This window comes from Xenopus laevis, chromosome 9_10L (assembly GCF_017654675.1).
Source record: "Xenopus laevis strain J_2021 chromosome 9_10L, Xenopus_laevis_v10.1, whole genome shotgun sequence".
Lineage (NCBI taxonomy): Eukaryota > Metazoa > Chordata > Amphibia > Anura > Pipidae > Xenopus > Xenopus laevis.
In genome coordinates, this window is record NC_054387.1 from 134,095,588 (window position 1) to 134,226,839 (window position 131,252).

Genomic DNA, 131,252 nt, shown 5'->3' on the forward strand with positions numbered 1-131,252 from the left:
TAGCGAATAAAAGGAAACAAACCGTGTGTATGACTGTGTAAAATCTCTTTGTTACCTATACCCACTTAGAAACAGGATTTTGCCAAAAACTTAAATTGGTCTTTAAGAGAAATTCATCCGACTAATAATTAAATACGGATTATTAATCACCACATTTTTTTTATGATGCAGCCTGACTTGATTTATGTGCAGCCATGCAGGGTGCCGACACCCGAGACAAGTTTCCTATTTGACGGGTGCAACACTGTGGGATCCCCCCTGGGCCAGAGTTATACCTGTTCCTGTGTGTTTGTGCCGGTCAGTGTTACATGTAGAAGGGCCACCACATCACTGTCCCTTCTCACATTTTCATGGTCATTTCCTCATGGGAAGATTGGCCTGAATGCAACCAAGCTTGAATTATAGAAATTCACTTTATTTGCAGTTTTTTGTTTTTGCTATTTTTTTATGTGTCTATCGCAATATTCCGGTTCAGTGATCTCTGTTGTGACATTACTTTGCTGATCTTTGGCTGTTCTGTTCTGATTGTTATGGTGGCAAAGCAGATGAATGGCCTAATCCAGGAGAGGGTCGGAGAAACGCATGAAGTGAGGTGGGAAGGAAACAGAGGGCCTGTATATGACAGAGGAGAATGGCAGAGGGGCTGCTGTAAGATGCCACAGTCCCTATTTATTGAGCCAATTTATAACAGACAACCCAGTGATTAGAATTGCTTACTTCAGACCCTGGAGCTCCAATCGTCCTGGCTGGAAATCCTATTTGGGGGAACTATTCAATAAAAACACCGAGCTGCCATCGCTGATCATTTGAGGCCAGTCTGTGCACATGTGCAGTAGAGTAAAACTGGAACCTAAAAAAGCCAAACTTTTACTTTCATTTGCACAGCCCAGGGCTGGACTGAGAATCTCAAGACTGGAATGAAGATGGTGGCATTGTGTGTATTAGAACATAAGGTGCACATGTGTCCTGTTTACCAGAGAAAAATTTATATCAAAAAATGATATAAGTCCCAAAGCTTTCTTCAAGTAAAAAATATTAATTTATTGAAGTACATTTTAAAAGAATTAAAGCTGGTACATACTACCCCCCATATCCCACCTTACGCGTTTCGCACCCTCCGGCGCTTAGTCATAGGTGTGTCTATTGGACTATGTGTGCCCTCATCTTTATCCATGATGACTAAATCTGTTACACAAATTCATTCTTAGGCAAAAACACAGAGAAATAGAAATTCTTTCATTTATTCAGTGAATAAGTGAGTTAGTAAGCCCTGGTACAGTCATAGACACCTTTAATTAGCCTTTCCAAATGGGAAATTCATCTTCCACTATTAAAATAATCCATTATACACGAGGCACAAGGAAGAAGCACAAAAAAAATTTAGTTTTCATCCCAATGATTTTTTTTCTTTTTTTTTTCCCTTGCATATTTACACAGAGATCTTAAAAGATCGTGAAAAAAAACTAGATTGCATTTAGTTGTGGCTAAAACTTTATTTAGTGTTACGGACCCTTAAATGAAAGTAAATAATGGTTTGGACTGACAGAAACTGCGACAGCGAAAAACTGTTTTTATTTGCTGCGTGAGTTGTACAGCAAGTGCTGAACTGCGAGTGATATAGGAAACGTTTCTCACAATCAGAGCGTCAGGACGGCTTCTATCTTGTGTGAGTCTTGAGCGGTTCACTCAGCAGTTGCAGACGGGTAAAACAATTACCACATTGGGTACAGACGTGCAGTTTCTATCCCGTGTGAACGGATTTATGGTTTTTAAGGGTGGAGCGATGTGCAAAACATTTGCCGCACTCAGGACATGAGAAGGGCTTCTCCCCTGTGTGAATCCTGCGATGCTCAGTGATCTGCGACAGACTAGTAAAGCATTTGCCACAATCACTGCAAATAAATGGTTTCTCTCCCGTGTGAATTCTCTGGTGCACAGTAAGAGTGCAAACTTGTGTAAACCGTCTCCCACAATCAGGACAAGAATACGGTCTCTCTCCTGTGTGGATTCTCTGATGGCGAGTGAGAGTCGTCTTCGTTTGAAAGAGTTTATTGCACACGGAGCAACGGAACTTTCCCTGCGCGGGGGGCTTCCTTAAGGGACGTTTGGAGTCATCAATAGTTTCCCCTTTGTTATTGATATATGTGTGACTGTTATACAGACTGTATCCACTGCTGCTAGTAGTCTCATCTGTACCTGGTATTGTAATAATTCTGAAATCTGATTGGCTTTCCTCTTCCCATGAAGCTGGTTCCTCTTTAATATTATTTGATACATAATGGTCTGCTGAGTTGGTATTCAGGCTGCAGCCCATGATAGGAGCTGATTGTTTAGTTCCCAGTTTGCGTTTTTTATTTTTGTTGCAGTAATTATGGTCTTTTTTACATGAATTCAATTCATCTTTGGATGTATCCTTAGGGAACAAGCTGCTATTCAGACTCCGCCCCATGAGAGTCGATGTGTCTGTTCCTTGTGTTTGTTCAGCAAAGTGATTTTCTTCTTCCCATGAAGTCACTTCCTCTTTAATAACAACTGAGATATAATCCTCTGCCGAACTGTTATTCAGGCTGCATCCCATGATAGGAGAAGATGTATCTGTTCCCTGTATCTGTTCTGTAAATGGATTAATGCTGCAATCTGATTGGTCTCCCTCTTCCCATGAAGCTGGTTCTTCTTTAATAACAACTGTTATAAAGTCCTCTGCTGAGCTGTTATTCAGGCTGCATCCCATGATAGGAGTAGGTGTATCTGTTCCCTGTATCTGTTCTGTAAATGGATTAATGCTGCAATCGGATTTTCGCAATTCCTTCTCTTTAATTGCATTTGCTGCAACATCTCTTATAATATCAAAATCCTGACCTGGAATAAACATGATTTGGGTTTAATTTAATTAGAAAAATGTACTGTGAGACCAACAATGATAAGGATGTAGTAAAGGGATCATAGTAATGTCCCAGTGGGTTGCTAGAGAGGCAGAGATCTGTGGGGGGCAGCACTTGCAACACTATTTAGTTTCAATGACTAAGCCTTCCCCTGTCACACACCTGCACAAATTTATGTTACCCTTTCCTCTCTCACTCTGATTCCTGGGAGTATCTGTGCCAATCCTGCACACTAATCTTTTATATCAGCGGCCCCCAACCTTTTTTTCCCAAGGACCGGTGGTGGGGGAGATGAGTTGGTACATTTTTGGTGTATTGTCCAAACAGTATTTTGGTCCTTGACACGATCAGTAGAAACCTTCCTGGGCTTCCTCATAGCTGTTGTCATAGCGATGGAGTGTCAAGGATTGCAAGTAATTGGGACCTTTTTAATTGTTTTTCCAGCTATTATAGACTGCAGCAAGGTGGCCAGGCTTGGCACAGTCCATATAAAACCCCTGTTGTATAGGTTTCCCCTCCAACTACCAAAAATTAACGGACCATGTAACATCATTTTCTCACCATCTCACAGGTGTGTCTTACAATCCAGGGCATGATCTGAATTTATTGTTGGAATGGCACAAGTATAAGAATAAAGCAATCCTGCACCCATTACTCACCCTGTGGGCGGAGCTGCTGGGGCTCCTCCTTTATCCCTTTCTTGTGAAAGGTCTTGTATCTTTTCATATAGTCCCACTCCTGCAGGGAAAAATAGATGGAAACATGATGAGTCCTTATGGCAACCTGTCACATACAATGTTCCAGTCATCCCCCAGCCAGAGAAAGGGATTATCATCCACTGTTACTAAACAATAAGGGGCCGCTGTACCCACCTCTCCAGTCAGCAGCTGGATGATGTTGGACATGAGTTCCAGGATCTTCTTGTCATTCTTGTTATTTTCCTTCTGTATGACTGAGCCAGGGGCATGCAGGGCCCCCCCATCATCTGACTTCTTCCTAGGGATGTAGTGCTAAATATTGAAAGGAAGAGAGAATGGTGTTTGAGCTGCAGAGAGACCCCCTTTGTACAGACAGACAGTCTCTTGTCAGTGTGCCAGTCACAGTGCCCCTCACCTCTCCAGTCAGCAGATAGATCATCTCCAGTGTCAGATTCACCATTCTCTCCTTCTTCCCCCGCTCCTCCTCCTCCTCATTTTTATCCTTCTTCTTCTTCTTCTTCTTCCCCTTCATCCCTGTGTCACTCGCTTCCTCCCACATTCCCATTGGCTCCTTGTGGGAGGGACTGACCTGGAAGTGACCCAGGAATTAAGCAGTAATAAGAATAATGTACTTATTCTCAGATTCATATAATCTAATTTAAAGAACTAGATCACCTTTAAAGTAACTTTTATTATAATAGACTCACTGTCTTCTGAATGGCAAACTGGAATATGACAATGAAAGGCCTCAAGAGAAAAATAAGAGGTAACAATAACACTGTAGCCTGACAGAGCAAAGGTTTTTGAAACTGAGGCCAGTGAACCTTATAAGCAGGGACCTGGATTCTGGGATGGCAGTGGATGTGATTTACTTAGACTTTGCTAAAGCATTTGATACAGTGTCACACAGAAGGTTACTGGTTAAATGAAGGAATGTTGGCCTGGAACATAGTATTTGTACCTGGATAGAGAACTGGCTAAAAGATAGACTACAAAGAGTGGTGGTAAATGGAACATTTTCTAATTGGACCAGTGTTGTTAGTGGAGTACCGCAGGGCTCTGTACTAGGTCCCTTGCTTTTCAACTTGTTTATTAATGACCTGGAGGTGGCCATTGAAAGTACTGTTTCTATTTGTGCAGATGAGACTAAATTGTGCAGAAATATAGGTTCCATGCAGGATGCTGCCACTTTGCACAGTGATTTGTCTAAACTGGAAAACTGGGCAGCAAACTAGAAAATGAGGTTCAATGTTGATAAATGCAGGTTATGCACTTTGGCAAAAATAATATAAATGCAAGTTATACACTAAATGGCAGTGTGTTGGGAGTTTCCTTAAATGAGAAGGATCTTGGGGTCTTTGTAGATAACACGTTGTCTAATTCTGGGCAGTGTCATTCTGTGGCTACTAAAGCAAATAAAGTTCTTGTATAAAAAAGGGCATTAACTCAAGGGATGAAACATAATTGTGTCTCTTTATAGGTCCCTGGTGAGGCCTCATCTGGAGTATGGGGGCAGTTTTGGACTCCAGTCCTTAAGAGGGAAATAAATGAGCTGGAGAGAGTGCAGAGACTAAGTGCAACTAAACTGGTTAGAGGGAGGGAAGAGTTAAATTATGAGGGGAGACTGTCAAGGTTGTGGTTGTTTTCTCTGGAAAAAAGGCGCTTGTGAGGGGACATGATTAGACTTTACAAGTACATTAGAGGACATTATAGACAAATAGCAGGGGACCTTTTTACCCATAAAGAGAATCACGTACCAGAGGCCTCCCCTTCAGACTAGAGGAAAAGAAGTTTCATTTAAAGGAACAGAGTAGGGGGTTCATCACAGTGAGGACAGTGAGATTGGGGAATGCACTGCCGGGTGATGATTCAGTTAATGACTATAAGAGGGACTTGGATGATTTCTTGGACAGACATAATACAAAGGCTATTGTGATACTAAACTCTATAGTTAGTATAGATATGGGTATATAGAATTTATGTGACAGTAGGGAGGGGTGTGTGTATGGGGCTGGGTTTTCATTTGGAGGGGTTGGACTTTGTCTTTTTTCAACCTGATTTAACTGTGTAACTATTTAAAGTGGACCCGTCACCCAGACACAAAAATCTATATAATAAAAGTCCTTTTCAAATTAAGCATGAAATCCAAATTCTATTTTTTATTTAAGCATTCGTAGCTGTTGTAAGCTCATTTAAACATCTCAGATGTCAATCAAATATTGTCTGCCCCTCCTCTATGCCCTGGGCATAGAGGCGGGGCAGACAATTACTTTCACTTTCCATTCAGCACTTCCTAGATGTCACTGCTCTCCCCACATTCCCCCTTTCTCTTAACCATTTAATTGTGTAGCCAGGGCATGGGAATGGACATCGGGTCCCCCATTCTGGTGCACAAACTAGATTCTGAGATGATGCAAAGCTTTCCTTAAAAACAGTGTCCACAAAATGGCTGCTGCCTGCTTGTTATAATTACGAATTCCCAGACTGAAGGAAACAAGATTCAAATAATTTATACAGTGTAATTAAAGTTCATTTTCCTTGACTAATGTGATAAAATAGGATTTTGAATAATTTTTTTGGGTGACGGGTCCCCTTTAACTAACTATGAAGGGAAACAATTCAAAAAATTCTAAAAATGAAACAATGAAAAAAAAACAACGAAAAGTTGAAAAGGTGGTAAGAATAGGATATTCTGCTTGTGTAACTCTGACATAAGAAGAAAAGAGCTTAGGTTAAACAGAACTATCATTTGTAAAACATTATTAGTTACACCAGCTCCCTGCAGCACCGACCCCCAGTCCCACAGTAGCAGCAGCGACTCCCAGTCCCACAGCAGCTGCAGCAGTGACCCCCAGTCCCACAGCAGCGACCCCCAGTCCCACAGAAGCAGCAGCGACTCCCAGTCCTACAGCAGCAGTGACCCCCAGTCCCAAAGCAGCTGCAGCAGCGACCCCCAGTCCCAAAGCAGCTGCAGCAGTGACCCCCAGTCCCACAGCAGCAGAGACCCCCAGTCCCACAGCAGCAGCAGCGACCCCCAGTCCCACAGCAGCAGCAGCACCGACCCCCAGTCCGACAGCAGCAGCAGCACCGACCCCCAGTCCGACAGCAGCACCGACCCCCAGTCCACAGCAGCACCAGCACCGACCCCCAGTCCCACAGCAGCACCAGCACTGACCCCCAGTCCCACAGCAGCACCAGCACCGACCCCCAGTCCCACAGCAGCAACAGCACCGACCCCCAGTCCCACAGCAGCAACAGCACCGACCCCCAGTCCCACAGCAGCAACAGCACCGACCCCCAGTCCCACAGCAGCAGCACCGACCCCCAGTCCCACAGCAGCAGCAGCGACCCCCAGTCCCACAGCAGCAGCAGCAACAGCACCGACCCCCAGTCCCACAGCAGCAACAGCACCGACCCCCAGTCCCACAGCAGCAGCAGCAGCAACAGCACCGACCCCCAGTCCCACAGCATCAACAGCACCGACCCCCAGTCCCACAGCAGCAGCACCGACCCCCAGTCCCACAGCAGCACTGACCCCAGTCCCACAGCAGCTGCAGCACCGAACCCCAGTCCCACAGCAGCTGCAGCGACCCCAATCCCACAGCAGCAGCAGCGACCCCCAGTCCCACAGCAGCGACCCCCAGTCCCACAGCAGCAGCACCGACCCCCAGTCCCACAGCAGCAGCACCGACCCCCAGTCCCACAGCAGCAGCACCGACCCCCAGTCCCACAGCAGCAACAGCACCGACCCCCAGTCCCACAGCAGCAACAGCACCGACCCCCAGTCCCACAGCAGCAACAGCACCGACCCCCAGTCCCACAGCAGCAACAGCACCGACCCCCAGTCCCACAGCAGCAACAGCACCGACCCCCTGTCCCACAGCAGCAACAGCACCGACCCCCAGTCCCACAGCAGCAACAGCACCGACCCCCAGTCCCACAGCAGCAGCACCGACCCCCAGTCCCACAGCAGCAGCACCGACCCCCAGTCCCACAGCAGCAGCACCGACCCCCAGTCTCACAGAAGCAGCACCGACCCCCAGTCCCACAGCAGCAACAGCACCGACCCCCAGTCCCACAGCAGCACCGACCCCCAGTCCCACAGCAACACCGACCCCAGTCCCACAGCAGCAGCAGCGACCCCCAGTCCCACAGCAGCAGCAGGAGTAAGTAACCCCAGTGTGAGACACACAGCCCATAGTAGAGGAGAGTGAGGGGGTACAGATATGGGCTCAGTATATTGGGGAGAGGGGGGACAATACACACAGACTTACATAGAGCTGCTCCATACTCTTCTTTCCTGTCTCACTATAACGCCGCTGCCGCACAATAACCAAGCAGTATGTAAGTTTGTAAGGGCGGAACTCCAGGGCTAGAGGCGTGCACAACGGACTGTACAGTGATAGGCTAATTAGCAAATAGATGAAGGAGTATGATTGGCTAAATGGGCAATGGGGCGGGAGTGAGGCGGTACTCATACAGGGGGCTGTTCGGTGATTGGCTGGATGGAGAGATAGTGGGGAGGGGTAAGTGCAGAATAAGGGATGGAGGAGAAGTTTACAGTCATTTATCCTCAAGGTTCATTTCTCTATACAGTAGCTGTCCCTGCCTGCTCTTATACTGTGAGGCTGCAGTTACTCACAGGTACCACAGATTCGCTTTCAGTGTTCTTCTTGCTGCTACAGACTCTTTCAAAGGAATGACTGTTCGGTTGCTACGGGTTACTGCACTCTTTTAAGGTTCAGAGTCACACAGAGTTGCTGACACAGCTGCACCCCAAGTTTTACTGACAGTTCCACATTGCGGGCTTCCCCCCTCCCCCAGTGTAGTGTCTGTCCCATTAAATTCTTCTGCTTGTCCCAAGTGTCACATAAAGGCCCCACATGGAAGTCCAACTGCCACTTTCATAAACAACCAGTTGTTTTTATCTGTTTTATGCCTCAAATTTTCCCTAACCCTATAGATTGTAAACTCTTCTTTCTTATGCCTCAAATTTGCCCTAACCCTATAGATTGTAAACTCTTCTTTTATATGCCTCAAATTTGCCCTAACCCTATAGATTGTAAGCTCTTCTTTCTTATGCCTCAAATTTGCCCTAACCCTATAGATTGTAAGCTCTTCTTTCTTATGCCTCAAATTTGCCCTAACCCTATAGATTGTAAACTCTTCTTTCTTATGCCTCAAATTTTCCCTAACCCTATAGATTGTAAACTCTTCTTTCTTATGCCTCAAATTTTCCCTAACCCTATAGATTTTAAGCTCTTCTTTCTTATGCCTCAAATTTTCCCTAACCCTATAGATTTTAAGATCTTCTTTTATATGCCTCAAATTTTCCCTAACCCTATAGATTGTAAGCTCTTCTTTCTTATGCCTCAAATTTGCCCTAACCCTATAGATTGTAAACTCTTCTTTTATATGCCTCAAATTTGCCCTAACCCTATAGATTGTAAACTCTTCTTTTATATGCCTCAAATTTTCCCTAACCCTATAGATTGCAAGCTCTTCTTTCTTATGCCTCAAATTTTCCCTAACCCTATAGATTGTAAACTCTTCTTTTATATGCCTCAAATTTTCCCTAACCCTATAGATTGTAAACTCTTCTTTTATATGCCTCAAATTTTCCCTAACCCTATAGATTGCAAGCTCTTCTTTCTTATGCCTCAAATTTTCCCTAACCCTATAGATTGTAAACTCTTGTTAACAGGGCCCCATTCCTATTCTTATCCTTTAACCCACGTTTGCTATATTATTGTCAGACCCCTATTTGTAATAAATGAAGAGAAAGCTCTGCCTAACCTGCTGGATTTGTATAAACATATAATGATGATCTACTGGGCACATGATGCAGAGTCAAACTCCAGAATGAACCTTTCCCATTGGTCACTTAGCTGTTTGTGTCAATTGCAGCGTAAACATTCCAGTTCACTGATCTCTGCTGTAATCTTATGCTATTCCCTTGGCTGCTCTCTTCTGATTGGTACTAGAGGAGAACTTTATGGGCAGCTAAAACAGATGATTGGAGGGGCCTGGTAGAGGGTTTGGGGCTCAGAGGAATGTTTAAAGGGGAACAATCACAAAAAAAAAAATATAAGCTTCATAATACTTAAATAATAAATACAATCAATTGTACTGTTTCTGAAATAATCAAGTTTATCTTCACTATTCCTCTCTCAGCATCTGTTTATCTTCATTCTCTCTTCATGCAGCAGTTGGGTGTCAGATATTCACTGACAGTTAGATCCAATATATCTTATAGGGGGGCTCCTTTCCTAGCAGATGTATTAGAGCTCACTCAAATGACTGATTCCAGTACAAACAAAATCTAACAAAATAACTGCCTTTTGCACAAATTCTGCATGTAGAGAGACATGATGTCTGGTGAGTTTAATAGAGTGACCTCTAATACATCTTCTAGGCAAAAGGAGCCCCCCTAAGGGTAGGATTACATGGACGTTTTCGGCACGATCTGACGCGCTGGAATAGTGAAGATAAACAGATGCTGAGAGAGGAATAGTGAAGATAAACTTGCTTATATCAGAAACAGTGCAGAATATTTAATTGATTGTATTTAGAAATGTTATTATTTCAATATGATGAAGCTTATAATTATAATTTTCACGATAGTTCCCCTTTAATGGGTGCAACAGAAATGCATGAGGTGAGGTAAGAAACGAGTGGTTCAAAAGGGATGAACTAGGGAGAAGGATGACAAACTGTGGGACTGATTGACGATAAGTACATTTGGGAGGTGGATGATTTTGTCTATTTTTGAGGATCCAATACACTCCCATTTGTTTTATATCCAACCAGAATGCTGCCTATTATATGGGACACCCAGATTTAGTGGGACTACCTTCATTTCTCTCACTTTTTTTATTGTGGGGGGCTACATGTTGTACCTTAAAGGAGAAGGAAACCCAGTCGGCGCAAAACCCTCCCCCCTCCCGTGTGTTGCCCAACCTCCCTCCTCCCCCCTGGCCTACCTGTCCCGCTAGGAAAATGCCCCTAACTTGTTACTTACCCTTCTGCGCAGGTCCAGTCCACGGAGTTCACAGGCGACATCTTCTTCCACGCGATCTTCTTCCTGCTTTGACCGGCGTTTTGGCGCATGAGCACTAGGAGCATTTCGCCGGTACGGTTCTACTGCGCATGCGCCAAAAGTCACGAAGTTTTCCGATTTCACTTCGTGACTTTTGGGGCATGCGCAGTCGATCGTTCCGGCAAAATGCTCCTACTGCGCCTGCGCCGGTCAAAGCAGGAAGAAGATAGCGTGGAAGAAGATGGCGTCGGTGAACTCCGTAGACTGGACCTGCGCAGAAGGGTAAGTAACAAGTTAGGGGCATTTGCCCAGCGGCAAGAAGGGGGTTGTGGGTGCAAGGCCATATAAAAAAATATATAAATACAATAATCCCCTGTCTAAAAAAAGAAAAACAGGGTTTTTTGTTACAAAGTTATGATCATAAAATTGGTAAGCCGCCATACCACGTCAAGGTAAACCCCATACGGCGGGACAGGTAGGCCAGGGGGGAGGAGGGAGGGTGGGCAACACACGGGAGGGGGGGGAGGGTTTGCGCCGACTAGGTTTCCTTCTCCTTTAACAGTCATTACATGCATGGTGTATGTATTTTATCTTTACCAAATCCCTACAATTATCATGAATCCTAGTCAGTGTGTGTGTGTGTGTGATAAAGTGGCTTACACAGGAAGATACATGTATGTTTCCCCAGAGAATTAAGTGTATAAATGTCCACCTCAGCCGAAATCAAATTCAAATAAAAATGATTTTATTGCATTAAATGAACAAGTACTTAAAGGGAAATATCACAAAAATAAAAATGTAATTTAAGCTGCAGCATACTAAAACAAGAATCAAAAGAATCTGTACCGTTTCTGAATATTCAAGTTACCCTTCACTACTTCCCTCGCAGCATTTGTCTCTCTTCAACTCCTGCATGAAGACAGAATGAAGAGACAGACGCTGAGAAGACAATAGTGAAGAGTAACGTGAATATTTCACCAATGGTATAGAATTTTTATTTTGCTTAGGAAATGTCTTTTTTCTGTATGATGAAGCTTATATTAAAGGAGTCATATAGGATAAATGAAAAAACCCTAATTGTGTAGGCAAGTATAAGTAATATATGGTGTTGCTTTTACATGGGGCTAAACATTAATATTATCTTTAAAAATAGTCCCTTTATTGGAGCTCCCTATAGATGTTCTCTGGTCCCTGTCTGTGTTTCACATGAGGGGTGGGCGTGTCCTAACGGTCCCTGCCAGAAGCACAGTAGGAGGGGGACAGCCAATCACAGCCCTGCAGTCACACAAGCACAGACAGGCTTCAGTTCCCTATCAGGTCCTGCTAGCTGCTGATTGGTTCCTGTCCTACAGTGCAGTGAGCTGAGTGCACAGCCTGGGAATTCAGGGAGCAGCAAGTGGAAGAGAAGGGAGGGATTATTAGGAGTTTTGCAGAAATATTCAATAAATCAGCCTGAAACACTACTTTTTTAAGCACAATTCTTCTATATCTAAATGAGTATAATGCACTGGTACATTCTTATTTTTACACAAAATGTCTCCTTTAAATGTTCATTTTCATGATCGTTCCTCTTTAATGGCAGCTCAGGGCAGTCCTTATCTGTTGTGATTCAGAACTGCATAGCAACTGCCACACCAGACATTTCCCCTTCATTTTTCTGGGCTTTTTAATTAGACTGGTTTTGACCAACTCAATCTCTCTGTCTCTACCGATTCAACCACAAAGCACAATCAGGATGGGACTACATTAGTTTTTCCTGTATGAGTTCTTATATGACTTTTCAGCCACGAGTGATGTGCAAAGCCTTTCCCGCACTCAGGGCACCAGAAGCGATTCTCCCCCGTGTGAATCTTGTGATGCTGGCGCAGCTGTTGGACATGTGAAAACCCTTCTCCACATTCAGTGCAAGTGTATTGTTTCTCTGTGATGTGAATCTTGCGATGCACGCTCAGCAGATACAGGCGTGAGAAACATTTCCCACATTCCGGGCATGTATACGGCTTCTGCCCCGTGTGAATTTTTTGATGGCTGCTGAGGGTGGAGCGATGTGCGAAACATTTGCCACAATCAGGACACGAGAATGGCTTCTCCCCTGTGTGAATCCTGCGATGCGAGACCATATGCGCTAGACTTGAGAAGCATTTGCCGCATTCATTGCAGGGAAACGGTTTCTCTCCCGTGTGAGTTCTCTGGTGCACGGTGAGGGTGAAGACGCGTGCAAATTGTTTCCCACAAACGGAACAAGAATAGGGTTTCTCTCCTGTGTGAACGATCTGATGGCGTTCCAGAGTTCTCTTACTTACAAACATTTTATTGCACACAGCGCAACGTAACTTTCCTTTTGTTGGTTTGGAATCATTAACAGTTTCCCCTTCCCCATCGTTACTGATATCAGTGTGACTGTTATACAGAGTATATCCCCCAACAGGAGTAGTCTGATCTGTACCTGGTACTTGTCTGGGTATTGTAATAATTCTGTAATCTGATTGGTTCCCACCTTCCCATGAAGCTGACTGCTCATTAATAGCATTTAATATATAATTATCTGCCAAGTTGTTAGTCAGGCTGCATCCCATGATAGGAGTAGGTGTATCTGTTCCCTGTATCTGTTCTGTAAGTGGTTGAATTCTGTAATATGATTGGCTTTCCCCTTCCCATGAAGTTGTTTCCTCTTTAACAATAAATGATACATAATGATCTGGTGAGTTGGTATTCAGGCTGCAGCTCATGGTAGGAGCTGATTGGTCTGTTCCTAGTGTGTGTTCTGTATTTATGTTGCAGTAATTATGGTCTGTGTCATATGAATCCAATTCATCTTCAGAACTATCGGATGTGTCTGTAGGGAACAAGCTGCTATTCAGGCTCTGCTCCATGAGAGTCGATGTGTCTGTTCTTTGTGTTTGTTCTGCAATGTGATTTTCTTCTTCCCTTGAAGCTGCTTCTTCTTTAAAATCCTCTGCTGAACTGTTATTCAGGCTGCATCCCATGATAGGCGTAGGTGTATCGGTTCCCTGTTCTGTAAATGGATTAATGCTGCAATCTGATTGGCACAAAGCTACTTCCTCTTTAATCCCATTGGTTGCAATATCACTTGTTACATCAAATTCCCAACCTGGAATAAACATGATTTGGGTTTAATTTCATAAGAAATATGTACTGTGAGACTCAACAATGATAACAATGTATTACTGATGCTGTTAATGTACTCACTCTTGGTTATTTACTTTGTGATGCTAGAGGTCTGTAGGGGGCAGCACAAAACAGTAGCTCATGTGTATTCAGGTGCATCAGCTAAAGATTTTGTGTTTTATATGTAGAAGCAATTAGGCACCAGCACCCAAGGCAGTGCAAACAGGGGCAAACCCCTAGTGTTTATTTTCTTTAAACAAAAACCAACAAGGGTGGGGGGTTTCCCTTTGAAGTACCAAAAATTTTGTTGGTTTTTTGTTTAAAAATAAAATAAATAAACACTAGGGGTTTGCACTGCTTTGGGTGCTGGTGCCTAATTGTTTTAGAGGAGTTCCTTCTTCCCAAGGCCCCGTGCACCAGGCGGAATTGCAATATAGTGGCCCGTGTGTACTTGTGAACCTTCTACTATTAGTGTATTATATTCTCACAGACAATACTGATATTGTATTAGGGATAATCACTATCAAGGGAAATGGCTGTGTATCATATCTAGATATAAACAGACCGATCACCTCAAATCCTTGCTGCTGCTTTGCACTGATTACTATGTTGTATTTACATGGTATCTTTATTTGTACAGCCCTCACACTCTGCCTATTGATTCACTCAGTGATACATCAGTTTAGCATTACTTGTGCCCTGCACCCATTACTCACCCAGTGGGCGGAGCTGCTGGGGCTCCTCCTCCTTCATCCCTTCCTCATAAAGGTCCTTGTTTCCTTTTATATAGTCCCACTCGTCCAAGGAAAAATAGATGGAAACATGATGAGTCCTTATGGCAACCTGTCACACACAATGTTCCAGTCATCCCCCAGCCAGAGAAAGGGATTATCATCCACTGTTACTAAACAATAAGGGGCCGCTGTACCCACCTCTCCAGTCAGCAGCTGGATGATGTTGGACATGAGTTCCAGGATCTTCTTGTCATTCTTGTTATTTTCCTTCTGTATGACGGAGCCAGGGGCATGCAGGGCCCCCCCATCATCTGACTTCTTCCTAGGGATGTAGTGCTAAATATTGAAAGGAAGAGAGAATGGTGTTTGAGCTGCAGAGAGACCCCCTTTGTACAGACAGACAGTCTCTTGTCAGTGTGCCAGTCACAGTGCCCCTCACCTCTCCAGTCAGCAGATAGATCATCTCCAGTGTCAGATTCACCATTCTCTCCTTCTTCCCCCGCTCCTCCTCCTCCTCATTTTTATCCTTCTTCTTCTTCTTCCCCTTCATCCCTGTGTCACTCGCTTCCTCCCACATTCCCATTGGCTCCTCGTGGGAGGGACTGACCTGGAAGTGACCCTGGAATTAAGCACTTACACATTTCTATACAGGATTATTCCCAGCAATATCCCCAATAGAATTACAGGGGCCCAGATCCATAGAATCCCATAAAATCTCCTACGGCCTTAGTCACTACAGGAGGTGACCCCCAGTCCCACAGCAGCACCGACCCCCAGTCTCACAACAGCAGCACAACCCCCAGCCCCACAGCAGCAGCACCGACCCCCAGTCCCACAGCAGAACCAACCCCCAGTCTCACAGCAGCAGCAACCCCCAGCCCCACAGCAGCACCGACCCCCAGTCTCACAGCAGCAGCACCGACCCCCAGTCCCACAGCAGCGACCCCCAGTCCCACAGCAGCAGCAGCGACCCCCAGTCCCACAGCAGCAGCAGCAGGAGGAGTAACCCCAGTGTGAGACACACAGCCCATAGTAGAGGAGAGTGAGGGGTAAATGACAGAGGTGGGTGCCACACAAGGTAGGAATAAGGGAGGCAGCACATATGGGCTCAGTATATTGGGGGGACATTACACAAGTGTCTCTCACACACTGACCTATTTATTGCTGCTCCTCACACTTCTCTCTGTTACACTGTAAGGCTGGAGTTGTTCTCACCAGACAATAACCAAACAGCCTGAGAGATTAGACTGAAACACAGTGTAATTAGAAGTGCACAGCGATTGGCTAAACGGCGGAAGTGATACACAGTGATAGGCTGAACAGGTCGGATGTATATAGATGTAGCCGAGGTTAAAGGGGCGGGGCAAATGGAAAACACACAGCACTGCGCAGTGATTGGCTGTATGGACCGAGAGTGGGGAGGGGAGACTGCAGAGCAAGGGACTGAGGAGAAATTTACAGCCATTTATCCCTAAGATTTTTTTTCTGTGTAGTAATTGCCCCTGCCTGCTCTAATACTGTGAGGTTACTATGGTTACTGCATGACACACTGCGGCAGGTATAGGCTCATATCTCACTCACCATCACTAACTCAAGTCATTGGACTGGCTGTGATGGACTGATTCCCATTGCTAGTAATAAGAGTGCTGTAACCTAATGACTGATTACACAGCTGCTCCCCAACATTAAGGTTGCCAGACAGAAAAGATACCGGCCTTCCTATATCCTTGCAAATCTTTCCTATTAATAACATCGGCATCAAGCAGAATTCTAACCTGCCAGGCCTGTCAACTCTTTGTATTTCATGTCCCCTGTTTATAGCCTGCTGGGTTCAGCTATTAGTAAAAACAGACAAAACCCCTCACAAATGTTCCTGAAGAATCCCAAGGATAGGGTTCCCCTAGGGTTGCCACCTTTTCTGGAAAAAAATACCAGCCTTCCTATATATTTATCTTTTTTCCCTATTAATAACATTGGGATCACTGACCTTCCTATATATTTATCTTTATTCCCTATTAATAACACTGGGATCACTGACCTTCCTATATATTTATCTTTATTCCCTATTAATAACATTGGGATCACTGACCTTCCTATATATTTATCTTTTTTCCCTATTAATAACATTGGGATCTCTGACCTTCCTATATATTTATCTTTATTCCCTATTAATAACATTGGGATCACTGACCTTCCTATATATTTATCTTTATTCCCTATTAATAACATTGGGATCACTGACCTTCCTATATATTTATCTTTATTCCCTATTAATAACATTGGGATCACTGACCTTCCTATATATTTATCTTTTTTCCCTATTTATAACATTGGGATCACTGACCTTCCTATATATTTATCTTTATTCCCTATTAATAACATTGGGATCACTGACCTTCCTATATATTTATCTTTATTCCTTATTAATAACATTGGGATCACTGACCTTCCTATATATTTATCTTTTTTCCCTATTAATAAACATTGGGATCACTGACCTTCTTATATATTTATCTTTATTCCCTATTAATAACATTGGGATCACTGACCTTCCTATATATTTATCTTTATTCCCTATTAATAACATTGGGATCACTGACCTTCCTATATATTTATCTTTATTCCCTATTAATAACATTGGGATCACTGACCTTCCTATATATTTATCTTTTTTCCCTATTTATAACATTGGGATCACTGACCTTCCTATATATTTATCTTTATTCCCTATTAATAACATTGGGATCACTGACCTTCCTATATATTTATCTTTATTCCCTATTAATAACATTGGGATCACTGACCTTCCTATATATTTATCTTTATTCCCTATTAATAACATTGGGATCACTGACCTTCCTATATATTTATCTTTATTCCCTATTAATAACATTGGGATCACTGGCCTTCCAATATATTTATCTTTATTCCCTATTAATAACATTAGGATCACTGACCTTCCTATATATTTATCTTTATTCCCTATTAATAACATTGGGATCACTGACCTTCCTATATATTTATCTTTATTCCCTATTAATAACATTGGGATCACTGACCTTCTTATATATTTATCTTTATTCCCTATTAATAACATTGGGATCACTGACCTTCCTATATATTTATCTTTTTTCCCTATTAATAACATTGGATCACTGACCTTCCTATATATTTATCTTTATTCCCTATTAATAACATTGGGATCACTGACCTTCCTATATATTTATCTTTATTCCCTATTAATAACATTGGGATCACTGACCTTCCTATATATTTATCTTTATTCCCTATTAATAACATTGGGATCACTGGCCTTCCAATATATTTATCTTTATTCCCTATTAATAACATTAGGATCACTGACCTTCCTATATATTTATCTTTTTTCCCTATTAATAACATTGGGATCATATCATTGACCTTCCTATATATTTATCTTTATTCCCTATTAATAACATTGGGATCACTGACCTTCCTATATATTTATCTTTATTCCCTATTAATAACATTGGGATCACTGACCTTCCTATATATTTATCTTTATTCCCTATTAATAACATTGGGATCACTGACCTTCCTATATATTTATCTTTATTCCCTATTAATAACATTAGGATCACTGACCTTCCTATATATTTATCTTTTTTCCCTATTAATAACATTGGGATCATATCATTGACCTTCCTATATATTTATCTTTATTCCCTATTAATAACATTGGGATCACTGACCTTCCTATATATTTATCTTTATTCGCTATTAATAACATTGGGATCACTGACCTTCCTATATATTTATCTTTATTCCCTATTAATAACATTGGGATCACTGACCTTCCTATATATTTATCTTTATTCCCTATTAATAACATTGGGATCACTGACCTTCCTATATATTTATCTTTTTTCCCTATTAATAACATTGGGATCATTGACCTTCCTATATATTTATCTTTATTCCCTATTAATAACATTGGGATCACTGACCTTCCTATATATTTATCTTTTTTCCCTATTAATAACATTGGGATCATATCATTGACCTTCCTATATATTTATCTTTATTCCCTATTAATAATATTGGGATCACTGACCTTCCTATATATTTATCTTTTTTCCCTATTAATAACATTGGGATCATATCATTGACCTTCCTATATATTTATCTTTATTCCCAATTAATAACATTGGGATCACTGACCTTCCTATATATTTATCTTTATTCCCTATTAATAACATTGGGGATCACTGACCTTCCTATAATATTTATCTTTATTCCCTATTAATAACATTGGGATCACTGACCTTCCTATATATTTATCTTTATTCCCTATTAATAACATTGGGATCACTGACCTTCCTATATATTTATCTTTTTTCCCTATTAATAACATTGGGATCATATCATTGACCTTCCCTATATATTTATCTTTATTCCCAATTAATAACATTGGGATCACTGGACCTTCCTATATACTTATCTTTATTCCTATTAATAACATTGGGATCACTGACCTTCCTATATATTTATCTTATTCCTATTAATAACATTGGGATCACTGACCTTCCTATATATTTATCTTTATTCCCTATTAATAACATTGGGATCACTGACCTTGCCTATATATTTATCTTTATTCCTATTAATAACATTGGGATCGCTGACCTTCCTATATATTTATCTTTATTCCCATTAATTAACATTGGGATCACTGACCTTCCTATAATTTATCTTTATTCCCTATTAATAACATTGGGATCACTGACCTTCCTATATATTTATCTTTATTCCCTATTAATAACATTGGGATCACTGGCCTTTCCTATATATTTATCTTATTCCTATTAATAACATTGGGATCACTGACCTTCCTATATATTTATCTTTATTCCCTATTAATAACATTGGGATCACTGACCTTACCTATATATTTAATCTTTATTCCCTATTAATAACATTGGGATCACTGCCCTTCCTATATATTTATCTTTATTCCCTATTAATAACATTGGGATCACTGACCTTCCTATATATTTATCTTTATTCCTATTAATAACATTGGGATCGCTGACCTTCCTATATATTATTCTTTATTCCCTATTAATAACATTGGGATCACTGACCTTCCTATATATTTATCTTTATTCCCTATTATAACATTGGGATCACTGACCTTCCTATATATTTATCTTTATTCCCTATTAATAACATTGGGATCACTGACCTTCCTATATATTTATCTTTATTCCCTATTAATAACATTGGGATCACTGACCTTCCTATGTTTTTATCTTTATTCCCTATTAATAACATTGAGCTCAAGCATCATATTTAGCGGCCAGGTGGCGACCCTAGGCTCCCCCCTTGTTTTTCCTGCCTCACCCAATGCAATTCCATCTGTAAGTGGTGTCATATTTTTTCATCTTCAATTCTACCCATTATTAATCATGAGCAGTAGCTGGCCATAGACACAAAGATATAATCATATGAATCAAAGTTTCATACGATTTTTGGACCATGTATGGTCCAAAAATGGCGGTCGGTTGTTGGGTCAATGGGACAGGTTAGAAGATTTCTATCGGCCAACGATAATATCTCTGCATGTATTGTCTATCTGACCATATCAATGAGTGACTGTCACTTCTATTTGTCAGACGTTCCTACGATTGCTGTCACTGGCAGAACATCATCTGATTTGTACTTTTACTACTTTATTTAATCTAAATGGTTAGTGGTAGGTCGGGAGATTGCGCAACAGATTGTTTGTCTGATATTAAGGCTATATCTGCACTTCTATGTCCAGCTTGACTCAAATGCACATAAAACTGATATCCATTGATGAGACCACAGAAAACATGATAATGTGTCTCAAAACATAATATCCATCTCACTAGTCTATTCAGATTCCCAATAACTGACTTGGTGGAGGAATTGAGAAGGGGGGGGGGAATAGCAGGACTCCTGTTATTGAAAAAGTTATTGATGTACTGGATAAATAAGTTCTCTAGAAATGGATCATGGCTTAAACTGTAATGTAACCTTTACTTATTGTCCTCAAGCCAAAGTGGATACAAAAGTGCTGGAACTATGCCAAGCATACAGCAACATGCCTCAGGAATGAATGAAATATGCCGTGATAACCCAGGTAAGTCCAGTCGTTTTTTTGAATCTTAATACAACAAACCATATGACTTATCTGATATACTATGGACTCAGAACACAGTGGATTATGGTCCTGTATTTATTAAACTATATAGTCTGGATACTTTGGACTTTAATTAAACACAATGGGGCTGAATTGGATGGAGTTAAAAAAAACTACTGCTGGCAAGGGTTGTTCACCTTTGATATAGCTGTAGAGAGTCATATACTGAGACAATTTGCAATTGGTTTTCATTGTTTTTTCATTTGTGGGTTTTGAGTTATTTCGTTTTTTATTCGACGGCTCTCTAGTTTGCAAATAGGGTCCAAATTCCCCTAGTAACCATGCATTGACTTGAAAATGAGACAGGGATATAAATAGGAGAGGCCTGAATAGAAAGAGGAGTAATAAAACGTAGCAATAAGAATACATGTGTAGCCTTACAGAGCAGTTGGTTTTAGATGGGGTCATTTGAAAGCTGGAAAGAGACAGAAGAAGGCAAATAATTAAAAAACTATAAAAAATGAAGACCAATTGAAAAGTTACCGTACTTAGTTCTATCACATACTAAAAGTTAACCAACCCATTTAATAAATTCACCCTTTCCCAAGATTTTAATGGGCACAACATTCCTATATTCACAACAAGCATATCCATTCCTGTTTTCCTCACATTTATCTTTCCCAATAGGAATCAGTATCTCAATTTCCATTGTCAGGCAAAAACAAACTCATTCGTAGGGGAGGAGCACAGGGAGTTCCTTTAATTCGGCTTCCCAAATGGCAAATGCCCCCTCTTTCTATGCCTTGATCCATCCCACACGAAGCACAAGAAAGAAGCACCAAGGGACTCAAGGCACCCACAGTTCTTCATTTATTGGCAGCCGAGACCAGTCCATCTATGTTATTCAAAATTGCATAGCAAATATCAAGACCAGGCACCAGGCCTGATTCATCAGTTTTTAAGAGTTTTTTTTCTCTTTCCTGCGATGCTTGCTCAGTGTTTCCCCCCTGTGTGAGACCGTTGATGATCAGTAAGAGAGGAGCGATGAGCAAAAAGCTTCCCGCATTCAGCGCATGAGTACGGCTTCTCTCCCGTGTGAGTCCTGCGGTGCAGCCTCAGCAGATACAGATGTGAAAAGCATTTTCCACAATCTGCACAAGCGTGTGGTTTCTCTTTGTTGTGAACCGTGAGATGTTTGTTGAGGGAGGAGCGATGGGCAAAACATTTGCCGCAATCGGAGCACGAGAACGGCTTCTCTCCCGTGTGAGTCCTTCGATGCTCATTTAGATGCTGCGGAATTGCAAAACATTTCCCGCATTCAGTGCAAGTGAAAGGTTTCTCTCCCGTGTGAGTTCTCTGGTGCACCTGAAGGGAGGTGACACGTGGAAACCGCCTCCCACAATCAGAACAAGGATAAGGTTTCTCTCCTGTGTGAACGATCTGATGGCGAGCGAGAGTGATCTTACTAGCAAACAGTTTATTGCACACAGCGCAACGTAACTTTCCCTGTACAAGGGGTTCCATTTGTTTGGAGTCATTAACAGCTGTAGCCGGATCTGGTATTGTAATCATTCTGTAATCTGAATGGTTTCCCCCTTCCCATGAATTTGACTCTTTATTTTCTACATAACTAGCAGGAAGATTCATGTTTAGGTTGCACCCTAACATAGGGGTGGAGATATATGTTCCTAGTATTGGCTGTGTAATTGTAATTATTCTTAAATTAGAAAGATTATTCAGGCTGCATCCCATGATAGGAGTAGGTGTATCTGCTCCCTGTATCTGTTCTGTAACTGGATTAATGCTGCAATCTGATTGGTTTCCTCCTTCCCATGAAGCTGCTTCCTGTGTCATTGCTTTAACAGGGCTGCTATTATTTAGGCTGCAAACCTTGACAGTGGGACTACTTGTACCATGTATCTTTTCCTCTTCAGATGAATCCGGTTCCTCTTTAATAACCACAGATATATAATTATCTGTCACTTTATTTTGGCTGCATCCCATGATAGAAGTAGGTGTATCTCTTCCCAGTATCTGTTCTGTAAATGGATTAATGCTGCAATCTGATTGGTTTCCCTCTTCCCATGAAACCACTTCCTCTTTAATCCCATTGGCTGGTGGGGGCTGTTCCAATGGAGACATTTCAGTGGTTCTGAGATTTCTGTTGCCACAAAAATCTGCTCCTTTAGTCTCAATCTTGCTTGGCTCATTATTATAACATAATGTTCCTCCCAGATCAGTTGGAATATCACTTTCCCAACCTGGAATAAACAAAATTCAGGATTAAGTTCACCCATATAATACAATACTAAAGGACTTAATGATAAGGCAGATGTAGTACTGGTTTGTTAATGGTCTCAGTAACGATTACATTAATTACCCTTTGACATGGGGATGCTATAACAAACAGTTACATCCATGCCCTCATTTACAATTGGGAATATATATATATATATATATATATATATATATATATATATATATATATATATATATATATGTGTGTGTGTGTGTGTGTGTGTGTGTGTAATGAGTTAAAGTTTCCCTTGCTTTACTATATAACTAATTATTACTGCCGATTTTACTTTCCCTACATTGTTCTTTCTATGTCTCATAATTCTTAAGATCTACCATTAATTTAAATCATGTAATACAATTCTCTCTCCATCTCGGGTGTGTGGTCTTACAATTCAGGGTATAATCTGATGTTACTTAGGGGTGGCAGAAGGAGGAGAAAGGTACAAAGCGTAAGAATAAAGCAATCCTGCACCCATTACTCACCCAGTGGGTGGAGCTGCTGTGACTCCTCCTTCATCCCTTCCTCATAAAGGTCCTTGTTTCCTTTTATATAGTCCCACTCGTCCAAGGAAAAATAGATGGAAACATGATGAGTCCTTATGGCAACCTGTCACACACAATGTTCCAGTCATCCCCCAGCCAGAGAAAGGGATTATCATCCACTGTTACTAAACAATAAGGGGCCGCTGTACCCACCTCTCCAGTCAGCAGCTGGATGATGTTGGACATGAGTTCCAGGATCTTCTTGTCATTCTTGTTATTTTCCTTCTGTATGACGGAGCCAGGGGCATGCAGGGCCCCCCCATCATCTGACTTCTTCCTAGGGATGTAGTGCTAAATATTGAAAGGAAGAGAGAATGGTGTTTGAGCTGCAGAGAGACCCCCTTTGTACAGACAGACAGTCTCTTGTCAGTGTGCCAGTCACAGTGCCCCTCACCTCTCCAGTCAGCAGATAGATCATCTCCAGTGTCAGATTCACCATTCTCTCCTTCTTCCCCCGCTCCTCCTCCTCCTCATTTTTATCCTTCTTCTTCTTCCCCTTCATCCCTGTGTCACTCGCTTCCTCCCACATTCCCATTGGCTCCTTGTGGGAGGGACTGACCTGGAAGTGACCCTGGAATTAAGCACTTACACATTTCTATACAGGATTATTCCCAGCAATATCCCCCAATAGAATTATAGAGACCCAGATCCATAGAATCCCATTAAATCTCCTATGGCCTGAATCACTACAGGGGGTGACTCCCAGTCCCACAGCAGCAGCACCGACACCCAGTCCCACAGGGGCAGCACCGACCCCCAGTCCCACAGCACTGACCCCCAGTCCCACAGCAGCAGCAGCGACCCCCGGTCCCACAGCAGCAGCGACCCCCAGTCCCACAGCAGCAGCGACCCTCAGTCCCACAGCAGCAGCAAGAGTAACCCCAGTGTGAGACACACAGCCCATAGTAGAGGAGAGTGAGGGGTAAATGACAGAGGTGGGTGCCACACAAGGTAGGAATAAGGGAGGCAGCACATATGGGCTCAGTATAGGTGTAGGAGGGACACACACACACACACACAAAGAGAGAGAAACTGAGTAGTTTAGCGCTGCTCCGCACTTGCCTTAATTGTACAGTAGAACAGGAAGCGATTAGAGAGCAGAGGGAACACAATAGATGTTGTAGGAATGCCCGGCATTTGGCAGCATAGCGGAAGTATGCAGTGATTGGCTAAAGAGAATTACTCTGCCTGAGCGAGTGCGATTGGTTGGATGTGGAAAGGGGCGTGTCTCCTTCTACGGAGCTCTGCACAGTGATTGGCTAGAGGTCGGACAGAGGCGGCCAGAGAGCCAGGGATCGTGGATAATTTTGTATCTATTATGATAAAGTTAGTACAGGTTATGTTTGCTGTCTGATCATCAGAGATTTAGGAGGCTCATGTTGAGAAGCGCCAGGGCAAACTCTCTAAACCTATTGGATAAAGAGAAGGGAGCAGAAATTGCAGAAACTTTATTATTCCCTATGTTTCCTCCTCGTGTTACAGCTGCAGGAAAGTGTAGAACAGATAGAATATATATATTTATATTTTGGAGACGCCTGAACTGAAAAGCCAAGTGGCAGGTTAAGTCTGTGCCAGGCTGGTGATTATGGAGAACTTGTGAGGTGTGAGCAGCGGAAGGTTGGAAACTGCTGACAAAATCCACATCATAACTTGTGAGATTATCATTTCAGGGTTTTGGAGAAATACTAATAAACATATAATCAAACTGCTCTCCCATCACCTGCCTTGGACTCCCGTACCTTGTCAGATACTTTGTATATAATTCAGCACTGATGGAGGGTTGTAACTGTCTTATAACAATGGGAAACAATAAAATGAATAAGTGGGGCAATTCCCGCTGAGAAGGGTTCGCTTATACAGGGTAAAGAACATACACTAATCATTGTATTGCAGACTTCACAGCAGGCAAACATCACTGTTACTGGTCTTTTAATAAATAACTCTGAACATAATCAGGGCCCGATTTACATAGCGGACGCCCCTAGGCCCACTGCCATTTGTCGCCCCTGTCCCCTCCCCTTTATTCTGTCTCCAGTGTTTTTGAACCAATGTGGGTGTGGTTGGGCAGCATGCCGCCCCCCTAAAATCCTGCCACCCTAGGCCCGGGCCTAGGTGGCCTTCCCACAAATCCGGGCCTGAACATAATATTGTCTGTGTGACTTCTGCGATGTTCATTGAGCCGCGAGCGACGGCCAAAACATTTCCCACACTCACAACAGCAAAATGGTTTCCTTCCTATGTGGGTTTTGAGATGTTCATTATAGTGAGAGCGATATGCAAAGCATTTCCCACATTCGTCGCAGATGAACGGTTTCTCCCCGGTGTGAATCCTGTGATGCTCGCTCAGCAGCTGCAGCCGTGAAAAGCATTTCCCACATTCAGCGCAAGTAAATGGTTTCTCTCCCGTGTGAGTTCTCTGGTGCACATTAAGGTTGGAGCGATGTGCAAACCATTTCCCACAATCAGGACACGAATAAGGTTTTTCTCCTGTGTGAATTCTCTGATGCCGAACAAGAGTGCTCTTACTACTAAAGACTTTGTCACACTCAGTGCACATAAACATTCCCTGTACATCAGAGTTGGCTATAAGTCGGGAATCATTAACATTTTTACCATAGTTACTGATCTTTATATCTGAGGAGCTGTTACATAGTCTGTATCCCCTACCAGAAGTAATCTCATCTGTACCTTGTACTGGCTCTGCTATTGTAATAATTCTGTAATCTGATTTATTTCTTTCTCCCCAAGAAACCAGTTCCTCTTTAACAACATCTGATATATAATTAGCTGACAAGCTGCATTCCATGATAGGTGTGTATCTGTTCCCTGTATCTGTTCTGTAAATGGTTGAATTCTGTAATCTGATTGGTTTCCCTTTTCACATAAAGCCGCTTCCACTTTAATCCCATTGGTAGATGGGGGTTGTTCCGCTGGGAAAATTTCAGGGTTTGTGAGATTTCCTTCGGCATGAAAAAATCCTTCAGCCCCAATCTTGCTTGTCTCATTATTATAACATAATTTTCCTCCCAGATCAGCTGTAATATCTCTCTTATCTTCATATTCACTGTCTGGAGAAGATACAGGCAATATAAAAATATATATATATATATATATATATATATATATATATATATAACAAACAAGGGAAAGTTGTGCTCAAGGGAAAGTGAGCACAACTTTCCCTTGTTTGTTATAGTTATACAGGAGCAGTGACCAGCTCCATGTTGTAGCTCCCACCCCCTCCAACTATAGTCAGGTGATCCCACTGGTGTCTAATAAAAGGGCAGCCAAGTTTGGGAGTTTTACTTTGAAAGCAGCTAGTAAGTTGCAGGTAAAACCTATTCGTCCCTTTTATAAAATGTATAATTAAACCATAGAATTCTTAATGAATCAGATGAAAATTGAGCATAGGACTGGCCAGATATGGGATGACTTTGACGTAGTTGGCCAGCTTAAATATATTGCAATATATGGACAAACAATCCCTGTTTTGTTTAAAGGGTAAGGCATTTTTCAGTAGCAGTAGCACAAAATGTCGCTGTCTTAAATATATTGATAATGGGTTGAGTGCAGAGGAATCTTGTATTTGTCTATATATATATATATATATATATATATATATATATATATATATATATATACACACATATATTTGCTAGAACGATAATGCTAGAATGAAATTTATGGATCAATAGCGTAACAGTACTTTAGTGTTTTGTCGGTATATTGATATTTACAGAAGACTAGGAAAAAATGTCTGCACATTACTCAATCACAATAACATTAACTCAGCTTGTATAAATATGTAGAGGTGTGGGACAAATCCAAGGCAGCAACTGGACTGCAAAAACGTCTTTATTGGGGATTGAGTGTACCTCTATCCCCAATAAAGAAGTTTTTGCAGTCCAGTTGCTGCTTTGGATTTGTCCCACACCTCTACATATTTATACAGTTTGACCGAATTGGGATATCACGCACAGGATACCCCGTGGGAGAATCTGACTAAGAGATTTGGTAAGCTTCACTTGTACTGTGCCAAAGGAATGGACGGCACTCCACTTAAAGAGGGAACAAATATTTATTGCAAGCTCATGCAGGGATCAAACGGCCCGTTTGATCCCTGCGTGAGCTTGCAATAAATATTTGTAAGATGCAGGTTGGAATATGCAAATAAGTGTAGTCTAATGTTCCATTCAGTATTATCAACCAGTTAAGACACTGATTGTCTTATTATATCTTGTATATTTTAGGTTTTACTCTGCCTTTAAATAAAGTAGACTTGCAAGGTAACATAATGGGAGGGTTAGGAATACATCTCAGAAGGTGTAAGTGTACTCATTTAGTAAAAGGAAACATTTTCTCCCCTTCATGAGTTCTTTGATGTGCAATAAGGCTTGCGCGCCTGGTAAAGAACTTCCCGCACTGGGCGCAAGTGAAGGGTTTTTCTGCCTTGTGAACCGTGAGATGCACATCCAGATGTGTGCGACGTTTGAATAATCTCCCACACTTGAGGCAGGAGAACGGTCTCTCTTCCGAGTGAATAACGAGATGTCTGTTAAGCTGGGAGTTGTCTATGAAACACTTGCCGCATTCAGAACAAGAAAACGGTCTCACTCCCGTGTGGATTTTATGATGGCGGAGAAGGTAGGCGTGGTTTATAAAACACTTCCCGCACTCAGAACAGGTGAATGGTTTCTCCCCCGTGTGAATTCTCTGATGCAAGACGTATCTGGTATACTGGGCTTTATGCCCATGTGACTCTGGCAATGTTTAGTGAAGGACGAGCTTTGTGTAAAGGATTTCCCGCACTCGCGGCATGAATACGGCTTTATGCCCATGTGAATCTGGTAATGTTTCACAAAGCCCGAACGCTGAGAAAACGATTTGCCGCATTCATTACAGGAAAACGGTTTCTCTTTGGTGTGAATTCTCTGATGCCTGACGAGTTTCGAGCGATATGTGAAAGACTTGCCGCAGTCGGAGCAAGAGTACGGCTTCTTGCCGCTGTGACTCCTGTCATGTTCACCAAGGCTGGAGTGACTCATGAAACATTTCCCGCAGGCTGAGCACGGATACGGCTTCTCTCCAGTGTGCGTTCTCTGGTGTACTACAAGGCTTTCCTTCCTACTAAAAACCTTATGGCACACAGAGCAGTAGAAATAGGCTTGTGAGGGTTGGATTGGAAAGAAAGGGGGGTGCATGGATTTCTTACCAAACCTACCAAATCTCCCGAGCCCCGTTCCAAACAAGCTGTTATTAAGGCTGTACTCGGTCATATCAAAAGTTCCATCTTTTTCCTGTAATGCAAGTGGATTAAAGCTCAAGTCAGAAGGGTTTCCCCCTTCATCTGAAGACCATTCCTCTTTAAAACCGCCGGATACACAAATTCCTGGGAAGCTGTTATTAAGGTTCCATCTCAATAACGGAGTGGGTGTATCTGTTCCCTGTATCTGTTCTGTGAATGGATTAAATCTGTATCCTGATTGGTTTCCCTCTTCCCATGAAGCCGTCTTCTCTCCATCTGATGTATAATTATCTGCCCCACTGTTATTCAGGCTGCATCCCATGACAGGAGTAGGTGTATCTGTTCCCTGTATCTGTTCTGTAAGTGGATTAATTCTGCAATCTGATTGGTTTCCCTCTTCCCATGAAGCTGACTGCTCATTAATACCATTTAAAATATAATTATCTGCCAAGCTGTTATTCAGACTGCATCCCATGATAGGAGTAGGTGTATCTGTTCCTTGTATCTGTTCTGTAAGTGGATTAATGCTGCAATCTGATTGGTTACTCACTTCCAAAGAAACTGACTGCTCATTTATACCATTTAATATATAATTATCTGCCAAGTTGTTATTCAGGCTGCATCCCATGATAGGAGTAGGTGTATATGTTCCTTGTATCTGTTCTGTAAGTGGATTAATGCTGTAATATGATTTGTTTCCCCCTTCAAATGAGTCTGCCTCCTCTTCTATAACAATTGTTGGTGTGGCCAATGTCTGTTTGGATGGACAAGTTCCATTAATTCCAAGACTTCCCCGTTGGACCAATACAGATTCTTTGGCTACAATCTTGCTGGGCTCATTATTATAACATAGTGTTGGTGGCTCATTCACATCAGTCTTATCTTCATAGTCACAATCTGGAAAAGAAGCAGCCGGAACATTAATTCTCTTATCTGTATATAGATTCGTAGTACTGACAATGCAGGTAAATGAGCCCATTCTATCATTCTTTTAATAAGACAACAGGTGTGTGATTTATTATTCTCACATATAAGATCTACAAAAGAGACTTGCGGCAGTATTCCTGTGCATGGCAGCCCTCTGAATGTGTCCCCAATAGGAACTGCAGCTCATTAACAGGCTGCCTTAATTGTATGTGCCATGGTTTCAAACATCACTAGTGTTGGGAAGTCCTCACCAAACAACCAGATCATAACTGGGGCAAGGATGTCAATTTGCAGAGTCAGCATCTATTAGCCTGTGCATGGGCAGCTTTAGTATAATATCTATATAACAGCCCAACCTCTATATTTAAAGTGCCAATACTACATATATTCTATTTTGTGTTATTTTTCTTCCTGTGCCCATTACCACCTAGTGGGTGGAGCTTCTGTTGCTCCTCCTTCATCCCTTCTTCATAAAGGTCCTTGTTTCCTTTTATATAGTCCCACTCGTCCAAGGAAAAATAGATGGAAACATGATGAGTCCTTATGGCAACCTGTCACACACAATGTTCCAGTCATCCCCCAGCCAGAGAAAGGGATTATCATCCACTGTTACTAAACAATAAGGGGCCGCTGTACCCACCTCTCCAGTCAGCAGCTGGATGATGTTGGACATGAGTTCCAGGATCTTCTTGTCATTCTTGTTATTTTCCTTCTGTATGACGGAGCCAGGGGCATGCAGGGCCCCCCCATCATCTGACTTCTTCCTAGGGATGTAGTGCTAAATATTGAAAGGAAGAGAGAATGGTGTTTGAGCTGCAGAGAGACCCCCTTTGTACAGACAGACAGTCTCTTGTCAGTGTGCCAGTCACAGTGCCCCTCACCTCTCCAGTCAGCAGATAGATCATCTCCAGTGTCAGATTCACCATTCTCTCCTTCTTCCCCCGCTCCTCCTCCTCCTCCTCATTTTTATCCTTCTTCTTCTTCTTCCCCTTCATCCCTGTGTCACTCGCTTCCTCCCACATTCCCAATGGCTCCTTGTGGGAGGGACTGATGTTCAGACACCTGGAATTAAAGTAGACATGTTGTGTAAAAAACAAGAATGTACCAGTGCATTAAACTCTTTTAAAGTTAGAAGAATGTTTTAAAAAGTTGTGTTTCTGGTTACTTAATTTTTGCAAAATCCCTACTAGTCCCGCCAATCTGTTCCACTTGCTGTTGCCTCCTTTCCCAGGCTCTCAGCTCACTGCACTGTAGGACAGGAACCAATAAGCAGCTATCAGGACCTGATAGGGAACTGAAGCATGTCTGTGATTGTGTGACTGCAGGGCTGTGATTGGCTGTCCCCCTCCTACTGTGCTAGATGTTCTCTGGTCCCTGTCTGTGTTTCAAATGAGGAGTGGGCGTGTCCCTGCCAGAAGCACAGTAGGAGGGGGACAGCCAATCACAGCCCTGCAGTCACACAGCACAGACAGGCTTCAGTTCCCTATCAGGTCCTGCTAGCTGCTGATTGGTTCCTGTCCTACAGTGCAGTGAGCTGAGTGCACAGCCTGGGAATTCAGGGAGCAGCAAGTGGAAGAGAAGGGAGGGATTATTAGGGGTTTTGCAGAAATATTCAATAAATCAGCCGGAAACACTACTTTTTTAAGCAGAATTCTTCTATATCTAAATGAGTATAATGCACTGGTACATTCTTAGTTTTTACACAAAATGCCTCCTTTAAAGAAATACAAAGGACAGGGGTGGAGCTAAGACAAGCATGCTGGGAGTTATAGTTAAGAGACTGGAGAGTCACAGGGGTGGAGCTAAGACAGAAGCATGCTGGAAGTTGTAGTTAAGAGACTGGAGAGTCGCAGGGTGGAGCTAAGACAGAAGCATGCTGGGAGTTGTAGTTAAGAGACTGGAGAGTCACAGGGGTGGAGCTAAGACAGAAGCATGCTGGGAGTTGTAGTTAAGGGACTGGAGAGTCACAGGGGTGGAGCTAAGACAAGCATGCTGGGAGTTGTAGTTAAGGGACTGGAGAGTCACAGGGGTGGAGCTAAGACAAGCATGCTGGGAGTTGTAGTTAAGAGACTGGAGAGTCACAGGGGTGGAGCTAAGACAGAAGCATGCTGGGAGTTGTAGTTAAGAGACTGGAGAGTCACAGGGGTGGAGCTAAGACAAGCATGCTGGGAGTTGTAGTTAAGAGACTGGAGAGTCACAGGGGTGGAGCTAAGACAGAAGCATGCTGGGAGTTGTAGTTAAGAGACTGGAGAGTCACAGGGGTGGAGCTAAGACAGAAGCATGCTGGGAATTGTAGTTAAGAGACTGGAGAGTCACAGGGGTGGAGCTTACACAAAAGCATGCTGGGAGTTGTAGTTAAGAGACTGGAGAGTCACAGGAGTGGAGCTAAGACAAGCATACTGGGAGTTGTAGTTAAGAGACTGGAGAGTCGCAGGGGTGGAGCAAAGACAGAAGCATGCTGGGAGTTGTAGTTAAGAGACTGGAGCGTCACAGGGGTGGAGCTAAGACAGAAGCATGCTGGGAGTTGTAGTTAAAAGACTGGAGAGTCACAGGGGTGGAGCTAAGACAGAAGCATGCTGGGAGTTGTAATTAAGAAACTGGAGAGTCACAGGGGTAGAGCTAAGACAAGCATGCTGGGAGTTGTAGTTAAGAGAATGGAGAGTCACAGGGGTGGAGTTAAGACAGAAGCATGCTGGGAGTTGTAGTTAAGAGACTGGAGAGTCACAGGGGTGGAGCTAAGACAGAAGCATGCTGGGAGTTGTAGTTAAGAGACTGGAGAGTCACAGGGGTGGAGCTAAGACAAGCATGCTGGGAGTTATAGTTAAGAGACTGGAGAGTCACAGGGGTGGAGCTAAGACAGAAGCATGCTGGAAGTTGTAGTTAAGAGACTGGAGAGTCGCAGGGTGGAGCTAAGACAGAAGCATGCTGGGAGTTGTAGTTAAGAGACTGGAGAGTCACAGGGGTGGCGCTAAGACAGAAGCATGCTGGGAGTTGTAGTTAAGGGACTGGAGAGTCACAGGGGTGGAGCTAAGACAAGCATGCTGGGAGTTGTAGTTAAGAGACTGGAGAGTCACAGGGGTGGAGCTAAGACAAGCATGCTGGGAGTTGTAGTTAAGAGACTGGAGAGTCACAGGGGTGGAGCTTACACAAAAGCATGCTGGGAGTTGTAGTTAAGAGACTGGAGAGTCACAGGGGTGGAGCTTACACAAAAGCATGCTGGGAGTTGTAGTTAAGAGACTGGAGAGTCACAGGAGTGGAGCTAAGACAAGCATACTGGGAGTTGTAGTTAAGAGACTGGAGAGTCGCAGGGGTGGAGCAAAGACAGAAGCATGCTGGGAGTTGTAGTTAAGAGACTGGAGCGTCACAGGGGTGGAGCTAAGACAGAAGCATGCTGGGAGTTGTAGTTAAAAGACTGGAGAGTCACAGGGGTGGAGCTAAGACAGAAGCATGCTGGGAGTTGTAGTTAAGAAACTGGAGAGTCACAGGGGTGGAGCTAAGACAAGCATGCTGGGAGTTGTAGTTAAGAGAATGGAGAGTCACAGGGGTGGAGCTAAGACAGAAGCATGCTGGGAGTTGTAGTTAAGAGACTGGAGAGTCACAGGGGTGGAGCTAAGACAGAAGCATGCTGGGAGTTGTAGTTAAGAGACTGGAGAGTCACAGGGGTGGAGCTAAGACAAGCATGCTGGGAGTTATAGTTAAGAGACTGGAGAGTCACAGGGGTGGAGCTAAGACAGAAGCATGCTGGAAGTTGTAGTTAAGAGACTGGAGAGTCGCAGGGTGGAGCTAAGACAGAAGCATGCTGGGAGTTGTAGTTAAGAGACTGGAGAGTCGCAGGGGTGGAGCTAAGACAGAAGCATGCTGGGAGTTGTAGTTAAGGGACTGGAGAGTCACAGGGGTGGAGCTAAGACAAGCATGCTGGGAGTTGTAGTTAAGGGACTGGAGAGTCACAGGGTGGAGCTAAGACAAGCATGCTGGGAGTTGTAGTTAAGAGACTGGAGAGTCACAGGGGTGGAGCTAAGACAGAAGCATGCTGGGAGTTGTAGTTAAGAGACTGGAGAGTCACAGGGGTGGAGCTTACACAAAAGCATGTTGGGAGTTGTAGTTAAGAGACTGACGGGGGGTGGGGTTACTCAAGTTGCTGATATACATACAGAGATGCCAGTGCCAGACCGTATCCTCCTCTCACAAGGGGGTCTGGAGCTCTGCACCACTTCCTGGATACCTGAGGGGCGTCCCAGTCACGTGACGTTATCTGACAGGTCGCTCATACAGACCTATAGGAAGAAAGCTCCTCCCCTAGTGGCGGGGTGGGAGGGAGCACAGGTGACTCACTCCTTTACCTCACACTGGAGCTCCGTGAGTAGAAGTACGCTTTCCAGGAATCACTTCTGATTGGCTCTGAAAGCTCACATGGTACCACAGTCATTTCCCAAACAAACACTGCACACTGGGAACTGTAGTTTTCCCCTAAATGAATATAACAGCTGACAGAAAAACTTCTTTCAGGGATATGAACACAAGGAAACAAAAGGGAATAATGTACAACACACACCCCTGGGAAACTGCAATCCTAGCGCAAGGCACCGAAAGCAACATCGTTCATTTCTTTACAATATTAAAAGTCAACATATTTTCCCTCAGTCCCTAACCTATGTATCCTCTCCTTGTATCCAATCAATAGCTTTGTTTATTTTCTACCCTGCCCCTGTCTCATGCCCCTTCCTCTGTTGGCCAATGAATGAGTATGTCCCGCCCCCTCATGCACAGACAGCACTGCACTTCTCTCTCTGGGACTCAGCTGGGAAGCAAGAGCAGGTCAGCAAGGGACTCAGGCTGCACTCACACTATCAGGTTTGGTTGCATGCGCACACTGGGTATTGTGTGTGTCTGTGTGTCTCTGTGTGTGTCTTTCTGTCTGTGTGTGTCTTTCTGTCTGTGTGTGTCTCTGTGTGTGTGTGTCTCTGTGTCTCCTCATGAGATTGGCTGTCACATCTCTGAATCACTCAGTGACAATCACTCTTACATTACAGTGATGTCCAGCACTACTCACTGGCAGTTGTGATGTGCAGGTCGGGATTTCCCTGACCCGCATCCGACCCTAACCCGCCCTCTCTTGGTCTGCACCAGCCCGCCTGGGTTCCTTTTATAGACCTGCGCCTCCCCTCCGATGATGTAACAAAAAGGGCAAGGCGAGCAGGCGCAGCGTCTATATAAGACGAACCCGGAAGTCGGAAGCTGGCATTTGATGGTGATGGGCCGGGACAGCAAGAGAAGAGCTCAACCCGCACCCACCCACCACCCGCGACGAACCGTGCGAGGTAAAACCACGGGTATCGGGTCAACCCGCACATCACTAACTGCCAGCTCTTGGCCTTTGTCATGGGAAGTCAGGCCCTTATTATGACTGGAATGGGCAGCATTAACCCAGGGGACTGACATCAGCTACCAACTAAACTATGTAAAAGATAGAGGCACTGTATAATAATAATAGACTGTTCCCTTTGATGGGATTCTGTGGATCTGGGCCCCTTGTCAGGAATAATCCTGTATAGAAATGTGTAAATGCTTAATTCCAGGGTCACTTCCAGGTCAGTCCCTCCCACAAGGAGCCAATGGGAATGCGGGAGGAAGCGAGTGACACAGGGATGAAGGGGAAGAAGAAGGATAAAAATGAGGAGGAGGAGGAGGAGCGGGGGAAGAAGGAGAGAATTGTGAATCTGACACTGGAGATGATCTATCTGCTGACTGGAGAGGTGAGGGGCACTGTGACTGGCACACTGACAAGAGACTGTCTGTCTGTACAAAGGGGGTCTCTCTGCAGCTCAAACACCATTCTCTCTTCCTTTCAATATTTAGCACTACATCCCTAGGAAGAAGTCAGATGATGGGGGGGCCCTGCATGCCCCTGGCTCCGTCATACAGAAGGAAAATAACAAGAATGACAAGAAGATCCTGGAACTCATGTCCAACATCATCCAGCTGCTGACTGGAGAGGTGGGTACAGCGGCCCCTTATTGTTTAGTAACAGTGGATGATAATCCCTTTCTCTGGCTGGGGGATGACTGGAACATTGTGTGTGACAGGTTGCCATAAGGACTCATCATGTTTCCATCTATTTTTCCTTGGACGAGTGGGACTATATAAAAGGAAACAAGGACCTTTACGAGGAAGGGATGAAAGAGGAGCCTCAGCAGCTCCGTCCACTGGGTGAGTCCAACTCATATCTAGATATATCTGCCTATATGTGATCATGAAAAAGTAATCTGCAAATGTTATAATGAAGAAAAGGGGCTATACCACTTTGGATCAAATCATGGAGGGAATGTACATTTCTCCCAGAATGCCCTTTGATGCAGAGCAGATCCTCCACCCTCCATGAATCTACATTTCTATTTCCACATGGACTGGCTGGAAGCATCCTTAAAAGGATCCTGTCATCGGAAAACATATTTTTTCCAAAACGCATCAGTTAATAGTGCTACTCCAGCAGAATTCTGCACTGAAATCCTTTTCTCAAAAGAGCAAACATATTTTTTTTATATTCAATTTTGAAATCTGACATGGGGCTAGACATTTTGTCAATTTCCCAGCTGCCCCTGGTCATGTGACTTGTGCCTGCACTTTAGGAGAGAAATGCTTTCTGGCAGGCTGCTGTTTTTCCTTCTCAATGTAACTGAATGTGTCTCAGTGGGACCTGGATTTTACTATTGAGCGTTGTTCTTAGATCTACCAGGGAGCTGTTATCTTGTGTTAGGGAGCTGTTATCTGGTTACCTTCCAATTGTTCTTTTGTTTGGCTGCTGGGGGGGGGGGGAAAGGGAGGGGGTGATATCACTCCAACTTTCAGTACAGCAGTAAAGAGTGATTGAAGTTTATCAGAGCACAAGTCACATGACTTGGGGCAGCTGGGAAATTGACAATATGTCTAGCCCCATGTCAGATTTCAAAATTGAATATAAAAAATTCTGTTTGGTCTTTTGAGAAAAGGATTTCAGTGCAGAATTCTGCTGGAGCAGCACTATTAACTGATTCATTTTGAAAATTTTTTTTTCCCATGACCGTATCCCTATAAATAAAATTTCCCATACTAACAAATTGTTTGACGTATGGACCACCTATAGCCTAAGTCTCCCCCCCTGACATAAGAAGACGAACAGTTTTTACATTCTATTGAACCACATGGTATGAGCTAGAGTCTTCAAGGTACTGACCCTCTCATTCTAGTTATAACAACTTAAAAAGATGGATCTATTGGCTGCCTCCCAGGACTCCTTGGCATGTAGATAATGGAAGACTCGTTAAAATCCCTCTAACAAGGGCGAGTAACGGGCTTATTTGACCTAAATGTTTTATGTTCCTTTATGTTGTTGATATTTGTTTAGATTGAAAAAGAAAAGAGGCCTCCCATACTCACTTTGTCAGAAGAAGTGGTGAATTTATAAATATGACCACCACTAACCAACTTACAATATTTCTCAAATCTTACCTTTTCACTTCGTACTATAACTGTACATTCCGGTTATTATTCAAGAATACACAAACAATACCGGCATGAATCAAAATGTTTTTATTGCTAAATGGTTGTTTCATTTGTAACAATAATGACATGAATGAACATGTAAAACTGTGACGAGGCTTCAATAAAAATACATTTAAAAAAAAAAAAAAAATAATACTTTCCTAGACATTTGTTTCTAAAAATACAGAATAGTTTTTTTTGTTTGTATCTTTGCCAGACTCTGAATATGAAGAAATTGGGGATAATCTTCAAGTAATGTTACGCTGTGAAATTCAACCCAACAAGATTGGGGCTCAAGAAGGTGATGCAAATCTCACAAACTTGGACATTTCCCCAACGGAGCAGCCCTCACCAACCAATGGGATTAAAAAGGAAGTGGCTTCAAGTGAAGAGGGAAACCAATCAGATTGCAGCATTAATCCACTTACAGAACAGATACAGGGAACAGATACACACACTCCTATGATGGAGCTCATCTTGAATAACAGCTTGTCAAATAATTATATATTGAATGATATAAAACAGCAACCATATTCACAGGAAGGGGGAAACCAATCAGACTGCAGCATTAATCCATTTATAGAAAGTATAGAGAAAGTAGATATGCCTACTCCTACCTTGGAACTCGGCCTATATAACAGCTTGCCAGGTAATTACATATCTAATGGTATTAAAGAGGCTTTTTGGGAAGGAGGAAACCAATCAGATTGCAGCATTTATCCACTATTAGAACAGATACAGGGAACAGATACACAAACTCCTATCATGGAATACAGCCTGAATAACAGCTTGGCAGATATTTTTTTATTAAATAGTATTAAAGGGAAAAAAACTTCATGGGAAGGAGGAAACCAATCAGATTGCAGCATTAATCCACTTACAGAACAGGAAACAGATACACACACTCCTATCATGGGATACAGCTTAACAAATGACTTCTATGAAACAAACTTAATGAGAATTAGTAAAAACTCACCGTCTCAAGGATCACACCCTCTACAGGTGAGATACGACTGCACAGGGTATCACAGAACATATTGCACTAAGAGACTACTCACTAAACATCAGAATACTGGCAAAGAAGAGAAACCATTTACTTGCTCTCAATGTGGGAAACGTTTTACACATCTCTGCGATCTGAAGAGACATCTGAAAATCCACTTGGGGGTAAAACCTCACTCTTGTTCCGAATGCGGGAAGCGTTTCACACACCGCTCCCACCTCGTCGTGCATCAGAGAACTCACACGGGAGAGAGACCGTTTGTTTGTTCCGAATGCGGCAAAAGTTTTGCAGATCACTCCGCTCTCAATGTGCATCACAGAATTCATACGGGGACAAAACCCTATGGCTGCTCCGAGTGTCAGAAGCGATTTACTCACAGGTCACAGCTCTCGGCACATCAGAGGGTTCACACGGGCGAGAGAACTCACTCTTGTTCCGAGTGCGGCAAATGGTTCTCACGGACGGCCCACCTAAGGAGACACCAGAAAACTCACACTGGGGAGAAGCCATACTTTTGTTCTGAATGCGGCAAAAGCTTCATGCACGGCTCTGATCTGAAGCGGCATCAGAATATCCACACGGGGGTGAAACCTTTCCTGTGTTCTGAGTGTGGGAAATGCTTTACTTACCGTACACAACTTACCGTACATCAGAAAACTCATCAGTCATTGTCCATTCAATCAATACCCTTTTGTAACATTTAGAGGCACTTTTATTAAAGGTCGAATTTTGAATTCATGTGAGTTCTTTTAAAGGCCTTAAAATCGGAATATACTCGAATTTAATAAAAAAAAAAACAATTATCTAAAACTTGCACAAATTTTACCGAACTGAAAACTTGAAAAAAGTTTCAAATCCAATTTGACTAAGCTCGATTCCAGGCTTTTCTCTGAAAAAAACTAGTATGTCAGGAAGGCTACTAACATGTCCAAATTGGTCCCTGGACCTCTCCCATTGTCTTATACATGAACTAGGCAGGTTTTAGGTGGCGAATAGTCGAATTTGAGTTCTTAAAGGGCCAGATAAAGATAAATCTCGAAAATTCTAATATGAATAAAAACTCGAATTGAGTTTGGAAAATTCACAATTCGAATTTGAGAGTTTTGACCATAAAAAAAATGTAAATTTTCAATTCGACCATTAATACATCTGCGCCATAAAGTACTGAGTTCTGTTGCCTTTAATTGTTTTGGTAAGTTTGACATTGTCAGAAAGCAAAATAAATAACCGGCAGGTTGGGGCCTGAAACCTATCGACCAACGTCCTTGTCTGTGCTTTGCTTTTTCTTCTTATTGTTTTTACAGAATAACAAAATGTATTGTAAATGTACAGCCTTTTAACTCTTCACAAAAGTGGTCCTACTGTATGCAAATGTGACCTTAGATTGTGAGCTCACTGGGACAGGGACTGATGGGAATGTGATAGGGACCTTAGATTGTAAACTCAGAGTTACAAAGTGCCATGTGTGGAGAGACAAAGGAAAATACCCTATAGAGCTTACAATCTATGTGGGTGGGTACTATTGGGAAGGTAAAAACTACTGCCATTTATAAAGCTTAGGACATTGGTCCAGGACTGTGCCAGATATCATTCTAGTGCCCAAAATTTAGGATGTGAGTTTCAATTTAAAGGAGACATATAGGATAAATGAAACCCCTCTAATTTTGTAGGCAATCATGTATGTATACTTTATGGTGCTGATTTAACTTTTGGCGTGTCCTAAGGGTAAGGGCAGACGTGGCGTTTTTGCAGCGTTTTTACGTTGCGTTTTTAAAAAAGAACAGCCAGGCGTAAATCCGCTACTGAAACCACACGCGACCGTCAACATGCGTTTTTCAGCTCGTGCGATTATTTTCCCAGCATGCACTTCTCATTGAATTTGGACGCCATATTTAAAATACGCTGCGTATTTATGTACAGTGTGGTTTCAAACGTGCAGATCCCATAGAGTCTATTGATTTGGTCGTTTCTGGCGTTTCTGCTAAAAAACGCCAATTCTAGCGCTCTGTGTGATTTGCCATAGTGCGTTTTCCATTCGTTTCAGGGTTAGTGCAGTTTATGCTTATTAACGCCTGGCTGTTCATTTTTAAAAACGCAACGTAAAAATGCCACATCTGGCCTTGCCCTAACGGTCCCTGCCAGAAGCACAGTAGGAGGGGGACAGCCAATCACAGCCCTGCAGTCGCACAAGCACAGACAGGCTTCAGTTCCCTATCAGGTCCTGCTAGCTGCTGATTGGTTCCTGTCCTACAGTGCAGTGAGCTGAGAGCCTGTTGGCTCCCCTGCACAGCCTGGGAAAGGAGGCAGCAGCAAGTGGAACAGATAGGAGGGACTAGTTGGGATTTTGCAGAAATTTACAATAAAGTAACCAGAAGCACAACTTTTTAAAGCACATTCTATTTTACATAATATGTCTCCTTTAAGAAGTTGAGAGAGTGTTCCCTAGAGAGAAATTCAGGGATGGATAGAAAGGTTTAAGGTGGGATACAGCAGTGAGTGTGGGTGGTGACCAGGCTGTGACTCGGACAGAAATAGAGTAAAACTCTTGTCTTGCTCTGAGTGTGGGAAGTGTGTTTTGCTCATTGCTGAAACCTGATAAAATCACACAAAGTTAAAAACTGTCTTGTTGTGGTCTATCAAAAGAATTCACAAAGCAGAGAAGCTGGACACTTGGCTTTTATGTGGGAAACGTTTAACTTATTGCTCACAGTTAACTTTAGAAAATTCATAAATATTGTCATTCCATGTTTACTCCATACAATTATAGCATTTTCTTAATTATGGCCACTCACATGCTAGTCATTAGCCAACCCAGTTCTTGCCCAGTATCCCCCCTGGATCATGTGACTGACTGTGGAAAAGCCTTGTAGAATTTGTGACCCACATCATTTATGATCATTTTGCACCAATATATGACAAGTTACCTGTATGTTGTAGTGTTCGCTTATTTATTTGTTGCTTCTATCACTTTGTTGTCAATTTTTGGTGATTTATTGAGGTAATGTCTTACTTATTTTATTACACAGCAGCTTGCTTATAAACTACTGTATAACTACAGTTTTATCAGTGCAGGCAAACAGTACACTATGGGGCACATTTACCTACGGTCGAATATCGTGGGTTAATTAACCCTCGATATTCGACCGTTGAAGTAAAATCCTTCGACTTCGAATATCGAAGTCGAAGGATTTACCACTATTCCTACAATCGAACGATCGAAGGATATTCCTTTGATCAGAAAATTGTTAGGAAGCCTATGGGGACCTTCCCCATAGTCTAACATTGGCCTCGGTAGGTTTTAGGTGGCGAACTAGGGGGTCGAAGAATTTTTTAAAGAGACAGTTTGAATAGTCGAACGATTTTTAGTTCGAATCGTTCGATTCGAAGGTCGTAGTAGCCCATATCGATGGTCAAAGTAGCCAAAAAAAACATTCAAAATTCGAACTATTTTTCCTCTATTCGTTCACTCGAGCTAACTAAATGGGCCCCCAAATCTTAAAACTTGAAATTTCATTTTATGGGTGATACTGTTTTGTTCCTTTAAGGAAACACTAGGATTCTCAGACAGGAAACGAGTATTATCACATGATTAATGTCAGCCAATGAGGGCACTGTGCATCCTAGCATTGCTTTTGGTGCCCTGATCTCTCTCACACGTAATACTGAGGTAGACTAGGAGTTTAGGCTGGTCTGTGTGTGCAGCATTATTTGGTTGCTGTTTCTAAGGGTTGCACTTTTCTGGAGTGAGTAGTCGGCATACTAACCTTGCATTTGGTTTTACACTTATCAAGATGTCTGGATATTTTCCCTCAATCCCAAACTATTAGTCCCCCCCCTTACCATTAGCCAATCATTCTCTTTTGTTTTTCTCTGGCCCAACCTTTTCCCCATTTCAGCCAATGGGTAATTGTGCCCCGCCCCTTCTGCTTAGCAAGAGGCAGCACAACACATCTGCCCCTGGGAAAGAGCTGGGAAGCAGGAGCAGGTTAGTAAGAGGCTGCACTGACACTATCAGGTTTGGTTGGCAGCGCACAGTGGGTTCTAATGACAGTAGAAGCAGGAATAACAATATGAATGCAGAAGGCAGACATTCCTGGGTAGTTGCTTTCAAGCTATTGCAGCTTTTGTGTGAATTTCAGGTGAATAGAAGGAATGAGGTAGGAGAGTAAAGGTGAATACAGACCCTGTGTATCTAATTTACATCCCTAGTTACCCCAAAGCTCCTGCAAATACACTTATTAGTCACATCCTCAGTGTCTGTATTTCCATCACTTGTATCTTATTAACTTTCTCTTCCCCTTCTCTATAACCATTATCTCTCCCACCCATGAACACTTTCCCCATCTCTCAACCCTCTGCATTTCTGCCCTGATGTGCTTCTTCCCCACTTGCTGTCATTCTTCTTCTGTCTCTCGCATTTCCCAGGAGCTAATGGGAATCTCAGAGGAACCAAATGACACTGTGATCAAGGATGAAAATGAGGAGGAGGAGGAGGAGCGGGGGAAGAAGGAGAGAATGGTGACTCTGACACTGGAGATGATCTATCTGCTGACTGGAGAGGTGAGGGGCACTGTGACTGGCACACTGACAAGAGACTGTCTGTCTGTACAAAGGGGGTCTCTCTGCAGCTCAAACACCATTCTCTCTTCCTTTCAATATTTAGCACTACATCCCTAGGAAGAAGTCAGATGATGGGGGGGCCCTGCATGCCCCTGGCTCCGTCATACAGAAGGAAAATAACAAGAATGACAAGAAGATCCTGGAACTCATGTCCAACATCATCCAGCTGCTGACTGGAGAGGTGGGTACAGCGGCCCCTTATTGTTTAGTAACAGTGGATGATAATCCCTTTCTCTGGCTGGGGGATGACTGGAACATTGTGTGTGACAGGTTGCCATAAGGACTCATCATGTTTCCATCTATTTTTCCTTGGACGAGTGGGACTATATAAAAGGAAACAAGGACCTTTACGAGGAAGTGATGAAAGAGGAGCCCCAGCAGGTTCGCCCACTAGGTGAATAATGGGTGCAGGGCACAAAACCTTGTGTTTAACTGAACTTATTAACATGAACAGTACAAGGGCTGTCTGGGAATAATGGACTACCAACATATAAAAGAGATTTTAATAATATGAATGATAATCTACAACGTACGATAGATCATAAAAAAAGCCGGCCAACTAAACTCTTGAGTCCCAGGATAGCGCTTTCTTAATACACTGTTTCTGTTTTATTACTGCAGAGAGAAAGGAAATCATTTTTTAAAATTTGGATTATTTGGATAAAATTGAGTCTATGGGAGATGGCCTTTTTGTAATACAGAGCTTTCTGGATAATAGTTTTCCGGATAATGCATCCCATACCTGTACTTTGTTACCCTGTGCTGTCTTGAGCAGAAAAAAGCCAAAAGTGAGATGTAATCTAACCATATGATGCATCACAGCCACTGAAATGGAATCCATTGTTAAAAATTTCAAAGATGGTGGACCACAAGTCTTCAAAAAAGGGGATGGGGAAAGAGTGTGGGGGATCTTGGAAGAATGAGTTTTGTGCGCATAAATCTAGCAGTTAGGGAGGGACTTCCAAATATATTCCTTTTATATATTTCTGTACTTGTCTCAGCTCTGGGTAAACTAAAAGTAGTTTATAGGCAAACTGGATGGAAGTCAATGGATCTATCTTTATAGGATCTGATTTTACCTCTTTGTATCTTTGTATCAGACTGTGAATATGAAGAACAAAGTGATATTAAAGCTATTCAGGATGTAACAATATTCTGTATTAACGAGCCAAGCAAGTCCGTGGCTGAAGGAGGAGATTACTGTGAAGGAGTCAGTGTCACCAACGCTGACATTTCTCCAGTGAAACAGCCCCCACCTGCCAGTGGAATTGAAGATGAACTTGAAGGGGGAAATCATTCTGGTCTCAGCTTGTCAGATGATTATATATCGGTTGTTGTTAAAGAGGAGGAAGTGACTTCATGTGAAGAGGGAAACCAATCAGATTGCAGCATTAGTCCACTTACAGGAAAGATACAGGGAACAGATACACCTACTCCTATCATGGGATGGGATATACATAAAGACTTTTTGGAAGCAGAGTGTAGAGAAAATTGTGAGAACATTGAGAAATGTGAGTTTTTATCCAAACGGCGACGACACGAGTTGCCCCTTTTGTACAACATTAACAGCTTTGCTGAGAACCATAGAATCAACACAGGACAGAAACCGCACTCTTGTTCTGAATGTGGGAAATGTTTCACACGTCGCTCAAACCTTAAAACCCACCAGAAAACTCACACGGGGGAGAAACCATTTTCCTACTCTGAATGCGGGGAAAGCTTTATACACCGTTCCGACTTCGCTGAACACCAGAGAACCCACACTGGAGAAAAACTGCACTCCTGTTCTGAATGCGGCAGATGTTTTGTCCGTCCGTCGGAACTTAACGTGCATCAGAGGATCCACACCGGGGAGAAGCCGTACTCGTGTTCGGAATGCAGGAAACGTTTTACACATCGCTCAGATCTGACTCAGCACCAGAGAATTCACACCGGGGAGAAGCCGTACTTTTGCTCAGACTGCGGCAAATGTTTTACGCAGCACTCGCACCTTAATGTGCACAAGAAAATCCATTCTGGGGAAAAAAGCTTCTCTTGTTGTGAATGTGGAAGGTGTTTCACTCATCTCTCGAGGCTTAAGATTCACCAGAAAATTCACTCAGGGGAAAAGCCATATTCATGTCCTGAATGCGGCAAATGTTTCACGCAGCGCTTCAACTTCAGGGAACATCAGAAGATCCACCGAGGAGAGAAGCCGTTCTCTTGTGCTGAGTGTGGGAAATGCTTTACACAGCGCTCAAACCTCAACGTGCACCGGAGAACTCACACAGGGGAGAAACCCTTCTTGTGCTTTCAGTGTGGGAAATGTTATACGAGTCTGAAGAACCTCAGTCATCACCAGAGAATTCACTCACACTAATGCAATAAAAGATCTACTCCATAGGTCATCCTTACAATATAGCATCATGTAAATAATGAATGACTGTAGTATTTGTTTATTAGTCAGCTGCCTCAGTCTAGCCAGTGTAAAACTTGATTGGTATTAATCTGCCTAAAATGGGACATTTATAACTGTGGCAGGGAAAGAACAATGACTGTCGGGTTGTTGACTTCAACTCAGATACTGCTACGGTGGTTTGATGTCATTTGGGATCTGGCCAAGTGGAAACAGTCACTAATTATAATTTTTGCATGGACACAACTGCAACTGTATTGGTCTGTACAGAGAGATCCCATAAAACTATGGCAGCATAGGTATTCCCTGTACTAAGCACAATTCAGCAGGAACAGCCCCTAAGTTTGCTCATAGTCTGTACAGAGAGATTCCATAAAACTATGGCAGCACAGGTATTCCCTGTACTAAGCACAATTCAGCAGGAACAGCCCCTAAGTTTGCTCATAGTCTGTACAGAGAGATCCCATAAACTATGACAGCATAGGTATTCCCCTGTACTAAGCACAATTCAGCAGGAACAGTCCCTAAGTTTGCTCATAGTCTGTACAGAGAGATCCCATAAAACTATGGCAGCATAGGTATTCCCTGTACTAAGCACAATTCAGCAGGAACAGTCCCTAAATTTGCTCATAGTCTGTACAGAGAGATCCCATACTAAGCACAATTTAGCAGGAACAGTCCCTAAGTTTGCTCATAGTCTGTACAGAGAGATCCCATAAAACTATGGCAGCATAGGTACTATGCATAATTCAGCAGGAACAGTCCCCTAAGTTTGCCATAGTCTGTACAGAGAGATCCCATAAAACTATGGCAGCATAGTTATTTCCCTGTACTAAGCACAATTCAGCAGGAACAGTCCCCTAAATTTGCTCATAGTCTGTACAGAGAGATCCCATAAAACTATGGCAGCATAGGTATTCCCTGTACTAAGCACAATTCAGCAGGAACCGTCCCCTAAATTTGCTCATAGTCTGTACAGAGAGATCCCATAAAACTATGGCAGCATAGGCATTCCTCTGTACTAAGCACAATTCAGCAGGAACAGTCCCTAAATTTGCTCATAGTCTGTACAGAGAGATCCCATACTAAGCACAATTTAGCAGGAACAGTCCCTAAGTTTGCTCATAGTCTGTACAGAGAAATCCCATAAAACTATGGCAGCATAGGTACTATGCATAATTCAGCAGGAACAGTCCCCTAAGTTTGCCCATAGTCTGTACAGAGAGATCCCATAAAACTATGGCAGCATAGTTATTTCCCTGTACTAAGCACAATTCAGCAGGAACAGTCCCCTAAATTTGCTCATAGTCTGTACAGAGAGATCCCATAAAACTATGGCAGCATAGGTATTCCCTGTACTAAGCACAATTCAGCAGGAACTGTCCCCTAAGTTTGCTCATAGTCTGTACAGAGAGATTCCATAAAACTATGGCAGCACAGGTATTCCCTGTACTAAGCACAATTCAGCAGGAACAGCCCCTAAGTTTGCTCATAGTCTGTACAGAGAGATCCCATAAACTATGACAGCATAGGTATTCCCCTGTACTAAGCACAATTCAGCAGGAACAGTCCCTAAGTTTGCTCATAGTCTGTACAGAGAGATCCCATAAAACTATGGCAGCATAGGTATTCCCTGTACTAAGCACAATTCAGCAGGAACAGTCCCTAAATTTGCTCATAGTCTGTACAGAGAGATCCCATACTAAGCACAATTTAGCAGGAACAGTCCCTAAGTTTGCTCATAGTCTGTACAGAGAGATCCCATAAAACTATGGCAGCATAGGTACTATGCATAATTCAGCAGGAACAGTCCCCTAAGTTTGCCATAGTCTGTACAGAGAGATCCCATAAAACTATGGCAGCATAGTTATTTCCCTGTACTAAGCACAATTCAGCAGGAACAGTCCCCTAAATTTGCTCATAGTCTGTACAGAGAGATCCCATAAAACTATGGCAGCATAGGTATTCCCTGTACTAAGCACAATTCAGCAGGAACCGTCCCCTAAATTTGCTCATAGTCTGTACAGAGAGATCCCATAAAACTATGGCAGCATAGGCATTCCTCTGTACTAAGCACAATTCAGCAGGAACAGTCCCTAAATTTGCTCATAGTCTGTACAGAGAGATCCCATACTAAGCACAATTTAGCAGGAACAGTCCCTAAGTTTGCTCATAGTCTGTACAGAGAAATCCCATAAAACTATGGCAGCATAGGTACTATGCATAATTCAGCAGGAACAGTCCCCTAAGTTTGCCCATAGTCTGTACAGAGAGATCCCATAAAACTATGGCAGCATAGTTATTTCCCTGTACTAAGCACAATTCAGCAGGAACAGTCCCCTAAATTTGCTCATAGTCTGTACAGAGAGATCCCATAAAACTATGGCAGCATAGGTATTCCCTGTACTAAGCACAATTCAGCAGGAACTGTCCCCTAAGTTTGCTCATAGTCTGTACAGAGAGATCCCATAAAACTATGGCAGCATAGGTACTATGCATAATTCAGCAGGAACAGTCCCCTAAGTTTGCCCATAGTCTGTACAGAGAGATCCCATAAAACTATGGCAGCATAGTTATTTCCCTGTACTAAGCACAATTCAGCAGGAACAGTCCCCTAAATTTGCTCATAGTCTGTACAGAGAGATCCCATAAAACTATGGCAGCATAGGTATTCCCTGTACTAAGCACAATTCAGCAGGAACTGTCCCCTAAGTTTGCTCATAGTCTGTACAGAGAGATCCCATAAAACTATGGCAGCATAGGTATTCCCCTGTACTAAGCACAATTCAGCAGGAACAGTCCCTAAGTTTGCTCATAGTCTGTACAGAGAGATCCCATAAAACTATGGCAGCATAGGTATTCCCTGTACTAAGCACAATTCAACAGGAACAGTCCCTAAGTTTGCTCATAGTCTGTACAGAGAGATCCCATAAAACTACGGCAGCATAGGTATTCCCTGTACTAAGCACAATTCAGCAGGAACAGTCCCTAAGTTTGCTCATAGTCTGTACAGAGAGATCCCATAAAACTATGGCAGCATAGGTATTCCCCTGTACTAAGCACAATTCAGCAGGAACCATTCCCTAAGTTTGCCCATAGTCTGTACAGAGAGATCCCATAAAACTATGACAGCATAGGTATTCCCCTGTACTAAGCATAATTTAGCAGGAACAGTTCCCTACATTTGCTCATAGTCTGTACAGAGAGATCCCATAAAACTATGGCAGCATAGGTATTCCCTGTACTAAGCACAATTCAGCAGGAACAGTCCCTAAATTTGCTCATAGTCTGTACAGAGAGATCCCATAAAACTATGGCAGCATAGGTATTCCCTGTACTAAGCACAATTCAGCAGGAACAGTCCCTAAATTTGCTCATAGTCTGTACAGAGAGATCCCATAAAACTATGGCAGCATAGGTATTCCCCTGTACTAAGCACAATTCAGCAGGAACAGTCCCCTAAGTTTGTTCATAGTCTGTACAGAGAGATCCCATAAAACTATGGCAGCATAGGTATTCCCCTGTACTAAGCACAATTCAGCAGGAACCATCCCCTAAGTTTGCCCATAGTCTGTACAGAGAGATCCCATAAAACTATGACAGCATAGGTATTCCCCTGTACTAAGCACAATTCAGCAGGAACAGTCCCCTAAGTTTGCTCATAGTCTGTACAGAGAGATCCCATAAAACTATGGCAGCATAGATATTCCTCTGTACTAAGCACAATTCAGCAGGAACAGTCCCCTAAGTTTGCTCATAGTCTGTACAGAGAGATCCCATAAAACTATGGCAGCATAGATATTCCTCTGTACTAAGCACAATTCAGCAGGAACAGTCCCCTAAGTGTGCTCATAGTCTGTACCGAGAGATCCCATAAAACTCTGGGAGCATAGGTATTCCCCTGCATTAAATACAGTTTATCAGAATTCAACAAAATGATGGGGGCCCTGCAGTGTCATTCTCAAGAGCTAATCCAGTTACTCTGCTCAGGGGTGTATAGCTTAGTGTTTCAATGTTGTGCCCCTTAACTCTCTGCATCTGTTCCACATTCAGAGCCTAAAATTTGCACAGGAATACTCGCTTCACAAAAAAATTCCTGGGAGCATAATGCCAATTATAATGCCAAAAAAGTTGTGAAAACAGAGACTGCTTAAATGTCAGAACTGTTACATGGGTCAGAATAGGATCTTATTATATGGGTGGTCTTAAAGGGGTTGTTAGCCTTTAAATTAACTCTTAGTATGATATAGAGAGTGATATTCTGACACAATTTGCCATTGGTTTTCCTTTTTCATTATTTGTGGTTTTTAAGTAGCTTTTTATTTAGTGGCTCTCCAGTTGTATTCAGCAGCAATCTGGTTGCTAGGGTCCAAATGACCCTGGCAACCATGCATTGGTTTGAATTAGAATAAGGAATATTAATAGGGGAGGGTCAGAACAGACAATGAGTAATAAAAAGCAATAACAAGAAATTTGTAGTTTTACAGAGCATTTGTTTTAGATGGGGTCAGTGACCCCCTTTTGAAAGCTAGAAGGAGTCAGGAGAAGAAGGCAAATAATTCCTAAACTATAAAAAAATAAATTACGAAGACCAATTGAAAAGTTGCTTAGACTAGGACATTCTATAACATACTAAAAGTTAACCTGAAGGTGAACCACCCCTTTAAGATAATAACATATGGAACAGCTACCTGTTGCAGTTACCCATTGAAATAAACCCATCTCATTGGTTGCTTTAAATGATGGAGGGGCAGTGCTACTGTATTGTGCGTAGAGGGAACCGACTGAACCATAAGGCAATGCCCTCAATATAAAAAATGGAGCCAATACATTATTAACCATATTACAAATGATTATAAATAAAGAGGTGGTGGGTACCAGGCTAGACATTCTATGGCCTGGCTCATATCTAGTTCCACATCAGCACCTGGAATGGATGACTTCTATCAACAAGAACATTTCTTTCTTATTATACTGTATGATTTTACATTAATGAGTGCGCTTGGCTCATATTTATACAAAGTCAATGAGATGCTTCTCATTCACCAGACGCGGTGCTACTACTTAGACTGCAGTCTCCCTGCCAGGGGCACCAGAATTACCGGGTAACTGGTGAGGGACGAGACTGGTTCCCAGAATTCTTATACTTCAATATCATTTTGCCAGAGGTTTCAGGGAAGGGGGAGCCCCAAGGTACCTTATAAATCCCTATTGGGCCACTAGGTCGGCAGATGGTCTTGAAGTGCAATTTCCAGATTCCCCTCGAGACTAGTTGGCATGTACCACTAAATGGAATGTTTGGCAATGAGGAAATGATTTGAGCTGTTGATCAACTATAGCAAAAAAGGGAAAGCTGTGCTCATGACTACATTTTAAACCATAAGGCAGGGGGTGTAATGTGTCAAGGCCACAAAATGTATCTCCTCTGCACTCTCCCCTTATCAATCTATATAGGACATTAATACATTTTGTGCATTAAAGGAGGCATTTCGTGTAAAAAATAAGAACGTACCAGTACTTTATACTCATTTAGATATAGAAGAATTGTGCTTAAAAAAGTAGTGTTTCAGGCTGATTTATTGAATATTTCTGCAAAATCCCTAATAATCCCTCCCTTCTCTTCCACTTGCTGCTCCCTGAATTCCCAGGCTGTGCACTCAGCTCACTGCACTGTAGGACAGGAACCAATCAGCAGCTAGCAGGACCTGATAGGGAACTGAAGCCTGTCTGTGCTTGTGTGACTGCAGGGCTGTGATTGGCTGTCCCCCTCCTACTGTGCTTCTGGCAGGGACCGTTAGGACACGCCCACCCCTCATTTGAAACACAGACAGGGACCAGAGAACATCTATAGGGAACTCCAATAAAGGGGCTGTTTTTAAAGATAATATAAATTTTTAGCACCATGTGACACCAAGACCACATATTATTCATAATTACCTACAAAATTTGTTTTTTTTTTTCAAGCTACTAAAAAAATGCCCTCCCTGTAGATCAACTCAACTCCATCTTGATAGTTAGCAGCAGAGTATGATGGGAATTGTAGTCCAACTAAATCTGGAGAAATGCTGCAGGAATGTACCAGATAAATCAGGCATCCTCGTTCCATTAGCTCACTAGCATTTCCCACAATGCAGCATGTACTTCTTACAGCCCTATATTATATACAGTATATTATTTCCTGCATTACTGGCCCAGGCAGGTTCAGTCACAGAACTACTGTTTAGCAATAGAACGCTATGTGGTGTTTCTACTATCTGGAAGATTAACTAAAGGCAATAGTGTGTGTGAGACTGGAGCATCCTGGGACTTGTAGTGCAGCTGCCCCTTCAACCTAATCTTGTTTTGTAATAATACACTACATTTCCCATAATGCACAAGCTGCAGGAAGTGAGAATTGTCACATGATATGCCAGAGCCAGTCAGATTCGTGCTTAGCCTAGAGTGGGGACTGGAGGCGGTGCTTCTCAACAAGACACAACTGAGGTAGGAACTGAAGTAGAGATCTTTAGACTTTTCGGATTAATGTACCCATTTTGTTTCAGACATTTGGCCAGTCCCCTTAGCTCCTAACAATCCCTCACCCCAAATCTCCCCCTAACTGACCTTCACACTGGGCCCCCTTAGCTCATAACAAGGTTACAGATATATAGAAACATTGGGGTGTCACCCTGCTATAGTTCCAGGGGTACCCAGGGTACAAATAAACACTCACCCCAAATCTCCCCCTAACTGACCTTCAGACTGGACCCCCTTAGCTCATAACAAGGTTACAGATATATAGAAACATTGGGGTGTCACCCTGCTATAGTTCCAGGGGTACCCAGGGTACAAATAAACACTCACCCCAAATCTCCCCCTAACTGGCCTTCAGACTGGGCCCCCTTAGCTCATAACAAGGTTACAGATATATAGAAACATTGGGGTGTCACCCTGCTATAGTTCCAGGGGTACCCAGGGTACAAATAAGCAATCACCCCAAATCTCACCCTAACTGACCTTCAGACTGGGCCCCCTTAGCTCATAACAAGGTTACAGATATATAGAAACATTGGGGTGTCACCCTGCTATAGTTCCAGGGGTACCCAGGGTACAAATAATCACTCACCCCAAATCTCCCCCTAACTGGCCTTCAGACTGGGCCTCAGTATGTGAAAGTAGTAGTGCTGATGAGTGTTGAAGGTGACTATGCAGCTTATTACAGGTAACCCTTTGTATTACATCAAGAGTAATAGCTGTGTCATGTCTCTTTACATGTAGATGTTTTTATGTAGCTCCTAGAACAGGATCTTAGCACACAGTCTCCTCACGTGGAGAATATACTAGTACCTGTAAAGTTACACAGTGTATAAAATATTTTATAATCATATTAACCTTGTGTTCCAGTACGAGGAAAGACTGTCTAGTATGTCTTTTCAAATAGCATTCCCTCAGCGACTGGTCATGATCAGGTTTGAACCCTGAATTCTTGTTCATTAGCAGCCACTTTTCTCCTTTAATGGTTCTTATGCTCCCAGTGTATCATTTCACTAATGTCTGTGATGCTGCTTAGAATAATCCATGATAATGCTTAAAGGAGACATATAGGATAAATGAAAAACCTCTAATTATTGTAGGCAATTATTAGTAATATATGGTGTTGCTTTTACATGGTGCTAAATATTAATATTATCTTTAAAAATAGCCCCTTTATTGGAGCTCCCTATAGATGTTCTCTGGTCCCTGTCTGTGTTTCACATGAGGGGTGGGCGTGTCCTAACGGTCCCTGCCAGAAGCACAGTAGGAGGGGGACAGCCAATCACAGCCCTGCAGTCACACAAGCACAGACAGGCTTCAGTTCCCTATCAGGTCCTGCTATCTGCTGATTGGTTCCTGTCCTACAGTGCAGTGAGCTGAGTGCACAGCCTGGGAATTCAGGGAGCAGCAAGTGGAAGAGAAGGGAGGGATTATTAGGGTTTTTTGCAGAAATATTCAATAAATCAGCCTGAAACACTACTTTTTTAAACACAATTCTTCTATATCTAAATGAGTATAATGCACTGGTACATTCTTATTTTTTACACAAAATGTCTCCTTTAATTCCAGGGTCACTTCCAGGTCAGTCCGTCCCACAAGGAGCCAATGGGAATGTGGGAGGAAGCGAGTGACACAGGGATGAAGGGGAAGAAGAAGAAGAAGGATAAAAATGAGGAGGAGGAGGAGGAGCGGGGGAAGAAGGAGAGAATGGTGAATCTGACACTGGAGATGATCTATCTGCTGACTGGAGAGGTGAGGGGCACTGTGACTGGCACACTGACAAGAGACTGTCTGTCTGTACAAAGGGGGTCTCTCTGCAGCTCAAACACCATTCTCTCTTCCTTTCAATATTTAGCACTACATCCCTAGGAAGAAGTCAGATGATGGGGGGGCCCTGCATGCCCCTGGCTCCGTCATACAGAAGGAAAATAACAAGAATGACAAGAAGATCCTGGAACTCATGTCCAACATCATCCAGCTGCTGACTGGAGAGGTGGGTACAGCGGCCCCTTATTGTTTAGTAACAGTGGATGATAATCCCTTTCTCTGGCTGGGGGATGACTGGAACATTGTGTGTGACAGGTTGCCATAAGGACTCATCATGTTTCCATCTATTTTTCCTTGGACGAGTGGGACTATATAAAAGGAAACAAGGACCTTTATGAGGAAGGGATGAAGGAGGAGGGGCCCCAGCAGCTCCGCTCAGTAGGTGAGTTGAATCATGTGTTACTTCAGCATGTTGGAGAAGTTAGCGAGAGAGCTGGGAAGGATTGTGGTTCCTGCCTGCTAATGGTAGTGATTAGGACCTGGGAGTAGAGACTTAGCTAGTGAGTTGCAGTTGGTTTCCCTAACGAGTAGAAGAAAGGAGAGTTTTTTTAACAGTAAGACTTGTGTATTACGATTTTTTTTAGCAAGTGATGAAACACAAGGCTACTGATAATAATAATTATAGTCAAGTGCTGATCCTGAGGCTGGGGCAAGTATACTTTTGGATGCAGAAACTAATTTTAAACCGTGGTTTGTGTCTTTGCCAGATTGTGAATATGAAGATATTACAGCTAATCTGGGAGCAACAGTATCTTGTAATGATGACCTGAGGGAGATTTTGGATGACGGAACAAAAGGAAATCTCACAAACCCTCCGGTGGAACATCCGCCATCATCAAATGTTATTAAAGAGGAAGTGACTTCATGTGAAGAGGGAAACCAATCAGATTGCAGCATTAATCCACTTACAGAACAGATACAGGGAACAGATACACCTACTCCTATCATGGGATGCAGCCTGAATAACAGCTTGGTAGATAATTATATCTTAAATGGTATTAATGAGCAGTCAGCTTCATGGAAAGGAGACAACCAATCAGATTGCAGCATTAATCCACTTACAGAACAGATACAGGGAACAGATACCTATTCTCCTCCTATCATGGGATGCAGCCTGAATAACAGATTTGCAGACAGGTATATATCAGATGATATAAAAGTGGAGGTGGCTCCATGTGAAGAAGGAAACCTTATTGTTTCAAAATCAATACAGGAAATCAATACATCTGCTGCTATTATGGGAACAGCTACACCTGATCTTTTGATGGGATACAGCCTGAATACCAGTTTGTCAACCAGTTATGTATCAAATGAGATCAAAGAGGAAGTGACTTCATGGGAAGGAGGAAACCAATCAGATTGCATCATTAATCCACTTGCAGAACAGATACAGGGAACGGATACACACAGTACAACATTCATGCAATCCAGCCTGAATTATAATTTATCAGCAACTAACTGGAATGAAGATATTGAGAACCTCAGTACAGCCACACAAATGTGTCCCCAGAGCATACACTCTATGCAAGGCTCCGAGTGCCGAGGCTTCAGAAGACAGAGAACTCTTGGAAGACCTCAGAAGACTCACACGGGAGAGAAACCATATTCTTGCTCCGAGTGTGGCAAATGCTTCAGGCAATGCTCCCAGCTCACCGTACATCAGAGAACTCACACAGGGGAGAAACCCTACGCTTGCTTCATATGTGGGAAATGCTTTGCTCAGAGCTCCCAGCTTTCTGTACATCGCAAAATTCACACAGGGGAGAAACCCTACTCCTGCGCTGAATGCGGCAAATGCTTTACCCAACGCTCAAGTCTTAAAATCCACCAGAAAATCCACACAGGGGAGAAACCGTACTCTTGTTCTGAGTGTGGCAAATGTTTTACACGCCGCTCGCACCTTATCGTACATTACAGAGTTCACCAGAAATCATTTTTGGCTCACGCACGATGACCCTACGATTGCTTCTAAAACTGGGATTATGAATTTATGAGTCGAAAATGGCTCAATTTATAGCGGCCATGTGAAAGGATTTATTTTTTTAATCAAATCAATCATTTATATGTCAACAAACCTCATTTGCACCCACAAAAGTGCAACTCTCCATTTGTCAGTGTTTGTTTACACTGGAAGAATGGGGAGGGTGCGGTTCAGGATGCTCCCGATGTATGAAGACAAGTTCAGCAGGGGCTACTGGGAATTAAAGGGTTAACTGCCTATCACTGGCCCTGCTTGACCAATGAAACAAGGCGTCTTCAGATTTTGCTTAATAAAAGTAGTTCCACAGTTTGTGGCTGACTTTTATTTGGGAAGGGGTGTCAGGTTATCCTTGGTACTGCAAGTGACTTGATCCTGGATCCACATTAAGGGTGGAATTGAAAAATCTAATTTTCTTAGGGTCAAAACTGTCAAATTCCACTAGGGATTAGAGGTTTTTTTTTTAAAAAAAAAATCTAATTAGATTTTCGAATTTTATTATACTCTGGTGTTTAAGAACTCGAATTTGACTATGCGCCACCTAAAACCTGCCAAATTACTGTATAAGTCAATGGAAGAGGTCCAGGGATCAATTTGGAGATGTTTGCAGCCTTCCCGACATTCAAGTTTTTTTTCAAAGAATCAAGTTTAATTTAATCTAATTTAATTCAAGTTTTGGGTCGTTGAAATTCACCTGAGTTTAAATAATTCGATTTTATTAAAGGAGACATATTGTGTAAGAACGTACCAGTACTTTATACTCATTTAGATATAGAAGAATTGTGTTTAAAAAAGTAGTGTTTCAGGCTGATTTATTGAATATTTCTGCAAAACCCCTAATAATCCCTCCCTTCTCTTCCACTTGCTGCTCCCTGAATTCCCAGGCTGTGCACTCAGCTCACTGCACTGTAGGACAGGAACCAATCAGCAGCTAGCAGGACCTGATAGGGAACTGAAGCCTGTCTGTGCTTGTGTGACTGCAGGGCTGTGATTGGCTGTCCCCTCCTACTGTGCTTCTGGCAGGGACCGTTAGGACACGCCCACCCCTCATTTGAAACACAGACAGGGACCAGAGAACATCTATAGGGAACTCCAATAAAGGGGCTGTTTTTAAAGATAATATTAATGTTTAGCCCCATGTAAAAGCAACACCATTTATTACTTATAATTGCCTACACAATTAGTTATTTTTTCATTTATCCTATATGTCTCCTTTAATTCATTTCGCCAGGTAGAATTTTGAATTCATTCGAATTTAAGGGAGTTACAAAAAAAACCGCACATGAATTTAAAATCTGACCCTTGATAAATGTGCCTCGAAATTTATTTGCTCTGTGGGTCATTGTATCAGCCGCTCCATACGTAGTTTATCACTGTACTTGATCAGTAACTTAGTACTTCACTTTCTCGTTGTTATGAGAAGCACAATGAATCGACAGCATTGTACTGAAATTGGATTTTATTTGTGTAGCTGTTGGAAATGTTCAATTAATTTTATTTTGCAAAAACCTGCTCCTTGTGTGATTGTTAATTACCACTACTATTGTACGCTACAAACTGGATAATACAGCCGTCCCTTTACAGAATGAGGCAAGAGAAAAAAAAAGTATAAATACCCGTGGAGTGAATTTTTTTTTTTTTGGGATTTGGTATGTTTTGGCTAATAATTTTAAATTTATCATTTATTTTGTAGAAAAATTCATACTTGCCAACCATACTGAATTTGCCAAGTGAAATTATGTCACAAAAGTGGCTTGATGGGGGTTATGGGACATAACAGGAAGAGGCCCATAACCATATAAAAAAGGACTGCCCTTCCAGGAACAAACCCTTTCTATGCTGATGGTGAGATCTCTTTTCCTCCCCACCAATGAATCACTCATTCTCCCTCTCTTGGTAGGGAATCCCATAACCTGACTGTCCTTACAGTAAAGAACCCCTTCCTATGCTGATGGTGAAATCTCCTTTCCTCCCCACCAATGAATCACTCATTCCCCCTCTCTTTGTAGGGAATCCCATAACCTGACTGTCCTTACAGTAAAGAACCCCTTCCTATGCTGATGGTGAAATCTCCTTTCCTCCCCACCAATGAATCACTCATTCCCCCTCTCTTGGTAGGGAATTCCATAACCTGACTGTCCTTACAGTAAAGAACCCCTTCCTATGCTGATGGTGAGATCTCCTTTCCTCCCCACCAATGAATCACTCATTCCCCCTCTCTTGGTAGGGAATCCCATAACCTGACTGCCCTTACAGTAAAGAACCCCTTCCTATGCTCATGGTGAAATCTCCTTCTCTTCACACCTTATCCGCCCTCTCTCAGTAGGGAATGTGACAAGGCAATGATTACAGTAGAGACGTCCTTCATATGATTGTGAAATGTGATTTCACCTAGTCTTAAGGTGGTACAGAATATAACATTTGGAAGGCCAATCAGGTACCTTACCCTGCAGTACTTACCAAATGTTGGCATTTCTGAGACAAAAGATCTTTTAATCAATGGCAGTCTCTCTAGCTCACGGACATCCTTTATTTAAAGCATATGTCTGAATGAAAGAATAAAGCAACTCCCTTTACTGACTGCTTGGTGCTCTGTTAGTTTAGTGATTGGGAAGAGAGAGCACTCTAGTCCCTTGGTCACAGAAATATCCTTATATTGTATATTATTTACTATAAACACTACACTATATTACCAAACGTATCCAGACACCTGCCTGTCCAACATCTTGTTCCCAAACCAATGGGATGAATATGCAGTTGCCCCTCCCTTTGCTGCTATAACTGCCCCGGTGCTTCTGGGAATGTCCCACTAGATGTTGGAACATTGTTGCTGGGAGTTCAAGCATTGAGGTTGGGCACAGATATTGGGCATTAGTCTCACGGCCGGGGTTACAATTCATTCCATAGCAGTTCAGCTGGGCTGAGGTCAGGTGATAGTAAAGGCCGTCTGTATGGACCAGGCTTAGAATAATCATGTTGAAAGAGAAAAGGATCTTCTGCAAAGTTTTGCCACAAATTTAGGAGCATACAATTGTCAAGAATATCAATGGATTTTTCTTTGAGGGCCGTAGCTATAGATCATTATTCCTCCAGTTGCAGCCCAGGGAATGGAACACCGAGAATCAGAGCTATGCACTTGGGTAAGTATTGGGGGATGTTTTTATTTACATGGGGGGACATTCTGGTGGGCTACCATTTTATTCCATGGACTAAACTCTTCAGATTAAATGGTTATTCTACTCAACATAAACTGCTGGTCACTGATTGAACTTCCTGAGAGCTTTTAAAGAGGAAAAAACAGAAATGTGCCAGTGCATTAAACGCTTTTAAATACAGTATAGAAAGAATGTGCTAAAAAAAAGTAGTGTTTCAGGCTGATTTATTGAATATTTCTGCAAATCCCCTAATAATCCCTCCCTTCTCTTCCACTTGCTGCTCCCTGAATTCCCAGGCTGTGCACTCAGCTCACTGCACTGTAGGACAGGAACCAATCAGCAGCTAGCAGGACCTGATAGGGAACTGAAGTCTGTCTGTGCTGTGTGACTGCAGGGCTGTGATTGGCTGTCCCCCTCCTACTGTGCTTCTGGCAGGGACACGCCCACCCCTCATTTGAAACACAGTCAGGGACCAGAGAACATCTATAGGGAGCTCCAATAAAGGGGCTAATTTTTTAAAAGATAATATTTTTTGCCCTAAAGTAAAACCAGCACCATATAGTATACATTACTGTCTACAAAATAATAAGTATTTTATTTATCTTATATGGAGACCAAGCATAAAGGCAGCTTATACATAAATAAATATGTCTTTATAATAAACAGAGCACTGGAGGCCATTTAAGGCTCATGTCTTCAGAATAGAGAGGAGACACTGTAAAGAGTTTAGAATAACATTCATTGTTTCAAGGCTTATCAGAAAATAAAACGTCTAATATATATATATATACTGTATATATATAAATTCTATGGACATACATGTTGTTCAGCTAGATCAGTGCCCCCCAACCAGTAGCTCGTGAGCAACGTTACTCAATAACCTTTGGATGTTGCTCCCAGTGGCCTCAAAGCAGGTGATTATTTTTTAATTCCTGACTTGGAGACAAGTTTTGGTTGTATAAAAATGAGTGCCTCCTGTAGGCTGTCAGTCCACATAGGGACTATCAAATAGCCAATCACAGCCCTTAAAGGAGAACTAAACCCTAAAAACAAATACGTTTAAAAATCTCATATTTTACATATTCTGCTTATTGCACCAGTCTAAAGTTTGAGCTTGTCAACAGCAGCAATGATCCAGGACTTCAAACTTGTCACAGGGGGTCACCATCTTGGAAAGTGTCTGTGACACTCACATGCTCAGTGGGCTCTGATTGGCTGTTGAGAAGCTAAGCTTAGGGCTCGTCACTAATTATCCAGCAGAAAATGAGCTTCCCTGGCTGTAATATAAGCTGATGCTACAGGTTTGCTGATTATTCAATTCTGATGCTAATTGCACTGGTTTCTGTGCTGCCATGTAGTAATTATGTGTATTAATTACTAATCAGCCTTATATTGTGACATTTCTATTCTATGTGTACTGTATATTGTGAGTGGGTCCCTAAGCTCAGTAAGTGACAGCAGCACAGAGCATGTGCAGTGAATCAGCAGAAAAGAAGATGGGGAGCTACTGGGGCATCTTTGGAGACACAGATCTTTACTGCTAAAGGGCTGTGGTTGCCTTGGGCTGGTACAGAAGCACAAAATATAATGTATAATATTTCTACCTACTTCTTTAGTTATACTTTAGTTCTCCTTTAATCAGCACAACAAGGAAAATTATTCATGCTTGTGTTGCTCCAAAACTTTTTTTACATGTGAATGTTGCTCACGGGTAAAAAAGGTTGGGAACCCCTGAGCTAGAGAGATGGTAACAACATAGCGTGGGGGGAGGAATGAATATTGAGGATCCATGGCAGCTGTATCAGTGAAAAACAGCATCTTCCCAAGTGGTGGGTCCCATGAAAGATTTAGCATTGGGGCGCAGTAATATCAGACATTCATGGGCTACTTGCTCCTTATGGCACAGCCCTAAGTGATTGAAACCCAAAACTGTTGGGGCTCATTCCTGCAAATGTGTCTCAGATCCTGTCAGCCGCGTGAAATCCGCCAAGTTTGCCGTTATTTTATGTATTTGTAGCTCTTCTTTTAAATAATTGCCAGATTCCTTGTATCACATTGCAGCAAGTGCATCAGGATCCTCGTCAGCTCATAGTAACATGATATATAAATACATTGCCAATGTTCCAAGAATATCTAGAGCAGCGTATAACTGTTCACACCAAAACCTCGCACTAACTGACCTTCAGACTTGGATTCTGGAAAATCCTATAGACATTGCTTTGCGTCCCACAGTTTTGTACATTCACTGGTGTTTTCGCCGGTGGTGTGTTTTAAGGTCTCCCCGTTGTGTAAAACATTTCCCACATTCAGAACAGGAAAAGGGTTTCTCTCCCGTGTGGGTTCTGTGATGGACATTAAGGTTCGAGCGGTCTCTAAAGCATTTTCCACATTCAGAGCATGAAAACATTTTATTTCCAGTGTGGAGTCTCTGATGTACTTTAAGGTTGCTGCGGCGTTTAAACGATTTCCCACACTCGGAACAGGAGAACGGTTTCTCCCCACTGTGAATCTTCTGATGGGACGTGAGGTTTGAGCGCTGGGCGAAGCCTTTGCCGCATTCAGAACAAACAAATGGTTTCTCCCCGGTGTGAGTCCTCTGGTGCATGATGAAGGGGGCCTGATCTGTGAAACATTTCCCACATTCAGAACAAGAGTAGAGTTTTTTGCGTGCGTGCATTCTCAGGTGAGCATTCAGGTAGGCGCTGCGAGTAAAGCGTTTGCCACACTGAGGGCACTGGAAGGGTTCCTCTCCCGTGTGCTTGATCTGATGGGAGTAAAAATCCGAGTACCGCTTAAAGCTTCTTCCACACTCAAAGCAACAGAAGGGTTTGGTTCTTGGGTGACTCTGGACATGACGGTTCAGCTCCGAGCTTCGCGGGAAACATTTCCCACATTCAGAGCAACAAAATATTCTCTTTCTGTCGTGCGTCTTCACGTGAGATTTAAGCTGCGAGCCAGTTTTAAAGCAGTCTCCACACTGAAAACAAATAAATTGCTCCTCTCTTTTGCGGCATCTCCGATGTCTACCGAGACAATTGTTTCTGTCTTTACTACACTCCATACCATTGCTCGTGCCTTGTACCGTCTGTGATTTAGAGCTAGAGCTGCCCATAGACCAGTATTCTGCCAGGCTGCATCCTATGGTGGCGTTATCTGCCCTGCTATTCTGTATTGCTTGTGGAACAGTAATAACTCTGAAATCAGAAAGCTTTTCTTCTTCCCATGACACGGCTTCCTCTTCTATATTATCTGACATATAATTAGCTGACAAGCTGTTATTCAGACTGCATCCCATGATAGGAGTAGGTGTATCTGTTCCCTGTATGTGTTCTGTAAGTGGATTAATGCTGCAATCTGATTGGTTTCCTCCTTCCCATGAAGTTGACTGCTCATTAATACCATTTAATATGTAGTTATCTGCCCCACAGTTCTTCAGGCTGCATCCCATGATAGGAGTAGGTGTATCTGTTCCCTGTATCTGTTCTGTAAATGGATTAATGCTGCAATCTGATTGGTTTCCTCCTTCACAAAAAGTTGTTTCCTCTTTAATCCCATTGGCTGGTGGGGGCTGTTCCACTGGAAAAATTTCAGGGTTTGTGGAATTTCCCTTGTCACAAAAATCTGCTCCTTCAGCCCCAGTCTTGCTTGTCTCATTATTAGAACATAATGTTCCTCCCAGATCAGCTGTAATATCTCTCTTATCTTCATATTCACAGTCTGGCAAAGATACAAGCATGAGAAATCATCTGGTACATTTGTTCTCCCTCTCTTATTTACGTATTACACAATTTTAACAAGCACCATGTTTAATTTATTTTCCAAACTTCCCTTTTCCCCCCTTTCATTAACCTCTGGCATCCCCCCAAACACACTGTCAGCATCACAACTGTTACCCAGCTACTATTTTGGGAGGTTATACAATCAAAAATAAACTTTATTGGCAGTATAGCTCCCCTATGATATGTTGTTCTAGAAAGACTAGATATACATGAGATTCTGAAATGTTGTGCCCTGCACCCATTACTCACCCATTGGGTGGAGCTGCTGAGGCTCCTCCTTTATCCCTTCCTCATAAAGGTCCTTGTTTCCTTTTATATAGTCCCACTCGTCCAAGGAAAAATAGATGGAAACATGATGAGTCCTTATGGCAACCTGTCACACACAATGTTCCAGTCATCCCCCAGCCAGAGAAAGGGATTATCATCCACTGTTACTAAACAATAAGGGGCCGCTGTACCCACCTCTCCAGTCAGCAGCTGGATGATGTTGGACATGAGTTCCAGGATCTTCTTGTCATTCTTGTTATTTTCCTTCTGTATGACGGAGCCAGGGGCATGCAGGGCCCCCCCATCATCTGACTTCTTCCTAGGGATGTAGTGCTAAATATTGAAAGGAAGAGAGAATGGTGTTTGAGCTGCAGAGAGACCCCCTTTGTACAGACAGACAGTCTCTTGTCAGTGTGCCAGTCACAGTGCCCCTCACCTCTCCAGTCAGCAGATAGATCATCTCCAGTGTCAGATTCACCATTCTCTCCTTCTTCCCCCGCTCCTCCTCATTTTTATTCTTCTTCTTCCCCTTCATCCCTGTGTCACTCGCTTCCTCCCACATTCCCATTGGCTCCTTGTGGGAGGGACTGACCTGGAAGTGACCCTGGAATTAAGCACTTACACATTTCTATACAGGATTATTCCCAGCAGTTTCCCTCAAAGTGGTTTATTATGTTAAGATATTACTGTGGCATCACACAGCTTGGACTCAAGAGACACAGGACACTATATATATATATATATATGTAGGACTGTTTCCCCTTAGGTTGACATTACAGATTCTGTTGGATAGGGTTACGTCTCCTCCCGTTTGCACTAACGGAGGATGATTTGTTGGTGTTGGTTAATAATGTAAGTTCCCACCTTGGCTATGGTGCCACATTGTAAAATAAATAAGAATAATGTGCTGTAAAATATTGTGGATAAAATAATCTAGTTAACATAACACTACTCCTAGTTATGTCCTTATTCTTTTTAAACGGGCCTGTTCCACATAACAAACCCTGCTCATTACCTAATTACCTGCAAGAGTCTTTGCTTTGCAATGAAGGACTGAGGGCAGCCATGTTTGTGATGGCTCCACCTACTGTGACAGGACACGCCTCCTATTCCCACCTATATAATAAAGTAATCCTGCCCATGTGACTCCTGTACACGTCACTACACCCTGTGACACTGAGCCCTCCCCTGAGCTGATTAATTGACATGTATGTTGTGTGAGCAGAGATTTAAGAGGTGAGATGTAGTGGCAGCTATTTAATAAGGTTATACTGGGTGTGTTTAGTCTGTACAGAAGCCCAGGGAGCTGCCCTGTCTCATCCATTGGAGCAGGAGCTCAGTCAGCTGCAGACATTATTAATAAGAAGGTGAGTGAGGGCAGTTGTGCTACACAGACAATGGAGGACAGACACAAGGAACCTGAGAGGGAAGCGCTGACCTGGTAAAGAGCAGGGGGTGAGGCCACGGCTGTAACTGATACACTCAGGATCAAGTACGGGGCACTTAATGTGCAGTAGGAACCTTTATTCCTACCTCTGTAGTCTGTGATTGAGAAGCTCCGCCTCCGACCTTCGGTTCCCTGAGCAAGCGCTGCAGTGATTTGCTCTAATTGATCACGTGATACTCCACATACCGGCACGCTGGGAATTGAATATTGTGGGCGTAAACTACAAATCCCCGTGTCAACGCCTTCAGGAAATCAGGTGTATCACGTGCACATTCATAGCCAATCGGTGCAGCGCTTGACCTAAAGCGGCATTACTTCTCATGTACCTGCAGTCCTGCGCTAAATCAAGTTATGGGCCGCTGCTGTTTGACAAGCAGATATCATTAGCCCATTGCCGGTCTCTCGTGTGACTTCCACGCAGAACACTGGCGTATCCAAGAGATTGGAGACACCAGCAACCCCTCCGCCTAAAACACGCGCAGCACAGTTTCTGGGGATTTACTCTTTCGTTTATGACTAAACTTTCTCTCCCACAGAATCACATCGCCTCCGCAACTCGCTGTAGGACAAGTCTGTCCTGATTGGTCCTCACACATCACGTGGCGCCGCTTATTTCCTGCTTCCAACGCACTCTGGGATTAGTAGGCGATAACATTATAAATAATCGATAGTATTATTTGATCCTGAGTAAAGAGTTGCTAGTCGGTAGCATTCTGGGTGTTTGTGGTTTCCAAGGTGGGAACTTCAAACACGGCGCCGGCTGCAGGAAGTAAGAAGCATCACGTGGGTACTGAGAGCAAATCTGAGCAATGGTTGCACTTGACACGCAGAAGGAACTTCCGGTTGAGACGTGCTGTTTGCGGAAGTAATGTTACAGGATTGTTTGTGTTTTATTTCGTGTCCATTGGTGGAGGCAAAACCGGGAAAGCGGCTGATACTCCGTTACCTCCGGGCGGGATGTTAATCACTTTTATTGGGAATTAGGGGAGCCCCAGTCTAGATAATTTGGTGTCAGTAATAACCACTGGAGCCATTCATACAGCAAAGGGACAAGCTTCTCAGGTAACTGCTGCTTTATTCATCTTGCAGGTGCATCCTGGGAATTGTACTTATGTCTGCGCGAGTATAAAGGGCTACTAAACCTTATTTAAAGGAGACATTTTGTGTAAAAAATAAGAACTTACCAGTGGAATTGTGCTTAAAAAAGTAGTGTTTCAGGCTGATTTATTGAATATTTCTGCAAAAACCCTAATAATCCCTCCCTTCTCTTCCACTTGCTGCTCCCTGAATTCCCAGGCTGTGCACTCAGCTCACTGCACTGTAGGACAGGAACCAATCAGCAGCTAGCAGGACCTGATAGGGAACTGAAGCCTGTCTGTGCTTGTGTGACTGCAGGGCTGTGATTGGCTGTCCCCCTCCTACTGTGCTTCTGGCAGGGACACGCCCACCCCTCATGTGAAACACAGACAGGGACCAGAGAACATCTATAGGGAGCTCCAATAAAGGGGCTATTTTTAAAGATAATATTAATGTTTAGCACCATGTAAAAGCAACACCATATATTACTTATAATTGCATACAAAATTAGTGTTTTTTCATTTATCCTATATGTAAACCCTGGCGACTAGTGATATGCAAGCTGCCGGCAATACCAGGCTGTACAGGTCAAAACCGGGTGCAAGTGTGGGGCTAGTTGAGGAAAAGTCGACCCACACCATACCTTCCAACTGTTCCATTTTCAGTGGGACAATCCCTCTTTTGACAGCTCAACCAGCAGTCCTGCATTTGTACGGAAAAGTCACGACTTTCTCTGCCCTGAACAGCCAGAAAAAGAGAGTTTCTAACTTCATTGGCTTTTGGCAGAGAGCCCAGAACAGCCACCAGATGCAAATGAGATACTTGAAATAAGCAAGACGTTCTCCGCACTGCCTTCTTAACTTATCAGGAATGCATCAAATTCTCTTTTGGGTATACCGCTTTCCCAATATCAAGAAACAGATTTACATATGAGGAGAGCACTTCTCAGTAGCAAAAACGCTGTGGTTGTGTTTATTTAGGGCTACTACACGACATGTTTCGGGTCATTACATACCCTTTCCCAAGTGTCATGCAAAGTGTCTCAAGTGTCATGCAAATTATACACTTTGTAACAATTCTGAGATAAGCAAATAAGTAATTGTAGCAATTTAGATAAGGAGCTCCAATAAAGGGGCTATTTTTGAAGATAATGTAATTTTTAGCACCATGTAAAAGCAAAACCATATATTACTTATAATTGCCTACAAAATTAGGGGTTTTTCATTAATCCTATATGTCTCCTTTAAATCTGTGCATTGACTGTAAACGTGTAGAGTCAGTGGAAGTAAAAACAAACTTAGTGGTGACTTATGCAATGACCATCGATGGATACATATCACTACATACAGAACTGAAGTCTTATTCCTGTGTGAATTGTCTGATAATCAGACTTGTCAATCTACTCACATTTATAAACCAGGCAGAAAGGTGTGGAGTTGAATAAAAGTTACATTTTCACTGGTTTATCAAAAGGTTCCCCAAACACTTTGTTAGTAGCACTGGGCCATTCCTCTTCCCCCTGTAGTTGCAAAGAAATTGTGATTAAATTGGACCTGACAACTACATGAAAGATCTGCTGATGACACAAGACGAGTGCTGGTAGGAAATGACACCTGCTGCAAGACTGCAAACCAGGTACAACTTGTGTTTTACAGGTCACAGATAGGCTTGAGAAAGGGCCCAGTGGGGTCCGAAACGTTGCCTTGTATGTATCTAGTTTTTGGGGCCAATAAAGAAATTTCGATGCTCTAATCTTCAAGTTTGGTGTGCTACAGTGTACCTGGTTTGCTACATATGTTTTGGATCACAGGCAGATGGTCCTTTCACTGTTAAGCACCCTACCCAGCAAAAAGGGTTTTCTACAGGTAGAAGCTCTTCATATTTGTGTTGATCTGCTGCAAGACTGATGAAATATTGTTTTTTTACTGCAATACATTGGGGAACATTTATTAAAAGTGCAAATTCTAATGGTTTTGAATTTTGTTCTGAGCTGGAAAGTTTGAGATCTAGCAATTGCAAAACATCTCATAAATTCAAATGAAAAATATTGCAAACTATATTCTGGCGAGTGTCTATAGACGTCAGTGGAATGTATATTCCATCAGTTATTTTATAGTTATTCGTAAAAATGAAGTTGTTTTCTACTTGCTTTTTAACACAATGGAGAACTCGATCAAGTCAATTTGTGGGGGGAGGTTGTGCCTTAGTTACGAGGGAAAAAATCCATTCTAAAAATTAATAAATCTGCCTCCATGGTTTTCAGGTGTAAACACATGAAAACAAGAATCCACCAAACGTTATGTGATCACATTTACATTACAGCATGGATGATCCGATTTTGTTGCAAACTGTAAAATCTGTTGCATGATAAGTAGCATGGAATCCAGGATCTGGTTCGGGATTTGGGCGAATCTTTGTGCCTCGCTGAACCAAATTGAATCCTTATTTGCATATGCAAATTACGGAAGGGAAGGGAAATCACGTGAATTTTTGTCACAAAAGGAAGTACAAATATTTTTTCCACTTTTTCCTTTCCCGCCCCTAATTTTTCAAATGCAAATTAGGGTTTGGATTCGGTTCTGTATTTTGCGTAATCTTTCACGAAGGAATCTGGGATTCAGCTGAATCCTAAATAGTGGATTTGATGCATCCCTAATGATAAGATTCTGTCTGATCCACAAAATTCTCCCTTGATGTTCCGGGTTTAGGTGAAGATATATATAAAAAAAAATGCGTGTTCTATAGCTCACTCTTGTTTTCTTGCATCGATTACTTTCTGTCTTCCCTGACCTGATTTTTTTCACCTCAATTCTTAAAAAATAAAAGCTTGTGATCTGAAACCTGGCGAGTTTGTTATTTTTTTAAAAAAGATAGGAATATGGGAAAAAATCACTCTCCGCAAAAAAAAAAAAGATTTTGCAAGAAAACGCAAGAGAATTTTTTTACATCGTTAGTAACTGAATCCGACCTACAAATTATAATAAATAGGACTGACTTAAATATCTGTCCCACAAAATCTTGTCATGCAGCTGCAGACAACAGGACGGAATGCTGTTGGGTGTCACATAATCCAATCCTCCATCTGTAAAATCTGGTCAGATAAAGGTGCGTGGTCTCTTCTACTCATGTATCTACGTCCAAGGAATAAAAGGCTATTGAATTTTATCTTGACTAATAAAAACAGCATGTGGATTGCCCTTCCAGTAGTTGCATCATGGCCGAAGGAAAAGTTTCAATATTTTTTTTTTTTAAATATTAGTTTTATTTATTTTTATACATGTGAAACTTTATTCGGCATGTGTCTCTCAGGTAGTTGAGCCCAGTGTTTGAATCAAATATATACAAAAAAAAATGTACAAATTTCATTCAGGAACTCTGGGCTGTACATGAAGCTGTGGAGCAAATGGAACCTTGCGCCATTATAGGAGTATGTTTTCTCTCCCATATGAATATATGGGAAGGATGTTTCCGACGTGCAGTATGGGATGAGCGATCTACGAAATATTTGCCACATTCAGAACAAAATTGAGGCTTTTCCCTGTGTGAATTCTTTGATGAGCAGCGAGTCTTGATGGTCGCACAAAACACTTCCCACATTCAGAACAACAGTATGGCTTTTCCCCTGTGTGGATTTTTCGATGAGCATTCAGGGTCGAGGGATCTGTGAAACATTTCCCACACTCATAACAAGAGTACGGTTTATTCCCTGTGTGAATGTTTTGATGAAGAGCAAGCTGAGCGCGTCGTGTGAAGCATTTGCCACACTGAGAGCAGGAATATGGTTTTTCTCCTGTGTGAATTTTCTGATGTACGATGAGTCGTGAGCGCAGTAAAAAACACTTTCCACATTCCAAACAAGAGTGCACTTTCTCCCCTGAGTGAATTTTTAGATGTGCTTTAAGGTACGTGCGTTGTGCAAAGCATTTCCCGCATTCGGAACAGGAGAAGGGATTTTCATCCGAGTGCGTCTTCTCGTGCGCTATAAGGTACGGGCGTTGCGCAAAACATTTCCCACATACGGAACAAGAAAATGGTTTCTCCCCGGAGTGAATCCGCTGATGTATATTAAGGTAGGCTCGGCGTGTGAAACATTTCCCGCAGTCAGAACATGAAAAAGGTTTTAGCCTTTTGTGAACTTGTTGATGGGAAATAAGAGATGAATTATACGTGAAAGATTTCCCACATTCTGAGCAAGAGTATGGCTTCTCCCCTGTGTGAATTTTCTGATGCACGTTGAGGTTTGAGCTTAGCGTAAAACATTTCCCACATTCAGCGCAGGAAAAAGGCTTCTCTCCTGTGTGATTTCTCTGATGCACAATAAGGTATGAACGTTGTGTAAACGTCCTGCCACAGTCAGAACAAGTATATGGTTTCTCCCCAGAGTGAATCATCTGATGGACATTAAGGTAGGCACGGCGTGTGAAACATTTGCCACATTCAGAGCAAGAAAAAGGTTTAAGTCTTTTGTGAATCTGCACGTGGGAAATGAGAGTTGAATGATATATAAAAGATTTCCCACATTCTGAACATGTGAATGGTCTCTCCCCCGTGTGAATTTTCTTATGTGCGTTAAGGTTTGAGCGAAGTGTAAAGCATTTCCCACACTCCGAACAGGAAAACGGTTTTTCCACACTGTGAATCCTCTGATGCTTAACAAGGTCTATTTCTCGATAAAAACTTTGATGGCACTCCGAGCACGTATATATTCCTTGTAATGCTCGTATTTGTTGAGTTGCACTTGACATTTCATTTGAGCTATTTATAAGCCTGTATCCCATGATAGGAGTAGGGGTATCAGTTCCCTGTATCTGTCCTGTAAATAGATTAACACTATATTCTGAATAGTTTCCTCCTTCATATAAAGCTGGTTCCTCTGCAATACCATGTAATATATAATTATCTAATAAACTGGTATTCAGGCTGCATCCCATGATAGTGGGTGTATATGTTCCCTGTATCTGTTCTGTAAGTGGATTAACGCTGCAATCTGATTGGCTTCCTCCTTCCCATGAAGCCGCTTCCTCTTTAATCCCATTGGCTGTTGGGGGCTGTTCTGCTGGAGAAACTTCAGGAGTTGTGAGATTTTCATTGTCACAAAAATCTGCTTCTTCAATCACAAAGTTGCTTGGCTCATTATTATAACATAATGTTGCTTCCAGATTAGCTGCAATAGTGCTCTGATCTTCATGGCTACACACTGGAAAAGAAAGCAAGACATACATTTTTGGGGTACTCTTTCCCATAAATGCACATACATGCATAAAACATTGCCCACCCACTCCTCAAAATACCATCAAAACAAATTCCATCATATTTACATCATCATACAGAAAAAATGACTTTTACTTACCTGGTGGGTGGAGCTGCTTTGGCTCCCCCTTCATCCCTTCCCTGTTTCCTTTTATATAGTCCCACTCGTCCAAGGAAAAATAGATGGAAACATGACCAGTCCTTATGGCAACCTGTCACACACAATGTTCCAGTCATCCCCCAGCCAGAGAAAGGGATTATCATCCACTGTTACTAAACAATAAGGGGCCGCTGTACCCACCTCTCCAGTCAGCAGCTGGATGATGTTGGACATGAGTTCCAGGATCTTCTTGTCATTCTTGTTATTTTCCTTCTGTATGACGGAGCCAGGGGCATGCAGGGCCCCCCCATCATCTGACTTCTTCCTAGGGATGTAGTGCTAAATATTGAAAGGAAGAGAGAATGGTGTTTGAGCTGCAGAGAGACCCCCTTTGTACAGACAGACAGTCTCTTGTCAGTGTGCCAGTCACAGTGCCCCTCACCTCTCCAGTCAGCAGATAGATCATCTCCAGTGTGAGATTCAAGATTCTCTTGTTCCTCTGATTTTTATTCTTGTCCCCCATTGTTGTGTCACTTGCTTCCTACGAGATTGGCCCCTTGTGGGAGGGACTGATCTGAAACGACCTCTGCATATAGGAAGTAAAAGACTAATTGGTTGTCTTATGTATGTATAAGATCAGAATTATATTTTCTAAAAGATGGAAACCCTATACCCTATACATACTTACATAGTGAGTTAGGTTGAAAAAAGACACACGTCCATCAAGTTCAACCTTTTGACTTTTTTTTTTTTTTTGCCTAACTGGCAGTTGATCCAGAGGAAGGCAAAATCTGAAGCCTCTCTAATGTGCCTCAGAGGGGGAAAAAAATTCCTTCCTGACTCCAAAATGGCTATGGGACCAGTCCCTGGATCAACTTGTACTATGAGCTATCTTGCATATCCCTGTATTCCCTCACTTGCTAAACACCATCCAACCTCTTCTTGTACCTATCTAATGTATCAGCCTGTACCACTGATTCAGGGAGACAATTCCACATCTTCACAGCTCTCACTGAAAAAAACCCCTTCCAAATATTTAGGTGGAACCTCCTTTCTTCTAATTGGAATGGGTGACCTTGTGTCAGCTGGAAAGACCTACTGGTAAATAAATCATTAGAGAGATTATTATATGATCCCCTTATATATTTATACATAGTTATCATATCTCCCCTTAAGCGCCTCTTCTCCAGCGTGAACATCCCCAATTTGGCCAGTCTTTCCTCATAGCTAAGATTTTCCCTTTACCAGCTTAGTTGCCCTTCTCTGTACCCTCTCTAATACAATAATGTCCTGTTTGAGTGATGGAGACCAAAACTGTACGGCATATTCTAGATGGGGCCTTACCAGTGCTCTATACAGTGGGACCCCCTCCTCCTGTGACTCTCTGCCCCATTTAATACAAGTCAAGACCTTATTTGCCCTTGATGCTGCTGACTGGCATTACTTGCTACAGACAAGTTTATTATCTACAAGGACTCCAAGCTCCGTCGCCATTATGGATTTGCCTAGTGCAGTCCCATTAAGGGTATAAGTGGATATTGTTACATCCCAGGTGCAGGACTTTACATTTATCAACATTGAATCTCATTTGCCACTTAGCTGCCCAGATTGCCAGTTAGTCAAGATCCTGTTGCAAGTGCCACATCCTGGATGGAATTAATTGGGCTGATAGTTTTGTCTCATCTGCAAACACTGATACATTACTTACAATACCCTCCCCATAGTCATTAATGAACAAGTTAAATAAAAGTGGCCCCAATACCGAGCCCTGAGGGACCCCACTAAGAACCTTACTCCAAGTAGAGAATATCCCATTAACAACCCCCCTCTGTACCCGATCCTGTAGCCAGTTTCCTATCCATGTGCAAACGCCTTCATTAAGCCCAACAGACCTTAGTTTAGAAAGCAGTCGTTTGTGGGGCATGGTATGAAAATGCTTTGGCAAAATCCAAATAGATCATATCTACTGCCCCCCCACTGTCCAGCATCTTACTTACCTCATCATAAAAAGCAATCAAATTTATCTGACATGACCTATCCTTCATAAAGCCATGCTGATTGCTGCTCATAATGCCATTCTCTAGGACAACATTTTGAATGTGATCCCTTAACAAGCCTTCAAATAATTTGCCCACACAGATGTCAAGCTTACTGGCCTATAATTGCCAGGCTGAGATCGTAATCCCTTTTTAAATATTGGAATAACATCAGCTTTTCTCCAATCCATAGGCACCATACCAGATGAAAGTGAATCTGAGAAAATCAGAAATAGGGGCTGGTCTAAAACTGAACTAAGCTCTCTTAGAACCCGGGGGTGTATGCCATCAGGCCCTGGAACCTTGTTTACATTCATTTGTATTAAAGCTTTATGAATCATATCCTGAGTCAGCCACTGACTAGATTGAGCTGAGCCATTAGTGCAGTTATAAAGTGAGCCTGGGAAATCAGTCTCCTCTATTGTATACACTGAAGAAAAGAACTGATTTATATCCTATACATTGCAGGATTTAAATGTTTCTTGTATATGGCCCTATCTATCATTTCATGGGCAGTTGTCCCCTCTGGAGGCAGGAGAAGCTTGCAGTGTCATACAGAATCTCCTCCTCATGCAGTCTCTCCACTTCCCATACTCAAATGATAGTTATTTCTCTTTAGCTGTAACTTTCCTGCCTTGGGTGCTCCTTCCAGTTCAAGGAAAGGGTCAGACTTTAGAGATGACAGACTTAAAGAAACAGTAACACCAAAAAATGAAAGTGTTTTAAAGTAATGAAAATCTAATGTACTGTTGTCCTGCACTGGTAAAACTGATCTGTTTGCTTCAGAAACACTACTATAGTTCATATAAACAGGTTGATGTGTATCCTGTGCTTGAATGGCTGCCCCCATGGCTACACAGCAGCTTGTTTATATAAACTATAGTAGTACTTATCTGTTATCTACTGTGTATCCTGTGCTTGAATGGCTGCCCCCATGGCTACACAGCAGCTTGTTTATATAAACTATAGTAGTACTTATCTGTTATCTACTGTGTATCCTGTGCTTGAATGGCTGCCCCCATGGCTACACAGCAGCTTGTTTATATAAACTATAGTAGTTATTACTGTTATCTACTGTGTATCCTGTGCTTGAATGATTGTCCCATGGCTACACAGCAGCTTGTTTATATAAACTATAATAGTACTTATCTGATATCTACTGTGTATCCTATGCTTGAATGGCTGTCCCATGGCTACACAGCAGCTTGTTTATATAAACTATAGTAGTACTTATCTCTTATCTACTGAATATCATGTGCTTGAATGGCTGCCCCCATGGCTACACAGCAGCTTGTTTATATAAACTATAGTAGTACTTATCTGATATCTACTGAATATCATGTGCTTGAATGGCTGCCCCCATGGCTACACAGCAGCTTGTTTATATAAACTATAGTAGTACTTATTTTTTATCTACTGTGTATCATGTGCTTGAATGGCTGCCCCCATGGCTACACAGCAGCTTATTTATATAAATTATAGTAGTGTAATGAAGCACACACAGCAGTTTTACTAGTGCAGGGCAACACTGCAGCATATTTTTTATTACTTTAAAACAATTAAATTTTTTGATGTTACTGGTCCTTTAAGGGATGTTTTATTCTGACCATTGTTTTACAACTTGAACCCAATGATATATCTATATATATTAATTTATTTAATATGTTACACAATTTAGCGAATGGAAGCCGTACTCACATGACTTATAAAAATATCAAAAAGGTATATATATATATATATATATAATTAACACGTTCTGTGACTCTTTGGGTTGAGCTCCCCTTTGGAGAACATCATTGTTATAGATCAAGGTTAGCAAAATACAAACATTTTGGGTACAAAGACAGGATTTTCACTTGGGTTTTCCATATTAGCATGTCCTTTATGCCAACCTTAACACAAGATCTTGGTTTAGTTGCCACTAGCTGTGCTATTTATGGCCAGACTCCCTGAGCAACTAATTACATTATTGCCTCCTTAGCCTCCATTATCAATCCTGAGCCAAGAATCTCTTCACTCAGTTGCCTCAGATGACACTTCATGAAGAAGCCCACACAGCAGGTTCTTATTCCAATCAACCAACAATTTCCTCTAAAAAGCCCAAAGAAGTTAAGGAATCTTATTTGTGCACCAGAATGGGGGACCTGATGCCCATCCCCATGTCCTGGCTACACAATTAAACGGTGACGAGAACTGGGGAATATGCGGAGAGCAGCAATTTCTAGTAAGTGCTAAATGGAAAGTGAAAGTAATTGTCTGCCCCGCCTCTATGCCTAAGGCATAGAGGAGGGGCAGACAATATTTGATTGACAGCTGAGATTTTTAAATGAGCTATGCTTTAAAGGAGAAGGAAAGCTACCAAGGCAGTCATAACAGTGCAAGCTAGAATGCCATTTTTATTCCTTAGAATGCTTTACCATACCTGAGTAAACAGCTCTAGACACTGTCTCTGTTTGTTTAGGATAGGAGCTGCCATATTAGCTTGTTGTAACATCACTTCCTGCCTGAGTCTCACCCTACTGCTCATAGTTCTGAGCTCAGATTACAGCAGGTAGAGAGTAACAAACTGAGCATGCTCAAGCCCTAGCCCTGGAGGTTTAAGCTGAAAACAGAAAGTCTGATACAGAAGCCCATGAGTACACAATAGAAGGAAAGAAATGTGATGTTTTTTTTGACTTGACTCAGAGCAGCATTACTTTGAGGGTTTACTGGTGTATTTATTTAGACCTTTCTGATAAAGCTTAATTAGTTTTAATTGTTCCTTCTCCTTTAAAGAAAAGGCTGTACATTTTTTTTGGTGTGGTCCTTTCACAAGGCTGATGCCTTCCATCAAATTCTAATGATACCCAGACTACTGGTAAATATCCAAAAAGAAAATGTCACAAGAATTTAAGTTGGGCAGACAGGGATCTTCTCTACATTCTTATGCCCGTGCGGCCAGAAATGTCAGCTCTTCTGCAAAATGGCCACTTAGTCTTTTCTGCACATCTTTATCAAGTTGGATGTTTAAGAAACAGCAATGTAATACAAACATCAGTAGTCCATATGTTTTCACTAGATACTTTTATCCCTGTAAGGTTTTTTCTCCTAGTTGTCTCATGTTTTAGACCCCTTCCATTTTGTGGGAGGGCTTTGGGGCACCCCCAGTCTTGTACTGATAGGAGGCCTGTACGTAGCAAAGGATATTATTTTTATTTACTGATAAATACTTTTCCAAAAGGCACTCATTTGGAGAGCTCAAATCCCTATATTGCCCACTGATATCAGGCTTTAATCTGATCAGTGGCCCCATGGTCAGACTGCAGTGGCAGGTATATGAGCCATCGGTGAGGATCACATCAACTGGCCGTCAGATAAAAGGACAATTTGGTTTAAAGGGCCCGAATTGGAGGATTAAATCTGCCCGTGTATGACCGCCTTTAGTGTGGTGGGGTAGGAGATATATAAGGAGGAGGAGCTTTTGAATGACTGCAAGTTTGTCCTGTATCTAAAATTTAACCCAGTCATAGCAGTAAGCTCAGACAGGAAAACCCTTTACTTGAGTTTGAGTTGGTGAGAATGCCGCAGGGGACAGGGTGCTGCATTTAACATGGTGGCAAAACGCTAGAGCACAAATTACGGTTCTTTGAATTGTAAATTTGGTTCTTCTAGTGTCAAGAGGTCGGAGCTCTGTGCCCTGTGCAGTAATGAGCCCCCTGGTCACTACATGGAAAAGTCAGCAGCACTGGCTCTCAGCAACACCAAGGGCCTATATTTCTCATTCTGTGTAAAACATCACGGATGGTGTTGCCCATAGCAACCAATCAGCAATTCGATTTCAACAGCCGCCTCCAAGTTAGAAAACAAAAGCAAAGATCTGATTGGTTGCTATGGGCAACACCAGCAGTGATGTTTTACACAGCATGAGAAATCAGCCCCTTTGTTTCCTCAGCAAATCCTCACACACAGCCAGATTCAGCCTCCCGCCACTCGCTGACTACATGGTCCTTTCCATTCCCTCATCTTGTCACTGATACAGAGACAGCAATGTGACAGCCCCAGTGGCAGCAATTCTGCTTCATAGTGACAAGTCTGCAGCCCTGTTACTAGAGATACACAGTCACCCACCACTCCACTAACAGATATCTAACTAATGGGCTCACTTGTACACACAGCCAGTGACCTGACAACCATACATGATAGTGTCATTTACTGACCTGCTCCTGCTTCCCAGCTCTCTTTCACAGGGGTAGAAATGCTGTGCGGCCAGCAGCTGTGCAGGAGGGGCGGGATGTACTCATTCATTGGCTAAGACGAGACAGGCGGGACATAGAAAGCCAATTGTGGCTTGTGCCTTGCCAACCAAACCTGAGCTTGTAAATTCAGCCTTTGTTTCTGCCCCTGCTTCCCAAACGAAGAACAGCTGTGCTGTCTGTATCTGTGCAAGAGGGGAGGGACAGCCTTGCTCATTGGTTAAAAGCACACTGAATGAGACACACATCCATGGACCCATTGGCTAAGAGGAGGGAAGGACCGCTCACTTATTGGCTAAAGGGAAAGGACAAGCTAGAGATGAAGACAGCAACAACCTCCTGGGGTGCCATGCCAACCGAACCTGAAAGAGGCGGAACTCTAACGGTTTAATCACAGATTTATTGTCACAAGGAGGAGGGATGAAGTTAAGGGACTGAGAGCAAATGTACATCAATGACCCCAGGACAGTGAATAGGAGCCACTGAGCCTGTCCAGGAGCTGCTGCTGCGCAGGGGAGGGGTCAGGACTGAGCACCCAATGAAGGAGAGATTTGGGGAGCTCTAGTATATTTTCTAATGTGGCGCAGGAATTAATGGACCAGTGACCTAATACAAGTGTAACGCTAATTTGGGCTAGGCAGAGAGGTTAATGTGCAGCTAGTGCTTAGAGCATGGGTTACATGTGTCTCTAACACTTCAGGCTAGGGCCTTCACTAAGTGGAAGATTTCAGGTGTGGTGTAGTATAACTGCAACTCTCAGGCTACTGTGCAATAAAGTAGGAAATGGAATAATGGACGCCAGGAGGTTCTTGTGGTGAAAACAAAGGAGTAACGATTTATTTGTTCAATACTTACAGTATATACTTATAGTCATATGAGGCACAGGCAGAATATAATCATTTGCTTAGACAGGTAGATAATGAGACAGCTGAGCAATGTGCCTCCCCTAAGGATGATAGTCAGGCAGCTGTACCTTGAAGTGGTTTGAATCCCACCCAGTGGAGGGGTCAGGGAGAAGAAGTCTAAGCCTGATCCCTATCCACTGTTATCCCTTCACTAAAGGCAATCTAGGAGCCTTGGGAAGCTACTTGATGGAGCACAAAGCTGCTCTTACTATCTGCCCTCTCTCACTCTCCTAGAGAGTCTATAACAGATAGAACCCTGTCTTTGGCTAACCTTGTTCACACTCCCCGACTCAGACACTAGAGGTGCTGGTCCATTTAGGGCAATGGCTTTACAGGGCCTTGTTGTACCCAGGCTCAGTGGGAACATCCAGCTGATCAGGACACCAGCAGCCAAAGAGGAAGATCCACCCCTTTCCATTCACTATATTAAAGTGTGGCAGGAAGTGGTCAATAACTAAGATATGTAGATTAAAATTAGAAACACTGGCTTTTGCCCAGCAACTAGGGAAAAGGAGAAAGGGTAGGGAATTAAAGCCATAAGGGCATATCAATCCTATAGGTCCCTACATACACCCGGGGGAAAACACCATTTTGTCCTGACAATGGTGCAAAATATATACACAATATCAAAATAACATTTGAAAATAGTGCAATAGACAGTACCAGGAGATCCTCTGCATGGTATCCTCTCCTGAGGAATACCTGGTTGACAATTGTTACTGTGGAGAAAGACAGTAAAGAAATATACAATACTGTAAAGGATAAGTTTCAGTGCAATAACTGTTGCATTACTCAGAACTGTATTACAATTATCATAAGTGTCTGTATCAGATCAATCAGGCAGTTTACTTATAGAACACTTGGAATCATCCTGCCCTTCATCAGGAATTAGCCCAGGCACATACTTGTGGAACTTGGAAACATCCCAGGCACATGATTTGGAGAAAAGGAACATAAGAATATCCTGCTCTGCTCAAGATAACTCAGGAATACTCTTAGCTGTAAAGAAAACATTCTTTGCATAGAAAGTCATTTACCCATAGTAGTGCATTTTTTTCAATAGTTGGATCCCACATCGGTCTTCCTCAGCAGCTCACCATATAGCCAATCCTCCAGATTATTCTCTACTTCGTCCCACTCAGGGCTATAGAGCATGCAGTAACCCCACTGGTCACGCACTCGGGCATTGATGATGGCGTTGCACCTGAGAGACCGTGTGCAGCTTCTTAGGGTCGGCCTTCCCTGAGGCTACCCAGAAATCCTGTTCCTCTGGGGACAGCAAGGGTCTGGAATAAGAGGTAGATTGAAGTTTTGTCCTCAGCTTGGCATAGATCAGGGGTTTGAACATTTATGTATCCAGGCTCCACACATGCCATGGAGGAATCCACTGCGGACAAATCCTTGCCCTTCTGAACAGTGGCAGGCAAAGTAGAGGTGGTAGCCCCTTTCTTTGTTACAGCACGCCATCTCCCTCCGGAGAAGAGGGGGTCGCTTTATGAGGTCTGGAGGCAGAAACCGCCGACCCCAAAGACAGTCCATCTGTGTCTGTGGTGATTTTCTAACAGTTGATTTCTTGGGATCCAACAGTCATGGTGGCAGTATGGGCAGGTAGAATTGAAGGAGAACTAAAAATGAATATGGCTAAAAATGTCATATTTTATATTGTTGAACTTATTGCACGAGGCTAAAGTTTGAGCTTGTCAATAGCAGCAATGATCCAGGACTTCAAACTTGTCACAGGGGGTCACCATCTTGGAAAGTGTCTGTGACACTCACATGCTCAGTGGGCTCTGATTGGCTGTTGAGAAGCTAAGCTTAGGGCTCGTCACTAATTATCCAGCAGAAAATGAGCTTCCCTGGCTGTAATATAAGCTGATGCTACAGGTTTGCTGATTATTAAATTCTGATGCTAATTACACTGGTTTCTGTGCTGCCATGTAGTAATTATCTATATTAATTACTAATCAGCCTATATTGTGACATTTCTATTATATGTGTACTGAATATTGTGAGTGGGTCCCTAAGCTCAGAAAAGAAGATAGTAGTGATGTGTGGGCTGCCCCAATACCTGCGAGTCGGGCAGGTTCGGGCCTACCTCGCACCACCATTTTCGACCAGACACTGCCGACTTCCGCTTATATAGATGTCTGCTTCCCCGCCCCTTTTGTGACGTCATCGGTGGGGCAGGTCTATAAAACAAGGGGGAAGGTGGGCGCAGGGAAGGTGGGTGGGTTCGGGGTTTACCCAACCCACACATCACTAGAAGATGGGGAGCTACTGGGGCAGCTTTGGAGACACATAACTTTACTGCTAAATGGTTGTGGTTGCCTTGGGCTGGTACAGAAGCACAAAACATGAAAAAAAAAAAAAAAGACTTTTATTATACAATTATTTATGTTTGGGTCACAGGTACCCTTTAAAGGAGGAATCAACCTGTGGGGGAAAAAACACCCTGCCCCCCACCCCTCTGTAAGATGACTGGAGGATCGGTATTTCTACAGAGGCGCAGGTGGAGCAGTTTGCTGGTTTGTGCTAAATTACATGGAAATTGCTGATCTTCCAGTCAGCTTGCCAAGGACGCGTGGAACTTCGCTGGAAGAATCTGCACCGTGGGGTAAGTATAAAATATGGGGCATTTCTCCGGGGGGGGGGGGTAGTTAGCCTGTGGGAAAAGGGAGGGAGGTATACCAGGGGTGGGGGGTAGGGGTTTTTTCCCCACAGGTTGATTTCTCCTTTAAGGTAAAAGAACATGCAAAACATTTTCCCACATTCAGTAAAAATAAATATTTTAAATGAAGTCAATGGTTGAGTGACCTGCTAATGAGCAGCAAGTGTGGATTGCCCCGCATAAACTTCTCCCACATTCAGAACAACAGAATCCATAAAGCATTCCCCGCATTCACAACAAGAGTGAGGTTTCTTTCCCCGTGTGGGTTTTTCGGTGGCGATTAAGTGTCGAGGAATCTATGAAGCATTTCCCGCATTCACAACAAGAGTACGGTTTCTCCCCGGTGTGAACGCGCTGATGTAGGGAGAGATGAGTGCTCCGCACAAAGCATTTCCCGCATTCAGAACAAGAGAAAGGTTTCACCCCTGAGTGGATCTTTAGATGTGCTGCGAGGTACTTGCGCTTTGCAAAGCGTTTCCCACATTCATAACAGGAGAAGGGATTTCCGTCTAAGTGCGTCTTCTGATGTCTCTTAAGGCTGGGGCGTTGTGCAAAACATTTGCCACATTCAGAGCAACAATATGGCCTCTCCCCGGAGTGAATATTCCGATGTGCCTTAAGGGACGAGCGATGGTTAAAACATTTCCCACATTCGGAACAAGAAAATGAGATTCGTTTTTTAAGATGGGAAATAAGAGAATCATCAGAGAACAAGATTCTCTCTTGATTAACAAGGCCTGTTTTTTTACTAACACTTATAGGACACTCAGTGAATTTATACATTCTTTGAAATATAGAGACACTGGGCACGTCATTAGAGTTTTTATTCAGGCTGCCTTCCATGATAGGAGTAATTGTATCTGTTCCCTGTATCTGTTCTGTAAGTGGATTAATTCTGCAATCTGATTGGTTTCCTCCTTCCCATGAAGCCACTTCCTCTTTAATCCCATTGGCTGGTGGGGGCTGTTCCACTGGAGAAATTTCAGATTTTGTGAGATTTCCAATGGCACATAAATCTGCTCCTTCAGCCCCATTCTTTGTTGGTTCATTATTATAACATATTGTTCCTCCCAGATCAGCTGTAATATCTCTCTTATCTTCATATTCACAGTCTGGCAAAGACACAATAAAAAAGAGGGTGGCTGAAAAGTTTACAGTAATTACCCATTGGATTGCTCTATTAGCCCGCACCTTTGGTTGGGGATAACATTTTTACCCAACAGGTGCCCTTTAAATATGTGTCTAATGGGAATGCTAAGAAATACACACATAAGAAAAGCATAATATTTTGGTGACATTGTCTTTACAATCCAGGTTGGGAACTGAAGTTGCTGGGGAAGTGCCACAAGTGTGAATAGGAGAGACGGTTACAATGTGTGAGAATAAAGCAATCCTGCACCCATTACTCACCCAGTGGGCGGAGCTGCTGGGGCCCCTCCTCCTTCATCCCTTCCTCATAAAGGTCCTTGTTTCCTTTTATATAGTCCCACTCGTCCAAGGAAAAATAGATGGAAACATGATGAGTCCTTATGGCAACCTGTCACACACAATGTTCCAGTCATCCCCCAGCCAGAGAAAGGGATTATCATCCACTGTTACTAAACAATAAGGGGCCGCTGTACCCACCTCTCCAGTCAGCAGCTGGATGATGTTGGACATGAGTTCCAGGATCTTCTTGTCATTCTTGTTATTTTCCTTCTGTATGACGGAGCCAGGGGCATGCAGGGCCCCCCCATCATCTGACTTCTTCCTAGGGATGTAGTGCTAAATATTGAAAGGAAGAGAGAATGGTGTTTGAGCTGCAGAGAGACCCCCTTTGTACAGACAGACAGTCTCTTGTCAGTGTGCCAGTCACAGTGCCCCTCACCTCTCCAGTCAGCAGATAGATCATCTCCAGTGTCAGATTCACCATTCTCTCCTTCTTCCCCCGCTCCTCCTCCTCCTCATTGTTATCCTTCTTCTTCCCCTTCATCCCTGTGTCACTCGCTTCCTCCCACATTCCCATTGGCTCCTTGTGGGAGGGACTGACCTGGAAGTGGCCCTGGAATTAAGCAGTTAGAGATTGTTGTAATAAATAAGTTGGAACAGTGATCCACTCATTAAAAAAGTAGATGAATTTATATTATTATAAGGGATAAAGTAATTTGTTTCTCTAAAAAGAAAAATGCTGGGCCCCAGTGTGTGCGCAAGTTCCTTATGCGGCAGCCCCAGTGGGCCCTGAACCCCCCAGTCATATGCTGGAATAGGCTAACCTGCAGGAAGAGGTTTATTGGCAACAGGCAAAACAAAGAGATGAGTAGAGAACAATTGTGGAAGACAAGGCAGTGTGGATATAATGGAATGTGGAAGTCTCTTTTGATGTAAGACCCTCACTAGCATTGGCAACTTCAGGGATCTCGGAGATGATTTCAGCAAATAAATGTCTTATCTGTATCCAGGACACACTAAGATGCATATTTGACAGGAATATGGTTTTGCCTGAAGTGTGAAGCCTTGGATTCAAGGGTGGCTAAATCAGTTTTGGTGCTGTCATAATAGGGTGAACAGTCATCTCAGACCCAGTGGGTTGTGTATGTTAAAGGAGACCTATATGATAAATTAAAAAAACCCTAGGCAATTATAAGTAACATATGGTGTTGCTTTTACATGGTGCTAAAAATGAATATTATCTTTAAAAATAGTCCCTTTATTGGAGCTCCCTATGTTCTCTGGTCCCTGTCTGTGTTTCAAATGAGGGGTGGGCGTGTCCTAACGGTCCCTGCCAGAAGCACAGTAGGAGGGGGACAGCCAATCACAGCCCTGCAGTCACACAAGCACAGACAGGCTTCAGTTCCCTATCAGGTCCTGCTAGCTGCTGATTGGTTCCTGTCCTACAGTGCAGTGAGCTGAGTGCACAGCCTGGGAATTCAGGGAGCAGCAAGTGGAAGAGAAGGGAGGGATTATTAGGGTTTTTGCAGAAATATTCAATAAATCAGCCTGAAACACTACTTTTTTAAGCACAATTCTTCTATATCTAAATGAGTGTAATGCACTGGTACATTCTTATTTTTTACACAAAGCGTCTCCTTTAAGGGAGGCCTGGTGAAGCTGCAGGTGCCCTGATATAAGGCTGTGCCTCAGTATTCCAACAGACTACAACTCCCAGCAGCACAATCACTGGCCAGTCAGTGGGGCACAAGGGCATGTCCTGTCCATAACAACTGTCACCACCAAGCAATTGTTTCTAGTCACAGTGACTTCCGGGTGCTGCTGCTTGTTGCAAGGAGGAAGAGGAGGAGCATCAGTGAGCCGGTTCTGGGAATTAAGAGTCATCAGACTGTACTGAGCAGCCGCTATCCCCCGACTCCTCAAACACAAACGAGATCAGGAACAGATTTGTACCGTCACACGAACTACACACGCAGTGCCAACCAAACCTGATAGCGTCAGCGCAGCGTCTCTTCCTTGTTCACCTGCTCCTGATTCCCAGCTCTGTTAGTAAGGCGCGGAATAGTTCTGCTTCCTATGATTGTAAAAGGAGAGGCGGGACACGCTCACTCATTGGCTAAGAGTGCAGGGGTACATACACGCTCATTGGATAAGACGGAAGGGGCGGGATATAACATTTCATTGGTTAAGAGGGGAGATGCGGGATGGAGACTGCGTCGGTACGGCCTGGGGAGGCGTGGCAGCCAACTCTAGCAACGTGTAGCGCTGTTACTTATTGGCTGAGGGGAAATTCGCGCTTTGGGAAGCTGTAGCTATAGAGTGAATGAATTATTGGGCAGAAGGGAAGGACACCTGGCACCAGTGGCGTAACCATACACCTAAGGGCCCCGGTACAAAAATTTGTAACTGGGCCCCCCCACACCCATGTTGTGGGCAGGTAACATCAATTACTGATCTAATGTCATACAACTGAATTTAACAAGTTATTTTTAATTACTGAAACTGGTATACCTTTTTATGGCAAAGTATAACACAACTAAAATTTAATTTTTATAACTCTGTAATAGTATGTGAAAATAATCTGGCGCAGACCACAGTGATAACAAATCATGGAAACAAGAGACATTTTGTGAACATCTTTAGTGGTGGGCCAGATAGTACTTCTCAGTTACTTTTATGATAAAATAGAACTAAACGTTTTTACAACTCGCCCAGTACTTACAATACGAAATAAGCTGGGGGTGGGGGAATAAGGGTATGTAAAATTGAGGCTTCACTGTATATGGTGTTCTTGTATACAGAGCAAATATTATTACACATATTAATTTCATGTATAATACCAAAAACAATAGGAGCAAAGCAGACTAGGGCACAGGGCCACAACTATGTATACAGACATACAAACGCATAGCAGGATGGCACAATTGCACTGTTACACATTAATGGCAAGGAAAGGGTTAAACACCACAAGGCAGTGCAATAAATGTGATTGAGGTCTCACATTCTTTCTACACTGATAGTATGGGGGGGGGGGGAATCTGCGGTGCACAGTACAGGAATCACCATCCAGGAAATCAGGGCTGTAGACCATGTTCCCTGTGCAACTTTGTTGAACATTGTAGAAATGTGTGCACAGCACCATGGAATGCATATAAAAATAAATATATTTCACTAATTACTCTATTTTTAATGTTTATGGACTTCAACTGGACAGACAGAACATGTACAAATTCATAGTATATGTAAACATAGAGTGGATTCTGTATGGTAAATACAGTAGCACAGGGGAATGCCAATGCTGGCATTCACTTATGGGATCTCTCTTTACAGACTATGAGCAAACTTAGGGACTGTTCCTGCTGAATTGTGCTTAGTACAGGGAATACCTATGCTGCCATAGTTTTATGGTATCTCTCTGTACAGACTATGAGCAAACTTAGGGACTGTTCCTGCTGAATTGTGCTTAGTACAGGGGAATACCTATGCTGCCATAGTTTTATGGTATCTCTCTGTACAGACTATGAGCAAACTTAGGGACTGTTCCTGCTGAATTGTGCTTAGTACAGGGAATACCTATGCTGCCATAGTTTTATGGGATCTCTCTGTACAGACTATGAGCAAACTTAGGAGACTGTTCCTGTTGAATTGTGCTTAGTACAGGGAATACCTATGCTGCCATAGTTTTATGGGATCTCTCCGTACAGACTATGAGCAAACTAGGGGGCAGTTTCTGTTGAATTGACTAATGACAGCAAGGAAAGAGTTAATGTTGTGACTATAGGGAACAGTGCAACTAGTCAGATCCCTACAACAGTCTTGATAAGGGTAGTGACAATGCTATCTAAATAAATAGTTCAAGCTAGTAAAAAAAACAAAAAAAACAAAGTCCTTACCAGGCAGTAAATTAGCTTTGCTGAGGCCTGAGACAGTGGGGGATGGGGGGGATCTGAAAAGTAGCCACTAGCCAGCCACCAAGCCACCGACTTGTCTTTAGCAAGTCCAGAGCCCATCTTCAAAAATAATTTTTTCCCTCCTTCATGAAAAGGAGTCTGTGAGGGCTGGAAATTCAGATCAGTCAGTGGCAGAAAGTCTGTCATTTGATTGATGCGGCACTCGGCTCTTCTGCTGTTCTTGCTCTCCCCCCTGCAGCCTGGACACCGGAAGAGCAGAAGCAGGAGAGATCGGAGCCAGACCAGCAAACTGCTGTGTGCGCTCAAAAAAGAACTTTGTGCGTGTCAGTTAACATTGGTGGGGGAAACGATTACAAACTAGCTGGTCCTGGCTGCTGCTGCTGACTGCTGTGGAGTACAGGAATCTGACCATCCACAATCCTGCCTGTCAGCCGAGTCCTGACCTGGACGCATCAACTTAAACTAGCGGCGCCTATTTCCCTGCCTACCATTGGATGTCGGGTAGTTGATGATACGCAGCGCACGTACTAGCTCCAACCCGCACCCCTTAGCTGCAAGGCAGTTCAGTCGATTTAAAAAAAAAAAACAACTTATTTTGGCTGTTTATTTTCTTCCCAGGACACGGGCCCCTTCAGGGGTGCAGGGGCCAGGGGCCCCGGTGCGGTCGCACCGTTTGCACCCCTGATAGTTACACCACTGCCTGGCACCAATGGTTTTTTGAATGTGTAGGACACGCCTCCCAACATTTCAGAAACGGACTGAGGGACAAAGAGATTTGCAGTGTGGATAGCGGCTCAATATTTCTGACCACGCCCATTGTGTGGCCACACCCCCAAATTACCATGTTGGCAGGTTATGAAAGTCTGAACACATTTGTGTGTTTTTTTTTTGTTTTATTACAGTTTTGCTAATGAATTGTCTTTTATGCTGTGAGTCTGGCTACTTAGCTCACAAAAGAATATCAAGTATCTATTCTGGGCTCTCTGCCAAGACCCAATTAAGTTAGATCCTTTGTATTTGTTTCTGGCTGTTCAGGGCAGCAGATCAAAGAGAAACCCAGGACAGCGGGTTGACCTGTCAATAGCGGGACTTTCCCACTCAAAACGGGACAGTTGGGAGGTTTGCTTTAAGCTGTGAGTCTTAGTTCTCCCAAGAGAAAACTGTTACTAAAGTATCTAAGTATCTATTCTGACCTCTCTGTCAAAAGCCAATTAAATTAGAAACGTTGTATCTTTTTCTGGCTGTTCAGTGCAGGAGATCAAAGAAAAAATCGGGACATTTCAGTACAAATGCGGGACTGCAGGTTGAGTTGTCAAAAGCAGCACTGTCCCGCTCAAAACAGGCCATGTGACTAGTGATGTGTGAGCCAGGCCAAAACCCGTGGGTTTGGCCGGCTACCACAAAAACTGTTTGGGTTGAGCGTTCCCTCCCGCTCTCCCTGCCCCTTTCATTGCATCACCACTGGGTGGGCGCAGGTCTATAAATAGAGGGGACAGAGTGGGTTGGGAGAGTGCGAGTGAAGGGCTAGTTGAGGGAAAAGTCCACCCACACATCACTACTGGCCCCCAGTAGGTAAGCAGGGTATGGGGGCAGGCGAGGCCCTGCTATTTCTGATGGCGGCTCTGGGTTAGTCCCACCTAGATCATTTTCACTGATTTATCAAAAGGTTCTCCAAACCCTTTGTTAGTAGCACTGGGCCATTCCCCTTCCTGTTGTAGTGGCTGTAGTTGCAAAGGAACTGTGATTAAATTGGACCTGACAAAAGAAAACGAGTGTGTGTTGTATATTGTGAATCACACCCGGCCCATTGTAGACAGTGGTATACATCACAATTTGTGGGCCCAGGTGCACACGCCCCAGACCTTCAGCTGAGGGAGCAAACACTAGGAAACTAGTGATGTGCAGGCTGGCCCGACACCAGTGGCATACAAGTGAAAATAATGCATATTACTATTATTAACATGTATTTTTGGAGCAGCAACATAATCTGCAGCGCTGTACAATAACTGGGTTTATACAAAAAAAATACTGAATTACATACATAGTGACCAATACATAAGGTTAAGAGGGCCCTGCCAAAAGAGCTGACAATCTAGACATGTATATAGTTTATTCATGGCCTGACCCATTTTTGCAAATAAAGCTTTTGTTTTATTATTACTAACAAATGTATGTTAGTAATAATAATTACCACTTGCAGCTAAAGAAGAAGTCAGGGCATAAGAATCTACAGCAGAGTTTAAAAATGGGCTCATTGGCTTCTTTCAGCTCTTTAAACATTACATTTTTAATGTAATGTAAACAAACATTACATTTTTTAATGACATATGAAAGCCAGCTAGTGACCTTTTACAGCATTACATGTGTGATAGAGTGACCACAGAAATTGGTAAAAAGATGTGTTTAGCCTTCTCCACAGTGATTGAGATATTCTCCAGGAATGGAGTTAATAAACAGAGCGTGGTAGGTAGGAGCCAGACACTCCATTCCCCAAATTCAGTACGGTTTTTTTGGCACACAGGAAGGCTGTCCAGTAGAAAGGGTATATAAAGGAGAACTAAAACCCTAAAAATTAATATGGCTAAAAATGGCATATGTTATATAGTGAATTTATTGCACGAGGCTAAAGTTTGAGCTTGTCAATAGCAGCAATGATCCAGGACTTCAAACTTGTCACAGGGGGTCACCATCTTGGAAAGTGTCTGTGACACTCACATGCTCAGTGGGCTCTGATTGGCTGTTGAGAAGCTAAGCTTAGGGCTCGTCACTAATTATCCAGCAGAAAATGAGCTTCCCTGGCTGTAATATAAGCTGATGCTACAGGTTTGCTGATTATTCAATTCTGATGCTAATTGCACTGGTTTCTGTGCTGCCATGTAGTAATTATGTGTATTAATTACTAATCAGCCTTATATTGTGACATTTCTATTCTATGAGGCACATTTACTAAGGGTCTAAGTGAATTTTCAAATTCAAAAACTTCGAATTTTTATGTAATTTTTGGGTACTTCGACCATCGAATAGGTCAAATTCGACTTTGACTCGAATTGGAAAAACTTTGAATATTCGACCATTCGAAAATCAAAGTACTGTCTCTTTAAAAAACTTCGACACTTCGCCACCTCAAACCTGCCAAATTGCTATGTTAGCCTATGGGGACCTCCTAGAACCTATATAGCCAACATTTGGCTAAGTTTTTAGAAGTCAAAGGTTTTTTTTTTGAAAATCATTCGATTTGGACGATTTCTACGATGGATTGAACGATTTTAATTCGATCGAAAACTGCTAAATTTAATCCAAAAAAAAACTTTGACTATCGAATTTTTTTTAATTTGATGGTCTAATTTTCGAAGTTTCAGCACTTCGGAATTCGACCCTTAGTAAACGTGCCCCTACGTGTACTGTATATTGTGAGTGGGTCCCTAAGCTCAGTAAGTAGCAGCACAGAACATTTGCAGTGAATCAGCAGAAAAGAAAATGGGGAGCTACTGGGGCATCTTTGGAGACACAGTTCTTTGCTGATAAAGGGCTGTGGTTGCCTTGAGCTGGTACAGAAGCACAAAACATAATGTACAACATTTCTAGCTACTTCTTTAGTTAGGCTTTAAGGGTAATTGTACTGTTAGGGAGTGTTTTTCAGCAGAGCACAGCAGGTAGGAGACCTGGCTTTGTTGGTAACTCCCAGAGGATCTGGGGTGCTGCCTGTGTCTGCACAAAGCAGAAGTTGACCTGGACCATGAGCTGGTCGAGGTTCTGGATTGAGAGTCTGGGTAAGACTGTGAGTAAAGCCAGAAGATTGAACTATTAGAAGTCCTGTGAGTAGAGGGGAGAGCACCAACCTGTGTTTTTCTGGTAGTCCACAAGAGACCCATTCAAGGTTAGGGACTTCTTCAATTGCAGGGTTTTAGTTTAAAGGGATTCTGTCATCGGAAAACATGTTTTTTTCAAAACACATCAGTTAATAGTGCACTGAAATAATGCACTGAAATCCATTTCTCAAAGAGCAAACAGTTTTTTTTATATTCAATTTTGAAATCTGACATGGGGCTAGACATATTGTCAATTTCCCAGCTGCCCCAGGTCATGTGACTTGTGACTGCACTTTAGGAGAGAAATGCTTTCTGGCAAGCTGTTATTTCTCCTTCTCAATGTGTCAGGGAGCCGGGTGCTCCCTCCAGGGAGGTTGTCTGGATCAAGGAGGAAGCCCTCTTGAGGGAACAAGGTCGCGGTATCCAAAGGGTTAAACGGAGAATAGTCAGGATCAGGCAAGAGTTCACAGGCAGGCAGAATACAATCAAAGTCCAAAGTCCAGGCAAAGGGTCAGGATACAAGGCAGGAACAATATTAGGCAATAAGGCACACAGGGAACCCAGGATATGCTTCAGGAAAGTAATCCTATTCTTGGGCGCCATTCTGGCGTCTAGTTGGAGTTTTTATTTTCAAATTTGGCGCCATTCTGACGTCATTGACGCTCTTGCGCCGACGTCGGCGTGCTGACGTCATCGCCCGGCGCCGCTACCCACGTGGCGGCCTCACGGGGGGCCTCTGGACCACCAGGACTTGGCTTCTGGGGAAACTTGGAATGGAACTCCCTCACCAGACGAGGAGCGTGAACATCACGGTGTCCTTCCCAGGAGCATTCTTCAGGGCCAAAGCCCTTCCACTGAATGAGGTACTGAAGGGACCCTCTGGAGATTCTGGAGTCTAGGATTTTCTCCACCTCGTACTCGAGTTGACCCTCCACTGAGATGGCAGGAGGAGGAGACTGACCGCCAGAGAACCGGTTGGTGATGGCGGGTTTCACCAGAGACACGTGGAACACGTTGGGGATTCTCATCTCTGGTGGAAGCTGGAGTCTGACAGCCACAGGGTTGATTATCTCCAAGATGGGAAATGGTCCCACGAATTTTGGACCCAACTTGGGAGATGGTATCTTCAACCGGATATTCCTGGAAGAGAGCCAGACATTATCACCCACCTTGTAGAGAGGAGAGGATCTTCGACGACGATCCGCGAAAGTCTTATGAACAAGAGCACTCTTCTCTAGGTTCAACTTGGTCGCAGCCCAAATAGCAGACATATGGGCTGCGGAGTCGTCAGCAGCCGGGACGTCAGATAGCACAAAGTCTTGGGGAAAAGCTTGAGGATGCTGACCATACACCGACATGAACGGAGACCTTCCTGTAGAGGAATGACAAGCATTATTATGAGCGAATTCCGCCCATGGGAGGAGATCAGACCAGTCATCCTGGCAGAGGGATACGTGGTTCCTCAGGAACTGCTCCAGGGCTTGGTTGACACGTTCAGCTGCCCCATTCGTTTGCGGGTGGTATGCAGATGAAAACTGAAGAACAATTCCCAGGTCTTTGCATAAGGAACGCCAGAACTTGGCAGTAAACTGGGTGCCTCTATCGGAGACGATCTCCACCGGGAAACCATGCAGGCGGAAGATGTACTGGATAAAAAGCTGGGACAACTCCACCGCAGAGGGCAACTTCTTCAGAGGGATGAAATGGGCCATTTTGGAGAAGCGATCAATAACAACCCAGATCACAGTATTCCCACCGGAGGGAGGAAGTTCGACAATAAAGTCCATAGAGAGGTGCGTCCATGGACGAGAGGGTACCGGCAAAGGCTGTAACAACCCACTGGGGCGGGAATGGCTAGGCTTAGAAGTGGCGCAGACATTACAAGCAGCCACAAAGTCCTTTACATCCTTGCGGATATCAGGCCACCAGACTAGGCGCCTCAAGAGTTCAAGGGTCTTAGCCGAACCAGGATGTCCAGCTTGCCTGGAGCAGTGGGTTTGTTGCAGGATGGCCAGGCGAAGTTCTGGAGGGACGAAGGCCATGCCAATCGGAGTATCTTGAGGAGCCGAGGACTGCCCAGCCAGAATCTGGTCGGCAAATTGGGGATACAGAGAGGCAATGATCTTGACTGGTGGAATGATTGGTTCCTGTCTCTCAGGGTCACGGTCCACCGGAGTGAAGCTACGAGACAAGGCGTCGGCCTTCAGATTTTTGGAACCTGGGCGATAAGTCAAAACAAAGTTAAATCGGGAAAAGAAAAGGGCCCACCTGGCTTGTCTGGGATTTAGCCTCTTGAGGGACTGTATGAACTCCAGATTCTTGTGATCAGTGAAAATCTGGACAGGAATTTCAGAACCCTCCAGGAGGTGACGCCATTCTTCAAGGGCAAGCTTGACTGCCAAGAGTTCTCGATTCCCGACGTCATAGTTCTGCTCTGCGGATGAGAACTTCTTGGAGAAAAACGCACAGGGGTGCAATTTTCCATCAGAGGAATGTCTCTGAGACAGGATAGCTCCGGCTCCGACTTCAGAAGCATCAACTTCGATGCAGAAGGGTAGTGCAGGATTGGGATGTCGAAGAACAGGAGCGGACGTGAAGGCCTCTTTCAAGGACTGAAAAGCTTCTATAGCAGATGGAGGCCACAGGCTGGGTTTACCCCCTTTTCGGATGAGGGCCAGGATAGGTGCAATGCGGGAAGAGAACCCCCGGATGAACTGTCGATAATAATTAGCAAATCCGATGAATCTCTGGATTGCTTTGGTACTCAGTGGGAGAGGCCACTCCTGGATGGCCGACACTTTCACGGGGTCCATCTCAAATCCCTCTGGAGAGATAATGTATCCTAGGAAGGGGATCTTGGATACCTCGAAAACACACTTCTCCAACTTGGCGAAGAGAGAGTTCTTCCTCAGACGAGAGAGTACCTCCTTCACCTGGGAGCGATGACTTTCAAGATCCTTGGAAAAGATCAGGATGTCGTCCAAGTATACGACTACGAACCTTCCTAGGAGATCTCGGAACACATCATTCACAAACTCCTGGAAGACGGCAGGGGCATTGCATAGGCCGAAGGGCATAACGAGATATTCATAGTGCCCATCCCGAGTGTTGAATGCCGTCTTCCATTCGTCACCCTCCCGGATGCGAATGAGGTTGTAGGCCCCCCGGAGATCCAACTTGGAGAAAATCTTGGCCCCTTTCAGCTGGTCAAAGAGCTCGGCAATCAGGGGCAGAGGGTATCTGTTTTTCACGGTGATCTTATTCAGACCCCGATAGTCTATACAAGGCCGAAGGCCTCCGTCCTTCTTCTCCACGAAGAAGAACCCAGCCCCTGCAGGAGAGGTAGAAGGGCGGATAAACCCCCGCTGGAGATTTTCTTGGATGTACTCCTTCATAGCGGTAGTCTCTGCAGGAGAGAGAGGGTAGGTGCGCCCTCTGGGGGGCATAGCTCCAGGCAGGAGTTCAACCGGACAGTCGTAGGAGCGATGTGGGGGAAGGAACTCTGCAGACTTTTTACAAAACACATCGGAAAATCCCTTGTAAGTGGAGGGCAAAGTCTTTAATTCCGCAGAGGAGACATTCACCTTCTCGAGGGGTTTTGGCGGAAGGCAATGTTGCAGGCAAAATAAACTCCAACGAGAGATCTGCCCAGTGGACCAGTCTATGGTGGGGTTATGCAGACGTAACCATGGAAGACCCAATATCACTGGAGTAGAAGGACAGGGGATGATGAAGAATGAAAGTTTTTCTTGATGCAGCGCCCCAACTTGTACAGATAGTTCCGCCGTGAACTTTGTGACGAATTCAAACTCCAGAGGTTTGTCATCTATGGCAGTAATTCGCAGGGGAGAAGACAATGGAAGCAGAGGAATCTTCATGCGTTCGGCAAAAAAGGCATCCATGAAATTGCCATCCGCTCCGGAGTCGAGGAAGGCCCTTTCGAAGATAGACTTACTTGCCAGGTGAATCTGCAAAGGAAGGAGAAGCCTGCGTGAATTTTTTTGATACTTCTCCAGAGAACCTCGAGTGATGCCCCCTACATAAGAAACCTGAGACATACCTCGGGGTACAAAACTCTTGGCTTTGGCAGGACAGGCGTTGGCAAAATGGGAATGCCCACCACAGTATAAACAGAGACCTGCCATACGTCTTCGGAGTCTTTCCTGCTCGGAGAGGCGAGTCTTTCCTACTTGCATGGGTTCCTCCAAGGGAGACGTCGACACATGGGTCACAGGAACAGCGGGTGTTTGCAGAATCGGCCTTTGAAAGCGAGGGGCCAACATGGGAGAAAATCGTCTACTGCGCTCTCTCTCCACCTGGTGCTCTCTGAGACGAGTGTCCACCTTAATGGATAGAGCGATCAACCCTTCCAGGGTGTCAGGAGTCTCTCTGGAGACGAGATCATCTTTGATGCGGATGGATAGGCCTTGGTAGTATACAGCCTTGTAAGCGTCATCACACCAGGAAGTCTCCGCCATCAGTGTTCGGAAGTCTATAGCATACTCATTGACACTGCGGCTTCCTTGCCGGAGCTGCAAGAGACGGGCAGGGGCGTTCGTAACCCGACCTGGAGCATCAAAGACTATACGAAAAGCTTGGAGAAAGTCTTTAACATCAAAAGTCAGCGGGGAATTCTTCTCCCAAAGAGACGTTGCCCACTCCAGTGGCTTGCCTTCCAATCGAGACATCACATACCCCACCTTGGAACGCTCGCTTGGAAACTGTGTGGGTTGGAACTCAAATTGAATTTGGCATTGCGTGGCAAATCCCCTGCAGGCTTGTGGGTCCCCACTGAAACGAGGGGGAGGTGGAATGCGAGGCTCACCTGTCGGGTAGCTTGTGTTCGTGGGGGCTGCCGCCATGGGGGGATCCCCAGTAGGTGGAGCAGTGGAGGACGCAGAAGGCACTTGAGCCAGCAGGACATCGAGTGCTTGCCCAATGCGAACCTGCTGGTTTTCGTAGTCCTCCATGCGGGATGCCAGTCCGCGGAGCGCTCGTCCGACATGAGGTGTGGCTTCCTCAGAAGGATCCATGGCCCAAGAATAATGTCAGGGAGCCGGGAGCTCCCTCCAGGGAGGTTGTCTGGATCAAGGAGGAAGCCCTCTTGAGGGAACAAGGTCGCGGTATCCAAAGGGTTAAACGGAGAATAGTCAGGATCAGGCAAGAGTTCACAGGCAGGCAGAATACAATCAAAGTCCAAAGTCCAGGCAAAGGGTCAGGATACAAGGCAGGAACAATATTAGGCAATAAGGCACACAGGGAACCCAGGATATGCTTCAGGAAAGTAATCCTATTCTTGGGCGCCATTCTGGCCTCTAGTTGGAGTTTTTATTTTCAAATTTGGCGCCATTCTGACGTCATTGACGCTCTTGCGCCGACGTCGGCGTGCTGACGTCATCGCCCGGCGCCGCTACCCACGTGGCGGCCATGGGCGCCGCCATTTTGGGAGCGACGCCGGCGAAGATGGACGCGCCGCCCGGAGCTCCTGGGCCTGCTCCGGGCGGCGATCGTTACACAATGTAACTGAATGTGTCTCAGTGGGACATGGGATTTTACTATTGAGTGTTGTTCTTAGATCTACCAGGCAGCTGCTATCTTGTGTTAGGGAGCTGTTATCTGGTTACCTTCCCATTGTTCTGTTGTTTGGCTGCTGGGGGAGAAAAGGGAGGGGTTGATATCACTCCAACTTGCAGTACAGCAGTAAAGAGTGATTGAAGTTTATCAGAGCACAAGTCACATGACTTGGGGCAGTTGGGAAATTGACAAAATGTCTAGCCCCATGTCAGATTTCAAAATTGAATATAAAAAAATCTGTTTGCTCTTTTGAGAAATGGATTTCAGTGCAGAATTCTGCTGGAGCAGCACTATTAACTGATTCATTTCTCATGACAGTATCCCTGTTTGTATGTTGCAATGCTCACCCCTGTGTATGATTAAGTAACTGTCATTTAAAAGCTGGAAAATAAACAGCTTTGTTTCTCTGAAGAAGTTTGTGTCCCTGTCTTTATGCTTTAGATCCTCTGCTTACCTGCCTACCATTAGCTAATTCCCCCAAAAATTGCAGTACAAGCAGCCAGCTTATCACCTATGAAATAACTCAATAATAAGTCTGTTGTGCAACACTGTTTCTACTACTGAATCAGTTGCTGCTGTGTAGCCCAACATTGTGCATTTCTCCAGCAATGCTCTACTATTTGAGTAGGATGCAGCTTGGTTACTCCCTCCCCAAATGTAAAGAAAGAACAAAATAAATCAGAACAAAAACCTTTGCACATATGAAATTGATTTATTTTAGTTATATTTTTCTTTCAAACCCTGTACTAAAAATAGAATACAAAGCAGTTTTTTTTTTTCATATTAAAAACTATATAGGCTTTTATATTTATAATTGTTTCCTACAAAAGCAAGTTGGGGGTCAGACACTATAGTGAACATATGAAACTTTTCATCTGTGGATTTTTTCGTGTGAAATAAGGCGGGACTGGCGTGTAAACCATTTCCCACACACAGAACAAGAGAAGGTTCTTTCTCCGGTGTGAATTCTCTGGTGCTCTGCTAGATTGGTTCGACGTGTAAAGCATTTTCCGCAATCTGAACAAAAGTATGGCTTTTCCCCCGTGTGAACTTTCAGATGCACGCTGAGGTCCGAGCGTTCTCTGAAGGATTTCCCGCATACAGAACAAGAGTACGGCTTCTCCCCGGTGTGAATTCTCTGGTGGACGGTGAGGCGCGAGCGACGGGCAAAACATTTACCACAGTCGGAGCAACTGAATGTTTTTTCCCCTGTGTGAATTAACTGATGAAGTGTCAGATGTGAGCGACGTGAAAAACACTTCCCACATTCAGAGCAAGAGTGCGGCTTTTCCCCGGTGTGAATTTTTTGATGCACGCTGAGATACCAGCGACGAGTAAAACATTTCCCACATTCCAAACATATAATGGGTTTGTCTCCCGTGTGAGTCTTCTGATGTTTACGGAGATCTGAGGCATGGGCGAAGCAGATCCCACACTCTGAACAAATACACGGCTGCTCTCCTGTGTGACTTTCCAGATGTTTAATAAGATCCTCATTTCTAGGAAAACCTTTGAGACATTCCGTGCAGTTATAGTGCTCCTTTAGGACATGTTCTCTTTCATAAGACATACTTGTGTCTTTATTCAAGTTTGTCATATTTTCGTCCCACATCATTTCTGAAAATCTGTTATTCGGGTGGTTTCTGATAATAGGATTAGGGGTATCTGTTCCTTCTATATTTTCTGTAACCATAACAACATTGTAATCAGGGTGGTTTCTCCCTTCACATAAAGCTGATGCTTCTTTTATACCATTTGGTATATAATTAACTGCTGAGTCGTTATTTGGGCTGAACCGCATGCTAGGAGAAGGTGTGTCTGTTCCGTGTTTCTGTTCTGTAACTGTAATAATATTATAATCTGGATGGTTTCCCCGTTCAAATGAAGCAGGTGCCTTTTTAATAACATTTGATATGTAATTTGCTGCCAAGCTGTGGTCAACGATAGCAGTTTTTTCTGAAACGGTAATAATTCTGAAATCAGACACATTTTTTTCTTGATACGACACTGGTTCCTGTTTAATGCCATGTGATACATAATTAGTTGTTGGGTTGTTATTCAGGCTGCATCCCATGATAGGAGAAGATGTATCTGTTCCCTTTATCTGTTCTGTAAGTGGATTCATGCTGCAATCTGATTGGTTTCCCTCTTCATATGAAGCTGACTGCTCATTAATACCATTTAATATATAATTAGCTGCCAAGCTGTTATTCAGGCTGCATCCCATGATAGGAGTAGGTGTATCTGTTCCCTGTATCTGTTCTGTAAGTGGATTAATGCTGCAATCTGATTGGTTCCTCCTATCACATGAAGCCGCCTCCTCTTTGATCCCATTGGCTGGTGGGGGACATTTGAATGGGGAAATGTAAGCAATTTTGAGATCTCCATTTGCAGTAAAAACATTTTCTTCAACCAATACTTTGCTCATATTATTTTCTGTTAAAGATACAAGATAAGAAAGTAATGCAGAAGCTCTACAGTTTGTAGTATCAGCAATCTGGTTGCTAGGGGCCAGATTACCTTAGCAACCATGCAGTAATTTGAATAAGAGACTGGAATATGAATAGGAAAGCCTGAATACAAGATGAGGAATAAAAAGTAGCAATATCATTACATTTATAGCTTTACAGAGCATTTGTTTTTAGAAGGAGTCAGTGACTGACTGAGAGAGACATCTCGTCTGTTGTTTGCAGCTGGCCAAAGGCTGTTTGTCAGGTGAAGGAGAACAGGAGACAACGGTGGACACCTAACCTTGGGAAGTGCTACTCAGTCAGTACAAGATGCAGGGGAAAGGGGACCATCTTGGCAAGTTTCAGCTGAGAGCTGAAACAAACTAACTTATCTTGGCAAGCAGGTGAGGGGGGTGCAACGTAAGAACTGAGCGTCAGACACTACCAACGACCAGGCTAATTAAAAAGACAGATTTACTGCAATTGGTTATTTCATTTTAACTGCTGGCAGCTTAGAGGAAATGCCGGGCAGAGAGCCTGCCTAAAAGCCCCTGGGGAGAACACTACAGATTCTCAAAATGTTATGCCCTACAAAAAAGTACTCACCCGGTGGGCAGAGCTGCTGGGGATTGTTCTTTATCCCTTCCATGTTAATGTCCTTGTTTCTTTTTTTATACTGCCACTCCTGCAAGGAAAAATAGATGGAAACATGATCATTCCTTATGGCAACCTGTCACACACAATGTTCCAGTCATCCCCCAGCCAGAGAAAGGGATTATCATCCACTGTTACTAAACAATAAGGGGCCGCTGTACCCACCTCTCCAGTCAGCAGCTGGATGATGTTGGACATGAGTTCCAGGATCTTCTTGTCATTCTTGTTATTTTCCTTCTGTATGACGGAGCCAGGGGCATGCAGGGCCCCCCCATCATCTGACTTCTTCCTAGGGATGTAGTGCTAAATATTGAAAGGAAGAGAGAATGGTGTTTGAGCTGCAGAGAGACCCCCTTTGTACAGACAGACAGTCTCTTGTCAGTGTGCCAGTCACAGTGCCCCTCACCTCTCCAGTCAGCAGATAGATCATCTCCAGTGTCAGATTCACCATTCTCTCCTTCTTCCCCCGCTCCTCCTCCTCCTCATTTTTATCCTTCTTCTTCCCCTTCATCCCTGTGTCACTCGCTTCCTCCCACATTCCCATTGGCTCCTTGTGGGAGGGACTGAGCTGGAAGCACCAATCAAAACAGAAGGAAATATAAAAAATCAACAACAAATAACATAAAGCTATTGGGACAGACACAGAAGGGGATAATGGAGAGGCGAGAGAGTGACTTTTCTCTTTTATCCACACAGTGTGTCCTGCCAACCAAACCTGATAGTCTGTCCCTTACTGACCTGCTGCTGTTCCCCAGGACAAGAGCTGTGACAAGGTCTGTAGCCGTGAAGGAACAAAAACTTAATTCTGGCCAAATAGCCAATAGTGCGCATGCAACTAGACTTGATGAGAGAGTTAGTGCACACACCCTAACCCACTAGCAAGAGGGCGGTACAGATAACTGAAGAGAGCTCCGTACTTGTATATGTCACACTTACACTAACGTTACGATAGGGAACTGATAGCGCTACAGCTATTGGCCACGTGTGTGTAGGAAGCAAAAGGCGAAGGTGTCGCTCCTGAAAGGTTTCCGTCAAACCGTGCGGACCACCGATCACTCTTTTACGCGTGCGCACGGAACCAGTTCCTATTGGACAGTCGGAGTCTATCTGCCAGCTCAAATAGGATGCCTGGAATCCCTCAGAAACGCCACATGATGCCTTGGCTCGCTCATATTGGCTCACGGATTGCCATGGAAACAATCTCGGCTAAGGATGCTGACCAATGCAAAGCAAGCCTGGACAAAAGATCGTAGTGCGCCTGCGCTTTGGAGCTATTTGGGTAGCCAATGGGATTAAGAGCAGCGGTGCCAGGCAAAGTATTGAGAGCAGCTACCGGGGATTTTGCCGTTACTCGGTGCTGTAACCAGTGCGCGGGAAGGACTGAGGGGCCTCGGGTTGTTCCTGGGTAGGTGTTTAGCTTCTGGGCTTTGCTGGTGCCAGTTATGGCCTCACAATCTTTGTGCTTTATTGTTGGGGAGGGTTTATTGTTACACAAAAGAAATGTATAATGTGAGGTTTGGGCCAAATACTGATTGTACATTAAACCGAACAGAGGATCTCAGTCTGCTGCTGCTTGTGAGGTTTCTCTGCCTTCATTGATCACCTATACAATGTCTGTAACATCAGCTCAGACACTGGAGCCTTATAATGACTTGTGTGTGACTTCCAGGACTTGTCTGTTACTGCTGCTGCCTTTAACTGGAGTCTGAAAACTGGAACAACTCTCATTTGTATGATTAGTCCTTAATCTCACGTCACACTTATATTCTGCTTCTATAACTGCACCCAGAATAGCAAATCTCTTCGTAAACTTATTGGAAATAACTTTCCTACAGGGACCAGATTGTACAGACATTTTATAGGACAATATATAGATGTGACCCTTTCATTTACTTCAGGGGTATTGATTGGATAAACACTTTATAGAAATGTGTAAGTGCTTAATTCCAGGGTCACTTCCAGCTCAGTCCCTCCCACAAGGAGCCAATGGGAATGTGGGAGGAAGCGAGTGACACAGGGATGAAGGGGAAGAAGAAGGATAAAAATGAGGAGGAGGAGGAGCGGGGGAAGAAGGAGAGAATGGTGAATCTGACACTGGAGATGATCTATCTGCTGACTGGAGAGGTGAGGGGCACTGTGACTGGCACACTGACAAGAGACTGTCTGTCTGTACAAAGGGGGTCTCTCTGCAGCTCAAACACCATTCTCTCTTCCTTTCAATATTTAGCACTACATCCCTAGGAAGAAGTCAGATGATGGGGGGGCCCTGCATGCCCCTGGCTCCGTCATACAGAAGGAAAATAACAAGAATGACAAGAAGATCCTGGAACTCATGTCCAACATCATCCAGCTGCTGACTGGAGAGGTGGGTACAGCGGCCCCTTATTGTTTAGTAACAGTGGATGATAATCCCTTTCTCTGGCTGGGGGATGACTGGAACATTGTGTGTGACAGGTTGCCATAAGGACTCATCATGTTTCCATCTATTTTTCTTTACAGGAGTGGGACTATATAGGAAAGAAGAAGAATAATCGCCAATCCCCTTCACTGGGTGAGTAATGTTGGCATGTCATTATAATCTATACTTAATTAACATAACCAGTAAAAGGGCCTCCTAGTAACAATACTAGCATGATGTATCCCTCTAGAGATCAAATTCAACTATCTTGGCTGTGTGCATAACAATTCAATATGAATATATAAATTAAAAAAAATAAATAAATAAAAAAAAAAAAAAAAAAATATATATATATATATATATATATATATATATATATATATACATATATATACATATATACATACAAAGATGATCGGAGCACTTTCAGGATTTAGTATTTAATCAACAGGATTTTATTTATATCAACGTTGCGATCCCTCACATGGATCTTCGTCATGAATAGAGACACAAACATTTTTGATTGTGTCTCTACTCCTGAAAGAATCCTGCAGATGAAATACTAAATCCTGAGAGTGCCACGATCGCCTGTGTATATCTCCATATCCTGTTTGCAGGCACCCGAGTCGTAACAGTGGTAACGATATATATGTACATAACACAGCGCCTTCTGTTGGGGAATAACAAATATTGTCAAAAGTACCTAATAATGGGCATTCGTAATACATTCATAATACATAATTTTATATTCAAGAGAACAGAAAAAAAACTAAATATACAAAAAAAACAAAATGATAGCAAAAAAATCAAAAGAACATAAAAAATAATGAATGATCCAATAGCTGTGTTTTGAACCTTTATATATGGACACTCTAGATACTGTTTTTTTCACCCTCTGATTTAGTGTGGAAACGCGTCAGGCGGAACATGCTGTGTGTTTTTTAATATGGGTGAATACAGATATATGATTTTAAACAATCAATCAATCAACTGATCCAGAAAAATAGTTCTTATGCTGACATTGGTTTCAGGGGCATTTCAGAGCTAGGCAGTGTTCCCACTGATTTCTAGAAGGGCTGTGTGGATGTTTTTGACATAACAGCATCTATACAGCTATTTCACTGAATATGTGTATTCTCAGTTTAGTTAAAAATGCTGCATCTCTAATGTTGTTTGCTACAAATACTAATGTAAATGCTCTCCACATATACACGCCACTATAAATCTGCAAGTCTGAATGGACACTTTCTTATTCTGTTACATTATATACTGACAAATGAATATTTCTCTGTTAAAAATGACAAAGTGTAAATGTATCAAACCAGTAAAGCCAGGGGGAATAACTCCATCAGGATGATTTTCCATGCTTCTTTCTTTGGTAGAACGGGAATGCAGAGATAAAGTTAATCTGCAATCAAGGTTCTTTTCTAAAGATGACACAAGCTGTAGTTTGGCTGAAGATTCCTTTTTTTGTGAAGACAAAAATCTCACAAACACTTCTTGGGCTGAACAGTCCCCACCAGAGAATGCTCTTAAGGAAGAGTCCGCCTTATGTGAAGGGGAAGACCACCCAGACTGCAGCATTAATCTACTTACAGAACAGATACAGGGAACAGATGCACCAACTCTTATCACTGGATACAGCCTGAATGACAGCTTGGCAGATAATTATATATCAGTAGCTGTTAAAGACGAGCCAACTTCATGCGAAGAGAGTAACCAATCAGATTGCAGCATTAATCCACTTACAGAACAGATACAGGGAACAGATACACACACTCCTATCATGGAATACAGCCTGAATAACAGCTTGGCAGATAATTATATATTAAATGGTATAAAGGTGGAGTCGGTTACATGGGAAGAAGAAAACCAATCAGAAGACAGCAATAATTCAGGTACAGAACAGATAAAGGGAGTGCATGCATCTACTTCTCTCATGGGTTGCAGCTTGCTAGATAGAAATAGCACATATATGGCTGAGTTTCACAATAAATCCTTGCATACCTCTGAGCTATCAAGAGAAACATTACAGGTGACCTATAACTGCAGAGAGTGCAATAAAGATTTCAGTACTAAGAGCAGTCTTGCTCGGCATCAGAGAGCTCACACAGGGGCAAAACCTTTTTCTTGCTCTGACTGTGGGAAATGTTTTAAACGTGTCGCACATCTTGAGCGACATAAGAGAACTCACACAGGAGAGAAGCCATTCTCTTGTACCCAGTGTGGTAAATGTTTTACACGCCACACACAGCTGACTGCGCATACCAGACTTCACACGGGAGAGAAACCATTTTCTTGCTCTGAATGTGGAAAAAGTTTTATTCTTCACTCGCAGCTCAAGGTACATTGCCGAATCCACACAGGAGAGAAGCCTTTTTCTTGTTCTGAATGTGGGAAATGTTTTGCGTTAGCCTCTCAGCTCAAAGTGCACGGCAGAAGTCACTCAGGAGAGAAACCATTTACTTGCTCTGAATGTGGCAAAGGTTTTTCACAGAGCTCAGCCCTGAAAGTACATGTCAGAATCCACTCGGAAGAGAAAACATTCTCTTGTTCTGTGTGTGGGAAATGTTTTAAACATCGGTCAAATCTTCTTATACATCTTAGAATTCACGCTGGAGATATGCCGTTTTCTTGTTCCGAATGTGGGAAATGCTTCATACATCGCTCGCACCTTAAACTTCATGAAACAATTCACACCGGAGGAAAGCAGTTAACTTGTTCCGACTGTGGGAAATCTTTTGCCTATCTCTCAGATCTTAATTTTCATCGCAGAATCCACACAAGAGAGAATTTATTTACTTGTGCAGAATGTGGCAAATGCTTCACACGCCGCTCACTTCTTAATGTGCATAGCCGAATTCACACAGGGGAGAAACCATTTGCCTGTACTCAGTGCGGAGAGTGCTTTAGATATCGCTCACAGCTCAACGTACACCAAAAAATTCATCAGTGAAATTTAAAGAATTTTTGTGGTGCCAGTCCATTTACTAGAAGAGTTATTCTGCAATACACTTAAATAATAGCATGCCAGTTTATTTAAATATAACTTATAATTTTGGAAGGATTCTTCATGTTCCAGGGGAATGTAAGGTCAAATAAGTAAAAGAATGAGTGAGTTACGAGAATTGATCAGCATGAAATAATTGAGTTGTGTGATCAGTAAGAAGTGATAAAACAGTTAGTAGATTGAGTTGCTACAGTTGAAATTATTGAGTTGTTGGGTTCAGTCTGTATGTATGTATAACTATTTGTAAAGTGCTGTTAAAGAGCCACAGCACTGTACAGTGCATAAATGTACAATATATATAAAAGTATACACAGGGAAGACAAATCACATAATAAATATATACAGAATCATAGGACAAAGAGCTTAAGTGCTATGTGGTAAGATAGTGGTAAGGAGGTTCCTGCCCCATAGAGCTTACAGTCTAAGTGGATGAGAGGCTAACATACAGGAACAAATTGGAGATGAAAAAGTGCACAAGGTAAGACATAGTCAGTAGGCACAGGACTAGGCTAATGGTCTAGTGATCCAAAAGGTAGACTCTGTTTTTTCTTGAAGGGATTGAGAGAGGATTCCTTACGGAGGAATTCAGGGATGGAAGTCCAGAAATAAGGAGCAGCAAGATAGAAGGGTTTGAGACGAGAGGTGGCAGTGGATGCGGATGGTGCGAAGAGAAGGTGGCTGTGAGAGGACGACCAGGGGGCAAATTCCCTAAGAATCGTAGTTGCGCCAGGCGCAAATTCGCTGCACTTCGCCATGCGTAGTTTCGCCAGCGCTCTGCAAATTCACTAAAATCCGAAGTTGCGCACAGGGGTAGCGTAAGTTTGCGAAGTTGCGCTAGCGTTAATTCGCCAAGTGAAGTTTCGCTAGCGATGGTTAATTTGCATACGGCACCAAATTCAAATTTCAATGGAGGAATACGTATCAGCACTACAAATGTATAGAAAACCTTCAAATCATCAAATAAAAATTTTATTTTGCCCTACACATGTGCCCACTGTCTAGTTAAGGCGCCATGAGTTAGGAAATGTAGGGGGGAAGGAGGGGAGCCCCAATTTTTTTTTCGATCTTATCACCCATAATATAGAAAACACGCCAGCATTTTTTGGGAGTTAGAAAAATTTTTCACTTTTTTTGAAGCAATCCCTATCTACTCTATTGCGCTTCGCCTGGTCTGAGGTGGCGAAGGAAGTCTAGCGTAAAAGGTGGCGTTCAGAACAATGCGCACGTTAGTGAATTTGCGTAGTTTCGTTCGCTGCGCAAATTCGCCAGGCGTAAGGGTGCGAAGTAACACTAGCGAAATTACGCCAGCGTCCGTTAGTGAATTTGACGCTAGCGTTCGGCACTTCGGCGCTTAGTGTATTTGCCCCCAGGAGCGTACAGTGAGACAAGAGAAGAAATGTAGTGAGGAGCAGAGGAGTGAAGGGTCTTTGAATGTTAGCAGAAGGGTTTTATATGCTATGGATTTTAGTTGGGGTTGAGCAGGTTCCCTTTAAGGCAAGAGCAGACGTCTGCTGCAATCTGACTTTTTTTGCACTTTGCCCACTTCATGGGGAATTGTGTGAATAGCCACAGGCCTCTGTGTTTTGTTCCAGAGAGTAGAGATGTGCTGACTGTTATTTTAATCTAGCGGGACCCTGTGTTAGGCTGTGCTGAATTCTAAAGGACGGCAGGAGGAGGCAGGTAGATCTCATCCCCTCCCGCCTCTAACTTGTGCTTCATGTGCAAGTTGGGGAGTGCAAAGAGTGCAGCCTGCATCTGGGCTCTGTCCTTACTCCTGTGAAAAGCTATAGGCTTTGGCCTGTAAATTATTCTGAATGTGAAAAGCATTGCTGTATACTAGATTTATTGTGATGGCATACTGGGAGAGTGCTCCTCAAATTTTACAGGTCTCTTGTAAACACAGGTGATGGGTGTATCTGTGAAACAACATGTTCTTATTATGATCTGTCACAATCTCATGCTGCACTGCCCCTGCACAATTCCCTCTGCTGTAAGAAGCACCGCCCCTGCATAATCCTCTCTAATGTATGAAGCTCCGCCCCTGCATAATCCTCTCTGCTGTATGAAGCTACGCCCCTGCATAATCCTCTCTGCTGTATGAAGCTCCGCCCCTGCATAATTCCCTCTGCTGTAAGAAGTACCGCCCCTGCATAATCCTCTCTAATGTATGAAGCTCCGCCCCTGCATAATCCTCTCTGCTGTATGAAGCTCCGCCCCTGCATAATCCTCTCTGCTGTACGAAGCTCCGCCCCTGCATAATTCCCTCTGCTGTATGACGCACCACTCCTGCATAATCCCCTCTGTGATTACTCTTGCTCCACATAAATATAAAGTTAGGCTTTTGGGCTGCTCTCTGATGTAGAGATATAATTTGTCTCACCCTGGTTGCTGTTGTTGCATCATATAATTAGTCACGTGAGTTCTCTGAAGGTATAATATGTTGATGGTTAGTACTGCTGTGTGCGTGTATTAACTGTTTATTGTTAGTTTATTAATTGTCCTATGTAGCACTGTGCCCCCAAATAAACATGTTATTTATGTGTGACTTGTTTCTCATATTGTGTTTTGTAAGTCTGGCACTGGGGACATTATATTGAAATAATGTTGAGGTTGGTGAAACACAACAAAGCACAAGACTTGTCTTTTGTTCTCAGTTCCATAATCCACATTTGTGAACCAAATTACCCGTGTGAGTCAATTTTGATTAGATCTGCCTTCCCTTTCTTATATTGGCAGGGCGAATAACAACGTGTTTCCAAATTTCTTCCTGTCAGCCACCTGATTGTGCTAGGTTGGAGCAAGATATGGGACAGTGAGGATCAGGTTGCTGTGGAAAAGGGGTCAGCTTTCTCTTCTTGGCACATGAGGTTCAGTACGAGTGCACACAGCAGTTACTCCTGGCTTATATGCGCATGTAAGTGAGGGTAAAGCTTGAACAATGGGGGCTGTGAAGAAGCAAAAGTAGAGGTCATCCGGGAAACTGAACATTTCTATCAAAGAACATAAATTGCACTACAAGCTGTTTCCATGGAGTGTAAAGTTGGCCAGATATTATCTTTGGTGAGTGTGTGGGGAGACACGAGAAGACCAGTATCAGCAAAAGACTTGGATAATTGGTTGGCTAGTTGATAGGCCAAGTTGGAAAATTATGATCTGGGGGCATTAGAAGGTGCTCGAGTTACTGCTGACTCTTAACTTTTGTAATGGAAACGAACGAACCAATGATCCCAGGAAAGATTGTAATTGTTACTCACATGGCCACTATTTGCTTGTATGTCTGTAAACTAACACTCAATATGGAGCAGGCACTCAAATGAAGGCAGACTTTCACCAGGCAAATATTCAACAGTGAAAAGAATTTGTGTCCACAGCCTGACGCGTTTCATGTCCCAAACACTTAATCATAAGCTAGCCTGTGCTGAGGGCTCAGGGCGGTGCACCTGGGCCACTTCCTTAGTGTGGTGAGTAACCATTATACTGTTGAGAGACCCTAACATCACAGATGTATTTTTGTAAACTAACACTGCCTTAAATGTGACACACAAAATTAATTCTCCAAAACTTAGTCTGAAAATGAACCACTAGGGGCCAATTCTCCAAAACTTGGTGTATTCTTCTTTCAGTAAATTGGCGATGTTGAGGGAAATCTTCATTTTTTTGTGAACTTTTCACTTTCACCCTTTGTGCCCCTTTGGCTCTCACTGTTACACCCGACCATAGAACAAAGGAGCCATAGCAAGTGCCCCAGGGACATAAAGTCTCTAGCCTATTTACCTTCTCATGCCCAGCCCATGACCCTAATTACAGTATACAAGGACACTCAGCAGAGGGGTGTTGGGGTAACTGGCTACTGACGCCCAGGGGTCTCCTGGACAGCGCATACGTTCCTCGGATCCGGGAGCTTGTACAGAGAGACACTAGCAAGCAGTGAGACTCATAACAAGTTCAGTTTATTGGTAGTGTTACAACAGCTTATATTGAGTACAAGGACAAAGAACACTTTGACGTATAAGAAGCATATGATCTATAGCATAGGAGCAAGACACATCTTATGACAGGATACATCGCTTATCAATAAGAAGTAACAGTTGCAGAAATTGTGTAGCATTGTGTAACATAAAGGTAACCCTTCAATCCCTTCTTTGATCATCATGAAAATCATAATATACAGTTAAGAAGGTTTATAGAAGTGGGTATGAAGACGAGCTAATTGGGACTGTTCTACAGTATCAATAAGAGACTTAACACGAGTACGAAAAGAACAGAGAAGATATAAATTAAAAATAACTAGAAGAACCAAAACAACAGTAACAATGAGAATAGGATAAAAAATAGCGTGCATGATTTGAGAACCAGTGAGAGACCATCCAGTGAAAATGTCATACCAATGGTGTTGCAAATCATCCTGTAATTTGTTTTTTTGTAGCAATAGTATTAACCACTGTATCATACAATTTATCAGTGTGTTTACGATAGGCAGCAATAGTGTCAGTATGATGATGAATAAGTGTGCGGAACAGAGAAACAGGGAGCTGATAATTAGCAATAGGTAACACTGGTGGGAAATAGGTAAAGGAACGATAGATTGAAGGAATAGGAGAGAAGTAATAAAAATGGGAATGCCATTGTAACATAGTAATATTAGAGAGACAGCCAGCAAAGGGTAAATTAGAATCAACAGAAGGGAAGAGAGGTAACTAAACTGGTATGCTTTAAAGTGGACCTGTCACCCAGACACAAAAATCTGTATAATAAAAGTCCTTTTCAAATTAAACATGAAATCCAATTTCTATTTTTTATTTAAGCATTCATAGCTGTTGTAAGCTCATTTAAAAATCTCAGCTGTCAATCAAATATTGTCTGGCCCTCCTCTATGCCCGTGGCATAGAGGCGGGGCAGACAATTACTTTCACTTTCCATTCAGCACTTCCTAGATGTCACTGCTCTCCCCACATTCCCCCGTTCTCTTTACCATTTAATTGTGTAGCCAGGACATGGGGATGGACATTGGGTCCCCCATTCTGGTGCACAAAAAAAATTCTGAGATGATGCAAGGCTTGTCTTAATAACAGTGTCCACAAAATAGCTGCTGCCTGCTTGCTATAATTTTGAAATCCCAGACTGAAGGAAACAAGATTCAAATAATTTATATAGTGTAATTAAAGTTCATTTTCCTTGACTAATCTGATAAAATAGGATTTTGAATAATTTTTTTGGGTGACGGGTCCCCTTTAAGGTGGGTTAGGGTGGTTTCCTACCATAACCAATTAGAAAAGAGTATTCCGTTTCAGAAATAACAAGTATTGAATGACCGTTCACCTAGTCCTGTATAATAGGACCAACCAACCTTGAACAAAGGCATAAGTTGTTTGTTTAAGATGATAGAAAGGATGGTGCTTAGTGTTATGCTAACATACAATGTGATTTCTGCTAATAGAGAAAACTTAGCTTAAAGTGGTATACAACCATGCATTAGATATGATATATGTGATTATAATAAAGACCACCTTAACATTCCCTCCTTTTGGTCACACACATGACCAAAATTAACATAAACTATAAACTCCCCTAAATGCAAATAACCGTATTGAGACTATTATGCTCTGAAGAGGGGCTAGGCCTGTCTTCAAAACCAAGAACTCATTCTCGTCCAGCAGAATGAACACAACAACATGCTGGAGAATTCCTAATCCATCCCAATCTTGTTATTTGCCTAACTACACTAACTACTTCAGTTTAAAAGAATTAACATGAAGTATTACATATCTAATTCAACCAGCACCCAAAAGATTCCATGCCATATATTTTGAAATATTGCGTTTAGTAAACATAAGTCTCTTTATCCATGTTCCAGTGCCGTTTACAAAAGGTGGTTTGAAGTTATTTATAGTAAAGGCACCTGCAAAGGTATTGTCCCAAGTATAGTTCTTAGAAGTGATGAACTTAGTATATTTGCATCTCCATGATATAGTCGTGTTCTTGTAGAGACAGGTGTCAGCAAACATTTTCTTTAAAGTGCTTTGGAAAGAGACATGGAAAATATGTCCGTAATTAAAGGGAACTGTGAAATAGGAATGGTTCCCATCTATCACAGATTTCTAATTATCAATAAAGAGTGTTCATTTGAAATCATCATCATCATAAACATGTAGCAAGAAAAACGATTGCCAAAATCTTCCACATGCTCAGTTGTTCTATAGAAGTAAACAAATTATAATGTTAGAAACTACATTTATAAAGAATTTCAGAATCAGGATCTTGAATCCTGACACGGTAGATATGATAAGCATTAAGTTTTGTACTTTGAGAAATTATAAACACAGTAAGTTTATAAAGGGCATAAAATGATAGCAATATAATGAAAACCATGAACAAGAAAACACTAGCTTGCTTAAGTAAAACTAAATATATTATAAAATTATAAACCTTTAAAAGGGTTCCACCCCTTATGCCTAATTACCCTTGCTTCATATTGTAACTCTTTAATCTTATTTACAATTCCACAAAAAATATTAAACTTTACTATAGTAAACAATTCTCTTAAGAAGATTGTGGCCTCATATTAAAAAAAGGAAAATTGCTGTTACATTATCCTAATCTCCAATTGCTATGGCAGGAGCTGAAATAGCAATAATACAGGTGCCATATCTATTCTCTGGTAACCAAACATAAGCCCATGTACCACATTCAAAGTAGTAGATAGATTTCTATGTAATTAATCCATAAATAGCTAATTCTATTTTAGAATAGAATAGGTTCCAACACTCTATACTTTTCTTGTAGTTAGTGTCTGTCAAATTAAGAGTTGTTTTATAAATACCATCTTCTGCTCGTTGCTAAATTCATTAGCTTCATCTTTGGTTGCCTGTAAAAACACACTTAGACCAATCATTATTTTCCATGTGTCATTTAAACTTGTTCAATGCTTTAATAGGGCTATTTTATAATAGTATATTTTATATAACATCATTTAGGCTTTCAACCTTCCCAAAACTTTCCAAAACTATTTTTTATTTTATTTAAGACATTATCTTCCCTGTAAAGTGTGTACCCCTGTCATTTTCAATGTAGGTTGGTAAAGAATACCTACAGATTACATAAAAGTTTCTTAGCAGTTTCTGTAGCCTTAGCAACTTGGCCATGCGTCAGGCCATCCTGAGAACATGTCAATACATATTAGTACATATTCATATGTACCTACTTTAGGCAGTTGGCTGTAGTCTATTTGTAATCGCTGGAAGGGTTATTCTGGTTTAGCAAGGTGTCTCGGAAATCAGACTACCTGACCAGGATTATGACGTAAACAGGTAACACAAGAAAAGACATTTTGCAACAAATACTGGAAACACAGGTGCTATTCAACTTTTCTGAACTGAAGCAGCCATTGAATTCTTACCTGAGTGCGTAAGTCCATGAGTTAGATGTGCCATCATAGCATACACTGCTTTTGTTAGACAGTATAATAGGCCATTTCTCCATAGACCCATGTCATCCTTGGAGGCTCCCAGCTTCGACCACTTTCCTTTTTCCATCTCAGGGGCCTAGTCCCGTATTGTAGCCAAGATATCCATGTCCAGGATGCAACTTACTGTCATTATAGGCAAGAGGGAACTGTGAAATAGGAATGGTTCCCATCTATCACAGATTTCGAATTATCATTAAAAAGTGTTCATTTGAAATCATCATCATCATAAACATGTAGCAAGAAAAACAATTGCCAAAATCTTCCACATGCTCAGTTGTTCTGTAGAAGTAAACAAATTATAATGTTAGAAACTACATTTATAAATAATTTCAGAGTCGGGATCTTGAATCCTGACACGGTAGATATGATTAGCATTAAGTTTTGTACTTTGAGAAATTATAAACACAGTAAGTTTATAAAGGGCATAAAATGATAGCAATATAATGAAAACCATGAACAAGAAAACACTAGCTTGCTTAGGTAAAACTAAATATATTATAAAATTATAAACCTTTAAAAGGGTTCCATCCCTTATACCTACTTGCCCTTGCTTCATATTGTAACTCTTTAATCTTATTTACAATTCCACAAAAAATATTAAACTTTACTATAGTAAACAATTCTCTTAAGAAGATTGTGGCCTGATATTAAAAAAATTTGCTGTTACATTATCCTAATCTCCAATTGCTATGGCAGGAGCTGAAGTAGCAATAATACAGGTACCATATCTATTCTCTCTCCAAACATAAGCCCATGTACCACATTCAAAGTAGTAGGTAGATTTCTATGTAATTAATCCATAAATAGCTAATTCTATTTTAGAATAGAATAGGTTCCAACACTCTATACTTTTCTTGAAGTTAGTGTCTGTCAAATTAAGAGTTGTTTTATAAATATCATCTTCTGCTCGTTGCTAAATTCATTAGCTTCATCTTTGGTTGCCTGTAAAAACACACTTAGACCAATCATTATTTTCCATGTGTCATTTAAACTTGTTCAATGCTTTAATAGGGCTATTTTATAATAGTATATTTTATATAACATCATTTAGGCTTTCAACCTTCCCAAAACTTTCCAAAACTATTTTTTATTTTATTTAAGACATTATCTTCCCTGTAAAGTGTGTACCCCTGTCATTTTCAATGTAGGTTGGTAAAGAATACCTACAGATTACATAAAAGTTTCTTAGCAGTTTCTGTAGCCTTAGCAACTTGGCCATGCGTCAGGCCATCCTGAGAACATGTCAATACATATTAGTACATATTCATATGTACCTACTTTAGGCAGTTGGCTGTAGTCTATTTGTAATCGCTGGAAGGGTTATTCTGGTTTAGCAAGGTGTCTCGGAAATCAGACTACCTGACCAGGATTATGACGTAAACAGGTAACACAAGAAAAGACATTTTGCAACAAATACTGGAAACACAGGTGCTATTCAACTTTTCTGAACTGAAGCAGCCATTGAATTCTTACCTGAGTGCGTAAGTCCATGAGTTAGATGTGCCATCATAGCATACACTGCTTTTGTTAGACAGTATAATAGGCCATTTCTCCATAGACCCATGTCATCCTTGGAGGCTCCCAGCTTCGACCACTTTCCTTTTTCCATCTCAGGGGCCTAGTCCCGTATTGTAGCCAAGATATCCATGTCCAGGATGCAACTTACTGTCATTATAGGCAAGAGGGAACTGTGAAATAGGAATGGTTCCCATCTATCACAGATTTCGAATTATCATTAAAAAGTGTTCATTTGAAATCATCATCATCATAAACATGTAGCAAGAAAAACAATTGCCAAAATCTTCCACATGCTCAGTTGTTCTATAGAAGTAAACAAATTATAATGTTAGAAACTACATTTATAAATAATTTCAGAGTCGGGATCTTGAATCCTGACACGGTAGATATGATTAGCATTAAGTTTTGTACTTTGAGAAATTATAAACACAGTAAGTTTATAAAGGGCATAAAATGATAGCAATATAATGAAAACCATGAACAAGAAAACACTAGCTTGCTTAGGTAAAACTAAATATATTATAAAATTATAAACCTTTAAAAGGGTTCCATCCCTTATACCTACTTGCCCTTGCTTCATATTGTAACTCTTTAATCTTATTTACAATTCCACAAAAAATATTAAACTTTACTATAGTAAACAATTCTCTTAAGAAGATTGTGGCCTGATATTAAAAAAATTTGCTGTTACATTATCCTAATCTCCAATTGCTATGGCAGGAGCTGAAGTAGCAATAATACAGGTACCATATCTATTCTCTCTCCAAACATAAGCCCATGTACCACATTCAAAGTAGTAGGTAGATTTCTATGTAATTAATCCATAAATAGCTAATTCTATTTTAGAATAGAATAGGTTCCAACACTCTATACTTTTCTTGAAGTTAGTGTCTGTCAAATTAAGAGTTGTTTTATAAATATCATCTTCTGCTCGTTGCTAAATTCATTAGCTTCATCTTTGGTTGCCTGTAAAAACACACTTAGACCAATCATTATTTTCCATGTGTCATTTAAACTTGTTTAATGCTTTAATAGTGCTATTTCCCAAGCCGTATATTTTATATAACATCATTTAGGCTTTCAACCTTCCCAAAACTCTACAGGGCAGATAATGTCTTAAATAAAATAAAAAAATAACCCTCAAATTGTGTACCCCTGTCATTTTCAATGTAGGTTGGTAAAGAATACCTACAGATTACTTTAAAGTTTCTTAGCAGTTTCTGTAGCCTTAGCAACTTGGCCATGCGTCAGGCCATCCTGAGAACATGTCAATACATACTGGTACATATTCATATGTACCTACTTTAGGCAGTTGGCTGTAGTCTATTTGTAATCGCTGGAAGGGTTATTCTGGTTTAGCAAAGTGTCTCGGAGATTAGACTACTTGACCAGGATTATGACGTAAACAAGTAACACAAGAAAAGACATATTTTGCAACAAATACTGGAAACACAGGTGCTATTCAACTTTTCTGAACTGAAGCAGCCATTGAATACTTACCTGAGTGCGTAAGTCCATGAGTTAGGTGTGCCATCATAGCATACACTGCTTTTGTTAGACAGTATAATAGGCCATTTCTCCATAGACCCATGTCATCCTTGGAGGCTCCCAGCTTCAACCACTTTCCTTTTTCCATCTCAGGGGCCTAGTCCTGTATTGTAGCCAGGATATCCATGTCCAGGATGGAAATTACTGTCATTATAGGCAAGAGGGCAGCTGACTTGGCTCTCTCATCAGCTTTTGCATTTCCTTGTAGCTTCTGGAGTTTGAAGTTTTGTGTGCGCTTGTACTTTAAGAATGGCTACCTCAGTTGGAAACTGTAATGCTAACAATAGCTGTTTTACTAAATGTGTATTTGTATTCTTATTTGGTTTACCTGATGATGTCATAAAATTTCTGGCCCTCCAAATCAGAAGATAGTCGAGACAAATACCAATACAGTACCTGCTATCAGAAAAGATGTTCGCCCTTTGACCTTCCGCTAGTGTGAATGCTGTGATGAGTGCTTGGAGCTCAGCTTCTTGAGCTGACATGTGTGGAGGAAGATTCTGCTGAACTAAAACATCAGACAAATGTTACAACAGCATATGATATTTACCATCCTCAGTACAGTAGCGAGAACCATCAAACAACAATTCACAATAAGGATTTAACAAAGGTTCATCTTTTACATTATCAAACCCATGTACCTCACTTTGTCATGTATGTCAACAGATCATCCCCCCCTTTCTCAGGTATTAGTGTGGCAGGGTTGAGGACATTACATCTTTTGATCGTTAGATTTGATGGTGTTAGTAAAGCTGCTTCATACTTTGTTAGTCTTGCTGCTAAAAGATATTTACTTTGTACACAATTTAAGATTTTTATTATTGAATGAAGATTCAATATTTTCAATATCTTTAAGATAGATAGGTTGAGTATGTGGGCGTATGTATGGAGTGCAATCTACAAACCCAACGTCTAATTTGGAGTCAGCCCATACTGTGTGTGGAATTTCCTTAAAAGGATATATGGTGTTTATTTCTGAAATTTGGTGCTTTCTGTGTTAATGAGACGTGCTGCAGGAACACCCGTCTCCCCCCCCCCTCTTTTTCTCTACGGACGGGGTAGAGCTTGGCTGAGGCTGAGAACTGCCTGTATCAGCTCTGCTGTTTTCAGCACTGAAAGATGAATTGTCTCTTCTCACTATTCACTATTTTCTAACTTAACCCTTCTGCTAGCAGCTTTTTTGTTCTTTTCTTTGCTTTCTAGCTTCCTCTGATTCTAGGGCACTTTCCTGACCTTCTTCTACTGCTCTTATGATGGGAAACATTCCCAGCGAGGGAGTTGATGGCTCTATGTATGCCATATGAGTTACACCCACTCAACTCTTGTAGGGCTAGAGCTTCTAATACATCACTTTAACTTTCCCATTTGATTTAATAGAGACTTTCTCATACACTTCAATAAGATTATGACCTAGACTGCTATTAAATACTGGGAAGTGAACGTTGAGGTGATATGCCAAAAAGTCTGGGACGTTAGACAAAAGGCGTTTTCTGCCTAAATACTGTTCAGGGTAACCTCCTGGTCTAACTTTGGCCAATCTCCAGCCCCCCTCAGTAATGCCAAACAGAAGACCACACACACAGTCAGGACAGGACATAACCTCTAATCCGATGGGATTTATGGGGTATTACGATGTACAGATACAGAGTTGTATCAGCGTCCTATCGACGTCCGGATACCCTGCCTCTATCATCAAAACTCCCCTGTCATCCAAATCACTTGGAAAGAGAATATCACAAAACATAAAACACAAAACACAAACCGGGTAATAGATAGCTCTATACAGGTTCAATAAAGAACTGCAGGCAAGAAAATACCTGTCTTTGCTGGCTGCCAGGAGTCGATTTAGACAACAGGTATGAACAATAATAGGTAGCAAGTTTGACACGAGTAAGAAACTAAAAAATAGGTCTTCCCGTGTCCCCGAGGTGATCAGTCTCCATCCCGTCCTCTATTGGTCGACCTGTGTCCTTTGTATCGGCTGATGAGCAGTCAGGACACAAACAGTCCTGAGGATATCTATTCCCGTCCTAATTAGATTATGGCTGTACACCAGAAGAACCACACAGACACAAGACGTTCAGTATAGAAAAAGCTTCTCCCCATCCTGCTATTTTATCTACCTATGGGTTTACATAAAAATCCCCCTGTGGGGCTACACCTATACACATATTGTTTACACATTTCTCCAGGATTGGGTGGTGGGAAATCTTTAGAGCCTTTGCTTCCCATGATAGGAAAATTTCACAAAATTATAGTATAAATGGGTTGCAATAAATCAGGAGCTAGATAAAGCCATCTTGAGATCAGAGGTCCCGACAAAACTTTTATCTATTTCCAAGATAAGTCTTTAAGGAAAACTATACCCCCAAAATGAACACTTAAGCAACAGATAGTTTATATCATATTAAGTGACATGTTAAAGAATCTTACCAAACTGGAATATATATTTAAGTACATATTGCCCTTTTGCATCTCTTGCCTTGAGCCACCATTTTGTGATGGTCTGTGTGCTGTCTCAGAGATCACCTGACCAGAAATACTTCAGCTCTAACTGTAACAGGAAGAGATCACCTGACCAGAAATACTACAGCTCTAACTGTAACAGGAAGAAGTGAGGAAGCAAAAGACACAACTCTGTCTGTTAATTGGCTCATGTGACCTAACATGTATGGTTTGTTGGTATGTTTGTGAGTACAGTGAATCCTACGATCCCAGGGGGCGGCCCTTATTTTTTAAAATGGCAATTTTCTATTTATGATTACCCAATGGCAAATACTGCTAGAAAAGTATATTATTATGAAAATGGTTTATTTACATGAAGCAGGATTTTACATATGAGCTGTTTTATGCAATATCTTTTTATAGAGACCTACATTGTTTGGGGGGTATAGTTTTCCTTTAATATTGCAACAAATTTATTTGAGAAGTAAATATCATGCAAGAAAACCTGATAAGGGCGGGCTGTCTTGGGATCAGAGGTCCCGAACAAAACCTGACACCTCAATCAAGCGGTAATCCTTAATATTGCAGAATATTTAGTATAGAGTTGATTAAAACAACATTAAAACATTACAAAACGACATTACAACATAACATGCGCAACATACAAAGAACAGTACAGAAGCGCTGTAACCATTCAGGGTCTCAAGAAGCAAAACTGAGTTAACCACAAACTCTTCAGCTTACCAAAAACTCATTTTGAGTCTACCAAAGACTCCTGGAATTTACCTAAATTTCCTATTAGGTCTCTCGTCAGAGATCCTCTTTATCTAATAGCCACCAAAGCCATTAGTACCCCAACACTATACTTAGAGATACAGCATTAAGCATATACGGGTGGTAAGGAAAAGATCGTCAATAAGACAGATTTTTACCTACCCTCCGTGCCGCCTGCTGTATCCCACTTCTGACACCAGATTGTTGAGGTAACCGGCTACTGCCGCCCAGGGGTCCCTAAGACAGCACGTCCGTACGTTCCTCGGATCCGGGAGCTTGTACAGAGAGACACTAGCAAGCAGTGAGACTCATAACAAGTTCATTTTATTGGTAGTGTTACAACAGCTTATAATTGAGTACAAGGACAAAGAACACTTTAACGTATAAGAAGCATATGATCTATAGCATAGGAGCAAGACAAATCTTGTGACCGGAAACATCGCTTATCAATAAGTAATAACAGTTGCAGAAAAGAAACAACATGTTATGCTCAGAACAGCAAATACATTGATTGTGTAGCATTGTGTAACATAACGGTAACCCTTCAATCATCATGAAAATCATAATACACAAAAACAAAACTAATATACAGTTAAGAAGGTTTATAGAAGTGGGTATGAAGACGAGCTAATTGGGACTGTTCTGCAGTATCAATAAGAGACTTAACACGGGTACGAAAAGAACAGAGAAGATATAAATTAAAAATAACAAGAAGAACCAAAACAACAACAACAATGAGAATAGGATAAAAAATAGCGTGCATGATTTGAGAAGCAGTGAGAGACCATCTGCTGGAGCAGCACTATTAACTGATTCATTTTGAAAATTCTTTTTTTCCTGTGTAGCCATGGGGGCAGCCATTCAAGCACAGGATACACAGTAGATAACAGATAAGTACTACTATAGTTTATATAAACAAGCTGCTGTGTAGCCATGGGGGCAGCCATTCAAGCACAGGATACACAGTAGATAACAGATAAGTACTACTATAGTTTATATAAACAAGCTGCTGTGTAGCCATGGAGGCAGCCATTCAAGCACAGGATACACAGTAGATAACAGATAAGTACTACTATAGTTTATATAAACAAGCTGCTGTGTAGCCATGGGGGCAGCCATTCAAGCACAGGATACACAGTAGATAACAGATAAGTACTACTATAGTTTATATAAACAAGCTGCTGTGTAGCCATGGGGGCAGCCATTCAAGCACAGTATACACAGTAGATAACAGATAGTACTACTATAGTTTATATAAACAAGTTGCTGTGTAGCCATGGGAGCAGCCATTCAAGCACAGGATACACAGTAGATAACAGATAAGTACTACTATAGTTTATATAAACAAGCTGCTGTGTAGCCATGGGGGCAGCCATTCAAGCACAGGATACACAGTAGATAACAGATAAGTACTACTATAGTTTATATAAACAAGCTGCTGTGTAGCCATGGAGGCAGCCATTCAAGCACAGGATACACAGTAGATAACAGATAAGTACTACTATAGTTTATATAAACAAGCTGCTGTGTAGCCATGGGGGCAGCCATTCAAGCACAGGATACACAGTAGATAACAGATAAGTACTACTATAGTTTATATAAACAAGCTGCTGTGTAGCCATGGGGGCAGCCATTCAAGCACAGTATACACAGTAGATAACAGATAGTACTACTATAGTTTATATAAACAAGTTGCTGTGTAGCCATGGGAGCAGCCATTCAAGCACAGGATACACAGTAGATAACAGATAAGTACTACTATAGTTTATATAAACAAGCTGCTGTGTAGCCATGGGGGCAGCCATTCAAGCACAGGATACACAGTAGATAACAGATAAGTACTACTATAGTTTATATAAACAAGCTGCTGTGTAGCCATGGTGCCTATGATTAAGTATCAGTGTGATATGAAACGCTTAAGGCTGACACCTTGTAAACCGGAATAAAGTTACATAATTTTTGTCTGCCTGGAGGAGTGTTCTTTGGAAGTGCCTGCTCATTTTGGTTGCCATTGTCTGCTCCCCTAAACTGAGTGTTCAGGGCAGTGCACCTGGACCTCCTCCCACACCTGGTGAGTTGAACAGAGACCATAAAAGTTTTTGTGTATACTACTGTCATCCATACTTGTTCATCTTTCATTTGTGGCACCATGGGGTCACCTAGGCTACCCACACCGGGGTATTATTTTATTTATTTTTTTAAAATGCCCCCCTGCCAGCGCTAGGCTACCCACACCAGGAGCAGCATGTCCAGTCACTCACATGCACATAATGAAAAGCTGCCCCAAAACGCTCATTATACGCATGCGAGTGACTGGGCATGGCTGCTCCTGGTGCGGGTAGCCAAGCGCTGGCGGGGGGAATTTTTTTTTACAAAAAAAACTACTGTTATCCCCAACCAGAATGTTGGCAATATTAGCCCTTACCTTTGGTTGGGGATAACATTTTTACCCAACAGGTGCACTTTAAAGACATGAAAGGCTTGTGAATTCATGTAACTGTTTTTTTCTTTTTCCTGACAGTGATCGTCATACTAATTATCAGAGCAGAGGGGTAGAAGACAAGCAGGGTGTAAACCTCCCAACTGTCCCTTTTTCTGTGGGACAGTTTTGATTTTGACAGCTCTGCCCTCAGTCCCGGGTTTCTAAGTGAAATGTCCCGACTTTTTCTTTGATCCCCTGCACTGACGCCAGAAAAAGATACAAAGATTCTGAAACGTAATTAAAGTAAAAGCCTTTTCGGTAAAGGGCCCAGAACACTCAGCAGCTGCACTTAGATAGTTTTGTAACAATTTAAGACAAGCAAAGAAACAATTGTAACTATTTAAGATAAGCAGGTCTCTTGGGAGCTTAAAGGGCAATTCACCTTCATTAGCAAAACTGTTTTAAGAGATAAAACATTGCACTAAAAACTCCCAGAAATGTGTTCAAACTTTCATAACCTGACAAATTTAGTAAAATGGACATGGTAATTATGGGCGTGGTCATTTAAAATGGGCGTGGTCATAATCTGGAGCGCTTCCCACCTCCCTCACTCAATGTGCTATTTGTGCAGGAGGCACCTCGGAGAATGGAATGTGTCGACCGGAAATAATGATAAGGGGAGGAACTATTAGAGGAACTATATGAACCAAACGGTACTAGAAAAAAAACCTTCTATGTTATTGTATATAAAGGCTATTAGTGAAGTAAACCTGTCTGGTATGTGGCTCCTTTCATCTGTCCCTCAATCACACTGACATCACTTCCGGTCACTCAGCCCCTCCCTCTCACTGTGCCGCAGCCTCTACATTAGTTATACGTACAGGGGAGGGGCAAGTGAGTGATACGTGAGGGGCGTGTACTTTATATAAGGAAGTAGCAAAGTGCTGCAAGTTACACAGAAGTGTCTGACAACACGTAATGGAGCTGGAGGAGCAGCTACAGGAGACACTTGGCGGGTCAGACGGGAGCAGTGAGAGGAGTGAGGAGTCTGTACCCAGCAAGTCACATGTGCGCAGCTCTTCTATTAAAGAGATGTTCCATACGAACTATGGGGGTGGAATGGAAGTCCCCAAGTGGGAGTGTGAAGTGACAGATACAAGCAGCGAAGAGGCGATCATGTACCTGAGAACTGACATGGGCACTGACATGCGCAGTGAGAGTAGCAGGTGCCGGAGCTTTATCGAATGTAATGACTCCAGGCCTGCACCTTTATACTCCCTGTGGACTTTATTGTCCCAGGCAGGATTCTACTATGTGGGGCCCGGGGACCGGGTGCGGTGTTTCTCCTGTGGGGGAGAGTTGGAGAATTGGGAATACTGGGATGTGCCCCTCACCCGACACCAACGCTCCTTCCCTGACTGTCCCTATGTGCTGGAGCTGAGAGCTGAGATGTCTCCTATCATTGGTCAATATCAGTATCAGTTTAAGAAGAGGCTCAGTCCGACAGTTCCCAGCAGCTCTAATTGTCCCACTGTACAGGGACTGATAAAGGACCCGGATTACAGTAAAGTGGAGTCTATTACAGAAGGGGAGAGTGAGACATCAGTGCCCCCCAGTGGCTCCAGTATCTCAGGGCAGAAACCCCTTCGGACAATGAGTGATGAAAACAACAGGTTAGAGACTTACCAGGGGCACCGTCACCATTTCCCATATAACAACCAGCGAAGCTTGTCCCAGGCAGGATTCTACTATGTGGGGCCTGGGGACCGGCTGCGGTGTTTCTCCTGTGGGGGAGAGTTGGACACGTGGGAGGACTGGGATGTGTCCCTCAACCGACACCAACGCTCCTTCCCTGACTGTCCCTTTGTGCTGGAGCGGAGAGCTGAGATGTCTCCCATCATTGGTCAATATCAGCCCCATATGAGTGAGAGACTCAGTCCAACTGTTCCTCGCAGTTCTGACTGTCCAACTGCAAGGGGACAGATAAGGGATCTGAATTACAGTAAAGTGGAGTCTACTACAGAAGGGGAGAGTGAGACATCAGCGCCCCCCAGTGGCTCCAGTATCTCAGGGCAGAAACCCCTTGGGACAATGAGAGATAAACAGAACAGGTTAGAGACTTACCGGGGGCACCGTCACCATTTCCCACATAACAACCGGTGGCACTTGTCCCAGGCAGGATTCTACTATGTGGGGCCTGGGGACCGGGTGTGGTGTTTCTCCTGTGGGGGAGAGTTGGAGAATTGGAAATACTGGGATGATCCCCTCACCCGACACCGACTCTCCTTCCCTAACTGTCCCTATGTGCTGGAGCTGGCAGCCAAGAGGCTACGGAATCTCTCTACTGAATTAAATGAATATCTGAGTTACAGGAATAATTTTAGATTGCTGGGTGTTCCCAGCAGCTCTGTGACCCATTGTGACAAGACTAAGTACACAGGTAAGATCCTTGGGAGCATCAATGTATTTTTAAAGGAATTGCTCAGTATAAAAATAAAAACTGGTAAATAAATAGGCTCTGCAAAATAAAAAATGTATCTAATATAGTTAGTTAGCCAAAAGTGTAATGTATAAAGGCTGGAGTGATTGGATGTGTAACATAATAGCCAGAACACTACTTCCTGCTTTTCAGCTCTCTTGGTTTACAGTGACTCGTTACCCTGGTTACCAGGCAGTAACCAATCAGAGACTCGAGGGTGTGGGGGGGGGCACATGGGTGATATCTGTTGCTTTTGAATCTGAGTTGAATGCTGAGGATCAATTACAAACTCACCGAACAGTTATGCCCCATGTGACCCCCCCTTATAGTCACTGACTAACTCAGAGTTAGAGAGCTGAAAAGCAGGAAGTAGTGTTCTGGCTATTATGTTACACATCCAGTCACTCCAGCCTTTATACATTACATTTTTCCTAACTAACTATATTAGAAACATTTTTTATTTTGCACAGCCTGTCTGTTTACCCAGTTTTTATTTTTACACTGAACTGTTCCTTTAAAGGAGACATATTGTGTAAAAAAATAAGAATGTACTAGTGCATTATACCCATTTAGATAAAGAAGAATTGTACTTAAAAAAGTAGTGTTTCAGGCTGATTTATTGAATATATCTGTAAAAATCCCTAATTATCCCTCCCTTCTCTTCCACTTGCTGCTCCCTGAATTCCCAGGCTGTGCACTCAGCTCACTGCACTGTAGGACAGGAACCAATCAGCAGCTAGCAGGACCTGATAGGGAACTGAAGCCTGTCTGTGCTTGTGTGACTGCAGGGCTGTGATTGGCTGTCCCCTTCATACTGTGCTTCTGGCAGGGACAGTTAGGACACGCCCACCCCTCATTTGAAACACAGACAGGGACCTGAGAACATCTATAGAGAGCTCCAATAGAGGGGCTATTTTTAAAGATAATATTAATTTTTAGCACCATGTGAAAGCAACACCATATATTATTTATATTTGCCTACAAAATTAGTGTTTTTTCATTTATCCTATATATCTTCTTTAAAGGAGACATAATGTGTAAAAAATAAGAATGTACCAGTGCATTAAACTCATTTAGCTATAGAAGAATTGTGCTTAAAAAAAGTAGTGTTTCAGGCTGATTTATTGAATATTTCTGCAAAAACCCTAATAATCCCTCCCTTCTCTTCCACTTGCTGCTCCCTGAATTTCCAGGCTGTGCACTCAGCTCACTGCACTGTAGGACAGGAACCAATCAGCAGCTAGCAGGACCTGACAGGGAACTGAAGCCTGTCTGTGCTTGTGTGACTGCAGGGCTGTGATTGGCTGTCCCCCTCCTACTGTGCTTCTGGCAGGGACCGTTAGGACACGCCCACCCCTCATTTGAAACAGACAGGGACCAGAGAACATTTATAGGGAGCTCCAATAAAGGGGCTATTTTTAAAGATAATATTAATTTTTAGCACCATGTAAAAAGCAATACCATATAATACCTATAATTGCCTACAAAATTAGGATTTTTTCACTTATCCTATGTCTCCTTTAATCAGCTGTAGCGGAACTACATCTCACACATGTCTGTAGTACAGTATCAGCCTGAGTGGCAGAGCTTCAGCTGGTGTAAATTAGGGACAGTGATATTCCCCATACACACAGGGAGGCTGCTGGGAGAGACTGAAGTGACCAGTAGTGAGTGGCCTCCATTCCCAGCCTGGTTCCTTACACTCATAATAGTCCCTGTGTCCCTGACACACACTCAAGTGAATAGCGGCCATTGTCTGACAGCTAGGGTTGCCACCTTTTATAATTTTTTTTACCGGCTGCTGGGGGGCCTCAAATGGGTGGAGTGTGACATCAAAAGGGGCGGGGTGTGACGTCAAAAGGGACGGGGCCACGCAACGGAGACCCGCGGACGCTAGAAGAGGCAAAAAAAAAAAGGTAGGTTGCAGGGGATTGGGGGCAGGTATTTTTTTACCTGCAAAATATTTGCCCCCCTCCCTGGGCAGCTTGGCTGGTATCCCCGGCGCAAACAGGTTTCTTAGTAATAATAACATTAATAATAACAGTAATAATAATAACAGTAATACTAACAGTAATAACAGTCACAGTTATTATTAGTACTAATAAAGTAATAACAACAATAATAACAGTAATAACAATAAGAACAGTAATACTAACAGTAATAATAACAGTCAGTTATTATTAGTAATAATAACAGTAATAATAACCGTTAGAATAACAATAAGAACTATAATAACAATAATAACAGTAATAATAACCATAACAGTAATAATAACAATAATAACAGCCTTGGGGCAAAGAAGGACCCACTGACCAATAAAGTGTCTGTAAATGTTTGTTTTTTTACTGTCATTATGTTGGTGACAAACAATTCACTGAATATTGTGACACAAATGTGAAACAAAAATATCTGAATCATTCCCTTTGCCTGTCAGTCTCTCCTTTATCCTTCATATGAAGCAATGTAGTCTCATCCCAGTCTCTCAGGCGTTCTGATACTAAATGAGGTAAATTACTATCATCATAATTACTAACCCAAAGAATCGCATAAAAAATAGAAGACAGTGTTTTACCTCCCTGCCAGAGAGTTTTGTCATTTAAACCGAGTCAACCCCAAAAATATTTTTTTGTCCGAACTGTCAATGCCAGAAGCACAGTAGGAGGGGGACAGCCAATCACAGCCCTGCAGTCACACAAACACAGACAGGCTTCAGTTCCCTATCAGGTCCTGCTAGCTGCTGATTGGTTCCTGTCCTGAGCTGAGTGCTGCAGGCTCCCCTGCACAGCCTGGGAAAGGAGGCAGCAGCAAGTGGAACAGATGGGCAGGACTAGTAGGGATTTTGCAGAAATATCCAATAAAACATTCTTTGATTTTTTTTAAGCACATTCCTTCTGGTACATTCTTGTTTTTTTAAAAAACAATGTCTCCTTTAAAGTGTGTGTGTGTGAGTGTGTGTAGATGTGTGTGTATACACACACACACACACACATACAATGTAGAAGATTTCACACAATGGGTGCAGGTCCGGATTTGTGGCAAGGTCACAAAGGTGCCGAGCCTAGGGCAGTGAAATTTTAGGGGCGGCATGCCGCTGCACCGCATAGTAAAAATTGCATTGGGAACTGGGCGTTCCCCAGCGTACAAGCGGGGGCTGGGCGCTAAGACCCTAAGGCCTTGGGGCGCTGAGGAGAAAAATCCGTCCCTGAATGAGTGAGATTCTACTCTGTGAGAAAAAGTTATCTTGTGGTTTATCATGTGAAAACTCATGGAGAAAAAGCATTTCTCCAAATTCAGTTCCAGTTTTTCCCATAGACTTCAATAAAGTTTTCTATTGATAAACCATGAGATCATTTTCTCTGAATTGAATCTCAAATTGAGTCTTGTCCTTGACTTTTCATGTAATAAACCCTTTTCCCATTGAATTGAATCTGGCCCAGTATGTCTCCTTTCAAGGTTCCCCACACATTTTTCTAGCCCTGCCATGGGTCTATTGGTGCAAATAAGACTTGTACATAAATAAAGTTCTAATTCCAGGCAGTGTCATTCTGTTGATACTTAATCAAATAAAGTTCTGTCTTGAATAAAAAATTGCATTAACTGGAGAGTTGAATCATAAATTTGACTTATATAGGTCCTTGGTAAGACTTCACCTTGAGCATATTGTTTAAAAAATAAGAATGGGCCAGAGTATTATACTCCTTAAATACAGAAGTAATGTGCTTTAAAAAGTAATATTTCTTTATTGAAATTTCTACAAAAACCCTACTAGTCCTGTCCATCTGTCCCACTTCCTGCAGCCTAGTTGCTGAGTGTGTCTGATTCCTCTGCACAGCCTGGGAAAGGAGGCAGCAGCAAGTGGAACAGATGGTATGTGTATAGTATGTGTATAGTATGTGCAGGTAATTTGCACGGGATGGGGGCATTTTTCAACCCAATTTAACTATGTAACAATGCGTGTAACCAGTATACTTTGGGAAGAATAGGAGGCCTATTATAGCTCAGTGTTATTCTTGCCAATTAGCCAGCATACAAAATAGCAATTTGTTTTGCTCAGGAGTGTCAGGAATGAGTGGGGCTTCCCTCTCCACACAGTTCCTCTAGTGATACTTAGCATACTGTTCTTTTAGATCAAGAAGAGGGACTTTCTGACCCAATTAAAGAGTGGGCCTCTGGCCTAGTGGATGCTTCTGGCCAAGTGGGAGAAGAAATTTCTGGCCACGTGGAAAAGGGGCCTCCTGGCCAAGTGGAAAAGGGGCCTCCTGGCCAAATGGAAGAGGGGCCTCCTGGCCAAGTGGAAGAGGGGCCTCCTGGCCAAGTGGAAGAGGGGCCTCCTGGCCAAGTGGAAGAAGAAATGTCTGGCCAAGTGGAAGAAGACATTTCTGGCCAAGTGGAAGAGGGGCCTTCCAGCCAAGTGGGACAAGAAATTTCTGGCCAAGTGGAAGAGGGGCCTTCTGGCCAAGTGGGAGAAGAAATTTGTGGCCAAGTGGAAGAGGGGCCTTCCAGCCAAGTGGGAGAAGAAATTGCTGGCCAAGTGGGAGAAGAAATTTCTGGCCAAGTGGAAGAGGGAGTTTATGGCCAAGTTGGAAAAGGAATTCCTAGTCAAATAGAAGTGGGGGCTTCTTGCCAAGTGGAAGTGGAACTCAGAGTTCAGAAAGAAGAGACATGTGACTGGCCCAGAGGGAGTGCAGAGGAGTGTGAGCTCTGTGGAAAGGTGATTATATAACTATAAAACTGTTGTTGAATTTGAGTTATAAGTGTCTGACATGTCTCACCAACACACAAATCTCTACTGCCCTTCACTGCAGTAACAGTACACATAGTAGAACATATTTCAAACTTCAATTCGTAAACTGAGAAACAATTCAATGATGTAAGAGTATCTCCACAGCCACAGGGGCAAAGCAAACCAAAAATGATGTACAAGAGGGGATTTATGCTCTATGACCGGCTAAATGCTAATCAAGTATCCGTATCCACATATAAATGAATAAAAGGCAATGTTTATTGACAACCGTGTCAATGAACCACAATATATCTAAAAACACTTAAAAACACAATGGTGCTGTTAGGTAAATGAAGGGGACCTCCTATAATAGTTCTAATGCTCTATAGAACTTAATTAGAGTTAGGGATGTCGCGGACTGTTCGCCCGCGAACTAATTCGCGCGAACATCGACTATTCGCGTTCGGCGAATGTTCGCGAACGTCGCGCGACGTTCGCCAATTTGGGTTCGCCTTAGCTGGCGCTTATTTTTGCCCTCTCACCCCAGACCAGCAGATACATGGCAGCCAATCAGGAAGCTCTCCCTCCTGGACCACCCCCACACCCCCTGGACCACTCCCCTTCCATATATAAACTGAAGCCCTGCAGCGTTTTTTCATTCTGCCTGTGTGTGCTTGGAAGAGCTAGTGTAGGGAGAGAGCTGTTAGTGATTTGAGGGACAGTTGATAGTAACTTTGCTGGCTAGTAATCTACTTGATACTGCTCTGTATTGTAGGGACAGAACTCTGCAGGGATTTGAGGGACATTTTAGCTTAGGTAGCTTTGCTGGCTAGTAATCTACCTTCTACTGCAGTGCTCTGTATGTAGCTGCTGTGGGCAGCTGTCTGTCCTGCTGCTGATCTCTCATCTGCATCTGTTCTTCAAACAACTGCCACCTAGCTGTCTAAATATCAATAATAATACCGTCTCCAGAAACACCACCCGAGTGACGTTTTTCAAGCAGCAATAATATATTCCGTATCCAACGGCTGTAGTGTATACGTTGCCCTTGCAGGCATTATTTGCCCAGTCTTTAACCAAGTGCCACCTAGCTGTGTGAGCTTTTTCACATTCCGTGTCCAGAAACATCACCTGAGTGACGTAGTGTGATTTCTGCCCTTTACAGCACAAAACGCAGCGCTGTGTCAACAATGGATTTTTCAGATACATTTTTGCCCTTGATCCCCCTCTGGCATGCCACTGTCCAGGTCGTTGCACCCTTTAAACAACTTTAAAATCATTTTTCTGGCCAGAAATGTCTTTTCTAGCTTTTAAAATTCGCCTTCCCATTGAAGTCTATGGGGTTCGCGACGTTCGCGAACTATTCGCATGTTTTGTCGCAAGTTCGCGAATATGTTCGCGAACATTTTTTCCGCCGTTCGCTACATCCCTAATTAGAGTAATGCGCATATCAACAAATATTATAATGCTGTGAGAGAAGAAGGACCATAAGGTCAGTAATTGTAGTTGTGTCGGACTCCCAACATATATGTCCAGAAATCCACACTGCAGTTAGTATACCATATTGCTTAGGTTTAGGTTATAAAAATAACCAGTAATGATTTTCAAGGTCATAAGCCTTCGTGAATATATCCCCTGTAGATATCCGGTTTCCTAACAGAGGGAAAATCCGGTATGCTGAGTTAGAATGGACAAGACCTGTGTGGCAGAGCTAAATCTTGAAGTTGGTTAATGGAGGTGAAGGCAATATCAGCAGCATGCTTTGTTAGCCAAGCAGCTATTCCACCATGTAGTAATTAGTCGACCCGGCAGCTGTTCGTTGTATCAATACATAATTGTATCCCTCTATAAGTGCACCAAGTGAAGCAACATATGTAGCGTCATCATGGGATTAATAAATTTGATTCTTAGCTGTCCACTTTAGAATTCATATTCAAATGCTGAAGTCATGTTGTGCGATATATGCTGCTGCCCCATCCAACCTCACTATTATGTGCAGTCGGTCGCAGTTGCTGTGTTGACTCGTCCTGAATCTGTCCGGCATTCAGGGAAAGGGGGCCCCTCCTTCACTCACAGCACTTAGCCTCGACAGTAGGGATGGGCGAATTTTTTCACCTTGTTTCGCTGCAAAAATGACGCCCATAGACTTTAATGGGTGTCGGCGACATTTCGCCAGCGGCAAATTTTTGCCGAAAACAAAACGGGTCAAATTTGCCCATCCCTACTCGGGCAAATTTCGCTGCACAACGCAGCTTTGTCAAGAGAACTCCGAAGTATCTGACAAGATTTATGAAGGAGGAGTGCAGTGACGTCTCCTAAAGTTTCCAGACTACTCCACAAGTTTACTCATGTGAGTCAATTCAGTGTGTCCTTAATTTCCTAAAGAAAAACACTCCTTCTTCAGCACAACATGATCATATACAACCCATCATTTATCACAAATAATAAAATACTCAATATAGTAGATCTTATATTTCTTTATGTTTCCCCAACAAACCCCTCGCCCCTTCCCCAAGAAATTAAATAAGCAGCAGAAAGTTGCTTTACTGTCACTGTCCAAAGTTCTATTACTAAGTATGTGTATATATTTGCACTGGGGGGTCATTTGGAGGTTTAACTTGAAGGACATTGTTTTCAACCCATATTAAAGGAGACATTTTGCGTAAAAAATAAGAATGTACCAGTGCATTATACTCATTTAGCTATAGAAGAATTGTGCTTAAAAAAAAGTAGTGTTTCAGGCTGATTTATTGAATATTTCTTCAAAAACCCTAATAATCTCTCCCTTCTCTTCCACTTGCTGCTCCCTGAATTCCCAGGCTGTGCACTCAGCTCACTGCACTGTAGGACAGGAACCAATCAGCAGCTAGCAGGACCTGATAGGGAACTGAAGCCTGTCTGTGCTTGTGTGACTGCAGGGCTGTGATTGGTTGTCCCCCTCCTACTGTGCTTTTTGCAGGGACCGTTAGGATACGCCCACCCCTCATTTGAAACACAGACAGGGACCAGAGAACATCTATAGGGAGCTCCAGTAAAGGGGCTATTTTTAAAGATAATATTAATGTTTAGCACCATGTAAAAGCAACACCATATATTACTTATAATTGCCTACAAAATTAGGGTTTTTTCATTTATCCTATCTCCTTTAACTATATAACTATGACTGTATCCAGTGAATGGGACTTGCCTGGTTCCAATACAGTTTCTGTTCTTTTTTAGATTCCTGAAGTTCCACGAATCAGTCCCCAAAGAAGTGGCACCAAATACAGGTAGAACTTTATTCCTTATATTATTGGCTGATGTGACTGCTGATAACAGGGAAGCTCCACTGGCTCTATAACTAGAATGTATGTTGTTATGTTAGGAGGATATGGGGGCAGCTCTCTAATGAATGAGAATAATGGGGAGGGGTTACTCCTGTAATTAGTGATGGGCGAATAAATTTGCCAGATGCAAATTCGCAACGCATTTCCGCGTTTTTCCGCAAGTGAATTAAATCACGAAACTGCAGCAACAATTCACAGGCAAAAAATGTGCCCATCAAAAAATTAGCCGCGCCCATTGACTAATGCATTTGTACCAAATAGTCGCTCTTATAAAAATTCTCGCTCGTGTCAAAATTATTTTGACGCTCATTGAATTCATTGTGTTTGGTGAATTTTTGCACAGATTTGCCCATCACTTCCTGTAATGTATCGGCATAGTTTTTACATATTCTAAATGTTATGAGATGGGTATTTATGTGAGTAAAATAATCTCTGGGTAGGAAATTACATCAGATCATTCAATTTAGCAGCCCTGCTAGCTCAGTTCCACCCAGGACAAATGGTCTGTGGGCTGGGAGGGGCCTGTAGAAGAAAGGGGAGTGGCTGAGATGTCAGATACTTCTGGGGGGATAGTGTCTGCACATGGAGTGGAAAACCTCATAATAAATAGCCCAGGGGTATTACCTTAGGTGACACACTAGCAATGGGCTCAAATGACCCAAATTCAAATACAAAGTCCATTTCTGAACAGTAAGTTTGGTTGCTCAGTGTTGGGGGCACAGTCAGGCTGTTTCTGTAGGATGTTTCTCACACTAACCCATTGTGTTCCAGGTTAGTTGTGCCGAGGGAAGGTCTCTTCCGTTGCTCAGAGACAGGATTACAGTTCCGTGTGGAATCACCAGCCAATATTGACATTGAAATTGGTTCCTGGGTGGAATTCCTGGGGCACCTGCAACAATACACATATG

General features: G+C 42.6%; 10 protein-coding genes and 2 long non-coding RNA genes across 13 annotated transcripts; 3 read left to right on the top strand and 9 right to left on the bottom strand.

Moving 5' to 3' along the window:
- Positions 1-1,225: 1,225 nt before the first annotated feature.
- On the bottom strand, positions 1,226-3,790 carry LOC108703770 (oocyte zinc finger protein XlCOF7.1-like). Its single transcript, XM_041576597.1, has 3 exons — positions 3,755-3,790; positions 3,542-3,665; positions 1,226-2,859 (listed from the first exon to the last, which is right to left on the bottom strand). The coding sequence occupies exons 1-3, from the start codon at positions 3,785-3,787 to the stop codon at positions 1,742-1,744; spliced, it is 1,275 nt and encodes a 424-aa protein (XP_041432531.1). The 5' UTR covers positions 3,788-3,790; the 3' UTR covers positions 1,226-1,741.
- A 7,552-nt stretch (positions 3,791-11,342) lies between these two features.
- znf234.L (zinc finger protein 234 L homeolog) lies at positions 11,343-15,690 on the bottom strand. Of its 2 annotated transcripts, NM_001096814.1 has the most exon segments (5): positions 11,343-13,731; positions 14,465-14,591; positions 14,681-14,818; positions 14,922-15,101; positions 15,637-15,690. In NM_001096814.1, coding segments are annotated over 4 exon segments (1,758 nt in total). In that variant the 5' UTR covers positions 15,033-15,101; positions 15,637-15,690; the 3' UTR covers positions 11,343-12,349.
- A 4,467-nt stretch (positions 15,691-20,157) lies between these two features.
- Positions 20,158-24,605, bottom strand: LOC121398011 (oocyte zinc finger protein XlCOF7.1-like). The gene is made up of 4 exons (XM_041576346.1): positions 24,531-24,605; positions 23,622-23,738; positions 23,409-23,532; positions 20,158-22,888 (listed from the first exon to the last, which is right to left on the bottom strand). The coding sequence occupies exons 1-4, from the start codon at positions 24,603-24,605 to the stop codon at positions 21,621-21,623; spliced, it is 1,584 nt and encodes a 527-aa protein (XP_041432280.1). The 3' UTR covers positions 20,158-21,620.
- Positions 24,606-25,529: 924 nt separating this feature from the next.
- Positions 25,530-26,564, bottom strand: LOC108703843 (gastrula zinc finger protein XlCGF67.1). Its single transcript, XM_018240151.2, has one exon. The coding sequence runs from the start codon at positions 26,272-26,274 to the stop codon at positions 25,549-25,551; it is 726 nt and encodes a 241-aa protein (XP_018095640.2). The 5' UTR covers positions 26,275-26,564; the 3' UTR covers positions 25,530-25,548.
- A 1,137-nt stretch (positions 26,565-27,701) lies between these two features.
- LOC121398048 (oocyte zinc finger protein XlCOF7.2-like) lies at positions 27,702-30,330 on the bottom strand. The gene is made up of 3 exons (XM_041576585.1): positions 30,281-30,330; positions 30,068-30,191; positions 27,702-29,610 (listed from the first exon to the last, which is right to left on the bottom strand). The coding sequence occupies exons 1-3, from the start codon at positions 30,311-30,313 to the stop codon at positions 28,124-28,126; spliced, it is 1,644 nt and encodes a 547-aa protein (XP_041432519.1). The 5' UTR covers positions 30,314-30,330; the 3' UTR covers positions 27,702-28,123.
- A 5,251-nt stretch (positions 30,331-35,581) lies between these two features.
- Positions 35,582-45,507, top strand: LOC108703778 (oocyte zinc finger protein XlCOF8.4). Its single transcript, XM_041576347.1, has 5 exons — positions 35,582-35,634; positions 35,724-35,847; positions 37,376-38,859; positions 43,052-43,175; positions 43,882-45,507. Exons 1-5 carry the CDS (start codon positions 35,602-35,604, stop codon positions 45,138-45,140), a joined length of 3,024 nt encoding a protein of 1,007 aa, XP_041432281.1. The 5' UTR covers positions 35,582-35,601; the 3' UTR covers positions 45,141-45,507.
- Positions 45,508-53,649: 8,142 nt separating this feature from the next.
- On the top strand, positions 53,650-55,806 carry LOC121398051 (oocyte zinc finger protein XlCOF7.2-like). The gene is made up of 3 exons (XM_041576596.1): positions 53,650-53,682; positions 53,772-53,898; positions 54,224-55,806. Exons 1-3 carry the CDS (start codon positions 53,650-53,652, stop codon positions 55,468-55,470), a joined length of 1,407 nt encoding a protein of 468 aa, XP_041432530.1. The 3' UTR covers positions 55,471-55,806.
- Positions 55,807-60,256: 4,450 nt separating this feature from the next.
- LOC108703842 (oocyte zinc finger protein XlCOF7.1-like) lies at positions 60,257-64,127 on the bottom strand. The gene is made up of 4 exons (XM_018240150.2): positions 63,132-64,127; positions 62,891-63,028; positions 62,678-62,801; positions 60,257-62,366 (listed from the first exon to the last, which is right to left on the bottom strand). The coding sequence occupies exons 1-4, from the start codon at positions 63,261-63,263 to the stop codon at positions 60,892-60,894; spliced, it is 1,869 nt and encodes a 622-aa protein (XP_018095639.2). The 5' UTR covers positions 63,264-64,127; the 3' UTR covers positions 60,257-60,891.
- A 3,999-nt stretch (positions 64,128-68,126) lies between these two features.
- On the bottom strand, positions 68,127-98,447 carry LOC108703757 (oocyte zinc finger protein XlCOF8.4-like). Its single transcript, XM_018240054.2, has 7 exons — positions 98,402-98,447; positions 98,189-98,267; positions 96,014-97,568; positions 80,742-80,948; positions 78,947-79,028; positions 70,570-70,678; positions 68,127-70,416 (listed from the first exon to the last, which is right to left on the bottom strand). The coding sequence occupies exons 1-7, from the start codon at positions 98,432-98,434 to the stop codon at positions 68,714-68,716; spliced, it is 3,768 nt and encodes a 1,255-aa protein (XP_018095543.2). The 5' UTR covers positions 98,435-98,447; the 3' UTR covers positions 68,127-68,713.
- LOC108703816 lies at positions 70,869-76,903 on the bottom strand. The gene is made up of 3 exons (XR_001933503.2): positions 76,802-76,903; positions 71,012-71,155; positions 70,869-70,908 (listed from the first exon to the last, which is right to left on the bottom strand). It is a non-coding gene; the product is annotated as an uncharacterized LOC108703816 (long non-coding RNA).
- Positions 82,360-83,947, bottom strand: LOC108703810. Its single transcript, XR_001933497.2, has 2 exons — positions 83,827-83,947; positions 82,360-82,451 (listed from the first exon to the last, which is right to left on the bottom strand). It is a non-coding gene; the product is annotated as an uncharacterized LOC108703810 (long non-coding RNA).
- A 2,099-nt stretch (positions 98,448-100,546) lies between the features above and the next one.
- Positions 100,547-103,980, top strand: LOC108703775 (zinc finger protein OZF). The gene is made up of 3 exons (XM_018240083.2): positions 100,547-100,601; positions 100,736-100,787; positions 102,017-103,980. Exons 1-3 carry the CDS (start codon positions 100,569-100,571, stop codon positions 103,588-103,590), a joined length of 1,659 nt encoding a protein of 552 aa, XP_018095572.2. The 5' UTR covers positions 100,547-100,568; the 3' UTR covers positions 103,591-103,980.
- The last annotated feature ends 27,272 nt before the right edge of the window (positions 103,981-131,252 follow it).

What these genes read in the sequence shown, in the direction of transcription:
- LOC108703770 (XM_041576597.1), bottom strand. Translation starts at nt 3,787, where the DNA reads ATGTCCAACATCATCCAGCTGCTGACTGGAGAG. An exon ending in TCCAGCTGCTGACTGGAGAG is followed by an intron (nt 3,666 to 3,754) that starts GTGGGTACAGCG and finishes TGTATGTGACAG; the next exon opens with GTTGCCATAAGGACTCATCA. An exon ending in CCAGCAGCTCCGCCCACAGG is followed by an intron (nt 2,860 to 3,541) that starts GTGAGTAATGGG and finishes TGTTTATTCCAG; the next exon opens with GTCAGGATTTTGATATTATA.
- znf234.L (XM_041575778.1), bottom strand. Translation starts at nt 15,065, where the DNA reads ATGGGAATGTGGGAGGAAGCGAGTGACACAGGGATGAAGGGGAAGAAG. An exon ending in TCTATCTGCTGACTGGAGAG is followed by an intron (nt 14,819 to 14,921) that starts GTGAGGGGCACT and finishes TTCAATATTTAG; the next exon opens with CACTACATCCCTAGGAAGAA. An exon ending in CCAGCAGCTCCGCCCACTGG is followed by an intron (nt 13,732 to 14,464) that starts GTGAGTAATGGG and finishes TGTTTATTCCAG; the next exon opens with GTTGGGAATTTGATGTAACA.
- LOC121398011 (XM_041576346.1), bottom strand. Translation starts at nt 24,605, where the DNA reads ATGCCGGGCATTCCTACAACATCTATTGTGTTCCCTCTGCTCTCTAAT. An exon ending in TGTTCTACTGTACAATTAAG is followed by an intron (nt 23,739 to 24,530) that starts GCAAGTGCGGAG and finishes CCTAGGAAGAAG; the next exon opens with TCAGATGATGGGGGGGCCCT. An exon ending in ACAGCAGCTCCACCCACTGG is followed by an intron (nt 22,889 to 23,408) that starts GTGAGTAATGGG and finishes TGTTTATTCCAG; the next exon opens with GTTGGGAAAGTGATATTCCA.
- LOC108703843 (XM_018240151.2), bottom strand. Translation starts at nt 26,274, where the DNA reads ATGGAATGCAGCTTGTCAGCTAATTATATATCAGATGTTGTTAAAGAG.
- LOC121398048 (XM_041576585.1), bottom strand. Translation starts at nt 30,313, where the DNA reads ATGTCCAACATCATCCAGCTGCTGACTGGAGAG. An exon ending in TCCAGCTGCTGACTGGAGAG is followed by an intron (nt 30,192 to 30,280) that starts GTGGGTACAGCG and finishes TGTGTGTGACAG; the next exon opens with GTTGCCATAAGGACTCATCA. An exon ending in ACAGAAGCTCCACCCACTAG is followed by an intron (nt 29,611 to 30,067) that starts GTGGTAATGGGC and finishes CTTCTTTTCCAG; the next exon opens with ATTGTGACTATGAAGATAAG.
- LOC108703778 (XM_041576347.1), top strand. Translation starts at nt 35,602, where the DNA reads ATGTCCAACATCATCCAGCTGCTGACTGGAGAG. An exon ending in TCCAGCTGCTGACTGGAGAG is followed by an intron (nt 35,635 to 35,723) that starts GTGGGTACAGCG and finishes TGTGTGTGACAG; the next exon opens with GTTGCCATAAGGACTCATCA. An exon ending in TCAGCAGCTCCGTCCACTGG is followed by an intron (nt 35,848 to 37,375) that starts GTGAGTCCAACT and finishes TATCTTTGCCAG; the next exon opens with ACTCTGAATATGAAGAAATT.
- LOC121398051 (XM_041576596.1), top strand. Translation starts at nt 53,650, where the DNA reads ATGTCCAACATCATCCAGCTGCTGACTGGAGAG. An exon ending in TCCAGCTGCTGACTGGAGAG is followed by an intron (nt 53,683 to 53,771) that starts GTGGGTACAGCG and finishes TGTGTGTGACAG; the next exon opens with GTTGCCATAAGGACTCATCA. An exon ending in CCAGCAGCTCCGCTCAGTAG is followed by an intron (nt 53,899 to 54,223) that starts GTGAGTTGAATC and finishes TGTCTTTGCCAG; the next exon opens with ATTGTGAATATGAAGATATT.
- LOC108703842 (XM_018240150.2), bottom strand. Translation starts at nt 63,263, where the DNA reads ATGGGAATGTGGGAGGAAGCGAGTGACACAGGGATGAAGGGGAAGAAG. An exon ending in TCTATCTGCTGACTGGAGAG is followed by an intron (nt 63,029 to 63,131) that starts GTGAGGGGCACT and finishes TTCAATATTTAG; the next exon opens with CACTACATCCCTAGGAAGAA. An exon ending in TCAGCAGCTCCACCCAATGG is followed by an intron (nt 62,367 to 62,677) that starts GTGAGTAATGGG and finishes TATCTTTGCCAG; the next exon opens with ACTGTGAATATGAAGATAAG.
- LOC108703757 (XM_018240054.2), bottom strand. Translation starts at nt 98,434, where the DNA reads ATGTCCAACATCATCCAGCTGCTGACTGGAGAG. An exon ending in TCCAGCTGCTGACTGGAGAG is followed by an intron (nt 98,268 to 98,401) that starts GTGGGTACAGCG and finishes TTTTCCTTGCAG; the next exon opens with GAGTGGCAGTATAAAAAAAG. An exon ending in AGCTGCACACGGTCTCTCAG is followed by an intron (nt 70,679 to 78,946) that starts GTGCAACGCCAT and finishes GTGTGACAGGTT; the next exon opens with GCCATAAGGACTGGTCATGT.
- LOC108703775 (XM_018240083.2), top strand. Translation starts at nt 100,569, where the DNA reads ATGTCCAACATCATCCAGCTGCTGACTGGAGAG. An exon ending in TCCAGCTGCTGACTGGAGAG is followed by an intron (nt 100,602 to 100,735) that starts GTGGGTACAGCG and finishes TTTTCTTTACAG; the next exon opens with GAGTGGGACTATATAGGAAA. An exon ending in TCGCCAATCCCCTTCACTGG is followed by an intron (nt 100,788 to 102,016) that starts GTGAGTAATGTT and finishes TTTCTTTGGTAG; the next exon opens with AACGGGAATGCAGAGATAAA.